The 136,124-nt window shown below is 46.1% G+C and overlaps 2 protein-coding genes across 5 annotated transcripts; one reads left to right on the top strand and one right to left on the bottom strand.

Moving 5' to 3' along the window:
- The first annotated feature begins 40,668 nt into the window (after window positions 1–40,668).
- On the top strand, window positions 40,669–88,900 carry LOC120998076 (glutathione S-transferase 3-like). 3 transcript variants are annotated; one of them, XM_040428555.1, is made up of 7 exons: window positions 40,669–40,738; window positions 66,095–66,192; window positions 68,488–68,539; window positions 77,230–77,362; window positions 84,434–84,575; window positions 85,867–85,992; window positions 88,508–88,900. In XM_040428555.1, the coding sequence occupies exons 2-7, from the start codon at window positions 66,106–66,108 to the stop codon at window positions 88,628–88,630; spliced, it is 663 nt and encodes a 220-aa protein (XP_040284489.1). In that variant the 5' UTR covers window positions 40,669–40,738; window positions 66,095–66,105; the 3' UTR covers window positions 88,631–88,900. The 3 variants fall into 3 exon arrangements, with proteins under 3 accessions (XP_040284489.1, XP_040284487.1, XP_040284488.1); XM_040428553.1 differs by lacking the exon at window positions 40,669–40,738 and adding an exon at window positions 40,823–40,935; XM_040428554.1 differs by lacking the exon at window positions 40,669–40,738 and adding an exon at window positions 41,597–41,619.
- A 15,060-nt stretch (window positions 88,901–103,960) lies between these two features.
- TMEM14A (transmembrane protein 14A) lies at window positions 103,961–120,039 on the bottom strand. 2 transcript variants are annotated; one of them, XM_040428550.1, is made up of 5 exons: window positions 119,905–120,039; window positions 115,069–115,148; window positions 112,932–113,033; window positions 108,513–108,600; window positions 103,961–104,210 (listed from the first exon to the last, which is right to left on the bottom strand). In XM_040428550.1, exons 2-5 carry the CDS (start codon window positions 115,142–115,144, stop codon window positions 104,171–104,173), a joined length of 306 nt encoding a protein of 101 aa, XP_040284484.1. In that variant the 5' UTR covers window positions 115,145–115,148; window positions 119,905–120,039; the 3' UTR covers window positions 103,961–104,170. The 2 variants fall into 2 exon arrangements, with proteins under 2 accessions (XP_040284484.1, XP_040284485.1); XM_040428551.1 differs by lacking the exon at window positions 119,905–120,039 and adding an exon at window positions 119,624–119,744.
- Window positions 120,040–136,124: the final 16,085 nt, after the last annotated feature.

Raw genomic sequence — 136,124 nt, 5'->3', positions numbered from 1 at the left:
AAACAACGTGACAGGGCATCTGCCTTCACATTCTTAACCCCAGGGCGGAACGTGACAACAAAATTAAACCTTGAAAAGAACAAAGACCATCTGGCCTGTCTCGGGTTCAGGCGTTTGGCTGACTCCAAGTAGGCGAGATTTTTATGGTCAGTAAACACGGTAATAGGGTGTCTGGCTCCCTCTAGCCAATGGCGCCATTCCTCAAAAGCCAACTTGATGGCCAACAATTCCCTATCTCCCACATCATAATTTCTCTCTGCGGAGGAGAGTTTCTTCGAGAAAAAGGCACATGGTTGCCATTTGGCAGGAGAGGAACCCTGAGACAAGACCGCACCCACCCCTACCTCAGAAGCATCAACCTCAACTATGAAGGGTAACGAAATATCAGGTTGTACCAGGATGGGAGCGGAAGCAAAACTCTCCTTGATATTAGAAAAGGCCTTACGCGCCTCTACCGACCAGGAAGAAAAATCTGCCCCCTTTCTGGTCATATCAGTGAGTGGTTTAACAACAGAAGAATAATTCAAAATAAATTTCCTGTAATAATTGGCAAAGCCCAAAAAACGCATCAGCGCCTTCTGATTCTCAGGAAGCTCCCACTCAAGCACAGCGCGGACCTTCTCGGGGTCCATGCGAAAACCAGAAGCGGAGAGAAGAAACCCCAGAAATTGAATTTCTGGAACCGCAAACACACATTTTTCCAGTTTCGCGTATAATTTATTCTCCCGCAGGATGAGCAAGACCTGACGTAAGTGTTCCTTATGAGTCTTGAAATCAGGAGAAAAAATCAATGTGTCCTTTTCTCAGACTCTCAGAGATATAAGCACGCATAGCGACCCTCTCAGGTTGGGAAAGATTGTATAAACGAGATTTAGGCAGTTTGGCGCCTGGGATGAGATTAATAGGGCAATCGTACTCCCTGTGCGGGGGCAAATCCTGAACTCCACTCTCAGAGAAGACATCCGAAAATTCAGAGAGGAAAGGTGGTACAGTCTTAGTAGAAACCTCAGAAACAGATGTCATGAGGCAATTCTCTCTGCAAAAGTTACTCCAACCATATATTTGCCTCGCTTGCCAATCAATAGTGGGGTTATGTTTAGTGAGCCAGGGTAGCCCCAACACTAGAGGAGTAGGCAAACCGCTAAGGACGAAACATGACACATCCTCAACATGAGCATCACTAACAATTAAACGAATATTGTGAACTATGCCCTTTAATGATTTCTGAGAAAGTGGAGCGGAATCAATAGCAAAAACAGGAATATCCTTTCCCAAAGTGCATACCTGGAAACCATGAGTTATTGCAAATTGATTATCAATGAGATTGACAGCTGCTCCACTATCCACAAAAATCTCACAAAAAATGCTCTTGCTCTCTAGCGCCACCCTAGCAGGCAGGACAAAACGGGAACTACAAGCAAACGGAAAACCTTCAATTTCCGCCTCAACCCTGCCAATAGTAACAGACGGAACATTTTTAAAAGATTTTTTCCTTTTTGTTTCTTTATTACTCCCAGAAGACTGCCTGAATCTCCTAGAGGGACAAACATTTGCCAAATGATTTATACCTCCACAACAAAAACAAACCCTCCCATGCGGGCTGAATCTTCTATTGTCAGAGGCAATCAACCCCAGCTGCATGGGCTCCTGCTCAGAAGGGGCTGAAAGCGACTGAGACCCCTGCGCACAGAAAGAGACCGCTGCAGTGTCCCGGGACTGAGTATGACAGGAAGGAGAGATCTCTCCTCTCTCTCTAAGACGCCTGTCAATACGAACGGCCTGAGACATAGCAGAATCCAAGGAGGTAGGTCTCTCATGAAAGGCAAATGCATCTTTCAATCCCTCTGAAAGACCATGGCAAAATTGACTTCGGAGTGCAGCATCATTCCAACCAGTATCAGCTGCCCATCTCCGAAATTCTGAGCAGTATATCTCTGCGGATTGTTTACCCTGGCATAACAGACGTAGTCTAGACTCAGCCAGAGCAATACGATCCGGATCATCATATATCTGACCCAGGGCTAAAAAGAATTCATCCACTGAACGGAGGGGCCGTGCCCCCTCTGGCAGAGAAAAGGCCCAGGATTGAGCGTTACCCCTGAGCAGAGATATAATGATCCCCACCTTCCGTTCTTCATCACCAGAGGAATGGGGAAGAAGGCGAAAATGGAGTTTGCAAGCCTCTCTAAAACGCACAAAATACTCACTACCCCCGGAGAACGTATCCGGGAGCGAGATCTTAGGCTCAGAACAAACTCCATGAACGCAAGCTGAATCGGTCACTTGAAACTGAGAAAAAGTCTTACGGAGATCAGCTACCTCCAATGAAAGACCCTGGAAGCGCTCAGCCAAAAGTGAAACCGGATCCATGCTTGAGACGGTTTTGGCGGCTTATAATGTCACGGATGGTGTACAGGAAACAAGACAATGCAATACAATTAAAGACTCACTGGATCCACAACTAAGGAACAAAAGGGAGACCCCTACATGAGACCTGCCACTCTCCCTAATTGCTCAGCGTATGCGAACACCCCAAAGGTGGATGGGCGCATATCCACGTACCTCGGCTATCTAATACCTGAAGACCCTACAATAGTGAGGGGACACGACCACCGGCTCCCTACACAAGACACGGAGGGAGTCAGGGTCACCTGAAAATCCAGCAGACAGAAAATCACAAATAAAGGAATAGCACTTATCTTGCAGAGGACTGGGGAATAGAAACAGCATGCGCGCACACACCAGGAAGTTGTATAAGCCGCAACCTAATGCATCATGGGGAGGAACTTAAAGGGAAGCAATCAGTCCAACTGCATGACAGCTGAGATAGACTAACGAGATGAGGAACTTAACCAAAACAAAGAAACTCAAGGAGGAGGATCTGGAAAGCTCCTGTCAGAGCTTCTCAGCTGTCTAGTTGTGACAGGTATACTGTATATTGTGCGGCACAGTGTAGAGGTATACTGTATATTGTGTGGCACAGTGTAGCGGTATACTGTATATTGTGTGGCACAGTGTAGAGGTATACTGTATATTGTGCGGCACAGTGTAGAGGTATACTGTATATTGTGTAGCACAGTGTAGCGGTATACTGTATATTGTGTGGCACAGTGTAGAGGTATACTGTATATTGTGGGGCACAGTGTAGAGGTATACTGTATATTGTGCGGCACAGTGTAGAGGTATACTGTATATTGTGTAGCACAGTGTAGCGGTATACTGTATATTGTGTGGCACAGTGTAGAGGTATACTGTATATTGTGGGGCACAGTGTAGAGGTATACTGTATATTGTGTAGCACAGTGTAGCGGTATACTGTATATTGTGTGGCACAGTGTAGAGGTATACTGTATATTGTGGGGCACAGTGTAGCGGTATACTGTATATTGTGTGGCACAGTGTAGGCTATATGTGCATAACATAAATATATTTCACATGAAAACTTACAGCTACTTGGCTTGTCCCTTGGGGATCTCGGGCACCACTTCAACACTTTGGCCGCGGGCTCGGCGGAGCTGATGTTGTGTTTTATCCTAATGAGAAAGATTTCATAATAAGGATTTGGAGAAGGCGCAGAGGAATAGCAGAGCAGGAAGAGGCTGGTGCTGCTACTAGGGGGTCATACCATGGGGGAGTAATAAAGCCCACCATAATGCCCCCCAGTAGAAATAATTCTCCTTTTAATGTGACAGTGCAAAAAATACCCCCTTGTAATGCCCCCAGTTGAGCTAATGTCCCCATAGTGCCTCCATAATGTCCCAGTATAAAATACCCCTATATAGTGCCCCCAGTAAATGCCCCCATAGTGCTCCTCTCCCCCCTTCCTCCAAGTGCCCCCCAAAATGTACCAGTATAAATTGCCCCATATATAGTGCCCCAGTAGATGCCATCAGTGTCCGGCCTCTGATAGGCTGCCGGCCTAGTGTCCCCCATAATGCCCCCCAATAATGTGCCAGTAAGTGTCCCCATAGATGCCCCCCCATCATGTCCCAGTATCAAGTGCCTCTCTCCTCCCCCCCACATGTCCCAGTATCATAGTGCCATCTCCCCCCCCCCAATGTGCCAGTATCAAGTGCCTCTCTCCTTCCCACCACCCATGTGCCAATATCATAGTGCCAACCCCCCCATGTGCCAGTATCAGGTGCCAATCCCCCTCCCCTCCCCATGTGCCAGTATCAGGTGCCAACCCCCCTCCCCTCCCCCATGTGCCAGTATCAGGTGCCTCTCTTCCCCCCCCCCCCATGTCCCAGTATCATAGTGCCATCTCCCCCCCCCCCCCCCCCCCAAAAAAAAGTGCCAGTATCAAGTGCCTCTCTCCTCCCCCCCCCAAAAAAGGTGCCAGTATCAAGTGCCTCTCTCCTCCCCCCCATGTCCCAGTATCATAGTGCCATCTCCCCCCCCCAAAAAAGTGCCAGTATCAAGTGCCTCTCTCCTCCCCCCATGCGCCAGAATCAAGTGCCTCTCTCCTCCCCCCCATGTCCCAGTATCATAGTGCCATTTCCCCCCCCAAAAGTGCCAGTATCAGGTCCCTCTCTCCTTCCCCATGTGCCAGTATCATAGTGCCAACTTCCCCCCATGTGCCAGTATCAGGTGCCTCTCTCTTTCCCCCCATGTGCCAGTATCATAGTGCCAACCCCCCCACGTGCCAGTATCAGGTGCCAACCCCCGCTCCCCCCCATATGTGCCAGTATCAGGTGCCAACCCCCTTCCCCCATGTGCCAGTATCAGGTGCCAACCCCCCTTCCCCCATGTGCCAGTGTCAAGTGCCTCCCACTCCCCCCTGTGCCAGTATCAGGTGCCAACCCCCCTCCCCTCTCCATGTGCCAGTATAAGGTGCCTCTCTCTTCCCCCCCCCATGTCCCAGTATCATAGTGCCATCTCTCCCCCCCAAAAAAGTGCCAGTATCAAGTGCCTCTCTCCTCCCCCCATGTCTCAGTATCATAGTGCCATCTCCCCCCAAAAGTGCCAGTATCAAGTGCCTCTCTCCTCCCCCCCCATGTGCCAGTATCAAGTGCCTCTCTCCTCCCCCCCCCCATGTCCCAGTATCATAGTGCCATCTCCCCCCCCAAAACAAAGTGCCAGTATCAGGTGCCTTCCTCCTTCCCCCTATGTGCCAGTATCATAGTGCCAACCCCCCCATGTGCCAGTATCAGGTGCCAATCCCCCTCCCCTCCCCCATGTGCCAGTATCAGGTGCCAACCCCCCTCCCCTCCCCCATGTGCCAGTATCAGGTGCCTCTCTCTTCCCCCCATGTCCCAGTATCATAGTGCCATCTCCCCCCCCTCAAAAAAAAGTGCCAGTATCAAGTGCCTCTCCCCCCCCCATGTCCCAGTATCATAGTGCCATCTCCCCCCCCAAAAAAGTGCCAGTATCAAGTGCCTCTCTCCCCCCTCATGCTCCAGTATCAAGTGCCTCTCTCCTCCCCCATGTCCCAGTATCATAGTGCCATCTCCCCCCCCCAAAAGTGCCAGTATCAGGTGCCTCTCTCCTTCTCCCATGTGCCAGTATCATAGTGCCAACTTCCCCCCATGTGCCAGTATCAAGTGCCTCTCTCCTTCCCCCCATGTGCCAGTATCATAGTGCCAACCCCCCCCATGTGCCAGTATCAGGTGCCAACCCCCGCTCCCCCTCATATGTGCCAGTATCAGGTGCCAACCCCCCTCCCCCATGTGCCAGTATCAGGTGCCAACCCCCCTCCCCCCATGTGCCAGTATCAAGTGCCTCCCACTCCCCCCTGTGCCAGTATCAGGTGTCAACCCCCCTCCCCTCCCCCATGTGCCAGTATCAGGTGCATCTCTCTTCCCCCCCATGTCCCAGTATCATAGTGCCATCTCCCCCCCCCCAAAAAAAAAGTGCCAGTATCAAGTGCCTCTCTCCTCCCCCCATGTCCCAGTATCATAGTGCCATCTCCCCCCCCAAAAGTGACTGTATCAAGTGCCTCTCTCCTCCCCCCCATGTGCCAGTATCAAGTGCCTCTCTCCTCCCCCCATGTCCCGGTATCATAGTGCCATCTCCCCCCCCCCCAAAAAAAGTGCCAGTATCAGGTGCCTCTCTCCTTCCCCCTATGTGCCAGTATCATAGTGCCAACTTCCCCCCATGTGCCAGTATCAGGTGCCTCTCTCCTTCCCCCCATGTGCCAGTATCATAGTGCCAACCCCCCATGTGCCAGTATCAGGTGCCAACCCCGCTCCTACCCCCATATGTGCCAGTATCAGGTGCCAACCCCCCTCCCCCCATGTGCCAGTATCAGATGCCAACCCCCCTCGCCCCATGTCCCAGTATCAAGTGCCTCTCTCCTCCCCCCCACATGTCCCAGTATCATAGTGCCATCTCCCCCCCAATGTGCCAGTATCAAGTGCCTCTCTCCTTCCCACCCCCCATGTGCCAGTATCATAGTGCCAACCCCCCATGTGCCAGTATCAGGTGCCAATCCCCTTCCCCTCCCCCATGTGCCAGTATCAGGTGCCAACCCCCCTCCCCTCCCCCATGTGCCAGTATCAAGTGCCTCTCTCCTCCCCCCCATGTCCCAGTATCATAGTGCCATCTCCCCCCCCCCAAAAAAAAGTGCCAGTATCAAGTGCCTCTCTCCCCCCCCATGCGCCAGTATAAAGTGCCTCTCTCCTCCCCCCCATGTCCCAGTATCATAGTGCCATCTCCCCCCCCCCAAAGTGCCAGTATCAGGTGCCTCTCTCCTTCCCCCCATGTGCCAGTATCATAGTGCCAACTTCCCCCCATGTGCCAGTATCAGGTGCCTCTCTCCTCCCCCCATGTGCCAGTATCATAGTGCCACCCCCCCCATGTGCCAGTATCAGGTGCCAACCCCCCTCCCCTCCCCATGTGCCAGTATAAGGTGCCTCTCTCTTCCCCCCCCCATGTCCCAGTATCATAGTGCCATCTCTCCCCCCCAAAAAAGTGCCAGTATCAAGTGCCTCTCTCCTCCCCCCATGTCTCAGTATCATAGTGCCATCTCCCCCCAAAAGTGCCAGTATCAAGTGCCTCTCTCCTCCCCCCCCATGTGCCAGTATCAAGTGCCTCTCTCCTCCCCCCCCATGTCCCAGTATCATAGTGCCATCTCCCCCCCCAAAACAAAGTGCCAGTATCAGGTGCCTTCCTCCTTCCCCCTATGTGCCAGTATCATAGTGCCAACCCCCCCATGTGCCAGTATCAGGTGCCAATCCCCCTCCCCTCCCCCATGTGCCAGTATCAGGTGCCAACCCCCCTCCCCTCCCCCATGTGCCAGTATCAGATGCCTCTCTCTTCCCCCCCATGTCCCAGTATCATAGTGCCATCCCCCCCCCCCCAAAAAAAAGTGCCAGTATCAAGTGCCTCTCCCCCCCCCCCATGTCCCAGTATCATAGTGCCATCTCCCCCCCCAAAAAAGTGCCAGTATCAAGTGCCTCTCTCCCCCCCCATGCTCCAGTATCAAGTGCCTCTCTCCTCCCCCATGTCCCAGTATCATAGTGCCATCTCCCCCCCCCAAAAGTGCCAGTATCAGGTGCCTCTCTCCTTCTCCCATGTGCCAGTATCATAGTGCCAACTTCCCCCCATGTGCCAGTATCAAGTGCCTCTCTCCTTCCCCCCATGTGCCAGTATCATAGTGCCAACCCCCCCCATGTGCCAGTATCAGGTGCCAACCCCCGCTCCCCCCCATATGTGCCAGTATCAGGTGCCAACCCCCCTCCCCCATGTGCCAGTATCAGGTGCCAACCCCCCTCCCCCCATGTGCCAGTATCAAGTGCCTCCCACTCCCCCCTGTGCCAGTATCAGGTGTCAACCCCCCTCCCCCATGTGCCAGTATCAGGTGCATCTCTCTTCCCCCCCATGTCCCAGTATCATAGTGCCATCTCCCCCCCCCCAAAAAAAAGTGCCAGTATCAAGTGCCTCTCTCCTCCCCCCATGTCCCAGTATCATAGTGCCATCTCCCCCCCAAAAGTGACTGTATCAAGTGCCTCTCTCCTCCCCCCCATGTGCCAGTATCAAGTGCCTCTCTCCTCCCCCCATGTCCCAGTATCATAGTGCCATCTTCCCCCCCCCAAAAAAAGTGCCAGTATCAGGTGCCTCTCTCCTTCCCCCTATGTGCCAGTATCATAGTGCCAACTTCCCCCCATGTGCCAGTATCAGGTGCCTCTCTCCTTCCCCCCATGTGCCAGTATCATAGTGCCAACCCCCCATGTGCCAGTATCAGGTGCCAACCCCGCTCCTACCCCCATATGTGCCAGTATCAGGTGCCAACCCCCCTCCCCCCATGTGCCAGTATCAGGTGCCAACCCCCCTCGCCCCATGTCCCAGTATCAAGTGCCTCTCTCCTCCCCCCCACATGTCCCAGTATCATAGTGCCATCTCCCCCCCCAATGTGCCAGTATCAAGTGCCTCTCTCCTTCCCACCCCCCATGTGCCAGTATCATAGTGCCAACCCCCCATGTGCCAGTATCAGGTGCCAATCCCCTTCCCCTCCCCCATGTGCCAGTATCAGGTGCCAACCCCCCTCCCCTCCCCTCCCCTCCCCCATGTGCCAGTATCAAGTGCCTCTCTCCTCCCCCCCATGTCCCAGTATCATAGTGCCATCTCCCCCCCCCCAAAAAAAGTGCCAGTATCAAGTGCCTCTCTCCCCCCCCATGCGCCAGTATAAAGTGCCTCTCTCCTCCCCCCCATGTCCCAGTATCATAGTGCCATCTCCCCCCCCCAAAAGTGCCAGTATCAGGTGCCTCTCTCCTTCCCCCCATGTGCCAGTATCATAGTGCCAACTTCCCCCCATGTGCCAGTATCAGGTGCCTCTCTCCTCCCCCCATGTGCCAGTATCATAGTGCCACCCCCCCCATGTGCCAGTATCAGGTACCAACCCATGCTCCCCCCCATATGTGCCAGTATCCGGTGCCAACCCCCCTCCCCCCATGTGCCAGTATCAGGTGCCAACCCCCCTCCCCCCATGTGCCAGTATCAAGTGCCTCCCCCCCTCCCCCCTGTGCCAGTTTCAGGTGCTAACCCCACTCCCCTCCCCCATGTACCAGTATCAGGTGCCTCTCTCTCCCCTCCCCATGTCCCAGTATCATAGTGCCATCTCCCCCCCCAAAAAAAAGTGCCAGTATCAAGTGCCTCTCTCCTCCCCCCATGTCCCAGTATCATAGTGCCATCCCCCCCCCAAAAGTGCCAGTATCAAGTGCCTCTCTCCTTCCCTCCCCATGTGCCAGTATCAAGTGCCTCTCTCCTCCCCCCCATGTCCCAGTATCATAGTGCCATCCCCCCCCCCCAAAAAAAGTGCCAGTATCAGGTGCCTCTCTCCTTCCCCCTATGTGCCAGTATCATATTGCTAACTTCCCCCCATGTGCCAGTATCAGGTGCCTCTCTCCTTCCCCCCATGTGCCAGTATCATAGTGCCAACCCCCCCATGTGCCAGTATCAGGTACCAACCCCGCTCCTACCCCCATATGTGCCAGTATCAGGTGCCAACCCCCCCTCCCCCCATGTGCCAGTATCAGGTGCCTCTCTCCTTCCCCCCATGTGCCAGTATCATAGTGCCAACCCCCCCATGTGCCAGTATCAGGTACCAACCCCGCTCCTACCCCCATATGTGCCAGTATCAGGTGCCAACCCCCCCTCCCCCCATGTGCCAGTATCAGGTGCCAACCCCCCTCCCCCCATGTGCCAGTATCAAGAGCCTCCCGCTCCCCCATGGCAGTAACAGTCGGGTATTAAAATAAAAAAAAAACACTTATACTTACCTCCATGTCAGCAATGCGATGCAGCCTCTTCCTGTGTCCCCATATATGGAGTCAGTTCTTGTGTATTCTAATTTAGGCTGTATTTCAGAAAAGTTTCTACTGGGATTTGAACCCACGACCTTCTGTTTCAGAGGCTAAGCACTTACCCACACAGCCATAAGAGCTGCCTTGCAACTGACTGAAAAAATATGAGACTTCTACTGTTATAGCTGGCTAAGTGTACATCTATACACATGACAGCTGCCCTAACACACCCAGCACTGCTATATCTCTATATGACAGCTGTCCCAGCACACTCAGCTCTGCTATATCTCTATATATGATAGCTGCCCCAGCACACCCAGCTCTGCCACATCTAATACACATGACAGCTGCACCAGCACACTCAGCTCTACTATATCTCTATATATGACAGCTGCCCAAGCACACCCAGCTCTGCTACATCTATATATCTCTAAGTATTGCTATACAGTAGATAGACATATAGAGATATAGCAGAGCTGAGTGTGCTGGGGCAGCTGTCATGTGTATAGATGTAGCAGAGCTGGGTGTGTTTGGGCAGCTGTCATGTGTATAGATGTAGCAGAGCTGGGTTTGCTGGGGGCAGCTGTCATATATAGAGATATAGTAGAGCTGAGTGTGCTGGTGCAGCTGTCATGTGTATTAGATGTAGCAGAGCTGGGTGTGCTGGGGCAGCTATCATATATAGATATATAGTAGAGCTGAGTGTGCTGGGGCAGCTGTCATGTGTATAGATGTACACTTAGCCAGCTATAACAGTAGAAGTCTCATATTTTTTCAGTCAGTAGCAATGCAGCTTTTATGGCTGTGTGGGTAAGTGCTTTTCCTCTGATACAGAAGGTTGTGGGTTCGAATCCCAGACACATCTCTCCCTCTCCTGAGGACGGCAATACAAATGACTATGCCTGGGATTCGTAAATGCCGGCCCTGATGGTGTCACCCCATCACTGGTGCGGCCAACGCCACTGCATCCTCTGATCCTCTGCTAGATCTCAAAACCAGAATGCCAAAACGCTGATGTGAAAGTAGCCTAAATAATCCCAGCCATGACTGCTTTCAGTCTCAATCACAGCCTTGGATGAGGGTCGAGACCCCCCTTCTCCAGATAGGAGCAGGTCCCAGAGATGAAACCTGCACATATCCTGTGGATGTAAATAATCCTTTAAGGGCTCATGCACGTAGCTGGTTTTGCGCTCCACAAATCACAGATACCGACCATGTGTGTTCCACATTTTGTGGAACGGAACGTCCTGCCCTCTATTGAACTGTCCTATCCTTGTCCGCAAAACGGACAAGAATAAGACGTTCTATTTTTTTGTGGGTGCTACAGAACGGACACACGGTATGCTGTCTGCATCTTTTGCGGGCACATTGAAATGAATGGGTCCAAATCCAATCTGCAAAAAATGTGGATCAGATGTGGAACAAAAATATACGTTTGTATAAATGGGACCTTAAAGGCTATATACAGTAGATATTCCGTGCTGTGGTGGGATATCTACAGCAAAGTTGTCAGGCTGGGATCACATCACGTTTTTTCCCATCTGTTTAAGGCTACTTTCACACTAGCGTTTTTGCTGGATCGTCAGGGTTCAGCAAAAATGCTTCCGTTACTGATAATACAACTGTCTGCATTTAGAGATGAGGGAATTTTTCAAAAATTCGATTCGCTTGTTCGCCAATTTTTTGGGGAAAAATTTGGTTAGATCCGAATATATTTGCGGTGAATTACGTTAAAAAACTGCTATTTCCTGGCTGCAGAGAGCCTTTATAGTGGTGTAGAACACTGTGCCTTGCAGTAACACACATAGGGAGTCTGCTGTGGTAGTGAAATAATACTGTGAGTCCCTATGACATGCAGATGACAGGTGTCACTCTTAGAATCACTTCACTTATTTGGGCCGTTACGGGGCCAAAACAGACCAACTAACTCAAGTATGAACTCAGCCTTACAGGTCGATGTTAGCATCAAGAAGAAGCGCACTCATTTTACACCGTCATCAGCTGATTCCACATAGATGTCTACAGAACCTGTTCTATTAAACACTTATACAAGTAGAGCCCCCCGACAGAGTGGAGAGGGTGTCAGCAGTAAGTTTGTGTTGACTTCACTGATTATTTTGCCCTTCCTCTGATCCGTCAGAACAATAACCCACAAAATACAGATCCTGTAGGTTGAGAATCCGCCTTCACTCGGTCAGCGTTTAGTCAGTAATCCATCAGTATTGCTAATGCCAAAAAAAACAGGAGTGGATCCAAAACAGAAATGACACGTGAATGGAATATTTGCATCTGGCGATTTACGCAAGTGACTCGTAGGGACTTCATCTCCACTGCATACTGCCATGGTGTGTCTGCAACATCTGCCTCGTCTTCCTCATCGCCCTGTAGCTCCTCCGGCTGCTCCTACTCCTCTTCTCCTGTCACCTGTGTAGAAAAACCATCCATTTCGCTACGCATTGCTTGTGCTCTAATGTCCTACTCCTCCAGTTCAGCCCCCAATGGGCTCATGTGGCCGTGAGATCTAGGCGCCACGTCTCCAGTCCCCTGACCAGCCAGATTTACCAGCATCTGTTCCAGGACATGAAGCAGTGGAATGACATTGTTCATCCCGTAGTCCTGGCGACTGACAAATAACGTGGCCTCCTCAATGGAGGGTGGAAATCCAACGGGTGGAAACGTTGCATATCAGCCTATGTTGGGTGATGCCGTTCTGCCGCTGCAGCTCAAGGAGGGTGTGCTTTGTGCTGAACGAGTGGCTGAAGTGCATGCAAAGTTTCCTGGCCATTTTTAGGATGTCTTGCAGATGGATGGAAGACTACAGGTACTAATTGACAACAAGATTGAACATGTGTGCCATGCAGGGCATATGGCTCAGCCCTCCTTGACGCAGCGCCAGGCAAACCAGGTGCAGAACAGCGTGAGAGTGATGAGAGGGGTCGCACATGGCTTGCATACACTACATGCCTCCAACATAATTCTTGGATCTCTACATGAAAATAATGTGTTTGCTGTAAATCACGAGAGGGGCATAGTTGGAGACATTGACTTCACAAGAGATACAGAGCAGCGTAATTCGGCCCATACAGCAAAAAGAGGTTTACACAATCACCCATCAATTTAAAAAAAAAAAAGTCTGTTTCACATAAAAAATTTCACCAGTACGTAATTCGGCTCAAACAGCAAAAGGAGGTGTACAATTACCCATTAATTTTCCCTAAAAAAGCCTGTTTCACATAAAAAATGTCACCACTACGTAATTCGGCCCATACAGCAAAAGATGTACAATCTCCCATCAATTTTCCAAAAAAAAAGCCTGTTTCACATAAAATTTTTTACCACTACGTAATTCAGCCCAAACAGCAAAAGGAGGTGTAGAATCACCCATCAATTTTCCCTAAAAAAGCCTGTTTCACATAAAAAATCTCACCACTACGTAATTCGGCCCATACAGTAAACGGAGGTGTACAATCACCCATCAATTTTCCCTAAAAAAGCCTGTTTCACCACTGCGTAATTCGGTCCATACCGCAAAAAGGGCTTCAACACATATAACTGCACCGCTGAACGGTAAATAGGCCTTTATTTTTTTCCACTTTTACACTACACAAGGCTTTTCAACATATAAGTGCAACGCTGAATGGCGAATATAATTTTATTTTGCCACTAATACAGGGCAAAAAGGGCTTTAGAATATATAACTGCACAGCTGAGCGGCAAATATATATATATTTTTTCCGCTAATACACAACAAAAAGGGCTGTCATTTTAGCACTTCACCACAGAACGGCTAATAAGCCCTTTTTTCCCACTAATACAAGCCAAAAAATGTTTTAGAACATATAACTGCACCGCACAAGGGCAAATAAGACGTAGAGATATTTCCTTGTAATAAACCCTGTTAATGCCTGTATCATACAGCACTTGCACCCTAATAAGAATGGTTTGCTGGAATTACAGAGCTGTATAATGGCAATTTGGATCCACAGACAGTGCAGCAAGGTGTAATAGGATTGTTCCTATTACCCAGACTGTAAACTCCCCTACTGAACCCTGTTCAACAGAAATGCTTCCTCCCTATCCTTTCCCTACACCTTGAATAATCTTGCCCTGCACTTGTAAATCGTTTTTTTTAGCACAATGAAGTTTTTTCTAGCACTGTCCCTAGCACCTGCAGACGTCTCTCCCTGCACTAAGTACACTGGTAAGTGGCAGAATCTAAGATGGCTGCCGCTATTTATAGGGCTGTGACATCACAGGACTGTCTGGCTGCTGATTGGCTGCATGCATGGCATTATGGGTGATCCCGCCTTCCCAGAGTTCCTTGCTCCATGTCCTCACACGTGCAGCAGCTATTTTAAGAAAAAATGTGATTCGTTACCACGAAGTGCGAAGAAATTCGGCTTCGGTGAGAATCTAATTTTTCATGAAATTCGGATCGAATTCCACGTCACCAACTTCGAGTCGCTCATCTCTATCTGCATCCATTATGAACGGATCCAGTTGTATTATCTGTAACATAGCCAAGACGGATCCGTCATGAACTCTACTGAAAGTCAATGGGGGGACGGATCCGTTTTCTATTGTGTCAGAGAAAACGGAACCGTCCCCATTGACTTGCAATGGGGGTCATGACGGATCCGTCTTGATTTGTATCCCATCCCCGGTACGAGAACGGAACCAGATGGAACGGAACGCATTTTGGAGCACTCCGTTCTGGTATTGAGACCCTATGATGGATCTCAATACTGGAAAATATTAACGCTAGTGTGAAAATAGCTTAACGTATACAAAAAAGTATATATGTTAAACGGATCTCTTAAACTGATGCCATACAGTGGACTCTGCAGGATACAAGAAGGTTTGTTTTGATCTCAGTCCTTTGCTGCGGTAAAAGAAGGGCACACTGCCACGTGCAGCGCCGTACTTGGATGTGCCTGAAGACTTGGAGCTTGACTACCCTACGTTTCTCTCCTACAAAGGGACCTTGAGAGCTTGTTTGGAGGTTCTAGCAGGGGAGCGCAGCTACTCGTATACCCTTGACCGAAGATCGGTGCTTCATCTACCGGGGACAGCCATCCTCATCGACCGAGCGCGCAGCTTCGGGAGGGACGCACATGGAGCGGTGAGGGAGGAAGGGGACACCCGCCTAGCCAGCCAGATCAGCCGAATCAACCCTAGCGATCAATGGGGTGACAGATGTCGCAGCCAGATCGCCCTCACATCCAGAAACACTGAGGACGAGTTCGCTATTTATGTGCCCGGCCAGGCTGAGACATTAAGCTTAAGGCGACTTTTACTCATAGGTCTCCATGTTATGCGGTGCGCGGGATTCTTCTTACTTTGTTCTGTACTGCCACTGATCACTATTATTCTGCTCACATTTAATATTCTTTAATCTTATTCTGCAGAGTGGATTCTAGGGGAATTATGGGATACATGCAAATTTGCGCCGACGTCAATGCTGAAACCGGCGCTTCCTATTTGTCAGTGCCGCCACACCCCTCATACGTCATACTACAGACACGATTCCCCCCTCACATCTTCAGAGGAGAGCGCTGTTCGATGTTCATCCGATAGAGGGCGCAGGGGGTGTATCAGGATTATGCTGCTTGTATGGCTCGCTCCTGTTATACACACGTTCTGATCGCTGCTTATGACCTCTCTTACTTTCCGCAGTCAGAAGTTGCCAGGCAACGGTAGCGTACGCGCTTGCCTTGTGTTCCACTGCGTTATCTGACTATTTTATAGAAGAGGATTGGAGACCAGCTGAAGTGGCCCCGGCCCTTATAGCGCCGTCCTGACTTGTGGCTAGAAGTTGTAGAAGGACCTTGGTGACGTCACAGGCAGCTGCCAGTGTACAGGGAACGTTCTGATGTTTTGGGCTGTGTAATAGGGCCCGGGGGACTTTACACCACAGGGCTGGTATGTGCGCTGTCTAGCGTAAAGTGTGTATGGTGCAGCACATATATGGGGTATGTGCTGTGTGTGTGTGCGCGATGAGAGAGTGCTGTGTGACGTGTGTGTGCGCGATGAGAGAGTGCTGTGTGACGTGTGCGCGATGAGAGAGTGCTGTGTGACGTGTGTGTGCGCGATGAGTGAGTGCTGTGTGACGTGTGTGCGCGATGAGTGAGTGCTGTGTGACGTACGTGTGCGCGATGAGAGAGTGCTGTGTGACGTGTGCGCGATGAGAGAGTGCTGTGTGACGTGTGTGTGCGCGATGAGTGAGTGCTGTGTGATGTGTGTGCGCGATGAGAGTGCTGTGTGACGTGTGTGCGCGATGAGTGAGTGCTGTGTGACGTGTGTGTGCGCGATGAGAGTGCTGTGTGACGTGTGCGCGATGAGAGAGTGCTGTGTGACGTGTGCGCGATGAGAGTGCTGTGTGACGTGTGTGCGCGATGAGTGAGTGCTGTGTGACGTGTGTGCGCGCGATGAAAGTGCTGTGTGACGTGTGTGCGCGATGAGAGTGCTGTGTGATGTGTGTGCGCGATGAGAGTGCTGTGTGATGTGTGTGCACGATGAGAGTGCTGTGTGATGTGTGTGCACGATGAGAGTGCTGTGTGATGTGTGTGCACGATGAGAGTGCTGTGTGCTGTGTGATGTGTGTGCGCGCGATGAGTGCTGTGTGACGTGTGTGTGCGCGATGAGTGCTGTGATGTGTGTGTGCGCGATGAGTGCTGTGTGACGTGTGCGCGCAATGAGAGAGTGCTGTGTGACGTGTGCGCGCAATGAGAGAGTGCTGTGTGACGTGTGCGCGCAATGAGAGAGTGCTGTGTGACGTGTGCGCGCAATGAGAGAGTGCTGTGTGACGTGTGCGCGCAATGAGAGAGTGCTGTGTGACGTGTGCGCGCAATGAGAGAGTGCTGTGTGACGTGTGCGCGCAATGAGAGAGTGCTGTGTGACGTGTGCGCACGATGAGAGAGTGCTGTGTGACGTGTGCGCGCGATGAGAGAGTGCTGTGTGACGTGTGCGCGCGATGAGAGAGTGCTGTGTATGTGTGCGCGCGATGAGAGAGTGCTGTGTGACGTGTGCGCGCGATGAGAAAATGCTGTGTGACGTGTGCGCGCGATGAGAGAGTGCTGTGTATGTGTGCGCGATGAGAGTGCTGTGTGCACGATGAGAGAGTGCTGTGTGACGTGTGCGCGCGATGAGAGAGTGCTGTGTGACGTGTGCGCGCGATGAGAGAGTGCTGTGTAGTGTACAGGTGAGTGTAGGGTCTCACCTGTACACTGTCTGACTCTCTGTGTAGGCGGACGGTTGGGGGTCTGACTCTCTGTGTAGGCGGACGGTTGTAGAAAATGTTAGTGGTAAGACACACCTGCCCAGTTTTGTGTCTGCACCAAAAATCTGCCTAAAAAGTGGCGCAAATTGTTGCATTTAAGGTTTCTACACTGATTTTCAACATGCTCAACAAGGGGGTGGGACAGCAGAAAGCGAAGCTTTGCAGGAAAGGGGCATACCTAAAACGTACCATTTCACACAGAAATTGTGCCACAATTTTGGTATACAAATCTGTCTCAAAGTAAGCAAGCCAACCAATAGTTGGTATAGAGTCAGAGACAAGTGTCTGTCCCTGCACCAGATTTATCATCCAGCCTGATAAGGGCTTGTTCACACGACCGTTGCCGTATTGCGGCCTGCACTTGATTGGGTCCGCAAATCCGGAGATGCGGTACGGAATGGAAGAACGGAACCCCACGGAAGCACTATGGAGTGCTTCCTGGGGTTCCGTTCCGTGCCTCTGCACCGCAAAAAGATAGAACTATCTTTTTGCGGAACGGACGGATCGCGGACCCATTCAAGTGAATGGGTCCGCGATCCGCATGCGGCGGGCCCACGGTCGGTGCTTCCAAATCAGGCCTCCGCTCTGCAAAAGATAGGTGAAGACCTATCTTCGGTCATATCTTGCGGATCAGGGCCAATCAAGTCAATGGAGTGCATACAGCCCGTTTAGAGTCTACAATACGGGCACCGAGTCCTTCCGTTTGTGTGCGTGGTGGAGCGGTGAGAATGCACGTTACGTAATGTACGGTATATTTCACCCACAGAATCAATGTCATGTCCTGATTGTGGAACATGGCTTTAGAAGACACAATGCTAGGCTACGGGTTTTACAGCGTGGTCACGGGATACGTACTGTCAGCATGACATGGCACAAACAGTATAGTTTATGCTGCTTATAGTAATTATTCTGCTGTTGTAATGGTTAATTTGGGTGTGTTACATGTGTACAGGATTAGGCAAGTTTCGCACTTGTAAAAAAAAATGATTCAGTGTGTAGTGGCTCACCTAACGAGATGATATGGAATAGGGTGCTCTGCTAGAAGAGGTTCCCCTAAACAACCTCATTAAAGGGGTTGTCTGGCTTCAGAGCTGAACCCGGACATACCTCCATTTTCACCCAGGCAGCCCCCCTGACTTCAGCATCGGAGCAGTTCATGCTCGCGCAGGAAAAAGGCATTTTCAAGAGTTCCAGTGACGTACCGGGGCTCTCCATGGGGCTGCCAGGAAGCCTGGTGACGTCATTGGCACTGATGGGCGGGCTTTAGCACTGCTCTAGCCAGTAAAACGGCTAGGGCAAGCGCTAAAGCCCGCCCATCAGAGCCGGTGACGTCACCGAACACACTGCCGGGCGGAAGTTTCCGCCCGGCCGTGTGTTATTGAAAACAAAATAGACCTTGCCCTGCGCGATCTAGCGCAGGGCAAGGGAGCGCGTCGGAGCATGAGATGTTCCGATGCTAGCCTCGGGGGCTGCCTGGGTGAAAATAAGGGTATGTCCGGGTTCAGCTCTGAATCCGGACAACCCCTTTAAATAAAGGCAGCAAATAATTGAATTAACAGGCACTCCTACATCCAAGGCTGTATCTAGGATATCGATATGGATTGGGGTCAGTATATTGGTGGTGGAGAGGTTTAGTTAGGATATTTGGGGACTATCTTGGTGTTTGGCACGCCTCTAGTAATATGAAAAAAGATATATATAGATCAATGAATATTAATACATGCAGCTCTTAATCATTATATCTGAATACATGAAGTTCTTAATCTTAGATATACAGTTTATTTATAGCTTAACACAATGTCAATTAGATTAAAACTCAATATAAAAGGTCAGATAAAATTCCCAGTTATAGAGATTCCAGTTTAAAAATCGATCAGTGTCTCTCTGTATTGTCAATCAATTCGGTTTTTCCATAATTTAATAGAGGAGCTTTTTTTTAAAAAAAAATATTCTTTGTCCTGTGAATGTGCCAAAGTATAAAAAATAGAAATAGTAAAAATTGAAAAAATGAAGTATAAAGATATATATTTGAATATATAAATAGGTTGGTGAAAAAAAGAAACTTGAGTCAATTATTTCCCTAGTGATACACTGTACCACTGAAGAAGGAGCGAGTAAGCTCCGAAACGCGTCTGGCGAACCACATGAATGCTATTTAAAGAAACCGCCAATTACAACATATGTGCTGAAAGTATCGAGGACAAAAATCACCACCCACAAACGGGAGGGAATATTGCTGACTGCAGCAACGAGCGGGCGACCATCCAGCGGGGGTGAGATTCCTACAACCCCTGCAGCGGTGAAGAGCACGAACACATGGGACACCATCACACCGTGGACTGAAGGGAGAGACACGGCCGGCGTAAACAGCAACTGCTCCCAGCACTGGCACAGATACATAGCAGCAAGTAGCGGTATACAGTACTGTATTAACCACGGCGCTCAGTCACAATATTGCACTATATGACTTGACGCAGGTCAACAATTGACTACAAATAGAAAAGACACCATCCCCTATTATTATCTTCAATCTCCGCTTCATCTTTATATCAACACTAGGGAAATAATTGACTCCTCAAGTTTCTTTTTTTTCACCAACCTATTTATATATTCAACTATATATCTTTATACTTCATTTTTTCCATTTTTTTATACTTTGCACATTCACAGGACAAAGACAAATAAAAAAAAAAGCTCATCTATTAATTATGGAAAGACCAAATTGATTGACAATACAGAGAGACACTGATCGATTTTTAAACTGGAATCCCTATTTTTTTGCGGATCGGAAATACGAACATACGGAAACGGAATGCACACGGAGTAACTTCCATTTTTTTTTTGCTGACCCATTGAAATGAATGGGTCTGTATACGGTCCGCAAAAAATCCGAAACGGACGCGGAAAGAAAATACGTTCGTGTGCATGAGGCCTAAGGGTCCATTCACACGTCCGCAAAATGGGGCCGCAATATTGCGGAACGGGTGCGGACCCATTCATTTTCAATGGAGCCGGAATGTGCTGTCCGCATTTGCGGATCCGCACTTTGCATCCGTGCTTCCGTTTCCGAAAAAAAATAGAACATGTCCTATTCTTGTCCACAATTGCGGACAAGATTAGGCATTTTCTATTATAGTGCCGGCGATGTGCGGTCCAAAAATTGCGGAATGCAATTTGCAGATCCGTATGTGTTTTGTGGATCCGCAAAACACGGACACAGGCAATATGCGGTCCGCAATTTGTAGAATGCACATCGCCGGCACTATAATAGAAAATGCCTAATCTTGTCCGCAATTGTGGACAAGAATAGGACATGTTCTATTTTTTTGCGGAAACGGAAGCACAGATGCGGAAGTGCGGATCCGCGGATGCAGACAGCGCATTCCGCCACCATTGAAAATGAATGGGTCCGCACCCGTTCCGCAAAATTGCAGAAGGGATGCGGACCCATTTTGTGGACGTGTAAATGGACCCTGAGGGCTTAGTCTATATATAATGCTTCCATCTATTGTGTTAGTGCATTATTATTTGTTTTCTGTGATTTTATTTTTTATTTTTCAATAATGTATCCCTCTCAAAGTCTGTCAACTGGGCAAAATATCTTTGAGTGTGTCGTATAGACATGTCTAGCAGACAACAATCTCTTAGGCCTCTTTCACACGGGCGTCATGTTTTTGGCCCAGATAAGATGTGGGTGCGTTGCGGGAAAATGCGCGATTTTTCCGTGCGAGTGCAAAACATTGTAATGCATTTTGCACACGCGCTCGAAAAATCGCCATGTTGGTACCTGAATTTCTTCACAAAGTTTGGATTTGGGATCGGGGTTGTGTAGATTGTATTATTTTCCCTTATAAGATGGTTATATGGGAAAATAATAGCATTCAATACAGAATGCATAGTACAATAGGGCTGGAGGGGTTAAAAAAAAAAAAATAATTTAACTCACCTTAATCCACTTGTTCGCGCAGCCCGGCTTCTCTTCTGTCTTCTCTCTTCAGGACCTGGGTAAAGGACCTGTGGTGACGTCACTGCGCTCTTCACATGGTCCGTCACATGATCCATCACCGTCTGCTAGCAACCGTGCGTGAAAATCGCACCGCATCCGCACTTGCTTGCCATTTTCATGCAGCCCCATTCACTTCTATGGGGCCTGCGTTGCGTGAAAAACGCACAAAATAGAGCATGCTGCGATTTTCACGCAACGCGCAAGTGATGCGTGAAAATCACTGCTCATGTGCACAGCCCCATAGAAATGAATGGGTCCGGATTCAGTGCGGGTGCAATGCGTTCACCTCACGCATTGCACCCGCGCGGAAATCTTGCCCGTGTGAAAGGGGCCTTACCTAGAAGTACACTACCCAAAAGTATCCTCTGAGAGCCTTTTTCTATACGAGGAAGGACTTTTACGCCTTCTTGTTGTAAGACCCAGTGTCTAACCGGACCACACCTGTAATCATTTATATATCTGATAACGAACCGCATGGTGAGTTTTGCAGCAATCTGACATTTCAATGTGGATGTGTTTTTTTTTGTTTTTGTTTTTTCTCTCTCCCTGTACCCTTCTCTAGGATCTGTGCCTCCACACAATACTGTCTATAAGCTCTACAGGCAGTTCTTTGCTCTTCATGGCTTGGTTTTTGCTCTGAAATGCATTGTCAGCAGTGACCTTATAGAGACAATGGTATATCTTTCCAAATCCTGTCCAATCAACTGAATTTACCACAGGGGGACTCCAACTTAAAGTGTGAAAACATCTGAAAGATGCACTGTATATGTATTATTTTATTGTCTATGTATATTATACAGGGTGGCCCACCTCCAATATCGCCAAATCAAACTGCCTAATAGTAAATCTGTCTTAGTTGCCTATAGCAACCAATCAGAGCTCAGCTTTCAGTTCCTATAGGGCTCTGAAAAAATGAAAGCTGAGCTCTCATTGGTTGCTATGGACAACTAAGAAGGATTTACTATTAGCCAGTTTGATTTTCAGATATTGGAGGAGGGGTACTTTTTCGTGGGCCACTCTGTATATTGCATAGGACTCAAATGGGAGAATTTATCATGAGGGAAATTTTTTAAGTCCGTTTTTCTTGGGGAAGATTTATCAAACTAGTGTAAACTAGAACTTGCTTAGTTGCCTGTAGCAACCAATCAGATCTCACCTTTCATTTTTCACAGCTCCTTTGGAAAATGAAAGGTGGAATCTGGTTGCTATGGGCCAGTTTTACATTACACCAGTTTGATAAATGACCCTATATGTTGGTATAGTTTCCGCAAAACTTGTGGGAGAGTTGACGCTCCCTTAGGTCTCATGCACATGGTCGTTGATCGTGCATTGGGGACTGCAGACCTGGCCATGTGCATGAGGCTTTATACAAATAACACAGTTGGCCAGTCCCGCTGCTTTTATTCCTCCAAGCACATGCTAGAAATAATAGAGTGCCCTAATCTCTTTGTCAGTCAGTGCTGAGCTTTGAGATATACAGTTGTGTTCAAAATAATAGCAGTCAGACATCACTAACCTGATCAATCACTGTTTTTGGTAGAAATGATATTTCTACATCGCAAATAATTTACTAGCAGGTGTAGTAGAGTAATAGAAATCCAACAGACCCAACAGTCATGACATGCATGCTGCTGATTCTCTGTAATTGAATCACAGTTGAAAGAGGCATGTTCAAAATAATAGCAGTGTGGAGTTCAATGAGTAAGGTCATTCATTCTTTAAAAAACAGGTGGCAATTATTGCCCTTATTTAGGGAAGGAAGGCAGCAAATGATGTACATGATGGTTACAGTGCATTTCTCTCTGAAATTCTGAGGAAAATTGGTCGTTCCAGACATTGTTCAAAAGAACAGTGTACCTTGATTAAAAAGTTGATTGGAGAGGGGAAAGCATATAAAGAAGTGCAGAAAATGATAGGCTGCTCAGCTAAAATGATCGCAAATGCTTTAAAATGGCAACAAAAACCTGGAAACGTAGAAGAAAGCGAAAAACTACCATTCGAATGGATAGAAGAATAGCCAAAATGGCAAGGACTCAGCCAACAATCAGCTCCAGGAAGATCAAAGAAGGTCTAAAGTTACCTGTGAGTACTGTTACAATTAGAAGACGCCTATGTGAAGCCAAGCTATCTGTAAGAAGCCCCCGCAAAGTCCCATTGTTGAAAAAAAGACATGTGCTGAAGAGGTTACAATTTGCCAAAGAGCACATTGACTGGCCTAAAGAGACATTTTGTGGACTGATGAAAGTAAGATTGTTCTTTTTGGGTCTAGTGGCCGGAGACAGTTTGTCAGACGACCCCCAAACACTGAATTCAAGCCACAGTACACTGTGAAGACAGTGAAGCATGGTGGAGCAAGCATCATGATATGGGGATGTTCTCATACTGCGGTGTTGGGCCTATTTATCGCATACCAGGGATCATGGATCAGTTTGAATACATCAGATTACTTGAAGAGGTCATGCTGCCTAAGGCCTCATGCACACGACCGTTGTTTGGGTCCGCATCTGAGCCACCGATTTTGCGGCTCGGATGCGGACCCATTCACTTCAATGGGGCCGCAAAAGATGCGGACAGCACTCTGTGTGCTGTCCGCATCCGTTGCTCCATTCCGTGGCTCTGCAAAAAAAAATAGAACATGTCCTATTCTTGTCCGTTTTGCGGACAAGAATAGGCATTTCTACAATTGGCCGCCCGTTCCGTTCCGCAAATTGCAGAAGGCACATGGGCGGCTTCAGTTTTTTGCAGATCCGCGGTTTGCGGACCGCAAAATGGCATGGTCGTGTGCATGTAACCTTATGCTGAAGAGGAAATGCCCTTGAAATGGGTGTTCCAACAAGACAACGACCCCAAACACACCAGTAAACGTGCAACATCTTGGTTCCAGACCAACAAGATTAACGTTATGGAGTGGCCAGCCCAATCCCCGGATCTTAATCCAATAGAAAACTTGTGGGGTGACATCAAAAATGCAGTTTCTGAGGCAAAACCAAGAAATGGAGAAGAACTGTGGAATGTAGTCCAATCATCCTGGGCTGGAATACCCGTTCACAGGGGCCAGAAGTTGGTTGACTCCATGCAACACAGATGTACAGCAGTTCTCAGAAACAGTGGTTATACAACTAAATATTAGTTACGTGATTCAAAGGAAATCAAAATCTTCAAACATTTTTCCGTTTATATAGTGAATGTTTGAGTTTGTAAAGAAGAATACAAACACTGCTATTTTTTTGAACAGTCTAATCACTTTTTCTTAATTTTTTTTTTAGAGGAACAACACAAATTTGATATATTTTTCTTCATTATTTGATTTGGAATAGAATGTGTAGTGTTTTCAATGCATTTGTGTGTATGGAAATAGAAGCTATTACAAGGATTTTGAGCTTTATTCACTTTTTTAAACACTGCTATTATTTTGAACACAACTGTAGTGCTACAAACCCACGCACATGGTTCAGAGACAGTATACAAAATCCGCCTCTAAACCTGACCGTCGGGTTTTGATCAGATTCTGTAATGCAGTTTTTGAAGCAAAACCAGGAGTGCATTCCAAAAAGAGGTGAGGTAGTATCTCTCCTTTATATTTTATTATCTACACCTGGCTCTGGCTTCAAAAACTGCAGCTTAAAGGGGTTATCCAAGAGCTATAATGCGCCCCCATATGCCTGGGCCCCTCACAGAGGTTGTACTTACCTTGCTCAACAGCACCCACGTCAGCACATTTGCATCTCCTCGATGCTAGGGAGGCTCGTCCCTGTCACGGCCTGCCATTGGCTGTGCAACTGCCCCCCCCCCCCCTCCGGGTGTTTTTATCCGCGCGACGGATAGATGCAGCAGCAGCGGCGGCCGTGCCGGTATGAGAAGAGACGCGGGTGCCAGGGTGCAAGGTAAGTACAACCTCTGTGAGGGGCCCGGGCATATGGTGGGGCATTATAGATCTTGGATAACCCCTTTAAGGCCTCATGCATAACATTATTTCCGTTTGTTTTGTGATCTGCAAATTGCCGATCCACAAAATATGGCTGTGGTCAATATGCAGTCGGCATTTATTTTTATTTTTTTTAGCAGACCCATTGATTTCAATAGGTTTGCAGTCCTCATTTTGTGGAGTAGAATAGGACGTTATTTGTGGGTTGTTATTCATGCATAATTTCTTCATCATGTGGCAATGGGCACCTGCGCAAATCCGTGATCACACATGGCAAGGAATTTCTGGGTATATTCGCCTACATACATGTTTTTATTTTTGCTTATTTTTAGGATCTATATGCACCCTGGTGGGCGCCTGCATATGTCTGCTTGCAATATCTTTGCTTAGCTCATCTACTCTTAATCATGAGCGCTAGCGCATGTTTATTGCGTCAGGTTATATAAGGTCTCGCATACAAAGTGACGGGAATTATATTTTTAATATTTTGTTATTCACGGAAATTTTTCTTATGTTATTCATTTCATAATTAATTATGTCACAGGATTTGTCTAATGAATTATGTATTAGATATAATATGCACTTTAGAGTTTATATCTTATATATCCCTATTGCACTTTTCTGGGATGTTGCGTAATATTTATATTTATAACTTTTTTGCTTTGTGGTGAACAAGTGAGTTTTTCCATTCTCTTTCTGGAACGCATATTGGGAAGCTGGACATACCATTTCCTTTCTTAGGCCTCATGCACACGACCGTATGTATTTTGCAGAATGGAATAGGCCGGCCCCTAATAGAATGGTACTATCCTTGTCCGTAATACGGACAATAATAGGACGTGCTTTATTTCTTTGCGGAGCGGAAATATGGAAACGGAATGCACACGGAATAACTTCAGTTTTTTTTGTGGAACCATTGAAATGAATGGTTCCGCATACGGTCCGCAAAAAAAACCGGAACGGACACGGAAAAAAAAATACGTTCGTGTGCATAAGCCTTTAAGGTGGATTTAGACGGGTGGACTGAGCGGCCGATTGTCGGGAAGGAAGCGTTCCTTTCTGACAGTCTGCTGCTCGTTCACATGCAGCGATCACCTCCACAGTATGAGGACAGGGGGTCGCTATAGCAATCCCTCGTCCTCCTACAGATTCATGGCTTCTGTTTAGACCACACAATCTGCTTCCCAGAGGCCATGATCCGCACAGGAGACGGCATCACCTGATGAATGAGCGTTTCAGCACATTTAGGCCCCTTTCAAACGAGCGAGTATTCCGCGCGGGTGCAATGCGTCATGAGAACGGAATCCGGACCCATTCGTTTCAATGGGGCTGTGTACATGAGCATTGGTTTCCACGCATCACTTGTGCGTTGTGTGAAAATCGCAGCATGCGATGCGTTTTTCACGGATGGTTGCTAAGAGATGTTATTTGTATACCTTCAGTTTTTTTATCACGCGTGTGCAAAACGCATTAAATCGCATTGCACCCGCGTGATAAAAACTGAACGCGATCGCATACAAAACTAAATGCCCTTGTTTGCGAAATCGCGCATTATTCACTGAACGCATTCGAACCAATTCCACTCACGCTCGTCTGCAAGGTGCCTTAGAGGGCCAGATCATCAGGAACGACTGTTTGCATGAACAGTTGTTCCCGATAATCTGGACGATTATTGGTGTGTCTAAATGCACCTTTAGAATTTGTGTTCCACAGAACAATAGATAATTTCATTAGGTCCTTGAGATGGAGTGCACTGTGGAACACTTATTACATCATTTCTGGTGCTTGGAATGCACATCCGGTCATGTGGTCCCGTGCATATGTGCAGCTGGTGTCTGGGAACTTCATGATGTATGGTCTATCGATTTCACCTGGATACATTATGGTTTCCATGTCCTATATTTATTGCTATATTCCTCTTATACCACAGTCTGTATTTAGAGACCCCTGAGGAAGCTGTTTTTACCAGCGATACGGTTGGGTCTAGTACTGTTTGCCCACCACCCTGGAGTCCCCTGAGGAAGCTGTTTCTACCAGCGATACAGTTGGGTCTAGTACTGTGTGCTCATCACCCTTGACTCCCCTGAGGAAGCTGTTTTTACCAGCGATACAGTTGGGTCTAGTACTGTTTGCCCACCACCCTGGACTCCCCTGAGGAAGCTGTTTCTACCAGCGATACAGTTGGGTCTAGTACTGTGTGCTAACCACCCTGGGTTCCCATTGCTTCATCATGGGTATTGTTATTTCATGTTTCTTACTGGATGTCATGTTATAATCTCTGTATGGATTTATACTATGTAGTAGGTCCCGGCTACTATGGCTGTCCTTATTGTGGACTAGTGTGAAACATTTATGTGAGGACATATAAAGTCCCACATAACGTTTCTTCTATTACAGTATTTAATGTTGTGGTGCCGAATAAAGATTCATTTATATTTAATTATTTTTGGATGTGCAGTCTGTTTGTATAGTCTTTCTGGTATTTGTGGAACTATATGGTTTGTATAGGCTATTAACCAGCAGTCTGCATTATTCTAGTGCCCCCCCTATTTGCGTCTTGATTACAGAATAGGCAATGCTCTATATCAGGCATACTCAACCTGCGGCCCTCCAGCTGTTGTAAAACTACAACTCCCACAATGCCCTGCTGTAGGCTGATAGCTGTAGGCCAGGGATGCCCAACCTGTGGCCCTCCAGTAGTTTTGCAACAGCTGGAGGGCCGCAGGTTGAGCATTCCTGCTCTATATTTTGTGGCACGGACACATGGATGCGGAAAGCACATGGAAGTCACGGAAATACCTGCTTGTGTTTAAATATTTCATGTAATATCCTATTTTGCCTAAAATGCTGCAGATTCAATTGACCGTGGCATGTGTGGGGCTACATGCCCATGTGTGATACCGCCATCTCCATATTTAAACCTCTGATACCCGCAGTATAGGTACGGTGAATGTCACAGAGAAAGGGGAGGAAATCAATGAGTAGGGGCTCATGCACCCGGCCAAAGCCATTTTTGCGATCCGTAAAACATGGATAACAGCATTGTGCATTCCGCATTTTGCGGAACGAAAAGTCCTGTCCTCTATAGAACTGTTCTGTCCTTGTCCATAATACGGACAAGAATAGGACATATTCTATTTTTTTGTGGGTGCCGTGGAATGGATATACGGATGCAGACAGCACACAGTGATGTGAATGGGTCCACATCCGATCTGCAAAAAATGCGGATTGGATGCCGGAAAAAAACCAACAGTTGTGTGCATGAGCCCTTAAGGTCAGGGGAAAGTTACTCTGAGTTGTGTGATGCTACAGTCATGTGCTAAAGAATGTTAGGCCCATCACATTAATTCTACTCGCCTAGGAACGTCCGTAATCCAGCATCTGATGCAGCATGATCAAACCAGCACAATGGAGGTTACAACAGGAGCACCAGTAAAACACAACTGTCCCCACAGTAAATACTGTCTATTAGTCACTCGCCAATTTCTAGATAATCATCTTTAATGGAAATCCGCAGATCTATGTTCTGCAGCGAGTCGGTTATTAACAGTCATCCACTCACAGTGCCAGAGGTAATGGGGGATATTTACGATGGGTGCTACAAAAAGTAAAAAAAAAAGTTTCAAGACCCTGACTTTTTAAGCTCCTGTGTTACAATATCTTGTCACATGGACTTTTTTGTGCCGTGCTCACCAGTTGGTAGTGGCAGGGGCATGGTGGGGGCCAGGACATCGGGCCTAACACATGGTCATAAATTAGGAGCTTTCTACTCCAGCGCATGGGTAAAACAAAGAATGGAGTCTTTGTAAATGACCCCCAATTTTATTTATTTTTTTGGTCTTTCTCTACCAGAACACTAGGACCCTACGCCAATCTTGATGGACCCTGAACTGCCGGAGCAGGCATTTAATTTATGGAGAAGAGCAGGCCTGGTCATAGATTAATGTGATAAATCTCGTATCCACTTCTATGATCCACATATTCTGTTCATAGCCTTTTTTTTGCATTCAACATCAGAAGTCGCCTTTGTGCAACCAAGCTTTCAGCCAGGGTTCCACCTGAACCTGAGTTAGGCCTCATTCACTCGTCAGTGATTGTGAGCCAAAACCAGGATTGGAGCCTCCACAGACATAAAGTATAAGGGCTCACACGACCTAATGTATTTGGCGGTCCGCAATAAACGGAACTCTGGCCGGAATAATATGCATTCCGTATTTTGCAGAACGGAACAGCTGGCCCTTCATAGTACTATCCTTGTCCTTAATGCAGACAATAATAGGACATGTTCTATTTTTTTGCGGATCGGAAATACGGAAACGGAATGCACTTGGAATAACTTCTGGTTTTTTTTGCGGACGCATTGAAATGAATGGTTCCGCATACGGTCCGCAAAAAAAATGGAACGGACACGGAAATAAAATCCGTTTGTGTGCATGAGCCCTAAGGAAAAGATATGCTCCTGTTCTGTGTTTAGAGCCGCACCTGGTTTTAGCGAACACTGACATGTGAATGAGGACAAAGAAACAAAACTCTGCAGCTCCTTCTCATGCCTCATGTCAGCGTTTGGTCAGTGATTTCCATCAGTAATTTTGAGCCAAAACCAGGTGCGGCTCTAAACACAGAACAGGACCAAAGTAGTTTCATGTCTCCAAGATTTTTTCACTGACCCACAGAAGTATATAAAAAAAAATAATTATACGTGAACAAACACATTAAAATCATTGAGTTACGGGTGCTATCCGTGAAAAACGTGGACAGCACATGTCTTTGGTCGTGCGACATCTGTCCTGACCAAAATTGCAGTGTAGCCGTACCCTCAGCCCCCTTGCAGACCAGCGTTCGTCACGCTGCGAGTCTACAGCGCAGTTCCCGGCCTGACCTCCCAGCACTGATGGGGGTCACATAGCATTATATTTATTTATGATGCTATGTAACCCTTAGGGCTCTAGCGGATCCTGTATGTGGAATCCGCTGCGTGAAAGAGAGCCAATCCCCGTTCCGGACAGCAGAGACACGGAGCAGTAACCTGATTGATAATGCTCTGTGCCTCTCTGTGACCTTTTTACTACAAAATCACAGTGACAACTTTATCTCACTGTGATTTTGTGGTAAAAAGCATGACGTGAACGCATAGCCCCCGCACTGAATCCTGACTCATTCCTTTCAATGGGTCTGTGTACATGAGCGTTTTTTATTTCCACGCATCAGTTCTGCATTGCATGAAAAACGCAGCATGTTCTATAGGCTACATGCACAGGACCGTATGTGTTTTGCGGTCCGCAAATTGCGGATCTGCACAAAAACCAAAAACGGATGACATGTTTTTTTGCGGATCAATTGTAACAATGCTTAAAATGGACAAAAATAGGACATGTTCTATTTTTTTTTGCGGGGCTAAGGGACGGACATACAGATGCGGATAATCATGAGTCATTTCATGGGTTTATCTAGTAAAAATATAAGTTTTCATCACACTGCAGTTAGGGGCCGTTGACATGGCGGGCATTACCACAGAATTTTGGCATGGGAAGATGCTCCGAAATTTTGCAGCGCTAAGGATTTCAGAGCGGCGGCTCAAAGCTGTGGCTGCGCTTACAACGGGCATGTCCCCGCTCAGCGCAGCTTTAGGCCTCTTGCAGACGACCGTATGGCTTTTTCTGTTTGTGGTCTGTTTTTCTGTTTTTTTGTTTCAGTAGTGTTTCAGCTTCCGTTCCGTTTTTTCCATTTGGTTTCCGTTTGTGATCTGTTTTTTGCGGATCGGAAACAGAAGCATACAATAATGTTTAACCAGTAAGTACATTAAAAAATTGGGCTGTGCATAAAATTTCCAATAGATGGTTCTGCAAAAACGGAACTGATACGGAAGACATACGGATGCATTCTGTTTATTTTGCGGACCCATTAACTTGAATGGAGCCACGGAACGTGATTTGCGGGCAATAATAGGACAAGTTCTATGTTTCAGCGGAATGGAAACGGAATGCATACGGAGTACGTTCTGGTTTTCTTGCGGAACCATTGAAATGAATGGTTCCACATATGGACCGCAAATGGAATCCGCAAGAACGGAAATAAAAAACGTTAGTGTGCAAGAGGCCTTAGGGCTTGTTCACACGACCGTTGCCCCTCCATGCCCATGCTGTGGACCGCAAATTGCGGTCCGCAATGCACGGCCACCGGCCGTGGGGCTGCCACATGCGGATCGCAACCCCATTCACTTGATTGGGGTCCACGATCCGTCCGTTCTGCAAAAAGATAGAACAAGTTCTATCTTTTTGCGGTGCGGAGGCACGGAACGGAACCCATGGAAGAACTCTGTAGTGCTTCCGTAGGGTTCTGTTCTGCATCGCATCCGTGATGCGGAATGCACACGGCCAGTGCCCCGTGTATTGTGGACCCGCCGTATGCGGGCCGCAATACGGCAACAGCTGTGTGAATGAGCCCTTAGGGTCCATTCAGACGTTCATAGTGTTTTGCGGTCGGCAAAACTGACGCTGCACATCGCCGACACTTAATAGATCATTACTATTCTTGTCCGCAGCTGCGGACTTGAAGAGGACTTGCTCTATTTTTTCCGGAGCTGCGGACCGGAAATGCGGATGCGGACAGCACACTGTGTGCTGTCCGCATATTTTCCGTCCCCATTGAAAATGAATGGGTCCGGATCCGTTCCGTTCTACGGACAACTGCTCCACGATCCTCAGAGCTGCCTCCCACTGAAGTGAATGGGAGGCAGAAACCAAGCGGCCGGTGGCGAAATTTCAGTGCAGGTGTCCTCGCCCAAGTTCCATGGCAAAAGACGCAGTGTGAACATACCCGGGATGGAATTTGAAAACACTCTGTGCTGATTTTTCGTGTGGTTTTTGGCACGTTTCTTTCAGCTTCTCATGGAAATGAATGGGAGGCTTTTTAGAAGCGGTTTTGGTGCAGATTCCACACAGAAAACATGTCACAAGCAGCCCCAGAAAAAGTTGTGTGAACAGGTCCTTAGAGGAGAAACTCAAGCTTTTTTTTGGATTAGTGGACGTAGTCTATAGGTGGGTGTATTACCTGTAGCAGGGCGCTGAATACATCTGCACGCCTCCTTTCCATATGTCCTGTTATCTGAATGGAGCTTGCCGCCAACACGGTCTCATTCACATGAATGGAGCTTGTCACCACCACGGCCTCATTCACATGAATGGAGCTTGTCACCACCACGGCCTCATTCACATGAATGGAGCTTGTCACCACCACGGCCTCATTCACATGAATGGAGCTTGTCACCACCACGGCCTCATTCACAGGAATGGAGCTTGTCACCACCACGGCCTCATTCACAGGAATGGAGCTTGTCACCACCACGGCCTCATTCACATGAATGGAGCTTGTCACCACCACGGCCTCATTCACATGAATGGAGCTTGTCACCACCACGGCCTCATTCACATGAATGGAGCTTGTCACCACCACGGCCTCATTCACAGGAATGGAACTTGTCACCACCACGGCCTCATTCACATGAATGGAACTTGTCACCACCACGGCCTCATTCACATGAATGGAGCTTGCCACCACCACGGCCTCATTCACATGAATGGAGCTTGCCACCACCACGGCCTCATTCACATGAATGGAGCTTGCCACCACCACGGCCTCATTCACATGAATGGAGCTTGCCACCACCACGGCCTCATTCACATGAATGGAGCTTGCCACCACCACGGCCTCATTCACATGAATGGAGCTTGTCACCACCACGGCCTCATTCACATGAATGGAGCTTGTCGCCAATGTAGTGTCCCACTAGGTGAATGTGGGCACTACACAAGGGTCAATTGGGCCACTTGGTACTCCTACTCCTGAGGGACAGTGGCAGTATATTTAACCGTCCATTTTAATGTATTTTCTATATGTTTTTATATGTATTGTTCACCTGTGACATGTACAGCAGGCCTATTGGGGTGTAGTGTAGCATCCTAGACACTAGAGGGAGATAGGGAGCCCCTAGTATAAATGTTCAGGCCCAGACAGGGAGGGGTTAGGCTACTTTCACACTTGCGTTCAGAGAGGATCCGTCTGGTGTCTGCACAGACGGATCCTCTCCTATAATGCAGACGTTTGGATCCGTTCAGAACGGATCCGTCTGCATTATAGTTTAGAAAAAATTCTAAGTGTGAAAGTACACTGCTCAAAAAAATAAAGAGAACACTTAAACAACACAATGTAACTCCAAGTCAATCACACTTCTGTGAAATCAAACTGTCCACTTAGGAAGCAACACTGTGTAACAATCAATTTCACATGCTGTTGTGCAAATGGGATAGACAACAGGTGGAAATTATAGGCAATTAGCAAGACACCCCCAATAAAGGAGTGGTTCTGCAGGTGGTGACCACAGACCACTTCTCAGTTCCTATGCTTCCTGGCTGATGTTTTGGTCACTTTTGAATGCTGGCGGTGCTTTCACTCTAGTGGTAGCATGAGACGGAGTCTACAACCCACACAAGTGGCTCAGGTAGTGCAGTTTATCCAGGATGGCACATCAATGCGAGCTGTGGCAAGAAGGTTTGCTGTGTCTGTCAGCGTAGTGTCCAGAGCATGGAGGCGCTACCAGGAGACAGGCCAGTACATCAGGAGACGTGGAGGAGGCCGTAGGAGGGCAACAACCCAGCAGCAGGACCGCTACCTCCGCCTTTGTGCAAGGAGGAACAGGAGGAACACTGCCAGAGCCCTGCAAAATGACCTCCAGCAGGCCACAAATGTGCATGTGTCTGCTCAAACGGTCAGAAACAGACTCCATGAGGGTGATATGAGGGCCCGACGTCCACAGGTGGGGGTTGTGCTTACAGCCCAACACCGTGCAGGACGTTTGGCATTTGCCAGAGAACACCAAGATTGGCAAATTCGCCACTGGCGCCCTGTACTCTTCACAGATGAAAGCAGGTTCACACTGAGCACATGTGACAGACGTGACAGAGTCTTGAGACGCCGTGGAGAATGTTCTGCTGCCTGCAACATCCTCCAGCATGACCGGTTTGGCATTGGGTCAGTAATAGTGTGGGGTGGCATTTCTTTGGAGGGCCGCACAGCCCTCCATGTGCTCGCCAGAGGTAGCCTGACTGCCATTAGGTACCGAGATGAGATCCTCAGACCCCTTGTGAGACCATATGCTGGTGCGGTTGGCCCTGGGTTCCTCCTAATGCAAGACAATGCTAGACTGAATGTGGCTGAAGTATGTCAGCAGTTCCTGCAAGACGAAGGACTGGCCCGCCCGTTCCCCAGACCTGAATCCAATTGAGCACATCTGGGACATCATGTCTCGCTCTATCCACCAACGTCACGTTGCACCACAGACTGTCCAGGAGTTGGCAGATGTTTTAGTCCAGGTCTGGGAGGAGATCCCTCAGGAGACCGTCCGCCACCTCATCAGGAGCATGCACAGGCGTTGTAGGGAGGTCATACAGGCACATGGAGGCCACACTCACTACTGAGCCTCATTTTGACTTGTTTTAAGGACATTACATCAAAGTTGGATCAGCCTGTAGTGTGTTTTTCCACTTTAATTTTGAGTGTGACTCCAAATCCAGACCTCCATGGGTTAAAAAATTTGATTTCCATTTTTTTATTTTTGTGTGATTTTGTTGTCCGCACATTCAACTATGTAAAGAACAAAGTATTTCAGAAGAATATTTAATTAATTCAGATCTAGGATGTGTTATTTTTGTGTTCCCTTTACTTTTTTGAGCAGTGTAGTTCAGACGGATCCATTTTGACTTTACATTGAAAGTCAATGGGGGACGGATCCGTTTGAAAATTGAACCATATTGTGTCAACTTCAAATGGATCCGTCCCCATTGACTTACATTGTAAGTCTAGACGGATCCGTTTGCCTCCGCACGGCCAGGCGGACACCCGAACGCTGCAAGCTGCGTTCAGGTGTCCGCCTGCTGAGCGGAGCGGAGGCTGAACGCTGCCAGACTGATGCATTCTGTGCGGATCCGCATCCACTCAGAATGCATTAGGGCAGGACGGATGCGTTCGGGGCCGCTTGTGAGCCCCTTCAAACGGAGCTCACAAGCGGAACCCCCACGCTAGTGTGAAAGTAGCCTTAGGCCTCATGCACACGACCGTATGGCTTTTTCAGTGTTTTGCGGTCCGTTTTTCACGGATCCGTTGTTCCGTTTTTTGTTTCCGTTGTGTTTCCGTTTCTGTTCCGTTTTTCCGTTCCGTTTTTCTGTATGGCATATACAGTATACAGTAATTACATAGATGAAATGGGGCTGGCCATAACATTTTCAATAGATGGTTCAGCAAAAAACGGAACGGAAACGGAAGACATACGGATGCATTTCCGTATGTGTTCCGTTTTTTTTGCGGACCCATTGACTTGAATGGAGCCAAGCACCGTGATTTGCGGACAAGAATAGGACATGTTCTATCTTTTCACGGTACGGAAAAACGGAAATACTGAAACGGAATGCACACGGAGACACTTCAGTATTTTTTGCTGAACCATTGAAATGAATGGTTCAGTATATGTACCGCATACTGAACTACAAAAACGGCCAGTATACTGAACGCAAAATACTGTCGTGTGCATGAGGCCTTAGTCTGTAGTCAGGAGTCTGTGGAGACAGAAGTGAGAGGGCATCTTAGCCAGAGATATGCTGAGGGTCTCCTCCTGACATGCAGCTAGATAGTCCAGGCTGCTAGTTGCTACCTGGAGGCTAGTGAAGGATTATAGCCTGCCTGTGGATAATGAGCCTCAGTTAGCTCAGAAGATTCACCCCATGAGAAGAGTTTACATCCTGGGAGAAACCTGCAGTTCCCACAAGCCAAGCAGAGCCAGTGTTACCAGCTAAACCAAGTAAGCTGAAGGGCAAAGGAATAATACGGGAGGAAGATTGTTTACCAAGGATAAAAGCCAGCATTGGGGCATCCGGGCCTTGGGATGAAAGCCAGACAGGAGTTCTAAGGAACAGTGTACGCTATTTCTGAGGAGAAGGTACAGCCTGATTCTGAGTGTGTTGTTGATTACCCTCTGAGTATCTTGCAAGGAACAGTATACCTGCCATTGATGTGTAAAGCCTGCTTGTGAAGTAAGTATCTATGACATGTGGAACTGAATTGATACCCAACTGTACAAAGTTGAACTGTTTCAAGTAAAGCGAAGTTTGGTTCACCATACCATCAGTGTACCTCAATTACTACGGCTATAAAATCGCTGTGCCACCGTTACAGGCACTGGCTTCACGAACCTTAAAGGGACCTTGCCCCAGGCACATAAAACACCTGCAACATCCAGGGCACCTCATCCACCACCAGGCCTGGTCCCTAAATACAGAGTGTGCCCCAGAGGACTCCTGTGCCAGCCTCTCCTTCACTGCTGTGCGCCTGCCCAGGGTCATCCTACAGAACTGTGAGTAACCCTAGCTTGCCCAAAAACCGTGACCTCACAATCGCAATACCCTGCAGGTCTGGTGTGCTGCACCAACACGGCCTCATTCACATGAATGGAGCTTGTCGCCACCACGGCCTCATTCACATGAATGGAGCTTGCCGCCACCACGGCCTCATTCACATGAATGGAGCTTGCCGCCACCACGGCCTCATTCACATGAATGGAGCTTGCCACCACCACGGCCTCATTCACAGGAATGGAGCTTGTCACCAACACGGCCTCATTCACATGAATGGAGCTTGTCACCAACACGGCCTCATTCACATGAATGGAGCTTGTCACCACCACGGCCTCATTCACAGGAATGGAGCTTGTCACCAACACGGCCTCATTCACAGGAATGGAGCTTGTCACCACCACGGCCTCATTCACATGAATGGAGCTTGTCACCACCACGGCCTTATTCACAGGAATGGAGCTTGTCACCACCACGGCCTCATTCACATGAATGGAGCTTGTCACCACCACGGCCTCATTCACAGGAATGGAGCTTGTCACCACCACGGCCTCATTCACATGAATGGAGCTTTCCGCCAACACGGCCTCATTCACAGGAATGGAGCTTGTCACCACCACGGCCTCATTCACATGAATGGAGCTTGCCACCACCACGGCCTCATTCACATGAATGGAGCTTGTCACCACCATGGCCTCATTCACATGAATGGAGCTTGTCACCACCACGGCCTCATTCACATGAATGGAGCTTGTCACCACCACGGCCTCATTCACAGGAATGGAGCTTGTCACCACCACGGCCTCATTCACATGAATGGAGCTTGTCACCACCACGGCCTCATTCACAGGAATGGAGCTTGTCACCACCACGGCCTCATTCACATGAATGGAGCTTGTCACCACCACGGCCTCATTCACAGGAATGGAGCTTGTCACCACCACGGCCTCATTCACATGAATGGAGCTTGCCACCACCACGGCCTCATTCACAGGAATGGAGCTTGTCACCACCACGGCCTCATTCACATGAATGGAGCTTGTCACCACCACGGCCTCATTCACAGGAATGGAGCTTGTCACCACCACGGCCTCATTCACATGAATGGAGCTTGTCACCACCACGGCCTCATTCACATGAATGGAGCTTGTCACCACCACGGCCTCATTCACATGAATGGAGCTTGTCACCACCACGGCCTCATTCACAGGAATGGAGCTTGTCACCACCACGGCCTCATTCACATGAATGGAGCTTGTCACCACCACGGCCTCATTCACAGGAATGGAGCTTGTCACCACCACGGCCTCATTCACATGAATGGAGCTTGTCACCACCACGGCCTCATTCACATGAATGGAGCTTGTCACCACCACGGCCTCATTCACATGAATGGAGCTTGTCACCACCACGGCCTCATTCACATGAATGGAGCTTGTCACCACCACGGCCTCATTCACAGGAATGGAGCTGCTTTTCAGTGACAGAAATTTATGTAACAAATCTGCATGAATATGGTCGCAAAGCAAAGGGTTAAATCAGCAGCAAGATCCACAGGCTATTAGAAAACCTCCCAGCTTTTAATAAGCACAGGGACAATATGTGCGGGCGAGTAATACGCTGCGGCTCATGTTCCCATACTCTCATTGTGAGAGGTACATACCGTATGGGAATAAAAGGTTAAGGAACAAAAAGAAACCAATGTGTATAAACAGAACTGTAAAGAAAGCAATAAATGACAAAAAGAAAGCATATAAAACACTAAAACAGGAGGGTAGCACGGAAGCACTGAAAAACTATAAGGAAAAAAACAGAACATGTAAAAAACAAATGAAAGCGGCCAAACTAGAGACCGAGAGATTAATTGCCAAAGAGAGTAAAACTAACCCTAAAATGTTCTTCAATTATATAAATGTTAAAAAGTATAAATCTGAAGGTGTCGGCCCTTTAAAGAGTAAGGAGGGGGGAGTCGCAGAGAGCGACGAGGAGAAAGCAAAGCTGTTAAATATTTTTTTTCTCCAATGTATTTACTGAGGAAAATAAACTGTCAGATGACATGCTGAATGTTGAAATAAATTCGCCATTAAAAGTGTCCTGTCTGACCCAGGAAGAAGTACAACAGCGACTTAAAAAGATCAAAATAGACAAATCGCCAGGACCGGATGGCATACACCCCCGTATCCTAAGGGAATTAAGTAATGTCATAGCCAGACCCTTATTTCTGATATTTGCGGACTCTATACTGACAGGGAATGTTCCACAGGATTGGTGCATGGCAAATGTGGTGCCAATATTCAAAAAGGGTCCAAAAACAGAGCCTGGAAACTATAGGCCGGTAAGGTTAACATCTGTTGTGGGTAAACTGTTTGAAGGTTTTCTGAGAGATGCTATCTTAGAGCATCTTAACGGAAATAAGCAAATAACGCCATATCAGCATGGCTTCGTGAGGGATCGGTCATGTCAAACTAATTTAATCAGTTTCTATGAGGAGGTAAGTTCTAGACTTGACAGCGGCGAATCAATGGATGTCGTATATCTGGACTTCTCTAAAGCATTTGACACTGTACCACATAAAAGGTTAGTATATAAAATGAGAATGCTCGGACTGGGAGAAAACATCTGTATGTGGGTAAGTAACTGGCTGAGTGATAGAAAACAGAGGGTGGTTATTAACGGTACACACTCAGATTGGGTCACTGTCACTAGTGGAGTACCTCAGGGGTCACTATTGGGCCCTATTCTCTTCAATATATTTATTAATGATCTTGTAGAAGGCTTGCATAGTAAAGTATCAATTTTCGTAGATGACACTAAACTGTGTAAAGTAATTAACACTGAAGAAGACAGTATACTACTACAGAGGGATCTGGATAGATTGGAGGCTTGGGCAGATAAGTGGCAGATGAGGTTTAACACTGACAAATGTAAAGTTATGCACATGGGAAGAAATAATGCAAGTCACCCGTACATACTAAATGATAAAGCACTCGGTAACACTGACATGGAAAAGGATCTAGGAATTTTAATAAACAGCAAACTAAGCTGCAAAAACCAGTGTCAGGCAGCTGCTGCCAAGGCCAATAAGATAATGGGTTGCATCAAAAGGGGCATAGATTCCCGTGATATGAACATAGTCCTACCACTTTACAAATCATTAGTCAGACCACACATGGAGTACTGTGTACAGTTCTGGGCTCCAGTGAACAAGGCAGACATAGCAGAGCTGGAGAGGGTCCAGAGGAGGGCAACTAAAGTAATAACTGGAATGGGGCAACTACAGTACCCTGAAAGATTATCAAAATTAGGGTTATTCACTTTAGAAAAAAGACGACTGAGGGGAGATCTAATTAATATGTATAAATATATCAGGGGTCAGTACAGAGATCTCTCCCATCATCTATTTATCCCCAGGACTGTGACAGTGACGAGGGGACATCCTCTGCGTCTGGAGGAAAGAAGGTTTGTACACAAACATAGAAAAGGATTCTTTACGGTAAGAGCAGTGAGACTATGGAACTCTCTGCCTGAGGAGGTGGTGATGGTGAGTACAATAAAGGAATTCAAGAGGGGCCTGGATGTATTTCTGGAGTGTAATAATATTACAGGCTATAGCTACTAGAGAGGGGTCGTTGATCCAGGGAGTTATTCTGATTGCCTGATTGGAGTCGGGAAGGAATTTTTTATTCCCCTAAAGTGAGGAAAATTGGCTTCTACCTCACAGGGTTTTTTGCCTTCCTCTGGATCAACTTGTAGGATAACAGGCCGAACTGGATGGACAAATGTCTTTTTTCGGCCTTATGTACTATGTTACTATGTAGACCAGGTCTCTGCCCAAAACAGAACTACACACCCTCCACATAGTAATTATTTCCCCTTTATGCCACTACACAGTAGTTATGCCAGCGCTGTGCCTCATTCACAGTAGTTATGCCCAGATGTGCCCCCTTCACATTAATTATGCCCAGATGTGCTTTTTTTTTTTTTTTTTTAAACACATGCTGCATGTCAATGCCCCCTAAAAGAAAGGCGCAGAGCCGAAATCGGACGTGTGTGCACAGAAGTCTATGAGACTCGGGAACATAGGATGTTCTGAAGAGCTTCAGGATACACACGTGGAAGAGGGAAGAAAGGGGGCGCCGGCTCAACCAATCAGATCAGCCCATAGAGAGACTGGCGCTCATCACCCTCACAGCCGTCTGCGGCCGTTTATAAGGGCGCTGAACCGGGGGCACATCACATTAGAGCGAGAGCGGCCAGTCAGTGAGGCGGAGACGTCACAGACCACAGCGCTGCACTAGTGAGGCGGAGACGTCACAGACCACAGCGCTGCACTACTGCAGTCTCCAGTATTCCCACTGCGCTGCACTCGCCATCATTATTAGGAATGTATGTACCGAAAACTATGCAAATCTATAGGCAGCCTACTTATCTGATTGGTGTACAGGACCACACCCCACGTGCAGCCCCGCCCCTGTATGTTTATATAACGCATCCCTGCAGCGCGGCTCTTCTCTTCAGTCTCCAGCTGTGGTGAGCGACAGAGGCAAAGAGCACGTGGCTGTGTCCGATACCTTGTACTATAGGTACTGTCCATATAGTGTGCTGTGTATGTGTCCTATACCTTGTACTATAGGTACTGTCCATATAGTGTGCTGTGTATGTGTCCTATACCTTGTACTATAGGTACTGTCCATATAGTGTGCTGTGTGTCCTATACCTGTACTATAGGTACTGTCCATACAGTGTGCTGTGTGTGTCCTATACCTGTACTATAGGTACTGTTCATATAGTGATTGTGTATGTGTCCTATACCTTGTACTATAGGTACTGTCCATATAGTGATTGTGTATGGGTCCTATACCTTGTACTATAGGTACTGTCCATATAGTGATTGTGTATGTGTCCTATACCTTGTACTATAGGTACTGTCCATATAGTGATTGTGTATGTGTCCTATACCTTGTACTATAGGTGCTGTCCATATAGTGATTGTGTATGTGTCCTATACCTTGTACTATAGGTACTGTCCATATAGTGATTGTGTATGGGTCCTATACCTTGTACTATAGGTACTGTCCATATAGTGATTGTGTATGTGTCCTATACCTTGTACTATAGGTGCTGTCCATATAGTGTGCTGTGTATGTGTCCTATACCTTGTACTATAGGTACTGTCCATATAGTGTGCTGTGTATGTGTCCTATACCTTGTACTATAGGTACTGTCCATATAGTGTGCTGTGTATGTGTCCTATACCTGTACTATAGGTACTGTCCATGTAGAAGTAGTGTGCTGTGTACAGTATGTGTCCTGCTGCAGAGTAACTAGTCCTATACCTGTACTATAGGTTCTGCATACAGTGTAGTGTACTGTGTTCTGCTGTAGGGTAACTAGTCCTATACCTGTACTATAGGTTCTGCATACAGTGTAGTGTACTGTGTTCTGCTGTAGGGTAACTAGTCCTATACCTGTACTATAGGTTCTGCATACAGTGTAGTGTACTGTGTTCTGCTGTAGGGTAACTAGTCCTATACCTGTACCATACTATAGGTTCTGCATACTGTGTTCTGCTGTAGGGTAACTAGTCCCATGCTCATCTAGTGCAGAGATGTATATGTGATGAGTCGGTGTGGTGTACTAGTGTCAGCTGCATCAGGGAAGTGCTCGATATATAGATATATACATTGCTCAGGCACAATAGCAGGGTATTTGGGAGTTGCAGTATCTGCAGTTTCCTTACATGTCAGGATCCTTCTGATGTCCTTGTGACTGGCCAGTGGTGACCACTCTGGATATCCATACTGTTGTAGAGATCAGAAAGAGGAGGTCCCATCCACTGGCATACATATTCTTCTGTGCGGTGGGGACCCAGTTCCAGTGGAGTGGCAGACTATGTAACAGTTGCCCAGGGTTAGATGGGGTATGAATGAAGCACGTCCTTACCTAGATGTCACACCTAGATTGCTCATTTACATGTTATCGGGCATGTACGACTAAGTCATCCATAGTGATGTAATATGGCTCAGTTAACATGTTGGTGAAAATGGCGCAGATTCTCCTCCAAGTATGCCAACATGTAGTAACTGTAAAGCAATTTACAGCTCCTCTTAACAACTCCTCTGTTTCTAGACAATTTTCCAGCCTAAGGGCTTGTTCACAAGAACGTCTGCTGCCCGTTGGCGTATTGCGGATCCGCAATACACTGGCATCGTTCTGTGTGCATTCCATTCCGCATCACGGATGCGGACCCATTCACTTGAATGGGTCCGCAAATCCAGAGATGCGGAACGGAGCACTACGGAAGCACTACGGAGTGCTTCCTGGGGTTCCGTTCCGTGCCTCTGCACCGCTGAAAGATAGAACATGGTCTATATAGAGGGATCGTGGACCCATTCAAGTGAAGGGGTCCACGATCCCCATGTGGCTGGGCCAAGGTCGGTGCCCGTGCATTGCGGACCGCAACACGGGCACGGGCTTCACACGGTCATGTGAACGAGCCCTAAGGATGTAAAACACTAGTAATGAGTGCGAGTAAACGACCTCGCATTTGTGACATCATATGGCTATTATGACATCACAATCCAACCAGTGCTCCTCATCCTCCTTGGCCATAAGTACACACATGTCTATGCAGCGCTCTGGGCTGCAGGGGGGACGTGTGGTGGCGGTGGTAATGAGGATGGCTGTAGCCCCCACAGTGGCTAATCCTTTTCCCCTGCACTCACTGGGGCACCATGCAGTGAGTGGAGGCCGCACCCTTTCTTCTCTTGGGTCACACCCTGAATGTTTAGGGGCTCCTGTATGGTGGTGCCTGGGGTGCCCTTGATAGGTAGATGGTTGGAAAATGGATTGCGGAGTCAATGACCAGGACCACCTGGTTGTAATATATAAAGTCTCTAACTTTACTGAGAACATGATGGGAGTTGTAGTACCTATAACTGAACTAGGCACACTTCTTGGTATTTTACAGAGTAAGCTCCTCCCAGTAGTTGTGTATATGCAGTAACAATGGTGGTAGTTGTCCTCGAGTCTCTAAGTACACTTTGCAATCTCCCAAAATAACCACAGACCGTTGTTTGCTTCCGCGTCTGTTCCGCCGATTTTAGCATTTCAGGTGCGGACCCATTCATTTCTATGGAGCCGTTGAAAATGCGGATAGTGCACCGTTTGCCATCCGCGTCCGTGATCCGTGGTTCCAGTCCGTCAAAAAAATATAACCTGTCCTATTATTTCCGCGGAAAACGGTTTGCGGACCCATTCACGTCAATGGGACCGCAAAAAAACACTGAGGCACACAAGATTGTCATCCGCGTCCGTTTTATTCCTATCATTTGCATGGCAAACCTGTCTTAGACTTTTTTTTTACATTCCTTTATGTCTGATGGTCCTCCAAAAATAAAGGAAGACACACTGAAACTGAAACGGATCACGGAACAACGGAACCCCATTTTGCGGAACGGAACACAACAACGGTCGTGTCCATGAGGCCTAACTCTTTCTGCAATTCCCAGTCGGGGGGTTTCAGAACGCAGATCTGGATGGCCAGTCCATCTCAAAGTGTGGAAGGCGCCAAAGCAATATACCCTTTCCACAGCAGTAAAGGAGCACAGTTATCACTCCGAGATGAAGGTTCCCTGGACCAGGCCTTTGCTTAGGGCTAATTTCCAGGAGTAGAGTTGAGCGAACGTGCCTTTTGGCAGGTTTGAATTTGGGTTTGGGGTTTAAGTGAATCATGTAATGGATTCTGTTCTCACAAAATCCATCACGTAATTAAATGCCGGCATGCCAAACAGAATGCCTTTAGAGGCAGTCCGTTTTGCATGCCGTCATTATACAAGTGTATGGCCAGCAGAACCGAATCCTCGGGGCTGGCCATACACTTGTATTATTCGGCATGCCGGCATTGAATTACGTGATGGATTCTGTGAGTAATTCACTTAAACTCCGAACTCTATTCAGGAGCTGTCGGGTACACGTCTTTCCTCTAGGCCTGCTCAGCAAAGACTCACTGACCAGGGGGTGGGACCAGCCCATCACCCAGGCAACTAAAACTGCTGCCCATAGATGATAATTAGGGATACATAGTGCGCAAGTATAACGCGAACACATTATCAAAAGAGTGATTAGACAACAAATCAACATTTAAATCTTTAACCGTAATCCACTGGGGTTGAGCAACTGCATTAGTGATCGCTCCTTGCGCATACTGTGGAGAGGATTGCTGCATGTAAATAAAGTGGTCTTCTTCACTGACGAGCAGGTGATGGTTGGGAAGGACAATAGTTTGGGCCTTTACAGGATCAGGGAAACACTGGGTTGTTTGTGTATACACATGCCTGTCCTAGGACATGACTTCCACTGCCAAGCCAGCCGCACCCGACTGATGGGCGTAACATCCATGAAACTGAATGCTCCTAGTGTCTGCCAGCCTAAATGATCCCCGTTCACAGTTCTCATCTGTCAGTTGTATCGGCCATTGCACACTGGAAAATCAGACTTGCTTCATGTCTTTAGTTAGACTCAGTCCATGGGTCCAGTTAAAAAATATGGGTAGATTTATCAAAACTGGTATAAAAGTAGAACTGTCTTAGATGCTCATAGCAACCAATCAGATTCCACCTTTCTTTTTTCAGACCACCTTTGGAGGACGAAAGGTAGAATCTGATTGGTTGCTTTGGGCAACTAAGCCAGTTTTTCCCTTACATCCTCCATGACGGCATACCATGAGAGATGACCAGACATCCCAACCTGCAAAAACTCATTTCAGGGAGGTTTTCTTTTTTTTTTCTTTCACAAACTTTTTATTACATTTTCCAAACATATGCAGTATCTGCACACTTTGCTCTATGGTGTGGAGGACTGGGCTCATTACCCTGCCCCAAATTATCATATTTATGTATATGATTAAAGGCATTCTGTCACCACCTATAAGCCCTGTGAGCTAAACATATGCTCATGTCCAGGGTAGCATTCTGATTTCTAAGGTGGCCTAATAAAAGCTATTTGTGGCTTTATTCTGCAGAAAAACAGGTTTTACTAACCTGTCAATCATTGAATTAAACTGCCCAAGCAGGGGAGGTCTGTGGATGCATGGTGCCCGGCCGCACACGTCGCCGTTCGTGCCCAGCGCCGCCTTCTACTCCTCAGTGCCGCCTCTCCCTCCTCCCGCTTTGAGATCCCGCGCATGCACACAGGCTCAGCCTGATGCGCCGTTGCGGACTGCTGGCATCGGCTTCTTCTTTCACTGTGCGCACGCGCCGAGAAGGGGACACTGCTACAGGTTGCCGGAAAGGTTTACTGCGAGTAAACTAGAGATGGAAAGTTCGGATCTTTCACATGAATCGGTTCATTTGAATCAGTTCATTCAAATGAACCGATTCATGAATCAAATCTTCGGTTCATTCGCTGAGCTGACAAGAAGCAAGAGAACCGAAGCTTAGGCTGCGCAATGCGCATGCGCGGATGCTTCGATTCACTTGCTGAGTCGGCTCTTGGTCTGAGTCAGGAAGTTTATTCTTTAAAACCCTGTGTGTAATTATCTACCCCACTGTAGGAAAAAAAAAGCATCCAGGGGGGTGAATTTAACACTGGGGTAAATAATAGAATTAAAATGGAGGGTTAAATATGTAAATGTATTTAAAAAAAATATATCTCTCTCAATAGTTATATAGCTACTGAATGAGACAGAAGAAGGGATGCCTTTAACATATCTCCTTGAGAAGCCAATTTGACCCTAAAGGGTTAATTCAACCTGTAATATAAACGGTGTCCTGTCACTTCTCTTATCTCTCTGCCCTGCTATCAGTAAACCTTTCTGGGATGTATTGTCTCACATGCCGGCGTCAGGGAGCCGCTATCTAATAGCGGGAGACTCCCTGAACCTCCGGGAGACTTGAGATCCCTGGATGACCCGCCTCCAACCAGGTAGGGACAGGAAGATAAATTTGACCCTCTTCCGGCTCCTCAGTGTCTTCCTCTCCCTGCAGGTGGAGACTGATTATCCTCATGGCACTTGTGGTGAGGCCGCGTTCTGTTTAACCACCTCCGGACTGCCTAACGCAGATTCGCGTTATGGAGGTGGCAGCGCTGCGCACAGTCACGCATATACGCGTCATCTCGCGAGACGCGAGATTTCGCTCAAAGCCGGCCCGCGCATGCGCATCGCGGGCCGGCAAAAGTTAAAGAACAAGTTCATCACCAGCCTGCCAGCAACGATCATTGGCTGGCAGGCTGGCGATTTTCAAAAAATCCAATCACAAGCCATATAACAGATCATATTAGTAAATATGATCTGTTATATGGCTTCTCTGCTCCTCTGCTGGTCCTTTTTGTCAGTTGGATCCAGCAGAGGAGCAGACTGAACTGTGAGTACACCAAACACTTCACTGTAGCCCCAGATCACCCCCCTGCACCCCAATTAACCCTTTGATCACCCCTTTGATCGCCCCTGTCAATCACTAGTGAAAGGAAAAAAAGTGATCAGTGTAAACTGTCACTTTTTTTTTCCCACTAGTATTGGCTGTTAGGTTTTAGGGATAGTTTAGGCCCCTTGGTTAGGTAGTTTAGCGTGAGTTAGCGCCCAGCCCACCGCACCGCAGTCACTTATTCGCTGTTTAGCGTATCGCTAATGAGCATTTGTACTTTTATAGTATCTGTAAGTGATCAAAACTGATCACGGTCAGATCTATAATAGTATTAGTGTCACCTTAGCTCGCCCTCCACCCAAAACGCAGTGTTTGCCCGACCAGGCCTGATCGGTCGCCCACACGTGCGTTCACCCACGCCCGCCCCACCGCAGTGACAAAAAAAAAATATATTTTTTGATCACTGCACATTCATTTTACACGCGCTGCGGCGATAAAAAAAAAATCAGTTTTGATATTTTTTATCAACCGCAGCGGCCTCCGGTACTTCTCTAGCCTCCCCTTTGTAAGACAGGCTTGCTTTTTTTCTTGGGTAGTTTCAGGGAATACCCCTAAATTTAGTAGTCCAAAATGTCAAACAGGGGGTATTCTTCTGAAGAGTATACAAACTAAGAAGACAGGTTGGCATTAGCAGGAGGTGCTTCAAACCCACATGCAGTTGTGCATATATATAGGGGAGCAGATCCTGCACTTGTGGCCCGTTGCTAATGGCAATCCCCAGCAAAATGCATACAATGGAGGATGCCCGCAGCGAACCACAAGTACCACAATAGACATCCTACACAAGGTAACAAGTGCGGATGTAATAATTAATATAACAATATAACAAAACAATAACAAAGACAGGTGCACTCTGCAGTATTGCTAAATCCTCAAACTGTTTTTAAAATTGAGAGATTAGTCAACATGTCCTACGGTGTAGAACATGTCTAAGCCCGGACACCGCGACAAGGTTTCTCAAGTAGCCCGGGACCCTACACTCTCCTACCTGAGCCGTTGGGCGATACCAGGAGCCAGTGGGCAAATTACAGGAGCATAAGGCCGACTCACAAACAACTCACCAGTTACCTCCAGCATGTGGCCATGCTTGCAATGGGAGGAGGGAGGAGTCTGTGAGTCCCACTCAAGACTTGCTGATATGTCCCGGGCCTCACAGGTGCACCTTAATGTGACCTGTAGATGGAAAACAGGCACATTTAAATAGGAGTTTATGCACCTCCAGAAATCTATATATACAAACTAAGAAGACAGGTTGGCATTAGCAGGAGGTGCTTCAAACCCACATGCAGTTGTGCATATATATAGGGGAGCAGATCCTGCACTTGTGGCCCGTTGCTAATGGCAATCCCCAGCAAAATGCATGCAATGGAGGATGCCCGCAGCGAACCACAAGTACCACAATAGACATCCTACACAAGGTAACAAGTGCGGATGTAATAATTAATATAACAATATAACAATATAACAAAACAATAACAAAGACAGGTGCACTCCGGGCTACTTGAGAAACCTTGTCGCGGTGTCCGGGCTTAGACATGTTCTACACCGTAGGACATGTTGACTAATCTCTCAATTTTAAAAACAGTTTGAGGATTTAGCAATACTGCAGAGTGCACCTGTCTTTGTTATTATTTTGTTATATTGTTGTATTCTTCTGAAGAGGCCTACAGGATTCTGACCCAGTTGGATGAGGAATGGGAACCCTCATCTGACGAATCTAGCGGGTCAGAATATGAACCTGTGGAAAGCAGTGGCTCTCTGACCCAAAGTTCGGACGAGGAGGTGGAGGTCCCTGATAGCACCAGGCGTACCCGGCCCCGTGTCGCTAGACCACAGGTTGTGCAGGATCCGCTTCAAGAGCAGCAGAGTGGGGCTGTCGCTGCCGGATCACGTGGTGAGGCATACACCAGCAGCGCAGCCCTCCCTGGACCTAGTACCAGCACTGCCGTACAACATGGTGAAGTGGCGAGCACCAGAAGGGCAGTTGAAGCTGGTACGGTGGCACGTGCAGTAGTTACCCCGTCGCAGCCACCGCACAGACAGGCCCGTAGAGCCCCTAGAATCCCTGAGGTGCTGGCAAACCCTGATTGGCAGTCACCAACTTCAGCCGCACCTGTAGTTCCCCCTTTCACCGCCCAGTCTGGAGTTCGGGTTGAGACGGCTCAAATCGGTTCGGCCCTGGGATTTTTTGAGCTGTTCTTGACTGCGGAGCTCTTGGACTTAGTCGTGGCAGAGACAAACCGGTATGCCACACAATTTATATCCGCCAACCCGGGAAGCTTTTATGCCCAGCCTTTCCGGTGGAAACCAGTCCAAGTTTCCGAAATTAAAAATTTTTTGGGCCTTCTCCTCAACATGGGTCTAACTAAAAAGCATGAATTGCGGTCATATTGGTCCACGAACCCAATTCATCACATGCCCATGTTCTCTGCTGCTATGTCCAGGGCACGATTTGAGGCCATCCTCCGTTTCCTGCATTTTAGCGACAACACCACCTCCCGTCCCAGAGGCCACCCAGCTTTTGACCGGCTCCACAAAATTCGGCCCCTCATAGACCACTTCAACCAGAAATTTGCAGATTTGTATACCCCCGAGCAAAACATCTGCATAGAAGAGTCCCTAATACATTTTACCGGGCGCCTTGGCTTCAAACAATACATCCCAAGCAAGCGTGCCCGGTATGGGGTCAAATTGTATAAGCTCTGTGAAAGGGCCACAGGCTATACCCACAAATTTTGGATCTATGAGGGAAAAGATCAGACCCTGGAGCCGGTCGGTTGCCCTGACTACCTGGGGAGCAGTGGGAAGACAGTCTGGGACTTGGTGTCACCCTTATTCGGCAAGGGGTACCATCTTTATGTGGACAATTTCTACACAAGTGTGGCCCTCTTTAGGCATTTGTTTCTAGAACGGATTTGCGCCTGTGGCACCGCGCGAACTAGTCGCGTGGGCGTCCCCCAACGGCTTGTAACCACCCGTCTTGCAAGGGGGGAGAGGGCTGCCTTGTGTAACGAAGAACTGCTCGCGGTGAAATGGAGAGACAAGCGTGACGTTTACATGCTCTCCTCCATTCACGCAGACACGACAATACAAATTGAGCGAGCAACCCGTGTCATTGAAAAGCCCCTCTGTGTCCACGACTATAATGCGCTCATGGGAGGGGTGGACTTCAATGACCAGATGTTGTCTCCGTATTTAGTTTCCCGCAGAACCAGACGCTGGTATAAGAAGGTGTCTGTATATTTAATTCAATTGGCGCTGTATAATAGTTTTGTTCTCTACAGTAAGGCTGGGAGAACACGATCCTTCCTCAAATTCCAGGAAGAGATCATCGAGAACCTCCTTTATCCAGGAGGTTCCGTGGCCCCATCCACCAGTGTAGTTAGCCGTCTACACGAGCGACATTTCCCCAGTGTCGTTCCTGGTACCTCAACCCAACCGTCACCCCGAAAAAGATGTCGTGTCTGTAGCAGGAGTGGAATAAGGCGTGACACCCGCTATTTCTGTCCTGACTGTCCTGACCACCCTGCCCTATGCTATGGAGAGTGTTTCCGGAAGTACCACACACAGGTACACTTAGCATAGGGATTGCATCTCACAGGACAGGCACACAGGGCTATTAGGGCCCTTTTACTCACAGCTGCTGCAAACCTCTCCTTTCACCTGGGATAAAGTGCATAACGTACTTCGCCACATCTTTGGGCGATTTGCGCTTTGCACATTGTCCCATGGGGAAGGAGAGGTTTGTTCTATAAAGGTAAAAAAAAACTAAACAAAAAAAAAAATACCGGTAAGTAAAAAAGTTAACGTTCAGTTAAAAAAGTTAAAAAAAAAGTTTATGTTCTGTTCAAAAGTTAATAAATTTATTGCGTTGCGGCCTGGTTTTTTCTTTTTTGTTTACCTTCCAGGTGGACCAACCGATCGACTAGCTGCAGCACTGATGTGCATTCGGACAGAAGCATTGCGCTGCTGTCAGATTACACGCAAGTCGGTGTATGCGGCGCTGCAAGACGAGATTTCTCCTCTGCAGTAAAAGATACGTTTGCCGAGGCATATGAGCTGAGGAGGTGGCGGTGTTCATATACTTTGGCAAACACTTTGTGTGTATATATATATATATATATAAAAAAAAACCCCGGCAATGATTTATTCATCCACATCGATTGATGTGAATGGAGAAATCTGGTTCGCCAGGGCATACGAGCTAAGTGGGTATAAATGTTGGGCGGAGCTCCTATGTCCTGGCAGACGCCTTTCCCCTCCTTTTTCTTTTTTTTGGCAGAGATTTTTTCATCCACATTGATCGATGCGAATGAAGAAATCTGTGCCGTTCATTTTTTTCTTTCAGCCCAGAGGCTGAACGGAAAAAAAAAATCTCATTACCTGTATGCTCAATATAAGGAGAATAGCAGAAACTCCTAATGCTGGGCATACATGTAATGATTGCGGAGACCCTCAAATGCCAGGGCAGTACAAACACCCCACAAATAACACCATTTTGGAAAGAAGACACCCCAAGGTATTCGCTGAAGGGCATATTGAGTCCATGAAAGATTGAAATTTTTGTCCCAAGTTAGCGGAAAGGGGGACTTTGTGAGAAAAAAAGCCAAAAAATCAATTTCCGCTAACTTGTGGCAAAATTTTTTTTTTTCCTATGAACTCGCCATGCCCCTCATTGAATACCTTGGGGTGTCTTCTTTCCAAAATGGGGTCACATGTGGGGTATTTATACTGCCCTGGCATTTTAGGGGCCCCAAAGCGTGAGAAGAAGTCTGGTATCCAAATGTCTAAAAATGCCCTCCTAAAAGGAATTTGGGTACCTTTGCCCACCTAGGCTGCAAAAAAGTGTCACACATGTGGTATCTCCGTATTCAGGAGAAGTTGGGGAATGTGTTTTGGGGTGTCATTTTACATATACCCATGCTGGGTGAGATAAATATCTTGGTCAAATGCCAACTTTGTATAAAAAAATGGGAAAAGTTGTCTTTTGCCAAGATATTTCTGTAAAATGACACCCCAAAACACATTCCCCAACTTCTCCTGAATACGGAGATACCACATGTGTGACACTTTTTTGCAGCCTAGGTGGGCAAAGGTGCCCAAATTCCTTTTAGGAGGGCATTTTTAGACATTTGGATACCAGACTTCTTCTCACGCTTTGGGGCCCCTAAAATGCCAGGGCAGTATAAAGAGCACCTTTCGGATTTCACAGGTCATTTACCTACTTACCACACATTTGGGCCCCTAGAATGCCAGGGCAGTATAACTACCCCACAAGTGACCCCATTTTGGAAAGAAGACACCCCAAGGTATTCGCTGTTGGGCATAGCGAGTTCATAGAATTTTTTTTATTTTTTGTCACAAGTTAGTGGAAAATGATGATGATTTTTTTTTTTTTTTCTTACAAAGTCTCATATTCCACTAACTTGTGACAAAAAATAAAAACTTCCATGAACTCACTATGCCCATCAGCGAATACCTTGGGGTGTCTTCTTTCCAAAATGGGGTCACTTGTGGGGTAGTTACACTGCCCTGGCATTCTAGGGGCCCAAATGTGTGGTAAGGAGTTTGAAATCAAATTCTGTAAAAAATGACCAGTGAAATCCGAAAGGTGCTCTTTGGAATATGGGCCCCTTTGCCCACCTAGGCTGCAAAAAAGTGTCACACATCTGGTATCTCCGTATTCAGGAGAAGTTGGGGAATGTGTTTTGGGGTGTCATTTTACATATACCCATGCTGGGTGAGAGAAATATCTTGGCAAAAGACAACTTTTCCCATTTTTTATACAAAGTTGGCATTTGACCAAAATATTTATCTCACCCAGCATGGGTATATGTAAAATGACACCCCAAAACACATTCCCCAACTTCTCCTGAATACGGAGATACCAGATGTGTGACACTTTTTTGCAGCCTAGGTGGGCAAAGGGGCCCACATTCCAAAGAGCACCTTTCGGATTTCACCGGCCATTTATTACAGAATTTGATTTCAAACTCCTTACCACACATTTGGGCCCCTAGAATGCCAGGGCAGTATAACTACCCCACAAGTGACCCCATTTTGGAAAGAAGACACCCCAAGGTATTCGCTGATGGGCATAGTGAGTTCATGGAAGTTTTTATTTTTTGTCACAAGTTAGTGGAATATGAGACTTTGTAAGAAAAAAAATAAAATAAAAATAATCATTTTCCGCTAACTTGTGACAAAAAATAAAAAGTTCTATGAACTCACTATGCCCATCAGCGAATACCTTAGGGTGTCTAATTTCAGAAATGGGGTCATTTGTGGGGTGTTTGTACTGTCTGGGCATTGTAGAACCTCAGGAAACATGACAGGTGCTCAGAAAGTCAGAGCTGCTTCAAAAAGCGGAAATTCACATTTTTGTACCATAGTAGTAATTTGTAAACGCTATAACTTTTACCCAAACATTTTTTTTTTATCAAAGACATGTAGAACAATAAATTTAGAACAAAATTTATATATGGATGTCGTTTTTTTTGCAAAATTTTACAACTGAAAGTGAAAAATGTCATTTTTTTGTAAAAAAATCGTTAAATTTCGATTAATAACAAAAAAAGTAAAAATGTCAGCAGCAATGAAATACCACCAAATGAAAGCTCTATTAGTGAGAAGAAAAGGAGGTAAAATTCATTTGGGTGGTAAGTTGCATGACCTGACCTACACTACTTTCACCGTTTATTGCTCGAAGTGTAAAAAGTGGCCTGGTCTTTCAGGGTGTTTAAGCACTGGGGGCTGAGGTGGTTAAGGCAGGCAGAGGTGGATAAGAAGAAGAAAAATGCCTTCCACATGAGGGAATCAGGTAGCACCTGTACCCTAGTTGGGTATTTGAGGTGCTGATGACCAAGGATATTCCTGCTCCTTACCTCCCGCTCTGCGCGCCGGGCGTGGAGGTCCATGTGCGGACTGGACACTCAAGGAGTCCCTCCGGTCATGTTCAAGCTCCGCAACGCAGCCTTATACTTTCGGCGCTTGCGATGACATCACTGGAAATCGGGTGCGGTCCTTCTGCGTTCCAAGAGGTACTTCAGTTCTGTGGAATGCATGCTAAGGGGGCGGAGCTAGTATTAGCGCGCAGGATCAAGGCTGATGTCACCCTCTGATCTGAGGTCTGCAGGTAAGAGTATTTAAAGGGGTCAGAGGTAGAAACGGCAAACATGTCTGAGCCTGGTACAGTCCAAATGGAGACCTCCTAGAGGCCGACTATTGTAAGTTACTGAAAGTCTCTTGGGGAGAATGCTGTATAATTTTACTTATGCTAACCCCCTTGTACCTCTGTCTCCTTCTCTTCCTGTATGCATGCAGAGTGATAAGGATGGGGCTCAGAGAGCGAAGCCTAGTCAAAAAACTAAGAAATGTGTTATATGTTCAGTAAAATTACCTGATTCATATACTAAAAAACTCTGCAGGAAATGTACTTCAAATATGCCAAAAGATTTGGTTCCGTCTATTAGAGAGGAATTAAGAGATGTAATCCGGAAAGAAATGCGGGCAGCTCTGTCTGAAAATCCTATGCCTACCCCTGGTGCATCTACGTCAAAACATAGGGAACCATAGTTCATAGTCTTCAGAGTCAGATCAAGAATCTGATTCAGAGGGTCTTGTCTCCTCTGATTCGTCTAGGTCTGATTCAGAATTTAAAAGGTTTTTGTTCTCCTCTGAGGATACAAAGGAATTAAGGCCGTCAGGGCGACCATGGATCTCTTAGACTAAAAGGTCCAGAGATCCGTTCAAGATCAAATGTTTAGTGGTCTAGAACAAAAGAAAAGGAGTTTTTCCTGTTCACAAAAATATGCAGGAACTAATTAAGAGAGTGGAATCCTCTAGATGGGAAGTTATTTGTTCCAAAAACGATGAGACGTCACCTTCCATTTAGCAATGAAGATGAGGGGTTTTCTTCTTGTTCAAAGGTAGATGTTTCCTTATCAAAATTAGTCAAAGGGGCAAATGCCCTTCCTTTTGAGGACATGGGGTCCCTAAATGATCCCATGGACAAGAAAGCTGATTCAAGTCTAAAGAAAACCTGGGAGGCCACAGCAGCTTTATTCAAACCAAATCTAGCTGCCACGTCCGTTTCTAGATCCCTAAAAAAAAAAAAAAAAAAATGGATATCAGTTAGAATCGCTTCTGAAAGAAGGGGTCACTTATGATTCCCTAAAAAATTCCTTTCCCCTCTTAGTAAAAGCGGTGGACTTTCTGTCTGATTCCACTCCAGAATCATTCAGAATAGCAGCAAGAACCTTGGGTCTAGTGTAGTGGCCAGAAGGGTGCTTTGGTTGAAATCTTGGACGGATGACATCCGTTCCAAGATGAAACTATGTAGTTTGCCCTTTCACGGAAACTCGAGAAAATATTTTAGAGAAGGCTTAGGAGTCTAAAAAATCATTTCCGAAAGATACAAATAAAAGAAAATTTCCCTTTCTGAGGGTCAAATAAGGTAGTTCCTTCCAGGCCAAAAGATCCAATAGAAAAGGACAGTCGTCCAGAGAAAAAAAAAAAAACGGAAACAGAGGTTTCTTGTTTAATCCCCAAAATACTGAATCTTCCAAACAATGACGCCAGGCTTCAGGTATAAGGGAGATTACATTTTTCTCTCCAGCAGTGTTATAATAAACAAAAGAGCCCGTGCCCTGCGCGATTTAGCGCAGGGCAAGGGAGCGCATCGGAGCATGAGATGCTCCGATGCTAGCCTCAGGGGGCTGCTTGGGTGAAAAGAAGAGTATGCCCGGGTTCAGCTCTGAACCCGGACAACTTCTTTAAAGAGCCTAAACAAATGAATAAAATACGACAAGTTCAAAATGGACACCATAAAATCCAACATAAATCTATTAAAGGAAGGAGATTTCTTGGCATCAATAGATCTAAAAGATGTGTATTACCATATTCCGGTTTGTGAAAAAGCTCAAACAGTCCTGAAAAACAATCTGTTCATAACCTTTCAGACACTATCAGACAGGCTGGGTAATAAACTGGAAAACAATCAAACCCCTGTCCATCCCAGAGTTTAATATTTTTAGGGGTCTGTCTAGACTCAATCCTTCAGTCCTAAAGACTTCTTCCAACCCAGAAAGTGATTGGAATTCTGAGACTTTTTCGCTTATCCCTAAGGCTCAGTTCACACCTGAGCGTTCTGAAAGGAGCGCTCTGTATGCGCGATTGTACGGGCGTTTCGGGAACGCGCGACAATGTGTGCACACTTGTCTCTGTATGCGCGCTTGTAAAGTCTATGTACGGGAACGCGTGACAAACACCCAAAATAACGCTACCGAACTTGTGTATGCGTCTGGCGTTTTACAGCGCGTTCGAACGCGCTGTAAAACGCGAAAATGTGAACCAGTCCCATAGGGAAGCATTGCTTTGCTTCGGTTATGCGTTTTACAGCGCGTTCGAACGCGCTGTAAAACGCTCAACACATGAAAACCAATGCTTCCCTATGGCCCTGGTTCTCACTTGAGCGTTTTGACGCGCGTTTGTGGCCATAGGACATTGCAGTCAATCACACAAACGCGCGTCAAACGCGCGTTTACTATTGCAAAAAACGCGCGTCAAAAACGCGCGTTAAACGCGCATATCAAAGACGCTCGGGTCTGAACCCAGCCTCAGTCAGTCAGTATGCACAGAGAGGCTATAAAGCTATCAGGCTCATTGACATCTTGCATCCCAGCAGTAAAATAGACCCAGTTCCACACTCAGACACTCCAACAATGGATATTAGAGAGTTGGGACAGAAATCGGGACACATTAGAGGAGACATTGCAGATTCCCTCAAAGAGGACCTTTCACTCGAATAAAACATCTAAACTAGCTATACAGACATGTAAAGCGGCGCCCAGGGATCCCCCTGCACTTACTGTTATACCTGGGCGCCGCTCCGTTCCCCCGTTATAGCCTCCGGTATCTTCATAGTTAGGCTCCACCCAGGGGAACCTGCCGGCGTCTCATTCTCCCATGCTGTAACGCTGGCCAATCGCAGCGCTCAGCTCATAGCCTGAGAGGCTTTTTTTTTCTCTCAGGCTATGAGCTGAGCGCTGCGATTGGCCAGCTCTACAGCATGGGAGAATGAGATGCCGGCAAGTTCCCCTGGGTGGAGCCTAACTATGAAGATACCGGAGGTTATAACGGGGGAACGGAGCGGCGCCCAGGTATAACAGTAAGTGCAGGGAGATCCCTGGGCGCCGCTCTACATGTCTGTATAGTTAGTTTAGGTGTTTTATTCTAGTGAAAGGTCCTCTTTAAGCCTGAATCAGTCCTTACAGTGGTGGAAAGATCCAGACTATCTGATGAGGGGAGTTTCTTGAAATCCCGAACATCTGCAAGTTATTACCACAGACGCGAGCCTTTGGGGATGGGGAGCGCATTGCTCTCATCTATCTTTCCAAGGACAATGGTCTGAGGATCAGATCTCTCTTCAAATCAGAGAGAATTGTCTGCAGTCTGGGAAGCTATAAAGGCATTGTCCCATTACATAGAAGGAAAGGACATATAAGAAAGGACTGACAACCTGACGGTAGTCGCCTACAGAAACCATCGGGGGGTACAAGAAGTGTAGGTCTGAGTCTAGTGACAGAAAAAATATTTTCATGGGCAGATGTTCACTCAAGATCCCTATCGGCAGTACACCTAAAAGGGTCACTAAATACAAAGGTGGACTTCTTAAGCAGAAATTCTCTGAGGTCAACAGAATGGAACCTAAAAAAGGAAGTTTTTTTTCAGATCACAGAATTATGGGGTACTCACCTAGTGGATCTGTTTGCCTCAGCCGAAAACACAAAACTAAAAAAATTCTTCTCCCTAAACCACTTTGGGAATATAGGAGTAGACTCGCTGTCACAAAAATGGGACTTTCAGCTGGCGTATGCCTTCCCCCCCCCCCCCTCCAGTTAATTTCCAGGGTAATAAAAAAAGATCCTCATAGACAAGGCCCATGGGATTTTAATAGCCCCCCTGTGGCCGAAAAAGCAATGCTTCCCTCTGCTGAAGCTCTTGTCAATCCAGAGCCCGTGGGTTCTTCCCTAGAGTCCAGATCTATTGTCACAGGGGCCAGTCCATCATCCCAAAGTGGAAAGACTACATCTGGCAGCTTGGAACCTGAGAGGGTAAGCTTTAAAGTCCAAGGGTTTATCGGACGCCATAATTGACACTATGGCAGCCAGCAGGAAGGAAGTTACTTCCAAGATTTACTCTAAAATCTGGAAAAGATCCTGTGGTTGGTGTAGTCAGTCGGGGAACTCTTCTCAGAGATTTTCCATCCAGGCAATTTGGGGATTTTTGCAAACAGGATTCGAGAAAGGGTTGCGTCCAAATACCCTACAGCAGCGGTGGGGAACCATTTTGCTGCCAAGGGCCATTTGGATATTTGTAACATCATTCGGGGGCCATACAAAATTCTCAATAAAAATTTTTTACTGCTGTATTTGGTCAAACATATAATTGACTTAGGGATAAGTTACAGAAATTGCACTTCAATTAAAATAATCTAGAGGGCTGTATTTTTGCAGCACAAAATAGCGCCTGCACTATATATATACAGTATATTACATACAATACAGGCGCCATATTGACCACACATAGCAGTCTAATTTTTAAGTTCAGAATGTTACTTATTTGACATTAATGGCAGGAAGCTAAACCCAGGGGGTCCAGAGAGGGGTTCACCCAGCTTTCACTCTCCCTGCCTCTTTCTTCGCAACTGTCCCTGCCTTTGTCCCTTTCTCAGCAAAATATCTGCCCCCACCTCCATCAGCCTGAAATCAGCCTCCTATCAGACCCCCCAGGCCTACATCAGCCTCAGATCAGACTCCCATCAGACCTCTAAGCCTCAGATTAGACCCCAATCAGACCCTTCCTAGCTTCAGATCAGACTCCCATCAGACCCCCAGCCTCAGACCAGACCCGGATCAGACGCCCAGCCTCAGATCAGCCCCCATCAGACCCCCCAGGGTCAGATCAGCCCCTATAAGACCCCCCAGCCTCAGATCAGACCTTCATAATACCCTCCCTAGCCTCAGATCAGCCCCCATCAGACCCTCCCCAGCCTCAGATCACCCCCCATCAGCCCCCCTAGTCTCAGATCAGACCCCTATCAAACCCCAGCCTCAGATCAGACACCCCCAGCCTCAGATCAGACCCTCCCAAGCCTCAGATCAGACCCCCATCAGACCCTCCCCACCCTCCTTTAGCCTCAGATCAGCCCCAATCAGACATCAGATCAGATACTGTATTTAAGATAAACAAATAAACTTACCTCTCCAGCTCCGTACGGCGCTGCCTCTTGGCAGATTCACTTACCCTCCCTGTTCTTCTTCCTGCCGCACTATATTGTCACCTCACACCGCACAGCGTCAGGTCATAGTGCACGTCTACGTGCACTGCGTCCTGACGCTGGATGTGTCAGGACACAGTGTGGGGCTGAAAGAAGACCAGGGAAGGTGAGGACAGCCAGTGCAGTGCTGTTCTCACCTTCCTGTGCCTCCCGTATGCTAATGACCGCTTCCATAATGGAAGGGGTCATAAGCATTTTCACATTATGTTCTGGCAGGGGGCCGGGGGCCACATGAAATGATACCGTGGGCCGCATACGGCCCTCGGGCCGGAGGTTCCCCACCCCTGCCCTACAGGGTACATGTATCAGCATTGAGTTCCATGTTTGATGAAAAAATTGCGAACCATATCTGGTTTTTGAAAGGGGCAAATAGATTAAGACCCTTAAGACCTTTTGTTCCTCCCTGGGATCTTAATTTAGTTTAGGTCTGACGAATTCCCCCTTTAAACCCCTTTCGGAGGTCGCACTAAAATGTTTCCCTAAAAGCCCTATTTTTAGTAGAGATTGCCTTTGAGTAAGGACTCGTGCACACAACCGTATGCCCTCCGAGACATATGGTCCGTGAGCGGGTCATATGTCCCGGAGCAGCATACATCGGGCTGCCTGCGGGACTACTGTCCTGCACTCATGATATAAGTGCGGGATATGAATGTGGGACAATAGTCCCGCAGGCGGCCCGATGCACACCGTATCATAGTAACCTATGATGCTGTGCGCACAATGTATGCCACTCCGCTCACGGACAGTATGTCTTGGAGGGCATACGGTCGTGTGCATGAGCCCTAAGCGAGATCCAGGCTCTAAAAATAGTGGAACCATTTTGCGTGGTCTTTCCAGACAGGATTGTTTTTAGATTGGACAATTCTTTCCTTCCAAGAGTTGTATCTAATTTTGACAGACAGGAGGAGATTATTGTTCCCTCTTTCTGTTTGAATCCAAAATCAGATGGAGAGGAGAAATTTCACAAATTGGACGTACGTAGAGCTATCTTGTACTACTTAGAGACCACAAAGTCCTTTAGGAAAACTGATTACTTGGGGCTAATCAGGAGCTTTCCTTTGGTAGGAAGGTATTGCAGGCCATAGTCCCTCCCTAAACCAGATTAATCTGTTACATCTCATAGTATGCCGTCATGGAGGATGAAGGGGAAGAACCATATTACTTACCGTTAATTTCCTTTTCATGAATCTTCCATGACGGCATATACTGTATATTTATATAATAATAAAATGTATAGATATAGAAGTATAGGATAGCATATAGGTGGAGGTATGTGTTGGTGTGAATGAAAAAATGGGGAAAAAGACTCTCCAGGCTGTCGGTTCAGAAAGACACTGAGAAGGAGCCGGAGGAGGGTCAAATTTATCTTCCTGTCCCTAGCTGGTTGGGGGCGGGTCATCTCCTGGTATGCCGTCATGGAGGATTCATGAAAAGGAAATTACCGGTAAGTAATATGGTTTTCCTTTACACCAGTTTTGATAAATCTCCCTCATTGGGTCCTACCTAGTTCAAATATACCACTTAAGCCCCCACGGTAATAAACTAATATTCCTTCATTATGATGCCAAGTATTGGGCCCCATTCGGCCCCCAGCCATCCTCACTGATAATTCAAGAACTCCCGCAAAAAAAATTATTCTCTGACCTGCTAGAAAGGTACATGATGTAATCTTCTTACCAGTAGCTATATTTGTGAGTTATTCCTCCCTTATGCTTCTCATCTGTGTCTTGTGACCAGCAATCAGACTCTCCAACTGACACAGCATCTTATGTGTGGACAGGAAGTCAGGCTCCTATGACAGCCTCACTCTCATAGGAATGAATAGAGAAGTTACTGGCTTCCTGTCCTGAGTCTGTTGGAGAGTCAGAGTGCTGGTCACATGACACAGCTGAGAATCAGAAGGGAGGGGATAACTCAGATACAGTCACTGGTAAGAAGATTACCTTCACTACAGATTACATCATGCACCTTTCTAACAGGTCAGAGAATATAAATTTTTGCGGGAGTTCTACTTTAACCTGGAAAATTCCCATATCTGGGCCTTTACCCCTCCACACACACGCACACACACACTTCTCCACTCCACCCCATAGCCTGCAGGTAGTTGCTCCACAATGGAGTGGTACATTGTCTGGTTTAGGCCTTTGAGCGAGCAAGCACTTGGTTGCCTGGCGCTCGCCTAGTCGGCAAGCTGGTGCAGGCCTGAGCCAGTCTGCAATCAGTGCAACTTGCAACGGTCTTGCAATTGAGTTATTACCATTCACTTTGTTGCAGATTGCGCGCATCCCGCCACTGAATAGCGATGGTGGGATGTGCAAAATGCTCTGACTGTAACAGTGCCCAGGTGGCAGGGTGCCCACTTGCAGTTTGGTGCCTGGGGCAACCTGCCCCCCCACCCCATGATACAGTACACTATTGTCAGAACCTGCCAATTTCTACAGGACTGCTTGAACACTTAAGACCTCATTCACATTTTCGTGTCCGTGAAAAAAACTGTTTAGTCTGTGAAGCATCTGTGTTTGGTCGGTGTGTCATCCGTATTCCATTGATGCTCAACTGAAAAATAATTTCCAGACCATCTGGAAATAGATGGATGCGGCATGTTGAGATTCCACCTTTCATTATGCACAGCACTGAAATGTTAACTAGGCCTTAGGCTTCATTCACATTTCCATTTTTCACTGACCCGTACCCATTATAATGTCTGTGCACAGATCAGTATTTTTTTTTATTTTTATTTTTTTACTGACCATGGGTCAGTGAAAAAAAATCACGGAGTCATGCACTATTTTGGTCCGTGATGTGGACCAAACATGCCCATTGAAGTCTATGGGTCCGTGAAAATCACAGGCACAACACGAATGGCATCCGTATTGCATTAGTTTTTCACTGACCACTGATAGGAGATGCTCTAGAAATACATTTTCAGCTGAGCAGCGTCTGTGGATTACGGATGACACACGGAGGGTAAAAACGGACACACTGACCGAACACTGTTTTCACGGATGAAACACGGACAAATTTTTTCAAGGACATCATACAGACACTGAAATATGAACAAGGCCTAAAGCGTGACGTATACAGGAGGTTTTTTTTTTCTTGCCACAACTTGATTGTCCCCCTTCATCAGAAGAAAGCAGATTTTATTTTACCAATGTGATGGTATTGAACCCTGGTGTCTACCTTCCATTAAAATAACATGCCAGTTTTTTATGTGACACGCATTTTTATTTTATTTTTTTTATTTTATACATTCAAAATAACATTGAGGCTTATGACGATGTATAGAAATCTTGTTCTACACACCCTTTCCCTTTGGCCCAACCCCTTTTTAAAAGGAAGATGGACATTGATCCAGGGATTTCTTCCGTCAATCAATATAGCAGAATTACAGGTTGGACTTTTGTCTTTTCCAGCCTTAGGCCTCTTTCACACTTGCGTTGTCCGGATCCGGCGTGTACTCCACTTGCCGGAATTACACGCCGGATCCGGAAAAACGCAAGTGTACTGAAAGCATTTGAAGACGGAGCCGTCTTCCAAATGCTTTCAGTGTTACTATGGCAGCCAGGACGCTATTAAAGTCCTGGTTGCCATAGCAGGAGCGGAGGAGCGGTATACTTACAGTCCGTGCGGCTCCCGGGGCGCTCCAGAATGACGTCAGAGCGCCCCATGCGCATGGATGACGTGATCCATGTGATCACGTGATCCATGCGCTTGGGGCGCCCTGACGTCACTCTGAAGCGCCCCGGGAGCCGCACGGACGGTAAGTACACTGCTCCCTGCTAGACTTTACCACGGTTCCCAAGACTTTAGCGTCCCGGCAGCCATGGTAACCATTCAGAAAAAGCTGAACGTCGGATCCGGTAATGCGCCGAAACGACGTTTAGCTTAAGGCCGGATCCGGATCAATGCCTTTCAATGGGCATTAATTCCGGATCCGGCAAGTGTTCCGGATTTTTGGCCGGAGCAAAAAGCGCAGCATGCTGCGGTATTTTCTCCGTCCAAAAAACGTTCCGTTCCGGAACTGAAGACATCCTGATGCATCCTGAACGGATTTCTCTCCATTCCGAATGCATTAGGATAAAACTGATCAGGATTCTTCCGGCATAGAGCCCCGACGACGGAACTCTATGCCGGAAGAAAAGAACGCAAGTGTGAAAGAGCCCTTAACAACTATGTAATTATGACTATGAATTTTTGACTCATTAAAAAAACACAATAGCCAGAGCATGCTGTGATTTAAAGAAAAAAAAAAGGGACACAAATTTAAAACAGTATTTAGGGGTTTCTAAATCGTGAAATTTATCAATGAGCTGCGTGTGAAAGCCTCATATAGTCAGGTGGCGTCCCATATGATGCGTGTGATATGTGGGTGTGTCCTTTCAGCTGCATGCTGATAACTAGACCTGTAGATAACTGACATACAGTGGATGGTGACTTGCAGTTTTTCTAGCGTATATGTCCCAGAATGACTCCAGTTTTCTCTTTGTACTGTCCAAATGGAGGAATAGTAATTTTGTTTTTTACTGAACCCTACATCTGCAATAGCAAGCAGAATTCGCTTTTATAAGTTATATTGGCTTTGGGTTATTATCATAGGTGTGCGCAGCCTATTGCATTAGGGTGTGCACCCTTAAGCACAAACCCACACATCGCGCGCGTATATGTGTGTGTATGTATATATATTAGCCTTTATGCCATTAGCCCCCATTATCAGCCCTTATGCCTCATTAGCCTCCATTATGCCCCCAGCAGCCTCATTTTTTATACAATAAAAAAACACTTACCGCTCTGCTCCTGGACACCGCCGCTCCTCGCCGACCGTGATCCTCTTCCTCCTGCTGTCGGCTGTGCTCTGAACTGGCGCGCACAGCGTGACGTCACAAAGTGCTTCACGCTGTGCGCAGCCGTCAGCCGAGGACCAGGAAGTGGTAAGTACATGGCGTTCACCGCTTCTTGGTCCTCCGGTACTAATGAGCGCTTCCAAAATGGAAGCGCTTCATTAGTATTTGCCGGCTAGCAGGCTTGATTAGGGTGTGCCCAGGCACACCCCGTGCGCACGCCTATGGTTATTATCCTATTTTGGCGTATATTCACATTTATTGCAGAAATTCATGTGCTGGCTGCCAAAACAACGCCTTGTTGTGAAACATGTGAATTTACCCCTATCCGCACGTCCATGTAGCAGACACCTCCTCATGCCCCCTTTTACGTCCATCTTTATTATAGATTCTTTTTAAATATAATTATAATATAGATATAATATAATTTATATAGAATTATAATATAGATTTATTATAGAAACAGAAATTCTGTTTCTTAGAATAGATATTTTTAAAAATAATTTGATACTCCGATTCCTTTATTTTTTTTTATTATTGGTGATTCTAAGGGGGTATTAAACCTAAATGTTATCTTATCCACCTCTGCAAATGATTGCACTCTACTGTACCCTCCCAAACACATTAGTGTATTCTTGGCCGAACCCGCCATTCTCAGCAACATAATGAGGGTCATTTACTGAGACCAGATTTTTACGCTGATCTTAGATTCCATCAGATGCACCTCATCATAAATCAGGCGAATCTATGGCGGTCCATGCACCTGGCGGAAAAACGAGGCCAGGTGTAAATGTTAGTAAATTTGCTGGGGCCGGAGTTCCGACCCAGCCACGGCCACAAAACGCCCCCGCTAAGCCCAACTGCAGAACACGGTGTAAAACTGCTCATGGGACTAGGTATTGTTGCACAGCCAGTCAAAAAAGGGACTTGCAACTATTTTTATGACTAAAATAGTCGCAAGTCCCTTAATAAATGACCCCCAATGTGTATGGGTAGCTCTCGACCCTCCTTCGATAGATGGTGGGAAAGAAGGATCAGGCAAAAGGAATTATCTTCTCTGATCCATTATTCTGCCATTGACTATACATGTTTGGCCACACTGAAGGTGAATGCCTACGGGAGACTAGGGAGGGAGTCAGGAGACATGGCTGTTGGCTCATCATTCGGATGACCGATATTACATGTGTGCGGCTGGCGTATGGAATGATGTCGGACTGGGAGAAGTTGACTGTGCTATTAGGGTCCATTCACACGTCCGCAATTTTGTTTCCGCATTTTGCGGAACGGAATTGCGGACCCATTCATTCCTATGGGGTAGCACGATGTGCTGCCCGGACACGGAATTGCGGACCCGCACTTCCAGGTCCGCAATTCCGTTCCCGAAAAAAATAGAACCTGTCCTATTCTTGTCCGAAATTGCGGACAAGAATAGGCATATTCTATAGTGCAGGCAATGTGCGGACCGCAAAATGCGTAACGCATTTTGCCGCTGTCCGTGTTTTGCGGCTCCGTGGATCTGCAAAACACGTTGCGGACGTGTGAATGGAGCCTTAAATACGATGACTGTCAAGAAGAAAAGAAATGTGTGACCCAGTAGTGATCACTTATTTCACACGTCTCCAGTGCCGAGAAGTCCCTGACATATTTTACATGCAGACGTGCAGACGGAATTTAGAAGTATTTTCTAAGTTAAAAGAGATTGTCCAGACTTACTCTTGATTTGAACTCTGGCATGGAGGGACACAACTGCACCCTGGGTGGTTGGGTTGTTAAAGCAACCAATGGACACCCTTTCTGGATGGAGACAGATGCCACACCTGTCTGGTGTGTAGTCGTCTGATGTCCGATAAGGAGGGAGAAGGTTAGTAATATTTGGTTCTGCCTGGGCCGTATTTTGTTCTGCACTACTATGGTATTGCTGGCCCGTCTACTTGTGTTGTCACGCCTTCTGTCAGTTTTTAGACGCCCCTACAACATGGAGCCACTTTGTTTTTTTTTCCAGGGCCACTTTAAGTTCCCAGTCCTCCCCTGAGGGCTCCATTAAGATAATGGAAGTGTTTTGCAGCAGTACTCTGACCATTTATCCGCCACATCATCTCATCCTTGCCTCTAATTGTTCCTTTTCTTATCATTTTAGAACAAGTAATCATGTCCGGGAAACCAGTACTTCATTACTTCGATGGACGTGGTAGAGCGGAGGCCATCAGGTTCTTGTTAGTGGTAGCCAAAGTTGAGGTCAGTAAACCCAAGTGATCTTTGCTACTGTGTATTCCTTAATAGTATTACCTGTATAGTCTGTGCAAGTATACTTCAGAAAGGACTGGCTTTTATTGTCTCACAACATTGCTATAGGCGGGTTTCACACAAGTGCAATACAGGAGAAATTCTAAGGATCCGAACTAACGGCATGATAGATCCTTATGATGCTGTCAGTTCAGTCCATTAGACCAGCGGTCAGACCGGAACTCGTGGTCGTAACTCGCACACATGCACTGTGAATTTTACATATGGTTCTACTTGGGAGTCTGCATGATCATCCCACTGGTAGTTTTAATGGGAACCACATTTGTTTGTGAACCAACTCTTCCAGAAGCAGCTGAAATGAAGAAATTATGGAGCAGAAGATTTCAGTGGAACCAAAACTGTAGCATCGGTGAAAATTGGGAACTCTGCAAGCAGACAGATGGAATTTTTAAAAATGTCCTCCACGTATATCTAGTACCTGGATGTTGCATTTTTCTATCTGCACAAAATAAAAGCATGGTAGAAAATGAGTAAGAAAATAAAAATATGCTATGTGTGAACAAAGCCTTAAAGGGTTTTTCTGGTTATAATGATTTTTAAGAAAGTGCCTGTAGCCTGCCTGCTAAAAGAGAAGATTCAAACTGGCCTGCTCCTTGCCGCTCCGGTCCTCTGCGCTGCCTCTGCTGTCTACACCGTTTACATCAGGTGGCTCATGGACATGGTCACATGCCGCGCTCCGGCCAATGACTGACTGCTGCTTGAGGCCACTAAAGCCAGCCATTGGCTAGAGTGGTGCATGTGATCATGTCCATGTACTGCCACATGTAAACAGTGCTGGAACAAGAAAATGGAGACTGCAGAGGACCTGAGCGGCGTGGAGCAGGTAAGTAGGCATCTTCTGTTTCAACAGGCAGGCTGCGGGCCATCTATGACTAGATGTGTGACATTTTTTCCTGTCCTTTGTTTTTGCATTTTCTGTAGGTTAGCCACAGTCTTGTGGACAAGATCCTTGGGGTACAGCTACATGGTCACGTTTCCTGATGCAGTTTTGGAAGCCAAAAACCAGGAGTGAATTCAAAAAAGAGAAGTCATATCTGTCCTTTATACGTTTTCTCCTTTTATGATCCACTGCTGACTTTGGCTTTCAGAACTGCATCAGGAAAACTGACCGTGTGGCTGTACCCTTGGGGCCCTTTCACACACGAATCTGACTCTGGCATTTTTATTATAAACTATTTAATAATATCACTACTTCTCCTTCCTGCTGGAAGGACCTACCTATTGAGAAGAGTGAAGATCTGCGGACACCGCGTGCTGTCCGTTCTGCAGAACATGTCCTATTCTTGTCTGTTTTGCAGACAGGAATAGGTTTTACACTAGGTCCACAAAAAATGGGTACAACACAGAAGGCACACTGACATCATCCGTATTTTTTGCAGATCTGTTTTTTGCAAACTGAAAAATACATACGGTGAATGCACATGATTTTTTTTAACCACTAATAAGACTGCATGTGTTTGTTTGTTTTTTGCTACATTTTTTGTGGGCTTTTTTTAGTGCCAAAGATGAACTATTTGATACCTTTACAAGGTGTATTTATGTGGATTATTTTAGGAGTTTTCCTATAATGAAACACCAGAAAAAAAAAACGCCAGAGCTACAGCATGCTGAATGCAAAAAGGCAAAAATACCCACCTAATAAAAAAAAACAAAAAAAAAAAAACACTTGTGCGTCCCACATATCAGGCTGCGTTCACAAGTGACTGAAAATCCACAGTTTTTTGCTGTGTTTCTGCAGCAAAAACTGTACAAAAACAAACTGCAACAAAACCGCATGTATTACAGGCTGTTTTGACACAGAAAAAGCTGCAGATTTCACCCTCTCGATTGGAAAGGGTCAAATCCGCAAGGGAAATCCAATGTATAAATTGACATGCTGTGGATTTCAAATCTGCAATACCGCAGCTTTTACGCAGCGTTTTCTTTATGCAGCATGTGGGTGAGAATTCTGACATTCTCATCCACTTTGCTGGTTCTGTACAGCGCTGTGGATTTGCCGCACGAAAATACTCAATGGCAAATCTGCGGCTAATCGCTCACGTGTGACCCTGGCCTTACATTTTCCATAGGCCTTCCGCTAACCGCAACAACTTTATTGCAAAAAAAACGCAAAGGTGCAGAAAAACACAGCTAAAACTATATGAAAGCAGCCTAAATACGTTTTTTTTCTTGCAGAAGCAGGTCCAGAGAAACTAATCGTTATACATTCTGTCTTTGTCTTGTCAGTATGAAGAGAAATTTTATAAAACAAAGGAGGATTTGGACAAACTGCTTAAATGTAAGCATTTCATATATTTTTTTTTAATCTAGATGTTGTAACATGTTTTTGTGTTGTGTGCATAGTTCCCACACTGCCGTGTACATACAGGCTAGTTATGTGGAAAGTTCTGCAATACACAGAAGTATGACTGCTGCACTTGTAATATGTGAGATCGCCCTATGTTAAACAGCCAGGTAGGGATGCCTTCACATGCGGCTCTTTTTATTTTTTATTTTTTTTGCAGTACATTTTCCTGCGACTGAAAGTCATTTCCACTGACTTAAATGGCGCTTGCAGAAATCCATGTGATTCCCGCCACAGCATTCAAATGAATGGAACTGGTTTTCAGTCACAAAATCGGCCACTTGAGGCACCCTACGGCTACCTGAACATGGGTGCCGGTGAATTCACATAAGATCCGCACAAATTTCTGTGCAGATTTCTGCAGCATATTGACACCAAAATCTGCAATTTTGCGGATTAGATGCGGTTTTGCCGCAGATCTCACCCTTCCATTGGAAAGAGTGAAATCCGCAGCTAAAACCGCAAACCTAATTGACATGTTGCGATTTGGAAATCCACACAGCAGGTCAATTTCCACACATAAACAAAACGTGTACATGAGATTAGTGGGTATATAAGATGTGCGATAGGCTGCACAGATCCCTTGTTGCGGTCATGGGTAAAAGATGCGATTTGTAAAGAATAATTTGCCGAGAACCACGTGCCATTGATGGAAGAGGTGAACGTCCGCTACGAGATGCACGAGGGGAACCAACATGCTACAGTAGAGCAGCTGACATCCAAAATGAACCAGGGGCTACCAGACTTGTCTAAAACAGTTCAGTGAACCCTACTGTGTATGGGGCTCCAAAGCAGGTGGATGGTCACTGCACCTCTGATAACAAAGTTGGCAGAAAAGGATTTTTCCCCATGCACCTTCCAGCCTCTGGGATGCACTGAGGTCAGCATGGCTCCAGATACCTATGACAACCTACCAGGACCTTTAGGCCTCTTTCTCATAAGTGATTTTTCCGTGCGGGTGCGATGCGTGAAGTGATCGCAAAGCACCCGCATTGAATCCTGACCCATTCATTTCAATGTGTCTGTGTACATGAGCATTTTTTTATTTTTTCACGCATCAGTTCTGCGTTGCGTGAAAATCGCAGCATGTTCTATATTCTGCGTTTTTCACGCAGCCCTGGCCCCATAGAAGTAAATGGGCTTCAGTGAAAAATACATTGCATCCGCAAGCAAGTGCGGATACGATGCGTTTTTCACTGATGGTTGCTAAGAGATGTTTGTAAACCTTCAGTTTTTTTTATCACGCGCGTGAAAAACGCATCAAAACGCATTGCACCCGCGCAGAAAAAACTGAACTTCATCACAGACAAAACTGACTGAACTTGCTTGCAAAATGGTGCGAGTTTCACTGAACGCACCTGGACCTAATCAGTCACCCTCGTCCTTGCTGCACACCCTGTTACTCTAGCTGGTGGTCATGTGACTTGACTGTGCATGTCCTATAGAAATGAATAGGATGCACTAAGATCTGTTTTCACTAATACATACTATACAATCCTCTGAAAACCCCAGTGTGTCTATGCCAGATACAGTTGTAAACACTCATACAAGTCCTTGGCAATGCCACGTTAAGCAAAAGTGCTGGGTGCCAAAGCAACTATATAATACACACCTGGAAAAATTCTGCTCAGTACAACTGATCAGCTGATCACATTTTTTATATTTACATAAAAAATGAATAATGCATCAACAGAAGGTGGCAGTCACCACTTGCCTAGGGTCCATGCAGTTTGATATGAATAGCCCAGGGAAAAACCTATTCTGAACCTGGCATAATGCCTGGGTGGCAAAACACAGCTGAACAGTCTGGCCAAACGCACATGTACCATTAAAGGGGTTGTCTCATCATGGACAATGGGGGCATATCGCTAAGGATAAGCCCCCCATTGTCCTATAGGTGCGGGTCCCACCGCTGGGACCCGCACCTATATCGAGAAAGGAGCCCCGCAAGTGAAGGAGGACGCACTGCGCATGCGCAGCCGCCCTCAATTCATTTTCTATGGGGCTGGCGGAAATAGCCGAGCGCTGGCTCTGCCATTTCCGTCGGCCCCATAGAAATGAATGGGAGCGGGGGCTGTGCATGCGCAGTACACTCCCATTCACTTCTATGGGGAGCCGGCTTGGTAGTGGCCGGACCGGAGTCCTTCAGCCACCACCTTGCGGGGCTTCATTCTCGATATAGGTGCGGGTCGCAGCGGTGGGACCCCCACCTATAAGACAATGGGAGCATATCCTAGCGCTATGCCCCCATTGTCCATGATGAGACAACCCCTATAAGGGCTCATGCACATGGCCGTTGGCTGTTTTGCGCATACCGGCCATGTGGAATGAAACAGCCGACCCTTAACAGTCCTATCCTTGTTTGTAATTTGGACAAGAATAGGACATGTTCTATAATTTTTCGGATGGCACTGGACGGACATGCTGATGCAGGGAGCAAATGTGGATCGTATGTGGACCCAAACCGCGGTCGTGTTCATGAGCCCTAACCAGTATGAATACCAAGCACATAACAGCTGCGCCCCAATATTTCATATGGGGCACAGCTGGGGCAGACGGTGTATTTTTATCAGACAATTACTTTAGCTTTGTACAGTTGTTGTAGGCGGATACAACTGTAGCAAAATCTCAGCTCTGAGAAGACCTGTTTTCCAGCTTTAGATCTAACCTAGCATGTTCTGACTGCAAGCAGAGATAAATACAGTAAGTTAGACTTCAGTTATTTGGTCAGTTATTTCCATCAGTTAGGCTACATTCACAAGAATGTATTTTGTTTCCGTGTCGTTCCATTTTTTTTTTCTGCGGCTTGGATGCAGACCCATTAATTTAATGGGTCGGCAAAAAATGCGGACAGCACACTGCATCTGTATGTCCGTTCTGTAGCCCCGCAAATATTTTTTAACATATCCTATTCTTGTCCGTTTTGCGGATAAGGCTAGGCATTGTTACAGTGGATCCGCCAAAAAAACGGATGCCATACGGAACGTCGTCCATTTAAAAAAATTTTTTTTGCGGTCTGCAAAGCACTTACGGTCGTGTGAATGTAGCCTAATTGTGAGCAAAAACTAGTGGTGAATAGAGATGCGGTATAATAGAAAGATCTGCACCTGTTCTGTGTTTTTAACCCTCACCTGGTTTTGGCTCATAATAAGGGCTCATGCACACAGCCGTTTCCCCACCTTGGCAGTATTGCGGCCTGCATACAGCAGGTCCGCAATACACTGGGCACCGTCCGTGTCCACCGCGCATCCACATTTACTTGAATGGGTCCGCAAACCCAGAGATGAGGTGCAGAAGCACGGATCGGAAACCCCATGGAAGCACTACAGCGTGCTTCCCTGGTGTTTCTGGCCGTGCCTTCGCACCGCAAAAAAGTAGTGCATGTAGGACCATCTGATGCGGATAGCGGACCCCATTAAAGTGAATGGGTCCGCGATCCGCATGTGGCTGCCCCATGGTCGGTGCCTGTGCATTGCGGACCCTAATTTGCGGTCTGCAGCACGGGCCTGGCCAGCACAGTCATGTGCATGAGCCCTAACTGATGGAAATAACTGACCAAATGACTGAAGTGCGAACTTGGCCTTACACGCGTTCTTATTATGCGAAGACTCCAGGTAAACCTGATAGGGGCACACTTACTAAGGCTGGCTTTCTACGCCGGTCTGTTTCCCACCTGTTCTGCCTCTAGATATGCCCAACTTATGATGAGAAGTGCGTCTCATAAATTAGGTGCATCTGTGGCATCCTTGCTCCTGACATAAAAACTATGGCAGCTCCTGGCTGATGTAGTTTTTCGCCAACATTTACGCCTGTTGGTAAATTTGCTGGGGCTGGATTCCCTGCCCTGGCACAGCCCCCGACACGCCCCTGTCACCCCCTAACTGCCAGAAGCGGAGTAAAACCGGCCGTGTGACTGAACATTGTCGCTCGTCTGGTTAAAAATGGGGACTTGTGACTATTTTACATGTAAGTGTGCCCCATAGACCATGTGATCCTAAGAACAGGGATTCAGGGGGCACGCATAAAGAATATACCAGATAGAAGTCATGTATCGCCCCCTTCTGGCCCCGCATTTCATCTCTAGTTACATGGAGCCAACATTGTGCAGATCGGCAGAAGGAGCATGTGTGCGCCCTATAGTCTTCAGCGCGAATCGTCAGACGGGCGTTTCTTGTTATTCCAGATGGGAAGATGTGTCCATGTGCTGATGTGTTCGCTGTGTCTCACTAGTCCGCTTGATAGCTGCAGGAAATTGGGTGTAGACCGGTTCCCAACAGCGGGGTCATGATGGGTGAAAACTGAATTCACGGCATTGTACATGCAATGTGGCCAAAAAAAAACTTTTCAAGGGATTTTTCAGGCTCCTAGCATTGCTGATCTATCCGCGTCAGTATCCGATCAGTGGGGATCCAGCATCTGGCGCTCCCACTGATCACCTTTTCCTTGTGAATATGGGCCGAGCTTCAGTAGTGTGACACGGCCACTATACTGTAGGGGTCATTTACTAACCGTTATACGACTTTTTTGGCATAAAATTGTACCTCTTTTTACGCTGCGTTCAACACAAAGGAGTGTCGAGCGCTGGTGTAGTTTTTCCAGCAGGCGCACGAACTACAAAGATGTGTATAATTTATATATCCACATGAAATCTGCACCAAAACCACACATAAAAACGCACATAAATCTGCACTATTGATCACAGTTTTGGTGTATTTTTATGTTTTTGTTGCAGATTTTCTGTTTGTTACCAGACCCATTGAAGTCTATGGGGGAAAACCTCTACACTGCAAAATTGCACAAAAAGTGACATGCTGCAGATTTTCAGATCTGCACTACAGGTCAACTTCCAGACAAAGTGTACATGAGATTTGTCTAATTCCATACACTTTGCTGCTATTTTATTACTTCCTAGGAAATCCGCACAGAAAAAAACGCACCGCGTTCAGCCACCCTTAATGCCCCTTGCACACGGGTGTCACAGATTTTGTCCGGATGCGTTGCAGGTGCATTGCGGCAAACCCGCGCGAGTAGGCACGGAATTTTAGTCAGTTTTGTCTGCGATTGCGTTCCGTTCAGTTTTTTTTTCCACGCGAGTGCAATGCATTTTGTACGCGCGTGATAAAAAACTGAATTTGGTACCTAGACCCGAACCCGGACTGCACTATAGTTCAGGTTTGGGTTAGGTGTTCTGTAGATTTTATTATTTTCCCTTCTAACATGGTTATAAGGGAAAATAATAGCATTCTGAATACAGAATGCAAACTGCAAAAGGACCTTCGATGACGTCATCGGGCTCACCACGTGGTGAGCGCGATGACGTCAGCGCAGGTCCTGCTGAATGAAGATAGGTGCAGATTTTTACAAAGTTTCAAATTTTTTGGTGTGAATTGTGGGGATTTTGATGCAGATTTTTCCTCGCAGCGTTCTGCACGAACAATGTAGAGATTCTCATACAGAAAATCTGCAAAGCAACATTATTATTTAGGCCCCTTTCACACGGGCGAGTATTCCAAGCGGGTGCGATGCGTGAGGTGAACGCATTGCACCCGCACTGAATACCGACCCATTCATTTCTATGGGGCTGTTCAGATGAGCGATGATTTTCACGCATCACTTATGCCATGCGTGAAAATCGCAGCATGCTCTATATTCTGCGTTTTTCACGCAACGCAGGCCCCATAGAAGTGAATGGGGTTGCGTGAAAATCGCAAGCAAGTGCGGATGCGGTGCGATTTTCACGCACGGTTGCTAGGAGACTATCGGGATGTAGACCCGATCATTATTATTTTCCCTTATAACATGGTTATAAGGGAAAATAATAGCATTCTGAATACAGAATGCTTAGTACAATAGGGCTGGAGGGGTTAAAAAGAAATAAAAAATATTTTAACTCGCCTTAGTCCACTTGATCGCGTAGCCCGGCATCTCCTTCTGTCTCCTTTGTTGAATAGGACCTGTGGTGAGCATTAAATACAGTTACAGGACCTTTGGTGACGTCACTCCGGTCATCACATGGTACGTCACATGATCTTTTACCATGGTGATGGATCATACGATGACCGGAGTGACGTCATCAAAGGTCCTGTTGCTGCACAGAGATCAGATGAAGCCAGAAGGAGATGCCGGGCCGCGAACAAGTGGACTAAGGTGAGTTAAATATATATATATATTTTTTTTTTTAACCCCTCCAATGATGTTTTACTATGCATTCTGTATTCAGAATGCTATTATTTTCCCTTAACACCATGTTATAAGGGAAAATAATACTATCTACAGAACACCGATCCCAAGCCCGAACTTCTGTGAAGAAGTTCGGGTTTGGGTACCAAACACGCGCGATTTTTCTCACGCAAAACGCATTACATTGTTTTGCACTCGTGCGGAAAAATCGCGGGTGTTCCCGTAACCCACCCACACATTTTCCCGCAACGCCCGTGTGAAAGAGGCCTTACACTGCGAAGCAAAACACAACGCAGGGACAGACAATTTTGAGCCTCATAGCATAACATGGCCCTTAGGCCTCAGAGCACATAAGATCCACAAGAATTTCTGTGCAGATTTCTGTGCGTTTCTGTACCAAAATTTCTAATTGCGGATTTTGGTGCAGATTAGAAGCGGTTTTGCTGCAGATCTCACCATTCCACTGAAAAGCGTGAAAGCCGCAACTAAAACCGCAAACTTAATCAACATGCTGCAGATGTGGAAATCTGTACTACAGGTCAATTTCTGCACAGAAACCAACTTCCAAGTGTACATGAGATTGGTGTAATCTCATGCACGTTGCTGGTACTGCACTACAATGCGTGCAGGTGGTCTTTGGGGTACCTGCACACGGCTGTGGGTTTCAAAACAGAATTTCCACGTGGATTTTCTGTGTTTCTGCACTAAAATCTGCATGTGTTACTCATTCACTCTGTAGTACTGTATTATACGTTCTGTTTTTTTGTATGAAAACTGCGAGGAAAAAAACGCTCTTAATTTGCAACACATGCAGGTAGCTTTTAAGGTGTTCATACACCCTCAATAGCTGTCGCCAAACGTGTTCAGATGACCGCCATCTCTCTCGATTCCCCCATACATACACACTGGGCTAGGTGTGTAGTCAATGAGGAGAGAGGAGAAAACTTTTTTCCTAGGAGAACAAAAGTCTTGGGCATTGAAATTCAACACTGCTGATCCTTTTCTCCCCCAACATCATCTGACAGAGGAGAGTCAGGAGCTTCCCATACATATTCGATTGTCAGCTGGCTCTGCCAAAAAGGCAAGTGCTTATTTTGGGAGAGGGGAATAAGCTATTGGCAGTGGCTTGTATCCCTTTTGAACAGTAAGATCGGACATGTTGATATCCGGCATGGAGACAGCTGGGACACTGCCATGCACATTCGATCCATGGGTTCAGCTGACATTCCTCTATTGCAGCGATGCCCAACCTACGGCCCTCCAGCTGTTGCAAAACTACAACTCCCAGCATGCCTGGACAGCCTACAGCAGGGCATGATGGGAGTTGTAGTTGTACAACAGCTGGAGGGCCGCAGGTTGAGCATCCCTGCTCTAATGTGTACGGCCACCTGAACAAATGCCACTTTTGATTCAGTCGAACTTCACACCTAACAATATACTCCATAATGGCATTTATCTTCTGAGGGTTAAATTATTATAATCTGTAGTATCTATGCATTTTTGTCACCTCTTGATCACATCTTCAGAACTACGGAGTTTTCAACTTAAAGGGGTTATCCCATGACAAATGTAAAAAATGACATCATATAGTACATAACAATCTCTTTCTAAGAAAGGTAGAACCAGCCCTGTACCTCAGATGGATCCAGAGATCTCCCCATTCATTGCTCTGCTAGATTTATATCAAGCTGAAAGCTCGAGGGGAGTGTCTTTTCTGCTGCAGCTCAGCGGGCGTGTCTCAGCTCTTCCTATCACAGCTCAGGAGGCAGGTGTGGCCATTTGAGGGAGCAGGTCAAAGAAATAAGAAAATGAAAATACAGCAGGTGGCGCTATATAGATACATTTTATTGAATAGCTCAGTGGCTATGCAAATTTGTTTATTACATGCAATTACAAAAGAATTCAGTTCCAAGTGCTGGTTTGAATACTGTAGAAATGTTTTTTTCGTGGGACAACCCCTAAGTACTGAAGATCAAGTGACGACGCAGATGTTACCTGCACAGATATGGTGAATTTGCAGCAGATCTGTGACTATTTACAGTATTATTATTTTATGTACTTAAATAGCGCTGACATATTCTGCAGTGCTTTACAGACATTCCTATCACTTGCTTTCCCCAGTGGAGCTCACAATCTAAGGTCCCTATCAGTATGTCTGAGTGTGGGAAGAAACCAGAGGAAACCCACATAATCACGGGGAGAACATACAAACTCCATGCAAATTTCCTTGGTTGGATTCAAACCTAGGACCCCAGTACTGCAAGGCACCAGTGCTAACCACTGAGCCACCGTGCAGAGTTACTTGTGGATGGGATTTTCCGGGGTATGCGTATTTTTATGTCTTAGTCCACCCGTTGCAATTTAAAGGGTGAAATTCTATGCATATGTAAGACATGCAGATTTATTGTAAAAATTAATGTGTGACTTTTTTTATTTCCTTTTAGCTGGAAAACTGATGTATCAACAAGTACCAATGCTGGAAATCGATGGGATCAACATGGTACAAACTAAAGCGATCCTGAGTTACATTGCAGGAAAGTATGACCTGTATGGAAGTGACCTGAAAGAAAGAGCTTAGTAAGTACATGTTACCACGGTTTACTTAGGGTGCTTTCACACCTCTGATGGGTGCCTATTCTAAACGCCTCAGGTGACTAGGATGACTTCTGGGTACAGAGGGCAGGCCAGCCAGTATCTTCATTCCCCTTTCCAAGTTGTTGGTCCCCTATAATCAATCATCCCGAGGGTCTTATTGCTGCTGTTTGGGCAGGTAGTATTTGCATGTAGCTGTACAGGGGGCCCACCGAACGGATTCCACTGGTAGGCCCGAGGGGGGCCTGAATGTTAGCGGCATACTTCAACCACAGGCTCAAATGTAAAAAAAAAAACATTAACTGGATGCTTCTGTATAGAATGGTATAGTCACAGCAAAATAAAGGTATACTGAATATTAACCTAACGGACATTAACCACTTAGTGACCAGCTTGTTTTGAGCCCTACTGACCAAGTGTTTTTCTCCCTTTTTTCAGTCTCCTTGCAAGAGCTAGAACTTTTTAATTTTTCCTTCTATGTAGCTGTATGAGGGCTTATTTTTGATGGGACAAGTTGTAGTTTATGGTGCCATTTTGGGGTACACATCTTTCTGATTAACTTTTATTAACTCTTTCTGGGAGGGAGATGGAAAAAAACAGCAATACTGAGTTTTTACGTTATAAATTTTGTGGCGTTCGTTTTTCGGCATACATAACATAACATCTATATTCTCTGGGTCAGTTTGATTACCGCGATAACAAATACATATCGTTTTTTTTACGTTTTACTACTTTTGCATAATAAAATCCCTTTTTTCAAAAAAGAAAATCTTTTTGCATCGCCACATCCCAAGACCCATAACTTTTTTTTTCATTTTTTTTATTTTGTGTGAGGGCTTGATTTTTGCGGGACGACTTGTAGTTTTCATTGGTATCATTTTGGGGTAAATACCACTTTTTGATCGCTTGTTACGTTTTTTCGGTGGCAACTAAGAATAAATTAGCAATTCTGGCATTTTTTGTTGTTTTTATTTAATGCCGTTCACCATAGGAGATAATTTGCTTAATGTTTGTGTACTGCGGGTTGTTACAGACGTGGCGATGCCAAACGTGGGGGAGATTTTATTCTTGCAATTTTTTTATTTATTTAAAAGCACATTTTGAATGGGAAAAAAATTATTTTTTATTGGAATTTTTTTTCATTTAATGTGTTTATTTTTTTAATTTTATTTTTACTTTTTAACCACTTAATAGTCCCACAAGGGGACTATAACAGGCAATCTTTTGATTACTTCTAAAATACAATGCACTATCCCTATAGTGCATTGCATTTTAATGTCAGTGCTGGAGAACACTCAAGGCAGGTTTGGGGCCTAAACCAGGTCCCAGCCAGCCTATACACACATTAGCACCCCGCGATCGCATTTGTGGTGTGCCAAAGGGAGATAGAGGGAGTCTGCTTCCTCTGTCACTGCTTATATGCGGCGGGTGCCATTGCCCGTGGCATGTAAGGGGTTAAAAACAGCCCAGATTGGCACTCCTGGCTGTTAGAGCCGGAGCGTGGCTCTCATGCGAAAGCTGAGCCCCCGCTCTCCACTGCATTGGGGACCCATGCAGCGCTTAGACTGGTCCGGCGTGAAAAGGCGGCAGCCCAGGCTAAGGCCCCGTAGTGATCGCTGTAAAAAGGTATATTGATGGGCAATAAGGGGTTAATAGGACAGATTCTTGGTCTCCATCAGTTTTCCTTGGTGGACTGGCAACTTGGTGGCCCTAGAAAAAAAAACGTAAAAGTGGTCCCCATGTTGTAGGTGGGTCCAAATTGACAGAAGGCGGGCAAACAAAAGTAGGCAGGGCTAGCAATACCACAGGGCAGCACAAAATACTACCTCAGCAGAACCAGATACCACAGTGCAGCACTGCTGCCTGAATTAATTTAATGCTGAGAGCATCAGATCTTTATGTACCTGACTGGCGGCCAAAAGGTTGGCTTGGCAGGGTGTCTGGGCATCGGCCCACCTGGAAATTTCCCTGTAGGGTCGATGGCCAGTCCACCCATGCCTGGTGCATATTGGCTAGATGAGTACTGTGACATTTGTGGTCACAGCCTTGATGAACAGAATACCTGGAGGTCTCTCTATTTTCAATGACTAACCGCCAGACACAACAGGACTCGTGAACAGCTGGAGGCAATATAGATTTTAGGACTTTGGCACTGTACAGGAGATGGGTGGGACTATTGGGCCTCATAGCAGCTGTGTGGCCTGTCTCCATGAGTGGTATGCTACTGTACACAGGGGTGCACCTAGCCTTTCTGCTGCCTAAAGCAACAACTGAAATGGTTCCCCTCCCTCTCTAATGCCAATTTCTTAACCTAACTCCTTCCCTTCAACCCATGGCCCTTCGGCTGCCCCTCTCTTGACCCTACCTGGTGCTGCCTGAGGCGATCGCCTCACCTGGCCTCATTGGTGGTGCACCCCTGACTGTACAGCACCAGCGATCTCCATTAGCAGTTCCCTCTTGTGGGTGCATCAAATTGTCATGTCTGAACTTGGGCCTAGCTAGGACTCTCTGGTGCTTAGACCAGCTCTGGCATGTAATATTTCCTAATAAAACAATTGTAATTTTTGTGCATGCTATTTTTTGATGTGGATTTTGTAGGATTGTCACAATTGTAATCCAGCATGTAAAACTGAAGTTAAATATTAATTGCTGCTTTCATTTTGTTTTGCCCTGCTCTCTTCCTGTGAAGTTGGTAACAGGTCAGTTAGCCTGCAGTCTCTGTAAGCAGGTCTTGTCTATTCTTATAGTTCTTATAGTTTTTCTATAAAGGCGTTGTCCCATAATCACCATTTATAACCTGTGAACAGGTTCGGTGATGAGTGTGTGATTGTTGGGGGTCCCATTGCCGCGGGATTCCCTGACCTATATGAATAGAACGTTGGTCGTGCAAAGTGCCCCTGCTCCTACATTCAGTGTATGTGACTGACGGCATAATTGATTATAACGTATTACAGCATTCTACTATGTTCATCTGCCCCATAGGCTTTGAATGTGTGACCGCCATTCCATTTCTTTCTTGTGATCGGTGGGAGTCCCAGCAGTTGTTCCCCTAGACATCAGACGCCTATGCTATTAATTAAGGGACAGCCCCACAATTGCATATAACAGTTCTTCAATGTGTATTAAAATGTTTTAAGTGTTAAAAAATCTTAATTCTATGCTGAGATTGCTTGAGGTTACAGGACAAAGTCAGTAATGCCATTTTCCTTTCTAATTCCTCCCGCGTGGGGTGGATCCCCATAAGTTCACAATTTAAAGGATAACTGTCAGATTTAGACCAAAATTTCAATTTTCAGATATGTAGTTACTAATAACAGAATATTCGCGAATCAATAACTATTAGACTTACTCCATATTTAATAAGATTCAGCCCTTAGCAACCAGTCTACACAAAACTACAATCTCGCTCTCTTGTTAAAATGGCCGCCGATGCCCTCACCCTGAGACTAAAACAGCCTGCCCTCACTACCCACAATGCATTCAGCTCCTCTCATGAACGAGCTTCTGCACCTCAACCAATCAGAGCTCTCCCCACTTAAACATGCCCCCTCCTCCTTCCATCACATACACTCCGATCTGATGGTATATTCTAACCTGGAGGCGTTCCCATGGTGATGACAGGGCGCTGCCATCCGCGGCACCCGAGGAGTTAATTGCGCGACGGCAGCTCCCTGTCAGAGGTCGGGTGCCTTCTACAATGTTTACATTGGTGGGCAAAGTGACACTGACAGGCTGTTAGAGCATATAGTGACATATATTCTTCTATAACGGCCTGTCAGTGTCCCTTTACTGGGGAGGAGGGGGGACGCACTGCCCACCAATGTAAACATTGTAGAAGGCACCCGACCTCTGACAGGGAGCTGCCGTCCGTGCAATTAACCCCTCGGGTGCCGCGGATGGAAGTGCCCTGTCAGAGGTGCGTCCCCGTCACCATGGGAACGCCTCTAGGTTAGAATATACCATCGGATTTGAGTTTTCATGATCTCACTGAGATTGTGAAAACTCAGATCCGATGGTATATTCTAACCCCCCCAGGCAAGCGTCCCCGTCACCATGGGAACGCCTGGGGGTTAGAATATACCATCGGATCTCGGGCGAGACTCTGCTGTACAGCGCTCTCACTTCTGGGAATGGATGTGAGCGCACGCGCACGTAGCAGGGCAGCCTGCTCGTGCGTCTCCTGTCCTCCAGCGCAGCCAACAGATAGACGGACCTCTCCTAGCAACGCAGTTTTAGGGTAAGGTGAGAATAGGTGCGATGGGGGACAAATTGAATGATTTTAAGGGTTTAGGAAGAATTTATATAAAATTTGAAGATGGCCTTTAAGGTGATACTAATCACCTTTATCAAAATATGGAAAGGAAAAAAAATGACAGTTATACTTTAAAGGGGTTGTCCGGGTTCAGAGCTGAACCCGGACATCCCTCCATTTTCACCCCAGCAGCCCCCCTGACATGAGCATCGGAGCAGTTCATGCTCCGATGCTCTCCTTTGCCCTGCACCAAATCTTGCAGGAAAAAGGCATTTTCAAGAGTTCCAGTGACTAACCGGGCTCTCCATGGGGCTGACAGGAAGCCCGGTGACGTCACCGGCACTGATGGGTGGGATTTAGCTCTGCCCTAGCCAGTAAAACTACTAGGGCACAGCTAAAGCCCACCCCTCAGAGCCGGTGACGTCACTGAACACACTGCCGGGCGGAAGTTACCGCCCGGCAGTGTGTTATTGAAAACAAAAAAGCCTGTGCCCTGCGCGATTTAGCACAGGGCACGGGAGCGCATCGGAGCATGAGATGTTCCGATGCTAGCCTCAGGGGGGCTGTCTGGGTGAAAAAAAGGGGTATGTCCGGGTTCAGCTCTGAACCTGGACAACCCCTTTTAAGGCCTTTCCTGACGTACACTTCCAATGGAAGACTGACATATGTGACTGTATAGGCATAGGTCACTTATAGAACCCCCACTGTAATAAAACTTTTACCCATTCAGTAATTTTTTTTTTTTCACTGTATGTCTTTGCATGGAATAGTGTAGTGGGAAAAAAAACTATGCATATGGTGGATCAGTGGGAGTCATTCTGAATATATTTGGCACAACACACTATACTATTCTGTCTGCTGGCTTGGATCTACACAAAGGAAGAGATTTATTAAAGTAACACTTTCACTAAATTCTTTATTCTCTGACCTGTTTGAAAGGTACCTGTAAACTGTACTGAATGTAATCTTGTGACCAGTGACTGAATTTGTGAGTTATAACCTCCCTTCTGATCCTCAGCTGTGTCATGTGACTAGGCAATTAGACTTTCAACACAGCGTCTTATGTGTGGACAGAAAACCAGTTTCTCTATGTATTTCTATGGGAGCCTCAATGTCAGTCTCATAGAAATGAATGGAGAAGTAACTGACTTCCTGTCCTGTGTCAGTTGGAGAGTCAGAGTGCTGGTCACATGACAGAGCTGAGAATCAGAAGGGAGGGGATAACTCACAAATACAGACACTAGTAAGAAGACTACCTTCACTACAGATTACATCCTGCACCTTTCAGGTCAAAGAATAATTTTTTTTTGTGGGAGTGCTAGTTCAACAGTGGCGTTTCATAGACCGCTCTTGGCCTCATGCACATGACCATATTTACAGGCCGCATGTGATTTGCAATTTTTTTTTGCGAATCGCACATGGACCCATTAATTTCTATAGGGCTGCAGAAAATGCAGACAGCACACGGATGTCATCCGTGCGCCCATTCCACAGATTGTAGAACATGTTCTATTCTTGTCTGTTTTGTGGACAAAAATAGTCATTTCTAAAATGAAGTCGCAGCATACACACTGTGCCGGTATCCATATTTTGGGAATCCGTGGTTTGCAGGCCGCAAAATACATACGGTCGTGTGCACGTTACCTTAATCTTTGCCCCGCTGGTGTGCGATGTGCACCTCTTAATTGTGGCATACCTGGAACCACCCTTGTGCCAGAACTGTAATGCCAGCTAGGAGTTTTTGTAGATTTCGGGTATAATCCATGGGTGGGAGATTTATCAAAACTGGTGTAAAGGAAAACAGATTTATTTGCCCACAGCAACCAATCAGATTCCACCTTTAATTTTTCAGAGCTCCTTTGGAAATTGAAAGGTGGTGGAATCTGGTTTCTATATGCAACTAAGCCAGTTTTCTTTTACACCAATTTTGATAAATCTCTCCCTATTTAAGTAGAAACGTGTTTGTTTTCTGGCTATGCCCAGCCCTGAACTACCCACTAACACCCACACACCCACTTTTTGGAAAACTGTCAACCGAGCCGTAAAATCTCCCCAAAATTAGCAAATTGTTGCACAAGCTTCACATGCGCCAAAATTTGCAACCTTCTGATTGCAGTTTCCTGGCGTAGAGTGATTGTTAAAGGTGGGCAGGAAATGTGAAATACGCGTCATTGGTTCTTCTCTGCAGGTTTTGGACATGTGATCGTATCTCGTGTATTGGAAAATGTTTTCACATATTTGATATTCAGTAACCAAATTCATTAAACATATCTTTATACCAGATACATCATTTCTAAAGTTAATGAGGTCATTTACAAACTTTTTCACGCCAGTTTTTGAAATATAAATCTCACACAACCCCCTTTTTGTGACTTTTTTTTAATGGCTTACTTTGTCGCCTGGGCGTTTTTGCGTCGCATTCTACATATAGAAGTGTTCAGGGTGTGGTGGGAGTGTGCCAAAACCCCAACATATTTACCAACATTCATAATTGGAAACGGGCGTAAATGCTGATGAAAAACCACTCCCAGCCAGGTGCACGGACTGCTGAAAGTGCACCAAAATTAAGGAGAGTGCCTTATTATAAATTAGGCTTATCTTCCGCCCGCAAAACAAGCACAAAAGGGGAAATAAAGGCCGGTGTAAAATGCCTGGCTTTGTAAATAACCCCCAATGTTTTTGTGGTTTAAAGTGCAAAGTTGTGCGTGAGACGTACATCTTGCATTTTAAGTATTTTTAAAAGTACAAACTGTAAAATTTATATATATAATCTCTATCAGTGTTTTCTCTTCATTTCCTTTCAGCATTGACATGTATGTTGATGGAAGCTCTGACCTCTTAACATTGGTCTTATCCTATTTCTTCTTGGACCAACCTGGCAAAGAAAAACAACTAAAACTCATGAGAGACAAAGCAGTGGACAGATACCTTCCTGTGTTCGACAAAGTAAGAAACCTGTTACCTTTCTACCCGATTTATGTGTGGCGCAGTTTTGTTCTAATGCTCGATTTATCATGGAGGAGTTAAAGGGGTATTCTGGTTTCATGAAAATGACGGTCTGAAACTGATGACCTTTTTTGAAGATAGGTAATCTATTTCATGAGACTGGAATTCCCCCTTTAATGTAATATAAAACTAATGGACACGTGTGCCATCCAGATAATGCCATTAGCAATCGCAGATTGGTAGAGTATAGTCGTATACATTAGATTTCATAGTTGAAAATGGAGTTTGTCAAACGTCTGGAATATCAAGTTTATTTTTTTCATGATTTTGACAAACCCTGTAAACCTGCCATGGGATGTTGCACCACTGTGGCCATGCAGTGTTCCTCTGACACTTTCACCGCTATGGATGCAACGGTACTGAGCTGAATATACATGGATTTCAGGGACTGGTGGGAGCGGACAAGAAATTGTTTTCCACTTTTTCAATTATATATTTTTTTACTATGGGGGAAATGTCTGACTAGACCTTAAATAAATCCTACAGTTATTTGCTATGAGTTGTCAGTGCAAACTAAGGCCTCGTTCACATTTCCGTTTTTCACTGACGTGTGCTGTCCAAATGTGCATTTTCTGCAGACCGCACACGTACCCATTGATTTAAGTGTAAAAAAAATCACGGGGACATGCACTGCTTTGATCCATGATGTGGACCGAACACACCCATTGAAGTCTATCCGTGTTGCATCTGTTTTTCACTGAAGGCTAATAGGAGATTCTTTAGAAATTAATTTTCAGCTTAGCAACATCACTGAATTAAGGATGACACACGGAAGGTAAAAACTGACACACGGACCAACCACGGACAGCTTCACGGATGAAACACGTACGCTTTTTTTCACAAATGTGACACTGACACGGAAATGTGAACGAGACCTAAGGGTGCTATTATACTGCCCAATCTTCAGGCAGCGTAAGGGCCTATGGATGATAACACATCCATCGGCGCTCGTTTGCACTGGCCTGATCACACAGGTCGATCAAACTGAATGTGGGAGGAGCCATTGCTACCATTTCCTCCCTCACCTCTGATTACACAGGAAGATGTGCTGCCGATCATCGTACATCTCCTATCCTGATGAAAGATGCCTTGAAGCCGACCAATGATCATCGGCTGATTGGCTGATCGATTATACAAGCCAATTGTCGCAACAGTCTAACAGGGGCTTAAGAAGCCATCTTTTCTGTAAGCTGAAGCAGATGTATCTTAAGAGTGGCATTTTATATTTTAGGCTCTAAAGGATAAGGAATTCTTAGTTGGTAACAAGTTAAGCATGGCAGACATCCATGTGCTGGACACCGTTTTACAAGTGGAAGAATTTCACTGTGATATCCTGCAGAACTTTGCTCATTTGCAGGTAAGGACTGTACAAAGTCAATGGGAATGTTTTCTTGATGTAATAATCTGTAAATGATTAGTATTCTAAGTCATTGAGAAGCATTTCATACAGTTCATGGAACTCCAAGGAGAATTGTAGGACCTTTTTACTTCTCCTGATATGTCTGCTTAAAGGGGTTCTTCACTTTTGCTATATTGGTGACCTTTCCTCAGGCTATTTACTTGAATAAGGTGACAGGTAGAAAGATACTGGTACCAAAAATGGCCCCCCCCGATGGGTGACTAGCACGAAAACAAAAATAGAGACATGGAGGTGTCCACTGTATACATCCCTCGTGACCGATTGCCAGGAGGTACAGGGTCCACCTAGAGATTAATAATTTTATTAATCTCTAGGTGGACCCTGTACCTTTCTACCTGTCACCTTATTAGGGTCAGACAGGAGATTGAGGCTAGGTACGAGGACAGGGAGTCCCCACCATTAGGAGACGTCCCTGGGCATAGGACTAGTTTAGGGCAGCAGTGGCAGGGACATTTTCCCTACCACTCACCCAGTATGCCATATCTGGCTGTGGCCCACCCGGTTGACTATATAGAGGTTTAGTTTTCTCAATAAATTTAGTTATTTTATCATGTACTAGGGTACTGTTGCTGGACTTTTTTCTCTATTTTTACCCGTATTCTTTAATATCGTTATCTTTTCTTGCTGGACTTTTATTTACTTGAATAGGAGGGAGCTATCCCATTGAAGTGAATAGGACGGCGTCACTGTAATTAACACTGCTTGCCACTGCAATGTTGGCAGTGAACAGTATGAGCACTGCGTTCTCTTCAAACAGTCGTGCCCCCTGACGATCTGATATTAATGAATCTTGATGATAATTCATCAATATAGCAAATGAGGAGAACCCTTTTAAGTAAATACTTGCCTTTCTCATGACATAACAAATCTGGAACATATTTTCTTGTAACTCTGTGTTTTGCCATTCCTCTGAAATTACTCCAGTAATTTAGGAATTGAGTGTTAATATTTTCTTGTCAATCTGAGGCCCTTTTCAGACGAGCGAATTCCACGCATTGGACTCACAACGTGAGTATGCAGCAGCTCCCGTCCTGACCTCCCAGCACACAGACAGGATCACATGGCATCATAAATCAATATAATGCTATGTGACCCTTACAGTTCTGGAATATATTGGATAACCCTGACATAATGCTGTCACTGTTATCCAATACATTCCAGAACTGTAAGGGTTACATATCATCATAAATCAATATAATGCTATGCGACCCCGTCAGTGCTGTGAGGTCAGGATAGGAGCTGCCACATACTGGTGCTGTGAGTCTGGAGTGTGGAACTCACTCGTGTGAAAGGTCCCTGACACTGGGAGCACTGATTGCAGGGGCATAAACTCCAACTAGTAACGGTTAGTCAATTTATTCATACATTTCTAGTAGGAATAGCAGAGGAACACAGTTTTAAAAAAAATATGCACCACTATTCTTCTTTTAAGAATACTTCATGGAGGTTTGCCTTTGTATACTTTTACAGGTAAAATAGGATAAGATTTGTCAAACTTTGTTTTTCCACAAAAACAATAATGTAACCCCTTCATGACATCTGCCATGCATGTATTGTGGATGCTGGGTCATTAAAATTGGCTCTCACCATTGCAGTCTACAGAAGAAGCGATCTAATAATTGCAATTACAATGGGGCAACCACATTTGTTTTCGAGTTCCACACCAATAATGTGAAGTAATACTAAAATAATGTTTTAGTAATCTGACATCCCAAGGACTGACGGGGACACCCAGAAAATGATAGAGAAGTCCACATGATTATAACCCTCCCTTACTTCTCACTCTGTGATAGAACTACTTAGTGCTGAATTATCAGCGCAGGTTCTGCACTAATGTCTCTGTGAATGTAGAGTCTTGTATGCAGTATGTTTTATTTCTGTCTGAAAAAAAAACGGATCTCAGATGGAAATGGCTCAAAAAGGTGCCAAATGGGCATAGCTGATACACAGGATCCTGACAGAAGAGCGGAAAAATAACTGATGTGAACTCTCCCTTAGGGCTCATGCTCACAATCGTTGGCTGCAAAACACGGATACTGTCCGTATGCCTTCTGCATTTAACGGCCGGCCCCTAATAGAACAGTCCTATCCTTAATACGGACAAGAATAGGACATGTTCTGTAATTTTGCAGATGGCACAGCATGGACATGTGCTGTCAGCATCTTTTGCTGCCCCATTAAAGTGAACGGATCCACATGCAGATTGGATGCGGATGAAAAATCCGTTCATGTGCATGAGCCCTTACTCCTACTTGCCAGGAGAGCTATTCTAGTAATGTGAGTATATATTGGGGAGGTGCAGTACACACAGTACCCTCATATTTTTCAGGCAGCTCCAGTGGCGCAGCTTTTATTGACTAGGATGTAAAAGTTGATGTACCATTTCTTGTTCATATAGAAGACATAAAACCGAATATTCACTGTATTTTATTTTTTGCATTTTCATATTTAGGCTTTTAAAAAGAGAATGTGTGAAATCCCCACAATAAAGAAGCATTTGCAGCCAGGAAGTCAGAGAAAGCCAAAGGCTGATGCGACCTATGTAGAGACCGTGATGAAACTCGTGTTCAACTAATGTGAAGCCACGCATGAGACATCCATGGCATATCGCTAGGACATACCATCAATGTCAGATGGTCCCACCACCTCTACATCCTGCTCCTATCTCCAGAATGGGGCCCTCTGTTCACTGCTATGAGAGATCTGAAGTCTTGTAGTGGTGAATGGAGGTGGGACCCACACCTATGTGACATTGATGGTATATTTCTAGATTCATTCCCTTTACAAACTCCTACTGTATGAACAACTGCAGTTTGAAGCTTTACATTAAAATTCTATTACAATTGTTGTCATTTTTTCTTTCCTTTACAATTTTATTTTTTATCCTTTTCATCCAGAAGTCAAACAGAAATAAATATTGTGGTTGAAGTACAAGCTGCAATACAGGTTCATACGTGATTACATTGATTTCAAAATCCGTATTAAAAATATATATACTGGTAGATATTATTCCAACATATTAGGCAACACTTATACTGACAGGGAATGTCCCACAAGATTGGCGTATGGCAAATGTGGTGCCAATATTCAAAAAGGGTCCAAAAACAGAGCCTGGAAACTATAGGCCGGTAAGTTTAACATCTGTTGTGGGTAAACTGTTTGAAGGTTTTCTGAGAGATGCTATATTAGAGCATCTCAACGGAAATAAGAAAATAACACCATATCAGCATGGCTTCATGAGGGATCGGTCATGCCAAACTAATTTCATCAGTTTCTATGAGGAGGTAAGTTCTAGACTTGACAGTGGTGAATCAATGGATGTCGTATATCTGGACTTCTCCAAAGCATTTGACACTGTACCGCATAAAAGGTTAGTATATAAAATGAGAATGCTCGGACTGGGAGAAAACGTCTGTAAGTGGGTAAGTAACTGGCTCAATGATAGAAAACAGAGGGTGGTTATTAACGGTACATACTCAGATTGGGTCACTGTCACTAGTGGGGTACCCCAGGGGGTCAGTATTGGGCCCTATTCTCTTCAATCTATTTATTAATGATCTTTTAGAAGGCTTGCATGGTAAAGTATCCATTTTTCGCAGATGACACTAAACCGTGTAAAGTAATTTACACTGAAGAGGACAGTATACTACTACAGAGGGATCTGGATAGACTGGAGGCCTGGGCAGAGAAGTGGCAGATGAGGTTTAACACTGACAAATGTAAGGTTATGCACATGGGAAGGAATAATGCAAGTCACCCGTACATACTAAATGGTAACACTGACATGGAAAAGGACCTAGGAATTTTAATAAACAGCAAACTAAGCTGCAAAAAGCAGTGTCAGGCAGCTACTGCCAAGGCCAATAAGATAATGGGTTGCATCAAAAGGGGCATAGATGCCCGTGATGAGAACATAGTCCTACCACTTTACAAATTGCTAGTCAGACCACAGATGGAGTACTGTGTACAGTTCTGGGCTCCAGTGAACAAGGCAGACATAGCAGATCTAAAGAGGGTCCAGAGGAGGGCAACTAAAGTAATAACTGGAATGGGGCAACTACAGTACCCTGAAAGATTATCAACATTAGGGTTATTCACTTTAGAAAGAAGATGACTGAGGGGAGATCTAATTACTATGTATAAATATATCAGGGGTCAGTATAGAGATCTATCCCGTCATCTATCTATCCCCAGGACTGTGACGAGGGGACATCCTCTGCATCTGGAGGAAAGAAGGTTTGTACACAAACATAGAAAAGGATTCTTTACAGTAAGAGCAGTGAGACTATGGAACTCTCTGCCTGAGGAGGTGGTGATGGTGAGTACAATAAAGGAATTCAAGAGGGGCCTGGATGTATTTCTGGAGTGTAATATTATAGGTTATAGCTACTAGAGAGTTGATCCAGGGAGTTATTCTGATTGGCGTCGGGAAGGAATTTTTTATTCCTCTAAAGTGGGGAAAATTGGCTTCTACCTCAGAGGATTTTTTTTTGCCTTCCTCTGGATCAACTTGCAGAATGACAGGCTGAACTGGATGGACAAATGTCTTTTTTCGGCCTTATGTACTACTATGTTACTTATCAAGCTGTAAACATAAGACATATTAATTTACGGAACCATCTAATGATAAAGAAGCAAACTGTCCATACAGCATACAATAGTAATTAGAGATATTGCCAGCTTCTACATTTCACAGCTCTGTAGGATATTAGGTGTGGGTCCTACCTATGGAACTTGTACCTATGTGTATAACAGGTTATGATCCTTTACTGCACTGATTAGCATGAGGACAGTGTGAGTACAGGTTAAGAACGTTTTCCCTTATCCACAGAATAGGGGATAAATATTAGATTGGTGGGGGTTCTACTTGTTAGACCCCCCTACAAACAAGCACACAAACAGGGACCCTTGCCCTGTTGAGGCCCCCAAACTGAACAGAGTGGTCGATCAGGCATGCACCTGGTCGCTCCATTCATTTCTATGGGATCTGGAGATAGCCGAGCCGAGTGCTCAGTGATCTCTGGAACGACCATAAATATGAATGGAGTGGCCGCGTGCCCGCCTGACCAGCGATCATTTTAGTGGGCTCCATGGGAAACGGGCTCCCCATTCTCTTGATCGGAGGGGTCCCAGTGTGTCGGGTATTTATTTCATATAAGATATGAAATCATAAAAATTATGATTTCATATTTTTATGAAAAATTAAAAATTGAATTGGCGGACATATAAACGCCAGTTCTTTTATTGATGAGATCTAAAGTTAATTTGTGCAGATACTGAAACAGGGTGCAATTAATTATATAAAATATAATTTATTACAAATAAATACATGCAGTAAAAATGGCATCCAAATGAATACAAGGATAATATCAAAATTGACCACAAGATGATGCTCCGCCGTTTATGCCGGGCTCACTTAATTTAGTACACCAAGTACAATATAATGTTATTCAAATTATTATCAAATTGTTACCGATTAATATACTGATTATAAAAATATTATAATGTAACAACAAAAACTATAGAAATGAATCTGTGGAAAATCCCTTATGCTCAATCAAAGAATATGGCAGTAAGAGACATCTTATAAATACGCCCGTTGGCCTAACTACGGATAATAAAATCCGATCAGAGATTCCACTCTGATAGCAATATTACAAGAATTCTAATGATGTGCACGTTCATTAAAATTTCCCATAAAATTATTGTTTTAAACACTATTGACCCACTAATAATGGGGTCTCAACTATATGCCAATTGGAGCGATTTATAATTACTGCAAATGAAATAGATTATACATTACCCCTGGCTTTGGGATAAAGAGCTTTTAGAATGGACCCAGCTTTCCAAGATTTAGATCTGTCCCGTCCTGTGTGAAGTGATGCTGATGAATGAATCTTTGTGAAGTCCTTGTGAAGTTTTTCTTTTTGTGAAGTTTTGAAGTGTTTGAAGAAGTGTCCTGATCTCCCAAAAACTGGATCAGATATCCCAATCCTTATCTATGCCAATCCCCTCTTGGATTAGGGATTACCAATTAGATAAGGTGGGTGTGACGTATGTTAAACATGGGGATGATGTCATCTAATTGACATTCCTAAGAAACTTCTGCCCATCTACCACTTGATGGCACTGTTGTTATCACCTAACAATTTTGAATATTTTAAGAATTAACATATATACAGATTGTTTTATTACTACTTAAACTTTGCCCTTTCACACCTTAAATCAATTAGGAGGGGCTCTTTCTGACACTTTGCTCAGACTGACTGGCGGTATCAGAAGTTTTCCTAATCCCTGAATTTATGGGGCAGATAAGGGTTCTTCTGGTTTGTGTATCTTAACTGTCTCAGCGATTGAGTGATGATGTTTGAAATAACATCAGCTCCTCTAAAATGAACCCTATTTAAGAAATTTCCACTTAAACACATTTTATATCCCCTAGAATATACCCTCTCAGTGAGATACAGACATATAAAGATACATTAATAATATTTGGTTATAATATATCAATATCACATAGTATATATGAATCATTAATAAGTTCAAACGCTAAATAAATGCACACAGGAATATATATCTATATGCGAATATATGAATAGATATCTGTTCCACACCAGATGTGTTTTATGGACGTCTCTTATCAGATCATGGTTTAGCCATGAAACACCCATTGTTCCTCAGACAGACAAGTTTAGAGAAACCCGTGTAGATAAATCCATGTCTCTAAACAATAATAAAAGTATAGTCTTCTCTATATATTCACTTTTAACACATTGAACTCGCTATGAACCCATCTTGGTTTTTTCCAGGTTCATGCTGATCACATGCTGTTAAAGGCAATGATCATCCATATTGAATATAGTATCATCAGATACATTGTACACTTATGAAAATGCACAACAAGTGGTAGGACTAATTTAATAGTTGTCCCCTATACTGTGGCTAGGGGATAACTTCATATAACTAGAATACCCTTTTAAAGTTAAGCAAGGTCTGTGAAATAAAAATATTCTACAAGAGAATAGTTTTTAACCCTGAGGGCAAAGGTGTTGGATTCCTTTGGTTAGGATTTGGGGGATACTATCTCTCCTTGAGGAGAGCGCGCCTTAATCATCATGAGAAGACATACCGTATTTTTCGCCCCATAAGACGCACTTTTTCTCCCCCCAAAATGGGGGGAAAATGCCCCTGCGTCTTATGGGGCCAATGCTTGCAGTTTTACATCGCAAGCTAAGATGTACGAGTGAGCGGGGACTCGAGGAGGAGCTGGGGGCCGGCAATAGCGGCGGGGCGGTGCAGTCAGTGTAGTATAGTCCCGCCCCGGTACACTAATATAAGATGTCTTATTCAATTAATAGTTATTAAACATGCCCCCTCACTCCTAATAGTACCTTACATCCTAACAGCTTCTGTAGAATGCAGGCGGGCGGGTGGCAGCGTAACTCCCTGATGTCACGTGCCTGCGCCGCCTACTTTATGAATGAAGCAGGCGGTGCAGGCAAGTGACGTCAGTGAGGGACGCGCCGGCCGCCCGGCCTGCCTGCCGGCATTGTACAGAAACTGTTAGGATGTAAGGTACTATTAGGAGTTGGGGGGCATGTTTAATAACTATTAATTGAATAAGACATCTTATATTAGTATAGGAGGGGGGGAGATCTGTGGATGACATTTTTATGGGGGACATCTGTGGATGGCACTGTTATGGGCTGGGGGGGGGGGGTCTGTGGATGGCACTGTTATGGGGTGGGGGGGGTCTGTGGATGGCACATATATAACAAACACACAGCACACCTTTTGGTTAAAAATATATTTTTTCTTATTTTCCTCCCCAAAAACCTAGGTGCGTCTTATGTGCCGGTGCTTCTTATAGGGCGAAAAATACAGTATAGGCCATTCATGCTCCTCTGGGAAGAAAGGGATGCAAATGAGCTCTTAACAAGCTTTGCCTCTAATGCCACCAGATGTAAGGCAGCTATCCTATAAGTCAATGTTCAGCTCTTTAAAAAGGGCTTGAGACATGACTCGGATATTAAATAAGCCAGCACCTCATCTGCAGACAGTCCTCTACAAGGTTCAGTAGTTTAATCTCATGTTGCTTCTAGCTGGATAAAACTATGACCTTAGACTTAGTGCCATCTGATTTTCATATTTTTGTTGGAACTGGCCACCATATGGGGTCCTCCTGACTCCCCGATGGCAGATGTTGGAGATGAGGACCAGGGTGTTCAATTTCAACATCCTCCAGGATCCTTTTAATTTTTGGGGGAGAGGTATCTAGAAAAGGGTTACTTCCCTGGTGTGCATTTTTATAGGGGGTTAGGAGAGAGGGCTCTCTATCGCATGAGCATTCAGCTATCAGGCCTTACAGATCTAGTTTATTAACCATTTTAGAAGTCCGTGGTATGTATAAACCACAAGACCAGCGCTATTAGTCAAAGGACCTGCTCTGCTTATTAGATTGGACTTTCTTCTTTCATATCCTTGTATCATATAAGGGCATGTATAATGAATGCATTGTGGCGCAAATGTACATTATGTGATGAGTTTTAGTGCCTTTTTGTATGCTACAGTTTAGTTGGTTTTACAACTACACTATGTGAACCCAGCCCATAGGTTTGAATGCAAAGCATAATAGCTGCTCTGAAAGGTGTGTTGTATTTGGAGTCCATCCATTTAAAATGTATGTGATGAAATTGCATTCTTCAGTGCGCATCCACCCATTTCAGCTGCTGGTATAGTAAGAACTGACCTTGCTTGACACTAATGTGCTTAAGGACCGAAGCTGCATAAAAAGAATGTTAATCTGCTAATCTCAGAATGGAACTGTATGTTTTCTATCTCCACGCAGCAGTGCATTTTTTGCCTGGACCCACCCATTTTATTCATATAACCTTATTTACCCTTCATCTGTTTTTAGCATGTCCCAGAGTATAAAAAGAAGAGCTATCTTCCAGAAGTACTTAAAAGGGTTTTCTGAGATTTTTATACTGATGACCTATCCTCTGGATAGGTCATCAGTATCTGAACGAGGGGGGCTGACACCAGGGACCCCTGCAGATCAGCTGTATGAGAAGACACTGGCGCATGCGTCTTTTTTGCAGCTTAGCTTAGGCCATGTGATGTCCTGTCACGTGGCCTAGACGCAGCTCAGCCATATTGAAGTGAATGGGGCTGTACTGAGATACTGTACCAAGCACAACCACAATCAAATGGACGGTGATGTGCTTGGTGAGCAGATATAAGGCCGCTGCGCTACTGCCTTTTCAAACAGCTGATCAGAGGGGGCCCACCAATTAGTTAAAATATCTCAGACAACCCCTTTAACGCCTCATTCCTCACTGATGTAAAAGACCTGAAAACAGTCAGTAATCAGAATCTGCACTCTAACTACAAGCTGCTGCTGGCTGCAGGACGGATTACAGCATTACATTCATATTGCTCAGATTCTAATTCTAAGCCATTTTGGTAAGCAACATAGAACTACAGTGGGTGACTTGTCCTTATATGAAAAATAATTACTGTTGAATAGCAATTATATCTGTTGTATCATAATGTTTTTAGTTTTTTTTCTTTCTATACCATTTAGTTGCCCTGCCCAGAGCTGGTATATGCCAAGTCATGCTCTGTTTTGCTAAAGTGACACTGGAGATGACAGTAAATGATAAAGTTCTAGTTCCCTTTCGACATCAATAGATAGCTTTAAAAAAAAAAAAAAACACTATCCTTTTTAAGGCCTCATACCACACCGCTAACACTTTATTCAGATGGCCATATTACAACTCTGCTGTTATTTACCAAAAGGAAGGTTTAAGGGTACTTTCACACTAGCGTTTTTCTTTTCCAGCGCTGAGTTCCGTCCTAGGGGCTCAAATCCGGAAAAGAACTGATCAGTTTTATCCTAATGCATTCTGAATGTAGAGTAATCCGTTCAGGATGCATCAGGATGTCTTCAGTTCAGTCTTTTTGACTGATCAGGCTTTTCAGAAAACCGTAGCATGCTGTATTTTTACCTCCGGCCAAAAATCCTGAACACTTTGACTGAACGCCGGATCCGGTCTTTTTCCCATTGACTTGCATTAACGCCGGATCCGGCGCTGTGTGTTCAGTCAAACCGGATCCGGCTTTTGCATGTTAAACCCGAAAAATGTGAAAAAAAAGTTAAAGTCCATAAATGGCGGATCCGTTTTTTCCAATGCATTTTTTCATTGTGATCAAAATCCTGATCAGGATTCAAATGTAATCCGTTTTCACACGTTTTTCCGGATCCGGCGGGCAGTTCCGGTGTCGGAATTGAACGCCGGATTAAAACAACGCTAGTGTGAAAGTAGCCTAACGCACAGAATAAGGCTAGTTTTACACTAGCGTTCAGGAGATCCAGCAGTTAATAGTCAATAGTCCAGACAACATCCATGTAGCTTCTGGCAATGCCGAATCCAGAGAGACCCGGCAAACTGTTTCCTACTGGAACAGCATGCCGGTTCTCCTGAACTCTAGTGTGAAACTAGTCTTAGACGGTGTGAATATGAAATCAGTGAAAGCCAAGTTTCTTTATGAAGGAGACCAATAAGCACTCTTACAAATCACTTTACCACCACAAGCATTAGGACCTATAACTCTGCCCTCCACCATGCCAAATAAACCTAATTCACCTCTCTCATCTCTTCACTGTCCAGTAATCCAAAAGAAATCGGACACTTTTCACTCCCTCTTTAGTCCTAAAGTGCAGGCCTCTATCATTGACCTCTATGCTGAATATCTGGCCACCTACTTCAAAGGGAAAATTGAAAATATCAGGCATGAAATTAGCTCCTATTCTCCAAGCACCATCGATCACCTTCCCTACCACACTGGTTCACTTTCTACATTTGACTTGTCACAGAAGATGTCTCAGGCTCCTCTACTGAACCTATTCTCTTACTCCTCCTCCCGTCTCTCTCCCAGGCTGTCACTACCTAACCAATTGTTTCTACCTCACTTCTGGCATCTTCCCCTCTTCTTTCAAACATTCTGTCATAATCCTGTTACTGAAAAAAAACAACAAAAAAAACATCTCTTGGCCCATCCTGCACAATTAACTACCGACCTGTCTCTAATCTTGCCTTCATTGCTAAACTTCTGGAACGCCTGCTCTACTCTCGCATCATCCACCTTCTCTCTCATTGAACCCTTACAATCTGGTTTCTGCCCTCTACACTCTGCAGAAACGACTCTTATCAAAGTGACAAATTACCTACTGATAGCCAAATGCAACGGTTACTACTCTACTCATTCTTCTGGATCTCTTTGCAGCTTATGACACTGCTCTCCCCTGGTTTTCTTCTTATGTCTCTGGCTGCTCTTTCAGTATGTAATTTACTGGCTCTACTTCTTTTTCTCTTCCTGTTGGGGTTCCTTAGGGTTCAGGTCCTTTCCTTGTTTCTATCAGCAGATTTGGTTTTCAGTACCATCTCTATGCTGATGACACCGAACTGTACATACAGTGACATCATCCCTGCCTGTCTGATATTTCCATCATGTCCGCTAGCTGAATTTTTCAAAAACTGACCTATTAAACTACTTGTGTTTTCTCCATTTACTAACTTGTCTAACCAGATATTTCTGTGTGTGTGTGCCATAATGCCTAAGCTGCACGCCCACGGTCTCGGTGTCATGTTCGACACTTATCTTTTGTTCATGGTCTGTATTTAATTTCTCGCCTGCTCATTACGCCTACTCCTCAGAAATATCTGTAGAATTAACGCTTTACTTGCTGTGGAAACACCAATAAAATTGATTGCTGCCCTGATCCATTCCTGTAACACTGCTAATTGGTCTCCCCCTCACTAAACTCTCCCCTCTCCAATCCATCCTAAAAGTCACAGCCAGGCTCATCTATCTGTTCGACTGCTGCTCCAATGCCTCCACACTGCACCAGTCATTGTACTGATTGCCCATACAGTAAAGGATTCAATTTGAACTTCTCACTCACAAAGCTCTCCACAGTGCTGCACCCCCTATATGTCCAGACTCATCCCTATCTACCTACCCATGCTCTACCATTAGACCAGTGCTTCTCAATTATTTTCTGTCCCCCCCCCCCCCCCCCAGGAAGAAGAAAACATTTTGCGCGACTGTAAATAGTATCATTTGTCTATAAAATTGTTATACGTTCACCTCTGCATAACACTGTATCCTTATTAACGTATAAGAGAATAAAAAAAGAAAGAAATGTGGATCGGACACACACTTATGGGGGGATCTGTGGATGACGGACACTTATGGGGGGGATCTGTGGATGACGGACACTTATGGGGGGGATCTGTGGATGACGGACACTTATGGGGGGATCTGTGGATGACGGACACTTATGGGGGGGATCTGTGGCTGGCACTGTTACTGGGGGATCTGTGGCTGGCACTGTTACTGGGGGATCTGTGGCTGGCACTGTTACAGGGGGATCTGTGGCTGGCACTGTTATATATGTGCCATCCACAGTGCCCCCCCCCAGCCCATAACAGTGCCATCCACAGACCCCCACCCCTTAACTGTGCCATCCACAGATTCCGTGTGCCCGCCGCCGCCGTTTAAAGTTATTAAACATGCCCCCCACACTCCTAATAGTACCGTATATCCGAATTTCTTCTGTATAATGCCGGCAGGCGGGCCGGCGCGTCCCTCAGTGACGTCACTTGTCTGCGCCGCCTGCTTCATTCATAAAGCAGGCGGCGCAGGCACGTGACATCACTGAGGGACGTGCTGGCCGCCCGGCCTGCCGGCATTATACAGAAGAAATTCGCACACCCCAAAGGCCGGCCCTGAACGAGCCCCCCTTTACGGAGCCTGGCGCCCCACTATTTGAGAAGCACTGCATTAGACTAACATCCACTATAATTCGAACCTCTAACGCCCATCTCTACGACTTCTCTTGAGCTGCACCAGTTCTCTGGAATGCCCTAACCCCAAGCAAATAGGTTAATTCCAGACATACGCAGTTTTAGGCACTCTCTAAAAACACCTCCATTCACTCCCCCATTCAACCTCATTCTTCTGAATCTGATCCATCTTCAAACCATATCCACCACATCCAATGCACTTTGTTTGAGCATACCACAAAGGAAGAAGTCTGGTGGTGTCAGAGCCGCCAACCATGGTGGCTAAAGCCCCTTTGAAATTACCCTGTTGCCGAAAAAGGACTCAATTTCTGCCATGCTCCTTTCCGATGTTTGACACGTTGCTCTATCTAGCTAGAAATAACCTTCCGTTAACTCATGATCGTCCAGTTGATTCACGAACTGCTAAAAAATGTTAAGGCATACAGCACACCATCAAGACGCGCTGCTCAATACTGTACACCACCATTCTGATGAGAAGTCAAGTGACTGAGTAAAGACGTAGGGGATATGTAACCGGGAAGTTACAAGTGGTGGTTAAACTTCAAATAGCTGTCCGCCACCTACCTCATTGCTCCGATGCAGAGGCATCCTGGCTTGGAAGCTCCATATACTGAGAGGCACATTGCACATTGTTTTACTCAGATTGCTTTATCCTAGCGAACATTATTACAGAAAATTAAGGGCCTCTTTTGAGTGAATCAAGTCCAACCACAAATAGGGTCCCACAGTCTACAAAGTCACTGTCTCAGATGTCACACAGAACTATAAATAATTTCTTCAGTATTTTGCATCAACATTTGTAAGCCAAAGCCTGAAGTGGGGTCCAAAATACAGAAAAGGTTCAAATCCTCATTATACTTTGTGCCTGTTATGCTAGAACATGTCCATTTCTGGTTGTGAATTAACTGCAAAATGTTGCCCAAAATACTGACCGTGTAAAAGTGGCCACTGGCAAATTTTTCAGAAAATTTACGGTAGAAATCCACAGCTGAATTTAGGATTGGACCGCAGATTTGCACACAAATTAGTGCCATTATAAAACAATGGAGCTCATCTATGATTTTTTTTTTCTGTGTGGAATCTGCCGCAATTCTGTCAGGATTTAAAGGGGTTGTGCAGGCCGTATAGGTGATCTATCGTCAGGATAGGTCATCAATATCTGATCGGCAGGGGTTCCGCACCCGCCACCTCTGCCAATCATCTGTTTGAAGAAGAGGCGGCGTTCCGTGCGAGTGCTGCTTCATGTTCAGTATACTACACGTCGTCTCCTCTGTAGCAGTGAAGTGTAATCACAAGTCCTTGCTACATTCAAGTGAATGGAGCAAGCACTTGTCATTACACTGCATCGCCGAGACTTCTGACATGACAGACAGTGTAATGAACAGGAAGCAGAACTCACATGGAACACCACCTCCTCTTTTCTGATCCAGTGCTTGAAGTGGGCCGGAACGCGGCGGTACTCAGTACCGCCACTTCCAAAAATTGCCCTGGAGAGTACCAGCACCTCTCCGTGCGCCCAGTACGTGGGTTTCCGGTACCGGAGCGCAGGGCCGGCCTTTGGGGTGTGCGGGCTGTGCGGCCGCACAGGGCGCCATAGTAACAGGGGCGCTGGGCGGCCGACAGCTCGCAATGTAATATGCGGCAGGCGAGGCTGAACTTGTGTTCTCCCTCGGGGCGCCCCCTCCATCTCCCCCTCCCCTGTCTGACCTGATTCGTTCCTCCTCCCCTGTCTGACCTGCCTGCTGCCCCCGCCGCTGCCAATAAGAAGAGAGACGGGAGGAGGAGGGGAGGGGCTGTGGCCACTGCGCCACCAATGAAGATAACTGACCTGAATACAAAAACAGGAGGCGGGTGCTGGAATCAAATAGCCGGCACCCGACCTCTGTGACAGGGAGCTGCGATCAGCTGCAGTTGAGTTAACCCTTCAGGTGCGGTACTGGAGGGGTTAATTGTAGCTGATCGCAGCTCCCTGTCACAGAGGTCGGGTGCCGGCTATTTGATTCCAGCACCCGCCTCCTGTTTTTGTATAAGAAACGTTTGTGGCACAGTGCGCCCCCCCCCCCCCCCCCAACACCCCAGTATAAGAAACGTTGGTAGGCAGTGCGCCCCCACCCCCCCCTCCCAGTATAAGAAACGTTTGTGGCACAGTGCGCCCCCCCCCCCCCCAACACCCCAGTATAAGAAACGTTGGTAGGCAGTGCGCTTTCCCCCCCAAACACCCCAGTATAAGAAACATTGGTGGCTCAGTGGGAAGTGCCAGTGAGGGTTAAAAAATAATAAAATTTTTTTAACTCACCTCCTCCAGATGATCGCGTAGCTGCCGTTCTCCTGTTTTCTTCAAGACCTGTGGTGACGTCACTGAGCTCATCACATGACCCATTACCATGGTGATGGATCATGTGATGCTAACAGTGATGTCACCACAGGTCCTTTGACAGGTCATGAAGAAAGAACAGAAGACGATCAATTGGAGGAGGTGAGTTAATTATTATTTTTATTTTTTAACCCTCATTGGCACTGCCCACTGCGCCACCAATGATTATTATATTGAGGGGGGGCCCACTGCGCCACCAATGTTTATTATATTGAGGGGGGGCGCACTGCGCCACCAATGTTTATTATATTGAGGGGGGGCGCACTGCGCCACCAATGTTTATTATATTGAGGGGGGGCGCACTGCGCCACCAATGTTTATTATACTGGGGTGATGGGGGGGCGCACTGCGCCACCAATGTTTATTATACTGGGGTGATGGGGGGGCGCACTGCGCCACCAATGTTTATTATACTGGGGTGTTCGGGGGGCGCACTGCGCCACCAATGTTTATTATATTGGGGGGGGCGCACTGCGCCAATGTTTATTATATTGGGGGGGGGCGCACTGCGCCACCAATGTTTATTATACTGGGGTGATGGGGGGGCGCACTGCGCCACCAATGTTTATTATACTGGGGTGTTGGGGGGGCGCACTGCGCCACCAATGTTTATTATACTGGGGTGTTCGGGGGGCGCACTGCGCCACCAATGTTTATTATATTGGGGGGGCGCACTGCGCCAATGTTTATTATATTGGGGGGGGCGCACTGCGCCACCAATGTTTATTATACTGGGGTGTTGGGGGGGCGCACTGCGCCACCAATGTTTATTATACTGGGGTGTTGGGGGGGGCGCACTGCGCCACCAATGTTTATTATACTGGAGTGTTGGGAGGGGCGCACTGCGCCACCAATGTTTATTATATTGGGGGGGCGCACTGCGCACAATGACGGGTTAGGGAAATTTCACAGCAGAGTGCGCATGCGCTGGGAGCCTCGCCGGCGGTTAGGGTAGGGAAAAATTATGGGCCAGTGCACAGGTGCGGTGATCGGATGGATGTTCTCAGCAGGACACCGGCCGACACTGCGCATGCGCTGGGAGCCTCACCAGCGGTTAGGGTAGGGAAAAAGCACTGACCCGTACATAATTTTTCCCTTCCCTAACCGCTGGTGAGGCTCCCGGTGCATGCGCAGTGTCGGCCGGTGTCCAGCTGAGAACATCCATCCGATCACTGCGCCTGCGCACTGGCCCATAGTTTTTCCCTACCCTAACCGCCGGCGAGACTCCTGGCGCATGCACACTCTGCTGTGAAACTTCCCTAACCTGTCATTGTGCGCCTGCGCGGCGCTGCACACCTCCTCACGTCATGTCCGGTGCGACCGGAAGTGACGAAGGTAGGGAAATCTCACGAAGTAGGGAAGTATAACATTACACCGGCCTTTGGGGTGTGCGGGCTGGTAACTACTTGGTTGGATAGTCAGCCAGCCTATGCCATGATGCCAGCAACAAGCAGTGTTTTTTTGTTTTTTTTTGGGGGGGGGGGGGCGCCACAAGGTTAGCTCGCACAGGGCGCCTGGACACCTAAGGCCGGCCCTGCCGGAGCGCAGCGGAGAGCTGGCAGTATCTCCTCCCTAATGTCGTTGGCTGGGCAGCTAGTGGAGGGGGGCGGGTCGTTGCAGAGTACGGCTCAGGCTGGCGCAGGCAGGGAGTTGACCTCACGTTAGGTGACGTCAACTCCTTCCCGCGCGCCTGTGACTGAGGAGCGATCAGTGCGGCGACCAGTGACTGGTCCTCCTTGGAGTCAGGAGTCGGACGGTGCAGCAAAGAACATCGACTTTGCTTTGGAATCCAACTTCTGAAGAGTACTGGTGAGTGACAGGCACCCCCCCTCCCCCCACACACATTAGTTCCTCTCTGTACCAGTACCCCCCCCCCCCCCCTGGCAGGGGGGTACTGGTACAGAGAGGAATTAATGTGTGTGATGAGGGGGGGGGGGGGGGGGGTCTGATGTGGAGGGGGGTACTGGTACAGAGAGGAACGAATGTGCGGTGGTGGGGGGGGGGGGGTACTGGTACATAGAGGAACTAATATATATGTGTCTGATGGGTGGGTCTGATGTGTAGGGGGCCCCTCACATCAGACCCCCCCATCACACACATATATATTAGTTCCTCTATGTACCAGGACCCCCCCCCCCACCACCGCACATTCGTTCCTCTCTGTACCAGTACCCCTCTGCACATCAGACCCCCCATCACACACATATATATTAGTTCCTCTATGTACCAGTACCCCCCCCCACCACCGCACATTAGTGCCTCTCTGTACCAGTACCCCTCTGCACATCAGACCCCCCATCACACACATATATATTAGTTCCTCTATGTACCAGTACCCCCCCCCCCCCCCACCACCGCACATTCTGGTACAGAGAGGAACGAATGTGCGGTGGTGGGGGGGGGGGGGGGGGTACTGGTACATAGAGGAACTAATATATATGTGTGTGATGGGGGGTCTGATGTGCAGGGGGGGGGAGCACCGGCGCCTAATAGAGTACCGGCACCTCTTTTGGCCCACTTAAAGCACTGCTGATAGCTCATCAATATGTATGGCCTGCACAACCAGACAGAATCTTGAAGGCACCAGCATGGTGTATTACTTTTATTTCATTTGCTGCAGTATTACCAAGGTTTGTCTTCATAATAATACAGACACATGAGAAAGTTAAGCACGTTAGTTTTATTGATTTATTCCAGCTGAGTTAGTTAGAAAAATAGCAAAAAAATTATTCTCATATAAAATCAATGTAATACAAATGAACAGATTATAAAAATTCAGTGCACAATTCATGCTTCGCAAAATGTATAAAATTGATCCGTTTCCAAAGAGTTTGCTTCCAAAGAGGGTCCTTCCGGAAAGTGCAGAAGTCTAGAACAGGTTAATTAGCAGCTTCAGGACCATGGAAATGCTGTAGGAATGGAGAAGCACGGATGAGTTTTATAATAGAAACCAATTCTATGGTATGATGGGTTTTCAAATATGTAGTATTTATCCAAAATTTCACGGCACTCAAATGATTGCAACAAATTTGTTTAAGCGCTGTGAATTTTGGGATAAATCTTGGATGACTGACGAAGTCCTTCACGAGCACAACCCAGACAAGTGTGCAGACCTCACTTCGATCTACTTCAGTCAGTAGACCTTTTCATCTTCAAGTGAATGCAAGTTTTAAACAGGATTAACCCTTTTAGGACACTTTTTTAAATTCTATTTTGTTTTTCCTTCCCCGCCTTCCAAGCACCGTAATTTTTTTTGTTTTATGTTCACATATCTGCATAATGGCTATTTGTATTTTTAATGTCACAGTTTATTTTACCATGCTAAAAATGACATGATAACCTCATTCTGCGGGTCTCTAAAATTACGGCAATACCTAATTTAGATCGTTTTTATTTTGTCCTCCTGCTTAAATTTTTATTTTTTTTTAAAACATAACTTTTTTATATTTCTACATAGCTGCATGGGGCTTGTTTTTTGTGGGGTAAACTGTAGTTTTTATTGACACAATTTTTTTGAGTACCTACAACTTTTTGACCACTTTTATTCAATTTTCTTTGGAGGAAGATAATGCGGCTAAAAAAATGGCGAATCGTAGATTTTATTTCTCATTATGGTGATCATCATGCAGGAAAAATATTTATATATTTTAATGGTTTGATTATTTTTGGAAGTGGCGATACCCATTATGTTTCGATTTTTTTTTATATGTAAACTAGAGAAAGCAGGTGATTTTAATTTAGACTTTTTTAAAACATTTTTTAACTTTCTTTTTCACTTTAAGTGCCTCTAGATAACATGATCCCTTCTCCCATAAACTGCAATGATTTACCATTGAATGGCATATAGCGAATCTCGCATAGACTGCATTGCTGTAGTGAGCCTTGGAGCCTCTAGCACGCACGAGGCTACCACAGAAACTGAACACATGCAAGAGAGCCGTTCAGACCCTGGGATCACAGAGGAAAAGCCGCTTCAGAGGCCATGGTCACAATTGACCGTGGCATCTGTGGAATTAAATAAGGGTGGTCCGCATCATTGTTGATCCCGGTCATTGAGGCCGGGTGTCGGATGTATTATACAGCCAGCATCCGCTACATATGCAGAAGGCTCTGCGATGTAACTGTACGGTATGCATGAGGGTTAAAGGGATTTTCCAGACTTTAACCTGTTTGGGATGGGGCGATTTTCGTTTTTGAACTACTGCCTTCCCAGAGCCATAACTATTTTTCTTTTCCCATTCCATTTATTTTTGTCTATGGAGCTGTGTGAGGGCTCAGATCTGTCCTTTTTAGTTATACCATTTTGGGATGCGTATGATTTATCACTTCTTATAAAAAAAAAATTGGGGTAGGTGAAGTGACAGAAAAAATGGCGGGGGTGGTAAGCAGCCAATGGCAGGCGGGGCGGGGACGAAGAGGAGCCTCCCTAGAATCGCGGGTGACGCTAGGGAGGCTCGTCCCCGTCTGCCATTGGCTGCTCACACTGGGTATTTTCATCCGCGCACAGGAAAAAGCAGCTGCGGTGCGGGGAGCCAGGTAAGTATATTTATTGTGAGCGGCTCAGCATATGGGGGGGCATTTTATAGTCTTGAATAACCCCTTTAATGACTGGACATCCACTGTACATGTACGGCAGATGTCCTGAAGGGGGTATATATTCATGACCTGTCCTGAGGATAGATCATGAATATCTGATCAATTATAATCCAATGATTACAGGATCACAGTGGGGTTAAAAGGTGAGTTTTCACAAAAGTAATCACATCTTCAGAATCAGGACAAGGTAGGGACTGCATTCTTAAGGTTCCTTAAGACAGGACGATACAGCAGGAGATTGTTTAGAAGGCAAGTGCCTGCTTGTCAGTGGAGGAGACCACAGCAATCTCCTCCACAGTATGGGGATGAATGATCGCTAATGCCATCGCTTGTCCCCATAAAGACTCGTGGTTTGCCATCAGCAGAGGCTGTTTTCACAGCACGATCTGCTGCCGGCAAATGATGATTTTTCTGTCCGCACAAATAAACTATTACTCAGTGAACGAGCGGGTAATTGGTGGCAACTTTACACCGCCAGATAATCGCTAATGACCTTTCCTATGTTAATCTTTTAATTTCTATTTCCCCCCCATAGATGGTTGGTAAGATTTATAGCTATGTTAGGCATGGTACTTTTACACTAATCTTGTCCAGTGACAATTTGTTCAAAGTGACAGGAACAAATGAATATTTTCAATAGGCATTGAAAATATACAGCATTAATATTCAAGAAAAAAAGTCTGAAAAATAAGCGGTGATGGGGTTCTGTTAACATGCAGGTTCAGCTTCTCCCTACATATATGCCTAAATTCGCAATACACTTCTGCAGACCTAACCAGCCTCTGTCAAACGTGTAGGCAATTACATTATTCAATAAAAGCCAATGGGAAAAGTCAGCAACTTTAATGTATGTTGGCCGCACACAACAAAAATATAAACGCAACACTTTCGGTTTTGCTCCCATTTTGCATGAGCTGAACTCAAAGATCTGCTGAAACATTTTCTACATACACAAAAGACCCATTACTCTCAAATATTGTTCACAAATCTGTGTTAGTGAGCACTTCTCCTTTGCCGAGATAATCCATCCCACCTCACAGGTGTGGCATATTAAGGTGCTGAATAGACAGCATGAATATTGCACAGGTGTGCCTTAGACTGACCACAATAAAAGTCCACTCTGAAATGTGCAGTTTGATCACACAGTACAATGTCACAGATGTCGCAACGTTTGAGAGAGCGTGCAATTGGCATGCTGACTGCAGAAATGTCTACCAGAGCTGTTGCCCGTGCAATAAATGTTCATTTCTCTACCATAAGCCGTCTCAGAGAATTTGGCAGTACATCCAACCGGCCTCACAACCGTAGACCACGTGTAACCACACCAGCCCAGGACCTCCACATCCTCCATGATCATCTGAGACCAGCCACCCGGACAGCTGCAGCAACAATCGGCTTGCATAGCCAAAGAATTTCTGCACAAACTGTCAGAAACCGTCTCGGGGAAGCTCATCTGCATGCTCGTCGTCCTCATCGGGGTCTGGACCTGACTGCAATTCGTCGTCAGACCCGACTTGAGTGGGCAAATGCTCACATTCGATGACGTCTGGCACGTTGGAGAGGCCATCTTTTTTACAGATGAGTCCCGGTTCTCACTGTTTAGGGCAGATGGCAGACAGCGTGTGTGGCGTCGTGTGGGTGAGCGGTTTGCCGACGTCAACGTTGTGGATCGAGTGGACCATGGCGGCGGTGGGGTTATGGTATGGGCAGGCGTATGTTAGGGACAACAAACATAGGTGCATTTTATTGATGGCATTTTGAATGCACAGAGATACTGTGACGAGATCCTGAGGCCCATTGTTGTGCCATTCATCCACGACCATCACCTCATGTTGCAGCATGATAATGCATGGCCCCATATCGGAAGGATCTGTACACAATTCCTGGAAGCTGAAAACATCCCAGTTCTTGCATGGCCAGCATACTCACCGGACACGTCACCCATTGAGCATGTTTGGGATGCTCTGGATCGGCGTATACGACAGAGTGTTCCAGTTCCTGCCAATATTCTGCAACTTTGCACAGCTATTGAAGAGGATCAACATTCCACAGACCACAATCAACAACCTGATCAACTCTATGTGACAGAGATGTGTTGCACTGCGTGAGGCAAATGGTGGCCACACCTGATACTGACTGGTTTTATGCCCCCCTCCTCCCCCCCTCCCCCAGTAAGGCAAAACTGTGTACATTTCAGAGTGGCCTTTTATTGTGGACAGTCTAAGGCACATCTGTGCAATATTCATGCTGTCTAATCAGCACCTTGATATTCCACACCGGTGAGGTGGGATGGATTATCTCGGCAAAGGAGAAGTGCTTACTAACACAGATTTAGACAGATTTGTGAATATTTGAGAGTAATGGGTCTTGTGTATGTAGAAAATGTTTCAGATCTTTGAGTTCAGATCATGCAAAATGGGAGCAAAACCAAAAGTGTTGCGTTTATATTTTTGTTCAGTGTATATGAAGGTTTCTTTAGGCTGCCAAGTAACTCTCCTTTGTGCTTAGCAGTGATGCATGACTCATTAGTGTACACTATACACATATTCATTACATGTGGGCACACTTTCAGTGGGTAAGCCTTACCTGGCAGCCAGAAAAGGGAATAAACTCACCTGATTATTGCTACAATTCCAGCAGGCATGATTTTCTTACTGCGAAGGTACCTCATCCCCATTACTACAGAGAGACAGCCTGCAGCAACTGTGAAAAAAACCACATTGCTAATAGTAATAATGAAATCACTGATTTAAAATAACATGGTTTTAAGGGATGCCACGACGAGGTTCACACATGGTATATTTTTTTTTTTTTAGAAGACGCTAGTTAGTGAAACCTATGTTGCAGTGCTGTTCGGTATGGCACTTTAGTGATGGCTTGCACCGTGTTAGGCTCTCTCTGCTCTGTATGTTAGGTAGGGAGTATATCTTCCCATTGAGATTTTGATATCCAGACCCTAGGGATTTGTGCAATACACGTCTCTGTGCCCAAGCATGAATATAATGTATTTGTGGCTCCCAAATGCACTGCAGCGGCATCCAGGGGGTGTCTCTTCCTTTTCTTTATACCATTGTTTTTTTTATCTTTATCTTACAACTAGCTGAAGGACCCGGCTTCGCACGGGTATATTTCATCTATTTAATTTAATGTTTGTGTGTGTCCTTAAAACATATCGACAGTATCCACTATAACAGTGACATCTACAGTACCCCGTCCCCTTAACAGTGACCTCCACAGCAGCCTGCAACTTTAATAGTGAGTTCCACAGCACCCTACCCCCTTGACAGTGACCTCCACAGGGGCCCGCCCCCTTAACAGTAACCTCTACAGCACCTGCCCCTTAACACTGACCATAGGTTACAGTGACCTCCACCATTCCCGGCCCCCTTAACAGTGACTGCCACAGTACCCTGCTCCCTTAACAGTGACCTCACAGTACCCCGCTCCCTTAACAGTGACCTCAAAGTACCCCGCTGCTTCTTAATAGTGGCCTCCACAGTCCCCTCCTCCCTTAACACTGACCTCCACAGTGTCCGCCCATTTAACATTGACCTCCACAGCAGCCTGCCCCCTTAACAGTAACATCCACTGCGCCCTCCCCTTTAACAGTGAACTCCACAGCGGCCGCCCCTTTCATAGTGACCTTCACAGTACAACGTCCCCTTAACAGTGATTTACACAATAGCCCGCCCCCTTAACAGTGACCTCCACAGAACTCTGTTCCCTTAAAATGTGACCTCCATAACACCCCGCCCCCTAAACAGTGACATCTACAGCACCCTGCCCCTTTAACACTGACCTCCATAGCGGACCGTCCCCTTAACTGTGACCTCAACCATTTCCTGCTCCCTTAACAGTGACCTCCACAGCATCCTGTCCCCTTAACAGTGACCTCCACAGCGGCCACACCTTTATTAGTGACCTGATGGGTGAGCTTTAGCACTGCCCTAGCCAGTAAAACGGCTAGGGCAGCGCTAAAGCATGCCCATCAGAGCCGGTGACGTCACCGAACACACTGCCGGGCGGAAGCTTCAGCCCGGCAGTGTGTTCTTGTACACAAAAGAGCCCGTGCCCTGCACGATCTAGCGCAGGGCAAGGGAGTGCATCGGAGCATGAGATGCTCTGATGCCAACATCAGGGGTGCTGCCTGGGTGAAAATAAGGATATGCCCGGGTTCAGCTCTGAACCCGGACAACTCCTTTAACACTGACCTCCGTAGCGGACCATCCCCTTAATTTTAACCTCCACAGCAGCCTGCCTCTAGGGTGGCTAGAGGTCTGGTTTTAGGCAGGACAGTCCGGCTTTCAGACTCCCTGTCCTCGTCCGACGCAGGGCCTGGATGGACACAGAGATGTCCTTTTGAACAGCTCACTCTTAGACAGCAGCACTGTTCTGTCTGAGCGTGAGCTGCAGGGAGAAAGTCACCCTCCCTCCCACCCCTGCAGCTGACAGAAGTTGATTTTTACCTTCATTTTTACAATCCCCGTCGGCTGCGGAGTGGGAGGGTGTGTGTGGCCTAACCGGGTCGGTGGCGTGGCTTAGTGGGACCTGGGGGTGGGGTTTTTAAGTCTGTCCTTTGAGGCTGCGTAAGAAATGATCCCAGCAGACGTACTTGCTTTTCAGAGTAAGCTTTATTATTTATAATAAAGCTTACTCTGAAGAGCAAGTACGTCTTCTGGGATAATTTCTTACGCATCTTATGGGGATTGCTCCTTTCCCGTGCGGACATCGATACTGAGGTCGTGAGCTGTCTGACTTTGGAATTTCGTCCTTTGAGGCTGGCCTGAATGGCCATTAACTGTGACCTCCACAGCACTCCTCCCCCTTAACAGTGTCATCCACGGTGCCCTGCCCTTTTAAAGGAAATCTGTCACCAGGATAATAGCTATTGAAGTAAAGCCATGGCCTAATAGCACTTAGTACCTAATTTCTAGATGTGCCTTTGTTCCAGCAATAGATGTTTTCTATCTTCTGAAAATCCAGTTTATTTGGTATGCAAATGAGCCAGTAAGGTGCCCAGAGGGGCGTCACTCTTGCAGGAAGGAGCCCAAGCCTGCCCTCATGCTGGGAGCAGGGGGAAGGGGGGCAGAGTTATAGCTTGAATGTGATGTAGGAGGGGTGGGTGGACTCATTGTGACAGGAGGCGTATCTGGGCTCCTTCCTGCAAGAGTGACACCCCCCTGGGCACTTTACTGCCTCATTTGCATACCAAAAAAACAGGATTTTAAGAGGATAAAAACATATATTGCTGGAACAAAGGCACATCTGGAAATAAGGTACTAAGTGCTATATAGGCCATGGCTTTACTTCAATAGAGATTATCCTGGTGACAGATTTCCTTTAAATCTGACCTACAGAAGTGAAGAAAAATGGCTGGGATGTTATGGAAACCTGGTATAAAACTGTGTGCATGTGGACACTAAGGGCCTGCGAGCTTCTATTTGCTGATAAGGGTCATGTGACCAGGCTTCTATTGGCTAATGCATTTTTTGGGAATATCTCAGGAAGGGTATGTGTTAGAGAGTTGAGACCCGGTCTAAAACCTTCCCGGACACCTGATGTACCCGTTTGCCAAATTTCGTGATTGTAAATGCGACGGTGCGTCTTCCTTTAGCGGACATACACACATACACTCAGCTTTATATATTAGACTAGCTGAAGGACCCAGTATATTTCAACTATTTCATTTAATGTTTTTGTGTGTCGTTATAAGATATCGACAGTATCCCCCCATAACAGTGACATCTACAGTACCCCGCCACCTTAATAGTGACCTCCACAGCCCCCCCCCCCACCCACAGTGCCCCGTCTCCTTAAAATGCCCAGTCTCCCTCCCTCCCTCCTTCCTTCCTTCCTCTAACCTGGCAGACCTCCGCACATAATCTGAGCAGGGCATGACAGTTGGAGTAGCAGGGATTTTGGTGATGGGAGTATGACTTTTTTTTAAGCTACTCTGTCCCTTTTTTAAAGTTTACTGACCACTCAATGACTTTAAAGAGAACCTTGTATGCCGCCCTCATTTCTGTCAGCAGCAGGTGGGCAGAGCAGGAGCTCATGAATAGCCATGACCTTGTGACTCTTTTCCAGCACGGGCTGTGATAATTACACAGCAGGTTTTCGGCAACCACACACTTGTGGCTCATCAGTGGCAGACCACCGAAATCAGCTTGTCTGTCACTACTCAGAGAGGGCAGTATAAGACTGAGGACAGGTTTCCTTTAGGCCTCATGCACATGAACATGCTTTTGGTCCGCATCTGAGCTGCATTTTTTGCGGCTCGGATGCGGACCCATTCACTTCAATGGGGCCGTAAAAGATGCGGACAGCTATTTGTGGACCGCAAAACATAGCACAGTCGTGTGCATGAGGCATTAAACTAAGGAAGGATCCAGAGAAAAAATTAAAAAGGACCAATTATGAAAATGTCCTTTGCCATTGGTATGTAACCCAAAGTATGTAAATCTTATGGCCCTAATAACTTATTGTTCATAGAGCTGTCACTTCCAGAGGTGAGGTGACCATGTTTTCAAATGGGTAGAGCCAGTGGACAGTGGAGTCCTGTGAAATCACTATAGAGGACACCCAGGAGTGTGAGTCTCTACAGCATATTCCACATGAGTGGTATCATTATGTAATACTGTAAGCTGGGGTCAGCTGTTCTCTCCTTTACTCCCCTGCTATTAGTTACCATTATTCTCTAGACACACCTATAAGATGTGGACAAAAGTTCAAATTAAGTAATCCTGTAAGGCCCCTTTCAGATGAGCGGGTGTCACGCTGCAGACTCCCAGCCGGAAACTTCCAGCACTGCCCAGGTCACATAGCATTATACTGATTTATGATGCTATGTAACCCAGCATTATGTCAGTGTTTTCCAATACATTCCAGAACTGTAAGGGTTACATAGCATGACAAATCAATATAATGCTATGCGACCCCGGCGGTGCTGGAAGTTCAGGCCGGGTGCTGCGCTGCGAGTCGGCAGCCGGCTACCCGCTCGTCTGAAAGGGGCCTAATAGTATCATTTTACTTACTTAATGATATCTTGATATCCAATGGATTGTATGAAACACGAAGGGCCCCATAAGCTGCGAGCAATCCAAAGAGGAGACCGGCAGCAAGGGATACAATACTGCCTGCAAGGTAAAGCAACAGTCAAAATGTTAAAGGGGCTCACTGTTAAACCAGGCACAATGGGGGGAGATTTATCAAAGAGGCGTAAAGGAAAACTGTCTAAGTTACCCATAGCAACCAATCAGCTTCCACCTTTTATGTTTCAGAGCTCCTTTGGAAAATGAAAGGTGGGGATCCCTGGCTGCTATCGTTGGACCAAGGTTAGGACGGCATAATATCCCCTTAATATTCAAAGCCAGTTTTGACAAGTTATCCCCTATGGGGTAACTATTGGATGAGTGGGGGTCCTACCACTGATCATGAGAACAGGGACCCAGTATCCTTTGGGACCCCCAAAATGAATGCAGCAGCAGGTCAAGCATGCACATTACTGCTCCATTCATCTCTATGGGAGTTTCATAACTAGCTGAGCGCTGCACTCGGCTGTCTCCAGAACGCCCATAGGGGTGAATACAGCGACATTATACAAGACTAATCTGAGGCGCATTTCATTTTAGGGGGCCCCGAGGGGTATAGGGTCCACATGCTAGTCAATGGTAGGGGTCCCAGTGGTAGCACACCCCACAATCTAATAGTTATCTCCTACCTGTGGATAGGGGATAATGGTCAGAAACGGAATACCCCTTTAACTGTAACGGTACGGCCACATGTGGAATAAATGTTGTGGATTTTCCGCAGTGGAACGTTCCCAGCGATTTACAGTAGCAAGGAAAGTGGATGAGATTCAAACAGATCGCATCCAGATGCTGCGCAAGAAATAAGCTATGGAAACCGCTCCACTGACGAAACGCAGCCGGATCTGCTGCAGAAAATCTGCCTCATGTGACTGTTCCCTTATTGTGAAGGAAAAGCAGCTCAGAGCGGTATGCCCCCAATGTCTGAGATGATACAACAAGAATATCATTGGGATCTGACAGCAGGAGTCTAATGTGTATAAGGCCTCTTTCACACGAGCGTGACGGATTAGGTCCGGATTGGCTCCGGATGCGTTCTGGGAAACTCGCACCATTTTGCAAGCAAGTTCAGTCAGTTTTGTCTGCGATTGCGTTCAGCTGTTTTTTCCGCGCGGGTGCAATGCGTTTGGATGCGCGTGATAAAAAACAAACAACATCTCTTAGCAACCATCACTGAAGCCCCAGTCACTTCTATGGGGCCAGGGCTGCGTGAAAAACGCAGAATATAGAACATGCTGCGTTTTTCACACAACGCAGAACTGTACACAGACTCTATGAAATGAATGGGTCCGGATTCTGTGCGGGTGCTATGTGTTCACGTCACGCATTGCACCCGCGCGGGAAACTCGCTCGTGTGAAAGGGGCCTAGGGCTGGAATCACACGTGCAGTTTTTCTGAGCCAAAGCCAGAAGTGGATCCAGCAGGAAGAAGAAGTATAATCTGGGGCGGACTGGGAGCTTAAAGTGGCCCTGGAAAAAACTAAAAGAGGCCCCACGTTGTAGGAAGGTCCAAAGTGATAGAAGATGGGGCAACACAAATAGGCAGGGGCAACAGAAGTAGTTGGGGCCCAGCAATACCATGTGAAGCCCCAGCAGAACCAAATACCACAGAGCGGCACAAAATACTGCCACCCCTGCTGCAGTATTCACTGTCCTGAGGACTTATGGCTAAATGCAGGAGGGCACCTGTACCTGATGCTGCAGCTGGCACCCATGAGGAGGGCATGGCCGCCCCCCCTAGGCATCGGCCCACCGGGGAATTTCCCTGTAGTGTTTATGGCCAATCTGTCCCTACATATAATTCCTCATTTAGAGTAGCAGTGAAGAGGATGACATTTAAAAAATCTCATCCGTACCGAACGCCGCGGATAATTTCACATGCGGATTATAAATCTGCAGCACGCCAATTTCCATATGCGGACATCGGACACAAAGTTCAACCTTTGCAATGCACAGAGTGAAATTTGCACGGAATCTGCAGCATTTCTGCATCAAAATCTGCACAAGTTGCTATGGATATTAATTATGGCCAGTCCCACTGCAGATTATTCAACATCATACATTTCCACTGATATTGCTCTTACCTCTACGGGAAAATCCCATAAAACCCCCCAAAACCAACAGGGCTGCATAAGCAAAACCGATCCAATCTATAGCCATGATTCTGGTAAGATAAGAAGACATGAATGTTACAGAGAGTCGGCCACAAGTACAGCATGTCTGATCAGGGTAGGGTACAGTACTGATAAATAATGGCGGCACACAAGTCACGGACACCATTCATATTGCATCTGTATTTTATGCAAACCTATTGAATTCAACCAGTCCGTGATCCGCATTTTGTGGACAAGTATAGGACATGTTCTATCTCTTTTGCAGAATGAACATGGATCATCTATGTGCTTTCTACAACCGTATGTGTGTTCCACAAAAAGATAGGATATGTCCGCAAAATCCGGTCCATGGACCCATTGAGTCCCGGCATTTTAATCATTTATAATGCGGCTGTACTGAACCGTGCTCACAGCATTATGGAAGACATCCTGTGATATCTTGTCTAAAACAATCCTGGAATCCCTGACAAAAACAGTGGGGTCCATAGTCCCCAGGGTCTGTTGTGTGCTGTTGGTTTCCATCATATGATAGATTCGGCACAGAAAACCAAAAAACAATGTAGATGTGAGCGTAACACAAGAAAAAACACTGAAAAAGGTCAAGCTACATTTGCTTAATTGTATAGTTAAAGGGGTTATCCAGTATCTACAACAGCCCCCCATGTGCCGGGCCCCTCCGTGGGAATACTTACCCCGCTCCCCATGGCGCTCCTGGTCCCCGCACCGCCGCTGCTGCTTCTCTCTGTACACGGATGAAAACATCTGGTGTCGGGGGAGGGGCAGCCAATGGCAGGCGGGGACAGGGACGAACCTCCCTAACACCACGGGTGATGCTAGAGAGCATCGTCCCCGTTAGCCGTTCGCTCCTCCCCCCCTGACAACGGATGTTTTCATCCAGGTACAGGGAGAAGTAGCAGCGGCGGTGCGGGGACCAGGAGCGCCATGGGGAGCGGGGTAAGTGTATTCCCATGGGGGGGGGGGGGGCTGTTGTAGATACTGGATAACCCCTTTAATGTGTTAAGTGTCTGGAGTTCCCCTGAATAGGGCACTTGCAAATTGTTCTTGTCGTGCCTTGTGATGTACCAGCGTATCTCTATATGGATCAGTCGGGTTAAAGAGGTTGTGCACTTCCCTATATTGATAACCTATCCTCAGGATAGGGCGATATCAGATCGGCGGGAGCCCGACTGCCGACACCCCGCTAATCGGCTGAAGAGAATACAGCGCTCGTGCGGGCACTACTGTCGCAACCACAGCAGTTACCAGGTGTAATTACAGCCCAGCCATCCCATTCACTTCAATGGGACAGCTCCTTCCTGTTCAAGTGAATGGGACAGCAAAGCTGTAATTACACGGCTTTCCGCTGCAATGTCGATGGCGTGCAGGCAAATAGTGAAGAGGAATGCCGCGCTTCTTTTCATACAGCTGATCGGTGGGGTACCAGCAGTCGGGCTCCCGCCAATCTGATATTGATGACCTATCCTGAAGATATAGGAAATGGCGGACAATCCCCTTTAACAACCCTGACTCTGCCCCTGTAGATGTTGGATTTAGATCCGCCCCTAGCTCAACCGAGTGCTAGAATTGGGAGGAATCTACATGTACTCACTCCTCAGAGAAAGGGTCCATTCACACGTACGCAAAATGGGTCCGCATCCGTTCCACAATTTTGTGGAACGGGTGCAGACCCATTCATTCTCAATGTGGCCGGAATGTGCTGTCCGCATCTGCATTTGTGGCTCTACATCCACATTTGCGGATCCGCAAAAAAATTGTACATGTCCTATTCTTGTCCGCAATTGCGGACAAGATTAGACATTTTCTATTATAGTTCCGGCGATGTGCGGTCCGCAAATTGCAGAATTGTGTCCCGCAAAAAAACACTTACGGACGTGTGAATGGACCAAAAACCAGCTTAACTACAAAGTACTTCAGAAAGAACTAGAAGTTCCACAATCTGCAAGGTTGAGCAATGAAGTCAGTCAGTAAGGCATTTGCTGTTTAAGGCCCCTTTCACATGACCATATTTTTGGTCCGCATCCGATCCGCATTTTTTGTGGATTGCACACAGGCTCATTCATTTCTATGGGGCACGTGTTGCAGACAAGAATAGGCATTATTACAATGGGTCCGCAATAAAAACGGATGCAACACGGATGTCATCTGTATTTTTTGTGGATTTGCATTTTGCAGACCGCAAAATACATACGGTCATGTGACTACACCCTTAGGGCTCATTCACATGAACATAATTTTTTTTTCTTTTTTCCGTGGCCTGTATGCAGAACCATTTACTTCGGGGCTGCAAAAAAATGGAAATGAGCATTCAGTGTCCATACGTCCGCATGGAGTTTCCGCCAAAAAAAAAAAAAAGAGAACATGTCTAATTATTGTCTGCATCACGGACAAGAATAGGACTGTTCTATTAGGGGCTGGCCATTCCGCAAAATGCAGAATGCACACAACCGGCATCCATGTTTTGCGGATCCACAATTTGCAGACCACAAAACATCCAACGGTCGTCTGAATGAGCCCTTAGGGCTCATGCCCATGAACGTAAGGGCTCCGTGCCCCTGCTGCGGACCGCATACGGCGGTTCCGCAATACACGATTCACCACAGGTCCGGAGATGCGGTGCGGAAGCATGTGCTACTTTTTGCGGTGCGGACCATAGAATACGGATTGTGGACCCCATTCAAGTGAATGGGTCCGCGATCCGCATGCAGCTGCCCCACGGTCGCAGCACGGAGCCCTTATGTTCGTGGGCATGAGCCCTTAGGCTGACAAAGATTTTACTGCAGAGAGAGGGACATTGCTAAAACATCTTTCACTCTTGTGGGTCTGGCCCACCATATCTTAAAGCGATTCTGTCATGAGATTTTACCCCTATAACTTAAACATATGCTCATGTCCGGAGTAATAATAATAATCCTAAGCTGGCCTTATTAAACCTCCCTGTGGCTCTATTTGCCCAAAAAGCAGGTTTTTATAACCTGTCAATCACTTACTTAAGGTGCCCAAGGGGAGGTCCGTTAATACAGGGTGCCCGGCCGCACCCCTCGCCGTCCGGTGCCAAGCGCCGCCTTCTACAGCTCAGTGCCGCCTCCGCAATTTTCCCCGTCCCTCTGCCAGATCCCGCGCCTGCGCACTAGGCTCAGCCTGATGCGCCCGTGCGGACTCCTGGCAGCGGCTTCGTTGAGCGAAGTGCGCATGTGCCGGCCTGATGCGCACTTCGCTCAACGAAGCCGCTGCCAGGAGTCCGCACGGGCGCATCAGGCTGAGCCTAGTGCGCAGGCGCGGGATCCGGCAGAGAGATAGGATTCACTTCGCTGGACGGTATTTCTCAGTCCCCGACATTCGGAGATCATGCGCATGCGCCCGGCACCCTCGCTCGCCGGGATTACATTGCGCCAAGTGAATACTAATGAGATGGGCGTGTCTAAGGACCCGGCAGTTGGGACGCGGCTGGGCACAAATGCGCCACAAAGAACGCCCCTTGGGCAGAAAGGAGAGGTGATTATAAAGATTATTTTTAACGTTTTATAATGCGCACAGGGATAATACTTATATGAATTGGGAACTTATTATAAGACCTAGGGGGGCATATAAAGAGCTAATTATGCTCAGAAGGCCTGTCAGTGTCCCTTTAAGTAAGTGATTGACAGGTTATAAAAACCTGTTTTTTGGGCAAATAGAGCCACAGTGAGGTTTAATAAGGCCAGCTTAGGATTCTTCTTATTAGTCTGGACATGAGCATATGCTTAGGTTAGAGGGGTTAAATCTGATGACAGAATCCCTTTAACCAGTTACTCCTCAGCTGAGAATTACTACCACCATTGTAAGAGTAATGTTGTCAGCCCTAGATAATGCAGAGAGAGATAGAGGGAAGGAGTACTACAACCCCCATCATGGCCTATATCGATACATTACTATATGGGAACAATTGCACTGTCAATTGTTTGGAACTGTGTTTTGATACCGTTGGAAGTACTACAACTCCCACTCCACACCTTAGTAATGAGAGACATGTATCTTCTACAACTGGCCTGGTTACTGACTCCAGCACCATATGCCGCCCACACATCAGGGTATGCCCTCCTATCACTGCCCTGGCCCTAGGCAGCATTGGTATGAGGATTGCCATTGTGAATAGTTTTTCGTTTTCTGAGACTTTGTATTAAAAACAGTAGCTTTTCAATCCAGGTTTGCTGACAAAACATACACCAAAAGGGCAGCGTAATATTATACGCCGAGTGCACATTTGGAAGACAGCCTAAACCCGTCGCATGGATTGCAACTGTGAAGCTACTTCCTTTTTTTTTAATGGCCCAGAGGCTTCAGAAATATGGAGCTGGGGCCAAAAACCATGGGGAGAGTGATCAACACAAGTTGAAGTGGAGCAGCTGCTGAAACCAATCAGCTTCCAGCTCTCATTTTGTGCAGGCCCTTTGCCGATAAAAGCAGCTCCCTTATTGGATCCCATAAGCAGCTAATAGTTCTAGAGCTAGTTCACTTGTCCTTGTACCGCCATTCCTCCAGAAAACTGATGTAACGTCAAGTCCCCAGCGATTCTAATGAGGGGATGTGTTCCTCATGAACTCCGGACCGTACTGACTGTCAGCCACGGCACTCCCTCATGTAACCCCCAGGGAGGAAGTAGCTACGTCTGGAAACATTAGGGACATACAAAGTCATTGCACTAGTCTATATATAAGAACCGCACCCGAACCGCACACAGCCCTGCCTGCCTCCAACAAGCTATAATATAACGCTGAATGTATTAATGCGGCCAGGAGCCAGACCTACCTCAGCCTGGTGCCGCCTCCAGCTGCTAGTAACCTTTCACCTGTGACTCAAGGAGGTGGTGGGTGTCTGCCCACAGCTGCTCGTAGTAACAGTATGTGGATACGGCCCAAATACTTCCACACTTTTATAACATTACTGATACGATTTGTCTCCATTTTGATAAAAATATAAAACTTTTAGAAATTGTCAGATCGTATTTTTTTTGGGCCCATTTTGTTAGTGTACAGCGACATCTTGTGGCGTCATGTAGTATTGCAGCAGTGAAGTGTTTTGAGGACCGAGCACCATGCACACTCGCTCGTCTGTTCTTAGATCTCCCATATAAATGAATGGAGGATGCTGGGAGTAGTTTACCAACAGTTGGAGTGCAGGAGATTGCTGATCACAGGATTAGGGCTCGTTCACACGACCGTTGGAGCCCCGTTCCCGTATCGCGGACCGCATTCATTTCAATGGGTCCTCAAATCGGGAGATGAGGAACGGAACACTACGGAGTGCTTTCTGGGGTTCCGTTCCGTGCCTCCGCACAGCAAAAAGATAGAAAACACGCTCTTTCTTTTTGCGGAACGGAGGGATCGCGGCCCCATTCAAGTGAATGGGTCTGCGATCCCCATGCGCCTGCCCCACGGAAGGTGCCCGTGCATTGCGGACCGCAATTTGCGGTCCACAGCACGGGCACGGGCTTCACACGGTCGTGTGAACGAGCCCTGACTTTGGATTCTGCAAAAGTGCACGATTATCTCACTTAGGGCCCATTCACTCAGCAGCTTGTGACATCGGAATCCACCTCCCATTGTTCTCATGCGGCAATCGGTTTATTGGTGTTTTTTTACCAAGTTTTTTGTGACATTTTCAGGCTTTTTTGTTGTTTAATAAACAGTGCGGGTCATTTATTACGATCTACTACATCAGAAACAGGAGTCAAAAAAGTTGCACAACCCACTGGGCAGTGCCAGAGGCATGGCATGTTCACTAACAATCAATCAGGCCTCTTGCACACGAACGTATTTTCATTCTGTGTCCGTTCCGTTTTTTTGGCGGACCGTATACGGAACCATTCATTTAATTAGATCTGCCAAAAAAATGGAAGGTACTCTGTGTGCATTCCGTTTCCGCAAAAAATTAGAACATGTCCTATTATTGTCCACATTACGGACAAGGATAGTACTGTTCTATGAAGGGCCAGCTGTTCCGTCCTACAAAATCCGGAATGCACACGGACGCCATCCGTATTTTTTGCGGACAGCAAAATACATACTTTCGTGTGCAAGAGGACTCACTAATATGACGGTTGAAATCTACTCCACCTAGGGCCTGGAGTACAGGTCCTTCTCAAAAAATTAGCATATTGTGATAAAGGTCATTATTTTCTGTAATGTACTGATAAACATTAGACTTTCATATATTTTAGATTCATTACACACAACTGAAGTAGTTCAAGCCTTTTCTTGCTTTAATATTGATGATTTTGGCATACAGCTCATGAAAACCCAAAATTCCTATCTCAAAAAATTAGCATATCATGAAAAGGTTCTCTAAACAAGCTATTAACCTAATCATCTGAATCAACTAATTAACTCTAAACACCTGCAAAAGATTCCTGAGGCTTTTAAAAACTCCCAGCCTGGTTCATTACTCAAAACCGCAATCATGGGTAAGACTGCCGACCTGACTGCTGTCCAGAAGGCCATCATTGACACCCTCAAGCAAGAGGGTAAGACACGTAAAGAAATTTCTGAACGTATAGGCTGTTCCCAGAGTGCTGTATCAAGGCACCTCAGTGGGAAGTCTGTGGGAAGGAAAAAGTGTGGCAGAAAACGCTGCACAACGAGAAGAGGTGACCGGACCCTGAGGAAGATTGTGGAGAAGGACCGATTCCAGACCTTGGGGGACCTGCGGAAGCCACCGTGTACAGGCGTGTGCAGGAAATGGGCTACAGGTGCCGCATTCCCCAGGTCAAGCCACTTTTGAACCAGAAACAGCGGCAGAAGCGCCTGACCTGGGCTACAGAGAAGCAGCACTGGACTGTTGCTCAGTGGTCCAAAGTACTTTTTTCGGATGAAAGCAAATTTTGCATGTCATTCGGAAATCAAGGTGCCAGAGTCTGGAGGAAGACTGGGGAGAGGGAAATGACTGATTCACGCGCATAACAAAACACAAGTTGCATATTAAAATATATAACACTATATAACGACTATATAAACTGACTATAGTCTCTGCTGCACTGGTCTCTGCTGCACTGGTCCCTGCTGCACTGGTCCCTGTTTCACTGGTCTCTGCTGCACTGGTCTCTGCTGCACTGGTCCCTGCTGCACTGGTCCCTGCTGCACTGGTCTCTGCTGCACTGGTCTCTGCTGCACTGGTCTCTGCTGCACTGGTCTCTGCTGCACTGGTCCCTGCTGCACTGGTCTCTGCTGCACTGGTCCCTGCTGCACTGGTCCCTGCTGCACTGATCTCTTCTGCACTGGTCTCTGCTGCACTGGTCTCTGCTGCACTGGTCTCTGCTGCACTGGTCTCTGCTGCACTGGTCTCTGCTGCACTGGTCCCTGCTGCACTGGTCTCTGCTGCACTGGTCCCTGCTGCACTGGTCCCTGCTGCACTGATCTCTTCTGCACTGGTCTCTGCTGCACTGGTCTCTGCTGCACTGGTCTCTGCTGCACTGATCTCTTCTGCACTGGTCTCTGCTGCACTGGTCTCTGCTGCACTGGTCTCTGCTGCACTGTACCGTATTTTTCGCCCTATAAGATGCACCTAGGTTTTAGAGGAGAACAATAAGAAAAAAATATTTTTCATTACACCTCAGGTCAGACCAGCAATGTTAATCAGACCTCAGATCAGACCCCCAATGGCTCAGATCAACCCCCAAACCTTTAGCCATCTATCAGCCCCCAATGTCAGCCATAACCCCCCCCCCCAATAAAACTAAAAAGCAGGACTTTCGTCTCCGCTCAAAAATCATGTTCTCAGCGGACACCGACCGGACCCCATTATAGTCTATGGCAGTGGCCCCCAACCTTTTTTGCACCAAGGACCGGTTTCATGCAAGACAATTTTCCCAGGGACCAGGTGGGGGAAGGGGGCGGGGGTTCTGGGGCGGGGCTTAGGGGGTGGGGGGGCTGACTGATTCACGCGCATAACAAAACACAAGTTGCATATTAAAATATATAACACTATATAACGACTATATAAACTGACTATAGTCTCTGCTGCACTGGTCCCTGCTGCACTGGTCTCTGCTGCACTGGTCCCTGCTGCACTGGTCCCTGTTTCACTGGTCTCTGCTGCACTGGTCTCTGCTGCACTGGTCCCTGCTGCACTGGTCTCTGCTGCACTGGTCCCTGCTGCACTGGTCTCTGCTGCACTGGTCCCTGCTGCACTGGTCCCTGCTGCACTGGTCTCTGCTGCACTGGTCCCTGCTGCACTGGTCCCTGCTGCACTGGTCTCTGCTGCACTGGTCTCTGCTGCACTGGTCCCTGCTGCACTGGTCTCTGCTGCACTGGTCCCTGCTGCACTGGTCCCTGCTGCACTGGTCTCTGCTGCACTGGTCTCTGATGCACTGGTCTCTGCTGCACTGGTCTCTGCTGCACTGTACCGTATTTTTCGCCCTATAAGATGCACCTAGGTTTTAGAGGAGAACAATAAGAAAAAAATATTTTTCATTACACCTCAGGTCAGACCAGCAATGTTAATCAGACCTCAGATCAGACCCCCAATGGCTCAGATCAACCCCCAAACCTTTAGCCATCTATCAGCCCCCAATGTCAGCCATACCCCCCCCCCCCCCCCAATATCAGCCATAAACCCCCCCAATGTCAGACATAACCCCCCCCAATGTCAGCCATAAACCCCCCAATGTCAGCCATAATCCCCCCAATGTCAGCCATAATCCCCCCATTAGCCCCTCATGTCAGCCATAAGCCCCCTATTAGCCCCTCATGTCAGCCATAAGCCCCCCATTAGCCCCTCATGTCAGCCATAAGCCCCCCATTAGCCCCTCATGTCAGCCATAAGCCCCTCATTAGCCCCTCATGTCAGCTATAAGCCCCCCATTAGCCCATCATGGCAGCCATAAGCCCCCCATTAGCCCCTCATGTCAGCCCCATGTCCCCCAGGTCAGCCATCAGCGCAAATAAAATAAAATAAAAAAACCACTTACCTCTCCTGCTCCTGGTCACCATCGCGATCCTCTTCATTCTGCTGTCGGCTGTGTATAGCGGCGTACAGCGTGAGGTCACAGAGCGACCTCACGCCGTGCGCAGCCCTGCACAGCCGATAGCCGAGCCGTGGACAAGGAGGCGGTGAGTACAGATCCTTCACTGCTTCCTGCTCCTTCTGTACTAATGAAGCGCTTCCATAAAGACTGCCCTGATCGCCGCGGCCCGGCAAACCATCTTCCAGGGCCCGGTCCTGGGCCACGACCCGGCGGTTGGGGACCGCTGGTCTATGGGGTCTTTAGGCTCAGTTACGCTCAGTTAGGTCTCAGTTATCTGCAGAATCCGTCCTTTCCGTTCTCCTGCTCCTCAACGGAGCCGGGGAACGGAAAGGAGAAACAGTGATGTGAACGAGGCCTTAATAAGCGATCCCACCCCCCGGGCCCCTGCGGAAGACCACCGAAGACCCCTTTTTTTGCCATTGATTTTGACAGGGAAAATTTTCAAATCGCTCCCACTCGCACAGTTTTGAAGCTACACTCCCCAAACTCGGACCACATATTGTTGGCGTCAACCCGAATGAAAGGATAAATTTTGAGGGGAAACCCCAAAGTGGGCGGAGCTAGCAACGGCCAATGAAAATGTAGCTATTTTCTATACGCTACTCCTCCCACAGTTTTAGGAGTACAAACTTTGCACACTTTTTCGGCACATACCCGAATAGGTTGCTTGTGCTTTGTTAACCGATCCCACCCTCCGGGCCCCTGGGGTGGCCCCTCCAAAGACCCCACTTTTTGTCATAGACTTTCATTGGAAAATTGTAAACTTTTGCCACTCACTTTGAAGTTAAACTCACCAAACTTGGGTCACTTAGTCATGGGGTCAACCTGAAAATTTCTGTCACATTTCGGCGACAACCAATCAGATTTTCCCTATTGACTTCAATGAGAAAATTTTAATTGCTCTCATTCTCACAGTATTTAAGCCAAAATACCCAAACTTGGCACCGTGGGTCACTGGGTGACTGGGGTTAAAATTTATAAAAAGTGGGCAATCAAATGAGTCTACAACGGCCAATCAAATTTCAGCCATTTGTTTAAATGGGAAAATGTAAAACTGCCGCTGCTCTTAGACTGTTAATGGCAGGGTCCTCAGACTTGGCACAGTTGGTCACTGGAGGACTGAGATTAAGATTCAGAAAAGTGGGCAGGGCCAAAAACAACCAATCAGATTTATTTGATTGATTTAAATGGGAAAAACTAAAAATGCTGCCATTCTCACATTATTGATGTCATGGACCTCAAATATCACAAATGTGGTCACTGGGTGTTTCCACTTCAAAGTTAGAAAAAGTGGGCGGAGCCACCAACAACCAATCAAATTTCACTCATTGATTTTCAATAGAAAACAAAACTGCTGCCATTTTTACACGTTAAATGCCATAATTCCCAAACCTTAAAGGGTTAGTCACTGGGTGACTGTGGTTCACAATTAGGAAAAAATGGGGCGGGGCAACAACAGCCAATTAGATTTCAGATAAACTGCTGCTATTAACACAGTTTAAATGCCAAGTGTTCCAAACTTAACACAATTACTCACTGGGTGACTGCGGTCAAAATTTAGGAAAAGTGGGTGGAGCCTAAAACAGCCAATCAGATTTCACCTATTGACTTCAATGTAAAACTTTAAAATACTGCCATTCTCACCGTTTTAAAGCCAGAGGCCCCAATCTTGGCACGGACCATGACTCGGTGACTGGGCTTGTGGGATGCCTCCATCCTGCTGAGCAAAGCATCTACCTCTGCAGTAGTGGGAAGGGATTTCAGGTGTAGCTTCCAGTCCCATTCATCCTCATGGGAGTGAGCCGTGGGCGATCTGCTTGACGCAGCTGACAGGGCTGGGGAGCCGTGGCGGGAGAGCTGCGGACCTGGATAGGCCTCTGATCCCCTAGACGCTGGCGAGGTAGGTACGGACCCTAAGGAAGGACTCACCGCTGCTGCATATGAGTATGAGACCGGAGGTCCTCCGGTGAGATGTTCCCCCTGGTTGCGGGAGCTGAGGGCCGCAGTTTTCCCTCTGGTCAGAGGAGTTGAAGCGCTTGGTTCCCGCACCTGCTCCGCCATCTTGGAAGCAGTGGCTCCGGAGCTCGGGTTTTCAGGCTGGCTGGACGGGCAGAAGAACCTTGCAATGTCCCCCGAGTCACGCGATGCAGGTGCAGGGGTGCTAGACGGGCCCCTCTTGCGACCCATGAAATAATCCACGGACTTCCAGGTGCTATGTGTGGTTATTGAATGCCGGCGGTGTTCAGGAGCTCAGGCAGCGTGCTGCTCACTCTGCCATCGGCAAGCTCCGCCCCCCATTTATTGATAATTTTTAAAAGAGTGTACAAAACACTGTCATAAACAACATAAAGTACGAGTTTCCAAAGTTGTAGTACCACATCTATAGCGTCAAATTACTTGTGCAATAAAGCCACAACTTTGGAAACTCTTACTTTATGTTGTTTATGACAGTGTTTTGTACACTCTTTTAAAAATTATCAATAAATATTTATTTTATATTGATGGAATTATGAATTATATATACTCTCTTGGTTGTTGTTGTAAGGATATGGACACAGTCCACTCTGCTTACAGAGAGGGAGCCAAGCTGGAATGAACTATTCCAGCACAGAAATACTAAACTGAACCTAGCTCCTTGCCAGAACATTGCTGCCACCTGCTGGTAAACATGAAGAATGACAACAATATACATTTAACAAGGCTTATAATGCACAGTTGTGAGGTTATTATGTAAAATTACATCAGATGACAAAGTTAATTCTCTTAGCAGATTGTAGCGGGGTAAAAGAGTTTCGTAACACAACTCTGGGGAGTTACACATGGGGAAAGTTTAATGAATCATAAAATAGTGTCCTGCATTTTGGAATACAGTATGAAGGCCTCACGTGTCCCGTGATGTGGATAGCCACTCTATAGGTATTCTAGACGGCTGTATGGGGAATTTAGGCGAGACGGCATCTGGATGGTGTAACCCCCAACTTTTCAGTAAATGGAGTCCTTTTTCCAGGGAGGTGATGAGGTGCTGATCTCCATTTTTGGTCATGATAAACTTCTTTGGGAAGCCCCACTACGGAATCTCGTGGTGACAAAGGCTTTTGGCGAGGGGTAGTAGTTTTCTCCTTGCTGCCAAGGTTTGCTGCGAGAGGTCTGCAAAGAGTGTTACCTCTTGGAAGGGGTCAGGTAGCTTGCCTTTCTTTCTCACCGCCTGCATGAGCTGCTCCTTTATGTGATAAAAGTGGATACGTGAAATTGTATCCCTTGGTACTGAGTCAGGGAGAGATTTAGGCTTTGGTAGCCTGTGGGCCCTTTCAATAATATCCGTATCTGTAGCATGGAGTGTAGTGATGATCAGTTTCTGGAGAAATTTGACCAAGTTGGCTGGTGATACGGATTCTGGAATGCCGCAGAATTTTACATTGTTCCGCCGGTTGCGGTCTTCTTGGTATTGCGGTCTTCTTGATATTTAACGTGTATAAATATATATATTTACAGTTCATGTGTATAAATATATACATAGTAGAAAATAATAAACTGTAAACTTTGTATTGTTTTAATACATTTATTTAATCATAATACCGTATATAGCGTTTTCAGTCGCCGCCACTGTAGTTCAGTACAGACACACAGTTCAGAAAGGTAAAGGAACAGAGAGATAGAGATAGGAATTAGGCAGAGTCAGTAGTAGTTGCCTATTTTTTTTATATTAATTATTAATATTAAATCCCAAATATTAATAATTGATATGTCCTATAACAGGGGCACTGTAGGGTGCTCTATTACTAATGAAGGGAATTATTATTGGTGGGGCTTTGAGGAGCACAATTACTATAGGGGGAACTATGTCTTTGGCACTATTATTTCTTCTGGATAGTATTTGGGGGTATTGGGGAGCACAGAGAGCAGCAAGATAAATCTTGTGGGACTTGAGGATGGGGAGAATGATAGAAAAGTGAGGAACCTAAGATGTCTATGCATTAATCTCTGCAGAGATGGGGCACGGCTGAAATAAGTTGTGTAGGAGAAGATGAAAGAAAACATGTACATCAGAGTAGACGTCACCTGGGAGGCTCTGGATGTGAGAAGTATGTGCTGCTGTATAGTCCTGTATGTTTGATAGTGTCTATGCAGCAAGTAAAGCAATTAAGGCTACTTTCACACTTGCGGTAGCAGGGTCCGGCATTCTGTTCCAGTGGGGGAACAGCCTGCCGGATCCGTGCTAACGCTAGCCCACCATGCCACCAGAAGTCTTCTCCGGCCCCAATCACTATAATGCCTGCCAGACCCTGCTATCGCAAGTGTGAAAGTAGCCTAAAATCTTTAGTGCTAGTGCGAGCGGTGGGGTGTGGACTGGAGCCATATGCATTGGGGCTTGGGCCCTGGATCTTTTGAGACCCCAGCAATGCCCCTGATTGGTGGTGTTTTATAATTTTTATACATTTTTTTATTTATTTTTTAAGATTTCTTTTAATTGCTGATTTCTCCTGTAACAGAGGCCAACATATTAGCCCCAGCTAAGGGGGAATACTGCTTCTGCAGCTGCATGATGTCCTTGCAACTGCTAAGGCTACTTTCACATCTGCATTTTTGCTGGATCCATCAAAGTGTTTTTGTGTGCGTCATTGGAACACAATGAAACAGAACGGAATGCACTCTGTTCCCTTCAGTTCAGTTTTGTCCCCATTGACAATGAATGGGGACAAAACTGAAGCGTTTTCCCCACTTTTGAGATCCTATGACGGATCTCAATAGCTGAAAGTGAAAGTGCAGATGTGAAAGTATCCTAACTTTGCAAGGACACTCAGACACGTCCTTGTGTAGTTAAATGCAACACCCCCCCAGATGTATATAAATGGGCAGTCAACAACTGGTTAACATTGCCCAGTTTAATGAAGGCATTCTTCATAAGACAATTAACGCGATCATCTAGTTCAAATAGAATTGCCTCTCCACTCATTTTAAGGGTCCCCGCAGGGGATTACAATAAAGTAATATGGCAATATATTGTAAGATTACAATATAGTCGCATACAGCATGCAAAGAGCATGTAGTATTGAACATGGTAAACAACTTATTAGAATGCAAGCAGTCAAATTCAAGAGATATGTGTCCTTGTCTTCTGTCTTCTTGGAATGTGTGGGTGTAGATGTTAGGCTCGACGGGTCCTGAAGATATGAGGTCTTCTTGTTAAAAAAGTTTTTATGCGTATATAAGTATAATTTTCTCAAGCACAACAGAATATATTATTATTATGAATGAAATTAGATTACAGGCAGGCAGGGTATCAGAAATAATTTATTTCTTTAACGTTTTTCACCATTTTGATCATTACATTATCACACATATGTATTTCTCAATGATTTATTAGCTAACTATCTATCCTACCTGTCTAGAAAAGGCCCCTTAGACTGCCTGTACTGCATGAAGTATACAGATAAGCTGCATAGATCATGGGATGTTAAACATCCATTCCTGGCCGCCTCATAGTAGCCATTTCATCTGAACATTCACACATCTTTATGGAGTTGTTGACAACACACACACACACACACATAATTATCTACCTAAAAGGATGACGACAGACAGCCAGAGGTGCATCCCAACACAAGGACCACCCTGGAGTAATCCCCGGTGAAATCACGCTTTTAGGGCATTGACTCTTCTTGTAAGAGTGGTGCTCAAACTGCTAGGGTGCATCTGTGGGACCCTCTTTCAGAGATGATGTCCTCCACCCAACTCTCAAAAAGCTGAGGGGTCTTCAGGAGAGGTGGGCAGTCGAGCTGGGCTATCAGACGGTCAACTCTGTAGCTGTGATGTCATCTTTCCTACAAAATGGACATGTCCATGCCCTTAACTACGATTATTTTATATTAATCATTTCCAGGTAATTATTGAATGTTATATCAACAGAGGAGAAGCAGGAAAGTGGAAAGAAACCAGACATGAGCCCAAACCCTGATAATGATTGATACAAGAAATCAGAGTTACTTCTTTCCTTTCACATTTTCTCCTCTTTTGATCATTACATTATCACTCATATATGCATTTCTCATTGATTTGTTAGCTAACTATCTGTCCTAGCTGTTTAGAAAAGGCCCCTTAAATTGCATGTACTGCATGAAGTATCTAGATAAGCTGTATACATCATGGGATGTTAGATATCCCTTCCTGAAAACCTCATAGTAGCCATTTCATCTGAACATTCCGCTTTTTTATGGGGTTATTGACAGCACACACTTCATTATCTACCTAAAAGGATGACGACAGCCAGCCAGAGATGCATCCCAACACAAGGACCACCCTGGAGTAATCCCCGGTGAAATCACGCTTTTAGGGCATTGACTCTTCTTGTAAGAGTGGTGCTCAAACTGCTAGGGTGCATCTGTGGGACCCTCTTTCAGAGATGATGTCCTCCACCCAACTCTCAAAAAGCTGAGGGGTCTTCAGGAGAGGTGGGCAGTCGAGCTGGGCTATCAGACGGTCAACTCTGTAGCTGTGATGTCATCTTTCCTACAAAATGGACATGTCCATGCCCTTAACTACGATTATTTTATATTAATCATTTCCAGGTAATTATTGAATGTTATATCAACAGAGGAGAAGCAGGAAAGTGGAAAGAAACCAGACATGAGCCCAAACCCTGATAATGATTGATACAAGAAATCAGAGTTACTTCTTTCCTTTCACATTTTCTCCTCTTTTGATCATTACATTATCACTCATATATGCATTTCTCATTGATTTGTTAGCTAACTATCTGTCCTAGCTGTTTAGAAAAGGCCCCTTAAATTGCATGTACTGCATGAAGTATCTAGATAAGCTGTATACATCATGGGATGTTAGATATCCCTTCCTGAAAACCTCATAGTAGCCATTTCATCTGAACATTCCGCTTTTTTATGGGGTTATTGACAGCACACACTTCATTATCTACCTAAAAGGATGACGACAGCCAGCCAGAGATGCATCCCAACACAAGGACCACCCTGGAGTAATCCCCGGTGAAATCACGCTTTTAGGGCATTGACTCTTCTTGTAAGAGTGGTGCTCAAACTGCTAGGGTGCATCTGTGGGACCCTCTTTCAGAGATGATGTCCTCCACCCAACTCTCAAAAAGCTGAGGGGTCTTCAGGAGAGGTGGGCAGTCGAGCTGGGCTATCAGACGGTCAACTCTGTAGCTGTGATGTCATCCTTCCTACAAAATGGACATATCCACGCCCTCAACTAGGAATATAACATATTAATCATTTCCAGTCAATAATTGAATGTTATATCAATAGAGGAGAAGCAGGAAAGTGGAAAGAAAGCAGACATGAACCAAAACTCTGATAATGATTGATACAAGAAATCAGAGTTAATTCTTTCCTTCCACATTTTCTCCTCTTTTGATCATTACATTATCACTCATATATGCATTTCTCATTGATTTGTTAGGTAACTATCTGTCCTAGCCGTCTAGAAAAGGCCCCCTTAAACTGCATGTACTGCATGAAGTATTTAGGTAAGCTGTATACATAATGGGATGTTAGATATCCCTTCCTGAAAACCTCATAGTAGCCATTTCATCTGAACATTCAGCTTCTTTATGGGGTTATTGACAGCACACACTTCATTATCTACCTAAAAGGATGACGACAGCCAGCCAGAGATGCATCCCAACACAAGGACCACCCTGGAGTAATCCCCGGTGAAATCACGCTTTTAGGGCATTGACTCTTCTTGTAAGAGTGGTGCTCAAACTGCTAGGGTGCATCTGTGGGACCCTCTTTCAGAGATGATGTCCTCCACCCAACTCTCAAAAAGCTGAGGGGTCTTCAGGAGAGGTGGGCAGTCGAGCTGGGCTATCAGACGGTCAACTCTGTAGCTGTGATGTCATCCTTCCTACAAAATGGACATATCCACGCCCTCAACTAGGAATATAACATATTAATCATTTCCAGGCAATAATTGAATGTTATATAATAGAGGAGAAGCAGGAAAGTGGAAAGAAACCAGACATGAACCAAAACTCTGATAATGATTGATACAAGAAATCAGAGTTAATTCTTTCTTGCCACATTTTTTACATTATCACTCATATATGCATTTCTCATTTGTTAGCTAACTATCTTTCCTACCTATCCATAAATGGCCACTTAGACTTCCCGTACTGCATGAAGTATCCAGATAAGCTGCATAGATCATGGGATGTTAGACATCCATTCCTGGTTGTCTGATAGTAGCCATTTAATCTAAACATTCGCAAATCTTTATGGGGTTATTGATGAATCTGTGGGACCCTCTTTCAGAGATGATGTCCTTCACTTGACTGAGGGGGTCTTCAGGAGAGGTGGGCAGTCAAGCTAGGCTATCAGACGGTCAACTCTGTAGCTGTGATGTCATCCTTCCTACAAAATGGACATGTGCACACCTGCAAGGAAGAATACAACATATAAATCATTTCCAGGCAATTGTGGAGGCAATAGAGAAGAAATATAAAATTTGATGTAAACTAGAAATAAAACAAAACCCTGATAACGATTGATGCAAGAAATTATTTCAACTTCTAGAACAATGGTCTCCAACCTCTGGCTCAGCAAGTGCTGCTGTAGAAATACAACTACCATCATCCCATAATAGCCAGCAACTGTCAGAACATGTTTGGAGTTGTTTTCCACTCATTAAACATCTCAGGGGAAATTTATCAAGAGCAGGGGGGATGCATTTAATTTATCATGAAGTTTACGCCTGGATACAAATTAAGTGCATCCTCTGACAGTCTATGCGCCCTGAATGAATTCTTGGCCAGCTCACAGCTGCCATAGATTTCGGTCATCATTTACAGCAGAAAACTGGCATACATCAAGTAAATCTTCTGGGGCTAATGTCTAAGTCCACCCCTTTCAAAAAATGAAGAGGCTGGCAGTAAAACGCCATTTACAAACATTTTAAACAGAATTTGCAACTTTTGTTTATCAGTTTTCTGGTGTACAGGAATGATAAATCTCTCCTTGTGCTGTGAAATACCAAAAGCAGTGGACTTAATAATTAGGCTATTTTCACACTCGCGTTTGGTGCGGATCCGTCATGGATCTGCACAGATGGATCCGTTCAGATAATACAACCGTTTGCATCCGTTCTGAACGGATCCGTTTGTATTATCTTTAACATAGCCAAGACAGATCCATCTTGAACACCATTGAAAGTCAATGGAGGACAGATCCATTTTCTATTGTGCCAGATTGTGTCATAGAAAACGGATCCGTCCCCATTGACTTACATTGTGGGTCAGTTTCGTCAGACGGACACCAAAGCAGAATGGAGATGGAACGAAGGCAAACTGAGGCATACTGATGCATTCTGATCGGATCCTTTTCCATTCAGAATGCATTAGGGCAAAACTGATCAGTTTTGGACCGCTTGTGAGAGCCCTGAACGGATCTCACAAACGGAAAGCCAAAACGCCAGTTTGAAAGTAGCCTTAATCATCGCCTCTCCTTACCTTGGTGTTATCATGGTTGCTATTGTTTGTGTGACCAGTGACAGTGACCAGTGAAATAGGGGGAACATTAACCAGTAAGATAGAGCAGCATCCAGGAAGATAGGGGAGATCATAAGCAGTAAGATAGGACAGAGACTAGTAAGATAGGATGAATAATAACCAGTAAGACAGGACAGTGGAAATGTCAGACTATTAAGACCACTGATACATACGATAATGGGCGATACAGTAATTAATAATGGGTAAATTGTGAGAGTCACCCACAATAAATATCATCCATAACCCCAATTGTAGTATCAAAAAACTGATTTTACTGATTCATGACCATACCCAAAAACAGGACATTGAGATAACCCCTAATTCCCAACATATCTTCTTTGGTGTTCTACATCATCAATCTCAGTGAATTGAAGATAGGACAGTGAGCAGTAAAATAGGGCGGATAGAGACCAGTAAGGTAGGGTAATAACCAGTGAGTTAGGACAGTGACCAGTAATATATGGAAGTGAATTGTAAGATAAGGCAGTGATCTGTAAATTAGGGTGGGAAGTGACCAGTACGATAAAGGGGGCAGTGAATAGATGAACCGCTCGTCTTATGCAGTGGTTTAGATGAACCTCTTCATACACATAAATCCTCCCATACAGTTCCCTGGTACAGTAATGATCCCCCTCCTGCAATGTCAGAACTCACCATGATCTAAAGAGGGGTCGCAGACTTCACTACAGACACACGGATGCTTCTCTCTTGCAGACAGAGGGGGATGTGATGCAGCAGAGCTGGGAGACCTCTTCCTCCTCCTGCAGCCGGCAACCAGGAATGACAGTTGGTAACAGCAATTATCATTCATGTTTCTGAGGGGAAGTGCTGATTGGTTGATCAGATTCTAATCCACCAATCAGCAGCTCTCTGTTCTCTACAGCCTGGGACTGGAGGAGCACACAACAGCCCGAGCCCTGAGTGCAGTACAACTGATGTGTGCGACTGTGAGGGGGACCAATTATCACCCCCATAGCAAAGTGTTGGTAGGGTTGATGCAAATTACATTTCTCATTAGTGTCCATACTTTTGCTCTTTTGCCCCTGAAATACTTCAACTTTTTTGTTTATAGCAGGGTACATATGGTTAAAGGAAAACATTTTTTTTTTATTTCACTATGCCGTAAATAAGCATTATTATTAATCCCACTAGATGGATTTCATCCCGTTCCTGTTATTTTTCACCTTCCTGACAGAGCCTAGTTTTAAAAATCTGTCACTTTGGGATGCTTTAACCACTACAGGACCGCCGTACGCAGGATTGCGAGACGCGAGATTTCCTGTAAACGCGTGCACACAGGCGCGCGCATTCACAGGAACTGCAGGTAAGCGAGTGGATCTAGACCTGCCAGCGATTTTTTTTAACCCCTAAAAGGTATATTAGACGCTGTTTTGATAACAGCGTCTAATATACCTGCTACCTGGTCCTCTGGTGGTCCCTTTTGCTTGGATCGACCACCAGAGGACACAGGCAGCTCAGTAATAAGTAGCACCAAACACCACTACACTACACCCCCCCCTGTCACTTATTAACCCCTTATTAACCCCTGATCACCCCATTTAGACTCCCTGATCACCCCCCTGTCATTGATCACCCCCCTGTAAGGCTCCATTCAGAGGTCCGTATGTGTTTTGCGGATCCACGGATCGGATCCGCAAAACACATACGGACCTCTGAATGGAGCCTTACAGGGGGGTGATCAATGACAGGGGGGTGATCAGGGAGTCTATATGGGGTGATCACCCCCCTGTAAGGCCCCCACCCCGACCCTTAGGTGCACCCACACCGACCCTTAGGTGCACCCACTCCGATTCTTAGGTGCACCCACTCCGACCCTTAAGTGCACCCACTCCGACCCTTAGGTGCACTCACCCTAGTCATTAGGTGCAACCACCCTAATGATTAGGTGCAACCACCCCAACGATTAGGTGCACCCACCCCGACCCTTAGGTGCACCCACCCCGACCCTTAGGGGCACCCACCCCGACTCTTAGGTGCACCCACTCCGACACTTAGGTGCACCCACTCCGACCCTTAGGTGCACTCACCCTAGTCATTAGGTGGACCCACCCCAACGATTAGGTGCACCCACTCCGACCCTTAGGTGCACCCACTCCGACCCTTAGGTGCATCCACTCCGACCCTTAGGTGCACTCACCCTAGTCATTAGGTGCACTCATCCTAGTCATTAGGTGCACCCACCCCGACCCTTAGGTGCACCCACCCCGACACTTAGGTGCATCCACCCCGACCCATAGGTGCACCCACCCGGACCCTTAGGGGCACCCACCCCGACCCTTAGGGGCACTCACTCCGACCCTTAGGTGCACCCAATCCGACCATTAGGTGCACTCACCCTAGTCATTAGGTGGACCCACCCCAACGATTAGGTACACCTACCCTGACTCTTAGGTGCACCCACCCCGACCCTTAGGTGCACCCACCCCGACCCTTAGGTGCACCCACTCCGACCCTTAGATGCACTCACCC

Source organism: Bufo bufo, chromosome 4, assembly GCF_905171765.1.
Source record: "Bufo bufo chromosome 4, aBufBuf1.1, whole genome shotgun sequence".
Lineage (NCBI taxonomy): Eukaryota > Metazoa > Chordata > Amphibia > Anura > Bufonidae > Bufo > Bufo bufo.
This window is presented reverse-complemented; position numbering and strand designations above follow the sequence as displayed.

Coding starts and splice junctions, on each gene's coding strand:
- LOC120998076 (XM_040428555.1), top strand. CDS start 66,106: ATGTCCGGGAAACCAGTACTTCATTACTTCGATGGACGTGGTAGAGCG. Junction 84,576..85,866: donor ACCTTCCTGTGTTCGACAAA/GTAAGAAACCTG, acceptor TTTATATTTTAG/GCTCTAAAGGATAAGGAATT. Junction 85,993..88,507: donor AGAACTTTGCTCATTTGCAG/GTAAGGACTGTA, acceptor TTTCATATTTAG/GCTTTTAAAAAGAGAATGTG.
- TMEM14A (XM_040428550.1), bottom strand. CDS start 115,144: ATGGCTATAGATTGGATCGGTTTTGCTTATGCAGCCCTGTTGGTTTTG. Junction 113,034..115,068: donor TATGGGATTTTCCCGTAGAG/GTAAGAGCAATA, acceptor TTTACCTTGCAG/GCAGTATTGTATCCCTTGCT. Junction 108,601..112,931: donor GGATATCAAGATATCATTAA/GTAAGTAAAATG, acceptor TTTTTTTCACAG/TTGCTGCAGGCTGTCTCTCT.